Here is a 123,337-nt window from a genome sequence, read left to right as displayed (position 1 = left end):
AACTAACATGAATAAGTACAGAAAATAATGAAAGATGCTAGTGGAAGGGGAAGGAACCACGTTTCCTCTATACGTAACTCTGGTTAGATAGCGCCTGGAAGACTTCAAGCAGTTCTGGCCACCAAACCATAGGGAGGATGTAGTGGCCATTTGGAAGGAATGCATGTAGGTTTATGATCATGTCACCTGGATGGCAAGAGTTGAATTACAAAGATAAATTACACAAACCAGTGCTGTAGCCCCTGGAATTTGAAAGATTAAGTGGTGATTTACTCAAAGTTTTCAAAATGTTAAGGGAACGTACATAATAGATGAGTAGAAACTATTTCCATTTATTAGGGAGTCTGAGGCTAATGTGCATAGTGTAAAAATTAGAGCTAGACTTTTTCCAAAGTGACATTCGAAAACACAAAGGGTAGTGGAGGCTGGGAAATCTCTTCCAACAATTGATGCTAAATTGAAAGCTACATCTGTGATCAATATATTTTATAATCCAAAGTTATTAAGGGGAAATGGGGCAAGGCAGATATATACATTGCAATGCAACCATGATCTCATTGAATGATGGAACATTTGAGGGGCAAAATGGCCTCCTCCTGCTCTTATATTCTGAACTCCAGTTATCATCTGGCAAGGGACAGGCTTGACAGAGCAGTTGCTCTTTCTTCACCTCATCATTGATTTTTCTATGTTTGTATAAATCTTCAAATTCAGTTTGCATCATTTCAGAGCCTTTTGTTAGGGTTTACTGTCAGTTTTGTATGTTCTGTACCTGTGAGAGTCCTCTATGAAGCTGTCAGCAAAGCTACAGCCCTGTCATTCTCTCAGTTCTGATACTCAATAATAATCTGCAAATAACGTTGTTTTTTACAGAAGCTTCTTGTTTTGAAAAAATGCTGAAAATCAGTCACTCAGATATTGTAATCAATTAAGCTATGCTTTATTTGTATTTATTTGAAAGGTCCTGATAGTTTATGATATTTGAAATATTTGTGATCCTTTGTTCACTGTTAAATCAATATCAGACTAAAGACAGGGAACTCAATTGATACAATATGTAGGGTGCAAGCTTTATTTTTCAAATGGACATGTTGATCAATCACACAAAACAAAATCACACAGTGATTATCAAGGTTCAAAGTCTTACAGCAGTAAACAGAGATAAAATCTATTGTTGCATTTAATAAGAAATTTTTACATGATAAACTAGATGTGCAGTGACATCAGGATTGTCAAGTATCAATCTTGCCAGATTGAGATCAGTTGATGGTACTTTGACCTGAGTTGGGAGTATGATTTTTGTTTTCACATATGCACTGATGGCATCTCACTCATTACCATATCTCTCAATTCCTTCACTATTGCTAAATTATCAGCATGCTTACCTGATATTCCATATGGGTTGAACTGAAATTTTCTCAATGAAATATTAGGAAGATAGAAGCCATTTTTTTTTATCCCTGCTCCAAACTCCATTTCCTAGCTATTGAATCAATCCCACTCCCTGGCAACAATTTGAGATGAAGTCCATCTATTTGCAACCTTGGTGTCACAGTTGAACCTGAGATGAGCTTCTGACCTCATGTTTATGTCATCACAATGTTCGTCTACTTCCACCTCCCCACAATGCTTGATTTCACATCGAGCTCAGTTCTTCCGCTGAACTCTTTATTTATGTCTTGGTTACATATAGAGTTGATCATTCCAACCTGCTCCTGTCTGGTCTCCTCCATTCTCCCAACCATAAAGTTTAAGACATCCAGGAGTTTTTTTGTCATTGAATATGCTCCCCCTACAATTTTCAATCGATGGTAGAAAATATCACAAAATGGTCTTAAACAATTCTATTTCAGGAACAATTAATCCAGCCACATTTTCCAACTTGCAAACAGTACCCTTCTCTGGTAGTGGATTATTGCATTCTGCCTTCAATACTTAGCATGACTATCAATTACTCAGTCACTCCCAGGTTTCTTGAACAGTTGAACTGAAATCACTTTACTTTTCAACCTTCCTAAGCCCATCTCTTGCGATATTTAATTCAGCAGAGGATCCATAAACATGCATTAAGTGGGACGTGTAGCCCGTGGTGTTATTTGAGACTAAACTCTTCAATAGACTGACAAAGTCCAGACTGAGACTCCGGTGCCATGCTATAATGTTGGAGGTGCAATCTTCTGAATGTGGAATTAAGTACAGTTCATATGTCTACTCTCTGGTGGACGTGAAAATTCATATGGAACAATTGAAGAAGAGGAGCAGAATTCTGGCTGCATTCCTGATTGCATATGAACACAGAAATGGGAAGCCAGTTAGCTCTTTGAGCTTGTTCTAGCATTTAATAAGACACTGGCTTATCTGTGACCTAATTCCACCACTGTCTGTCTATTCATTGTTGCGTTCAATGACTCAGGTCTGAAAGTAGCTTGTCAGGATAGTTTAAATGGAGTTTATGCATCCAATACCGGGTGCTAACAAGCTTGCTATATCTGTGTTTGAAATTACTTCTGGCATAGTACCAAGGGATTTCTTTAGATAAAGAGTTTGCTCTTAGCATTTCAGATATCTGAACAACTCCTCCTATTCAGTAGGAGCCACAAACACATCATTAATGCTGTGTTTAGTATTTAATCAGATTATAACAATCCAACTCGCTACCAGAAAGAACCTTCGACACAGTACAATGTCCCAAGGCACTTCACAGAAACAAGTACAGTTACTAAACAGTGGGCGGGAGAGTTGCTAACTCAGTCACGACTGACATTCATAAAAGAGGATTTAGTGATGGTACATGTTTAATTGGTTATTTCAGTGTTGTAGAAAGATGGAATCTGATGTGCTCAGCATGCAACACTTCTCATTTGTTTGCAAGAATGATCCATAAGGATTGAGATCAATACTTTCTGAGCATTACTTCTATTCTCCATTCTGATTACACATCCCTACACCAATATCACGCTGGCCATGCTTCATGGCTTTGCTGTCAACATATTAGACTCATTTGCTTATTTTCACACTGATTACCTACACCAGTTTACGTCTCTATCAATTCTTTTCCACTATTAGTATACCTTTTTGTCTTTTTCTCTACCATTTTTCCACTTGTTCCTCCTCACCCTGTCACCTGTACCAGTCACTTCCAGTCCTAAATGTCAAATCAGACTTAACGCATGAACTCTATTTCTCTCGCAATGATGATTCCAGACTTGTTGATTTTCTCCATATTTTCTGTTTTTATGTCCTCAGTATGCATGGATAAGCTGAAATCATGCTTTAAACTGCAGGCTGATAATTCCCAGTACAAGTTTGAGGGGATACTCCACTGTCAGTGGTATCATCTTTCAGATGAGATGCTAAAACATGGTTCCCATCTCAGGTGAATGTAAATGATCCCTGAGTACCAGTGCAAAGGAGTTATTCCCAGTTTTCTGGCCAATACATCATTATAACAGAAGACTATGTTATTATCACCATTACTATATGGGTGGCTCAGTGGTTAGCACTGCTACCTCACAGCATCAGGGACCTGGGTTCAATTCCAGCCTTGAGTGATTGTCTATGTGGAGTTTTCACATTCGCCCCATGTCTGCATGGGTTTCCTCCCACAGTCTAAAGATGTGCAGTTTACTGGATTGGCCATGCTAAATTGCCCATAGTGTCCAGGGATGCATAGGTTAGGTGTTTTGCCATGGGATATGCAGGGTTACAGGGATAGGGTGAGTCGGGGTGGACTTGTTGGGCTGAATGGCCTGTTTCCACATTGCAGTGATTCTATTTGAGGGAGCTTGCTGTGTGCAAATTGGTTGATGCATTACCCATATTAAAAGTGGACTGTAATCACCAAGAAACTATACTTAAAACAAGAATACTTCATTGGCTGTACTGAGGTTGCAAAAAGTGGATTTTTTTTTCCCTGTGCAGATGTAAAATGTTGGGAAGAATCAAACAGCAATCAACTTTGAGGAATTCCTGATGTGACCATTGCACTGACAGCTGATTGTATTGGTTCACACATGAGTACAAAGGGAGGTTGTTACATTTAAAGCAGATAATGGAGGAAGAAGCAATTGACAGGGCAGTAATTGAAAATCCAGGCAATCTAAAAATACCTTTTTGAGAAGAAACAGTGACAACAGAATTTTAGTTCAAAGCATTATTCTTAGAGGATAAGGGATGCTTTGTTTGAGGAATAGATCACGTTTTACTTTTGATTCTTAAATCATTTCAAGCTATGTTCTCAGGTTAGACATTGAGCAGTTCATTTTCCCATATTCATTTATAGAATGTGGGCAATGCTGTCTTGATCAACATTTGTTGCTCTTACATCATTGATCTTCAGAACATGGTGGTGAGCTGCTTTCTTGAAGTGTTGCAGTCCATCTGGTATCTGTTCAGTTCTGTGGAACTGATATACTTTCAAGACCATTTCAGAGGGCAAGTTATGCTGTGGATCCAGCCACACATAAGACAACTATGCAAATACAGCAGATTTCCTTCTCTGAAGGTCATTAGTGAACTAGATGGACTTTTATAACAATTCATAGTAGTTCCATGATTGCTATGACTGAGATTAGCTTTAAATTTCAGCTTTTGTCAATTGAGCACAAATTTCTGCTGTGGTAGAATTTGACCCCATATCTCTCGAACATTAGCCAGTGCTTCTGGGATGTAGTGCAGTGTCATTACTCCTTCTCCATCATCATCTTTTATACTAAGATGCATAGTAACATCTCCTTTTTCTTTATCCCAGTAGCATGTCTCAGTCCCATCCCAGAGTCTATTGTTCTTATTCAGGCATAGGATGTGAATGACATGTTTGGCAAGGTTTTTCTCATTTCCTACTTGCTCTTGAGAAGATGGCAATAAGTGGATGCTCAAACTGTTAAAATTCATCCACCCATAGTGGGTTCGAAAGGAAGTTCAGTATTTCCCAGTGACAGTGAAGTATTCCATCACACTCTCTTAGTCTTGGGTTTTATAGATGCTGAACAGGCTTATTTGACCCAGAATTCTCAGCCTTTAATCTAGTTTTACAGCCACAGTATTTATATGGCTGGCCAAGATCAGTTCCTGATAACCCCCAGGATGTTAATGTGCAAGATTCAGTTTTGGGTATACTATTGAAGACAAGGGAAAGATTGTGGATTCTCTCTTAATGGAGATAATCATTGCCTGATACTTGTGTGGCTCAAATGTTACTTTCCACTGATTAACAGGTTTTTGTGCATGTGAACATTGCCTGCTTCGATTTTTTGAGGAACTGTGAATGGTGTTGACATTTGATGGAGGAAGGTAATTGATAAAGCAACTGAAGATATTTGGGCTGAGGACATTATCCTGAGAAACACCTCCAGAGATGTTTTGGAGTTCAAATGATTGATCTTCAATGGCCACAAGTATCTTCCTTTACGTTAGGTATGACTCCAACCAACGTCTAGCTTTTTACTGATTCCCGGTTTTGCTCGGGGTCCTAGGTGCTCCACTTGGTCGAATGCTGCCTCGATGCTAAGGCTGTCACGGTTGCCTCACTTTTGGAATGCAGCTCTTTCTTCCATATTTGGACCAAAGCTGTGATGATTTTCCTTATTCTACCATTGGAACATTATTTTCAATTTCTGACAACAACACTCATTCAGTGTTTGCACCTCTTATATTTACATACATAATTGATTGAAACTTGCCCAAATTTATTTCACATTGGACAGCAGATAAAGAGAACTTTCATTACATTAGTCTGACCTTGTTTTGAGCTCAGATGCCAGAGTGAAATGCCAGGACCTGACCCAGTATGCAAGAACATATCTCCAATGATTAAAGTTTTGAAGCTAATGCAGGGGAATCATTCCTATTTTAGAAACAGCAAATTACAGTTTGGCAATTTTAAATGAATTTAATTTATCAAAGCATGCTCAGTTTTGGACTATTCCCATGCTATAAAGGCTACATAATTCTGGATGGGATTCAATCATAACTAATTTCCTGTGGCTTTTGCAGTGAAAATGAAAACTGCATTTTTATTCGCTTGAAGTGGTTAGATTACTTAGGGATGGATTGAAGTTCGGTTTTGTGGATTTTGTTCCATTTAATTTATGTGGCACATTTGGCAAACAACTATTTGGAAAATAGGAAAACTTAGATCATAGAAGTGTCTTTAACAATATAAAACAAAAATGCTTCACAGGAGCATCATTTGACTAATTTTGCCTTTGAGTCAAAGATGCATTATGAGTGGTGTTCAAACACTTGATCTAATCAATGGGTTATCAGAAAGTGGTCCAGAATAGAGAGAGGCAGAAAGATTTAGAATAAGAATTCCAGAGCTTAGTGCCCAACTAGCTGGAGGTATGACTGTCAAAGGTGGAGTGAAGGAAGTCAAGGATGTGCAACAAATAGTGAGCTACAGAGATTTTATGGGTTGTAGGGGTGGAGATTGTTATAGAATTAAGAAGTGGTGAGGCCATGTCCTCATGCAGGCTTACCCATGTTTTAAAGCACAATTTACAACATTGTTTCTGGTCTTCCAATTCCGCGTTGCTGCTCTGTATTTAAAACCCATATTCCTTTACCCAATAAACACCAGAAAGATAGGTGGCTATCCTATCAACACAAATATTTATGTTGCTGATAAAGTGCCTTCAGAGGCGTCAGCATTAAAAAAATCGAAATCCTTATGGATAGATCTCAGAAACTCAAATATAACTTTACCTAATTGTGTTGTAGACGAGACGTTATTTAAGGTAGATACAAACTTGATGGTTCTGCAGAGTGAGTAAGTACAAATTTGTTATCCCAAAGAATCATATCAAAGCACATAATGCTGCCAATAGAATCTGAACAAACTGTGCAAGTTGGCTATCATTACCTTACTAAAAAATGAATCAGATAAGCTGTCAATTTTTTTTGCCAAATATATAAATTAATTTATAATACAAAAAAATTACAATTCATTGATACAAAAAATTAACAGATTAAATTGAGTTTCAGATGACCTTAGACTAAATTTAATTGCAAAAATATTAATTTTAAATTATGACTTAAATGTTGATAAAACAAAGAATTGTGGATGCTGGAAATCTGAAACAAAACAGAAATTTCTGGAGAAACTCAGAACTGTTCTGAAGAAGGGCCCCTGGACTTAAAACTTTGTTTTCCCTCCACAGTTGCCTGCTCAGTTTCTCCAGCAATTTCTGTTTTTGACTTAAATAGAACATAGAACATGGAACATTACAGTGCAGTACAGGTCCTTTGGGCCTTTAGAACATATAACATGCAACATTTCAGTGCAGTACATGCCCTTCAGGCCTTTAGAATATAGAACATAGAACATGCAACATTACAGTGCAGTACATGCCCTTTGGCTGTCGATGTTGCGCTGACCTGTGAAACTAATCTGAAACCGATCTAACCTACACTGTTCCATTATCATCCATATATTTATCCAATGACCATTTAAATGCCCTTAAAGTTGGCGAATCTACTACTGTTGCTGGCATGGCATTGCACACCCTTACTACTCTCTGAGTAAATAATCTACCTCTCACATCTATCCTATATCTATTACCCCTCAATTTGTCTCCTTGTGCTAGCCATTACCATCTGAGGAAATCGGGTCTCACTGTCCATCCTATCATCCTCTGATCATCTTGTATGTCTCTATTAAGTCAAATGTTGATCTTGTACAGGGTGGATTTCTGTGCTTGATTGGTCTTTTATTGTGCCAAAATTATTGTTGCAAACCATTCCTGGTGCTGCCCGAGAGATGAAAATGTAAAGTTATTTATTAAATAATGTTTATAATATACAGTATCACAGATATAGTAAATAGAATCTGTAGCAACAGCTTTTATAGGGATTAAGGCTATTCCCTCTTGCTTTCCCTTTTAATGTCATTCCCTTTGCCATTGTAACCCAATAGCCATTGAAATCTAGTTGAAATGCTATTTAGACCATGTTCAGTTAAATTCAAGGTCCAAGAACAATTATACTATGAATCATTCAGCTGTATGTTAGTGCTGTTTTAGTTTTACTCATCAGAACTGTTCTTACACAATTGGGACAGTTTTGCATTCAGTCAGAGCATTTTCTGGAATATTTGATCGCCTGCATTTGAAATATTACTTTGTTTCCCCATCTCTTGCTGGCATTCCATGTCCAGTTTTGAAGGTCAATGAGTAAACTAACTTATTCGTTTCTATTCGGTGTGCAATCTATAATTAATATCTTCAAGAGGAGAATGAAGGCCTTGAACAAAATTGTAGGAGTCAAATAGAACTGTCTGGAAATGGAAGTTTAGCACACAGTATAAATTCTGATATTTGAGTGGGTTACATTTAGTCAGTATTCCAAGGCAATGTTAGCACTTGAGTAGACAACATGTCTAATTGACAGGAACTAGAGAAGAAAGCCTCCGATGGTGGGATTGAACTCATTCCCCCCCCCAGTGGACCCAGGTCACTTAGTGAGATAATGCTGGAATGAGTAGGATGATTCAAACTACCTAAGATTGTCAAAAGGTAGACAGCATGCTCTGCTTTAAACAAGGAAATCCCATTGTACAGAGGGGAGTCAACAAGCCTTGGTGCTTGTCAAATGTCTGTGATCTCTCTGGCAGCACTACAGGAGAGTTTGTACTCTTGATGTCTGGTAAACATAACCTTTCCTTGTGGATTCCATTGTCCCTTGAAACTTCTAAGTGTCTGGGAGACCAAAAGCAAAGGGTTAAAATGGTAACTCATCAGTACTTCTCTTTCTTTGTTGTTGCATGAAAAATGTAAAGTGTACTGGGCAAGCAAACACATATGGTCTGAACGCTAAAGTTATTTCAACTCAACATAGAAGAGCATTAACAAACATGGGAATGTTCTCAAGAAGTCATACTGGACTCAAAAGGTTAACTCTGTTTTTCTGTCTCCACAGATATTGCCAGACTGCTGAGTTTGTTTTAGATTTCCAACATCTGTAGTTGTTTATTTTTATTAATAGAAGATCACTTGCTGGTCCATCTGGCCAACTGGTCTATTTTCTGTGATACTCAGATAGTTCAGTAGTGCATTTTCTGAAACACAGCTGTACTTTTACCCAGAATTACTTCACTCTGGATCTGGTTGGTGGAGATTAAAAATGTATTCACTGCTGGGTTGAAGTGCCAGCAATGTCTTAATATGTCTGAATTGAACAGTTAGGATTTTTTGGCCAACCCCAGATGCCTGACTTAAAATCTAGGTTGTTGTTCTAGTGAGGGAGGGCTGAACTGCTGAAAATGTTGCCTTTCAGGTGAGACAGTAAAGTAAGAGTGGACAAGAAAACCATAAGACTGTTTGATGAAAATTAGAGGAATTCTTGTGTACAATGCAGTAATTATTCCTAAACCAGTGTTGTTAAATGAGTTAATTATATAATAATTTATCTCTGTTGTCTGTATGACCTGGTGGGGACAAATTGACTGCTGTGATTCCCACTTCCTGAAGAATGGTTATATCCAAAACATTGACTTCTCCACCTCCTGATGCTGCCTGGCTTGTGTGTCCTTCCAGCCTCCTGCTTACCTACTTGTGATTCCCACTTGACAGTTTTCCAGTAGTGCCCCAGCTGGCAGCTTGGAGCTTTACAGTCATAGAGTGATTCAGCCCAGAAACAGACCCTTCGGTCTAACAAGTCCATTCTGAACATAATCTCAAACTAAACTTGTCCTACCTGCCTGCTCCTGGTATATATCCCTCCAAACCTTTCCTATTCATGTACTTATTTAAGTGTCTTTTAAATATTGTAACTGTGCCCACATCCATCACTTCCTCAGGAAGTTCATTCCACCCATTGTGTGGTACATTTGCTCCTCATGTCTTTTTTAAATCTCTCCTCTCGCCTTAAAAATATGCCTTGGTCTTGAAATCCCTCACCCTAGGGAAAAGGCACCTCTCATTAACCTTATCTGTACCCTTATGATTTTATACATCTCTGTAAAGTCACCTCTCAACCTCTTATGCTCCTACATCCCAGCCTTTCTTTATAACTAAGCCCAGCAGCATCCTGGTAGATCTCTTCTGAACCCTCTCCAGCTTAACAATATTCTTCCTATAATAAGGTGACCAGAACTGGACCCAGTATTCCAGAACAGGCCTCACCAATGTCCTGTACAACCTCAACATGGCTTCTCAAAGCCGAAACTCAAGGGACTGAGCAATGACTGCAAGCCGCCAAACGGTGTAGGACTTGAGCACAGCAATCCCGGGTGATATTGTGGTGCAGTAATAAGAGAGTGCTATATAGTCAGACGTGTGGCTTGTCCTCACCCCCAAGACCTTCGTTCTCGTGGACCTTGACTTGTTGTTTCAATCATTCACATCACACCTATTGCAGAACTTGAGCACAAGTCTTTCCTGTGTGTATGTGGGGGTGACAATGTAGTGATGGCGGCGCTACTTTGGAGGGAAAGGGAGTAATTCTTGCTGTCCCGGCCAGTGTCTATCCCTCAAACACATCGCAACACGCAGACTACATAATGATGACTAACTGCTGTTGTGGAATCTTGCTGTGCGTGACTTTGGCTGCTGCTTTTCAAAAGTACTGGATTGCTTGTAAGTAGACTTTGGGAGATCGGGTGGTCGCCAAAAGTTACCATATAAATGCAATTATTCTTTTAGGCGGTGACGACAAACCTATTTGAAATAGCTCGTGAGAAGGGTGCTTTTGTTTGGAAGTACCTGAATCTACAATATCTCTCATTTCCGTTCCTCTACAGAAATCCTCACTGGTTAGCATCTGTTGTCAAATGCCTAACTAATGTTTACATCGGAGTGTTAATCTGGGGATGACTTTGATTTGAAAAATTGTCACAAACCAAAAAAAAATACAGGATATCATTCCCTCTGGATCAATGCCGTGACTATCTAACAAAAAAATAAACTTTCAAGGATGGGGGGTGAATCCTCTCTCGCATGATATCTGTCACTTTCACCACAAGTACAGAACTGGTCGTGGGACTGGAGTGTGTCTGTGTGTGTGACTAGAGCGTGGAAGCTCAGAGCTCCAGAGAGATGCTTGTCATAGACAAGCCAGCAGGCTGTGAAGCGTGCACTGAGTTAGCAGCAGAGGCGCCCACTTACTCGGCAATCAATAAAGACAAGGTGGAAAACGAGAATTAGCTCCTCTCTGCGGCTACCGACCAAATATATATTAAAATAAAACCAAGGTAGAGAAAGGGGAAGAAATCAGAGTGAAATAGACAGACAGAGAGAGCAGGGGGATCATTGGAAGAGGAAAAGGTGCAGGAGCGAATTGCAACAGTTATTCCAGCTCCTCGGCAAACGGCATTCTACAAGTAGGTACGATGTGAATGTTAGAAACTACAAGTCAAGACACGCTAAGTTTTGGGGATGTGTTCATTAAAAGATTTAGAGAACAGCGTTTGAACAGTCTTTCAGCTGTGAAGCAATTCATTAAATTTCACTAATTTTCGAGCAATCTTAAACTTTGCAAATGTCCTCAATGTCCGTGTAATAATGTGCTTGATTGTTACAGTTTAATCCTGGTCGGTCGATATGGACGAGAACCAAAGCAGTATAGAGAGCAATGAGACAGCGGCAGGGGAGTCGGCCGCAGGAGAGCAGCAGCAGATCAGCGTGGACAGTTTCATTGTCCTCTTCATCTTCAGCCTGATCTTCTGCCTCGGGGTCCTGGGCAACTCGCTGGTTATCACGGTGCTGGCCCGCAGCACACCGGGCAAAGCGCTCAGCACCACCAACATCTTCATCCTCAACCTGAGCATCGCTGACCTCTCCTACCTGCTGTTCTGCATCCCCTTCCAGGCCACTTACTATGTCCTGCCCCGCTGGATCTTCGGCGGCTTCATCTGCAAGTTCGTCCACTATTTCTTCACCGTGTCGGTGCTGGTCAGCATCTTCACCCTGTCGGCCATGGCCGTGGACCGTTACATCGCCATCGTCCACTCGCGGAAGTCATCCTGCATTCGGGTGTCCAGGAACGCCGTGCTCAGTGTCATCTTCATCTGGCTCCTGTCCCTGGCCACCGCTTCGCCGGTCGCTTACTATCACATGCTGGTTCGCAAGAAAGACCAGGGTCCCTTCTGCTGGGAGAACTGGAGCGTCCTCAGTCACAGGCAGATCTACAAGGTGGCCACTTTCGTGGTGGGTTACCTCCTGCCTCTCCTTCTCATCTGTTACTGTTACGCCAAGGTAAGGTTAAGAAAAACAGAACACTTTCCAACCTGCTGCCCCTGGTTAATAGTTTTAAGTGGTTATAGTTTTGTGGTGGAATTAAACTCATTCATTCTTTTGGAATCATCCCTATCATTCAAAGCACTTTTTTCCAACCTCACCTCATGCCCAGGTAACTTTGATACAAGTCGAATTTATCCCGATTTCATTGTCATTCCATGGGATAGAGGACAGTGAAAGCAGGAAGGGTGTATGTTATTGTGAAGGCACGTTGGTGATTCTGACTGCTGGGAATCCATATTCTTTGCTGACTGGATTTTGTAAATTAAACACACACACACACACACGCTGCGCCGGGCGAGGGTGAAGATTAAGTGAACATCAATCTTGTAAATTCAGCTAGGATTGAAGGTTTTTGTTTAAATTTCAAAAAATACATTTTATTCATAAATGTATATGTATATACACTAAAGCAGTTCGGTTCTGTACAGGAGTACATGAAGAAAACAAAAACATTGGAGTTTGACTCTGAGGCATTGTAACCCAACCCCTAAGATTGCAATCTGCTCAATTCCTTCCTGTTGGACAGTGACCATTAAGTTGTGACCATTTCGTCCAAGACTGCAGTTTAGGGAAAGAATGAGCTTCAGCTCGTGCAATACTTGTTCAACTTCACAGACCTACACGCAAGTGCAAATGTTTGCATCTCTATTGTGGATGGGTAGGTGAACAATTTCTTTTGCCAATGTGAGCTGGTTTAATAATTACTGGTTCAGAATCCTGTAACTTCCTCACTTACAGAGCAGTGGGTGTCCCTGCCCCTCCGAGACTGCAGCAGTTCAAGAAGGCAGCTCACCATGACTACCTCCTCCAGGGCCGTTAGAGATGGACAATATATGCCAGCCTTGCCATCTTCATGAAAGAACAAACAAAAGCAAAAATTCAGATCTATTTTACATGATCACTGAAGACCTTAAGCTCAACCCGTTCTGTGAGGAACAGATCTAACCAGACTTTTCTAAAATAAAAGGCAATGTGGAAAGAAAACAAAACTTATGGATTGACACGTCCTGAAAAAAGTCACAAATTAAACTAATTTTTAAAAAATTGCAATCAGTTATTGAGAATAGTTGTTACAATGAATGAGCTAACCAAATACAGAAGACTACATTGGACATGGGGCATAAAGCAGCCCATGTAGCGTTTATATGCCTCTTGAGATTTCACCATCTTTCTTCATCTAAATCTAATGCTTATACATCTCTATTGCCTTCTCTCCATATGATTCTTTACCTTCCTCCTAAATATATCTGTCTATTGACGATATCGTCTCCCTATGATTATTTATTCCACATTCTCATCACTCTTGATCTTCATTGAATAGCTCATTTCATTTCCAGGCTATAACTATGAAATAAAGCTGTCTTTCCATTTCTCTCTACCACCCTTCTCTTTGTTTAAAGGCTGCTAAATGAAATGATTTATTTTTAACCTAATCAGTCTTAATCCAGGTACAGAGAACTGCTGCTGACATTTCAGTGAATTGGCTCTCCAATAACAGATCACTGTAAGAATACTTGGTGTGCGAAGTGGAAAATGTGAACACTGGTTAAGCAGGAATCTTCTCAGAATTTGAAATGAAGCTACATGGCTGAGGAGCTACAGATGCTGCTTTCTACCTGGCCAGGTTGTCACTCATTCAGGAGTATTCAATATTTATACTCGATAGCAGAAGTTTCCCTATTATCAACTTGCAATCATTTTCAGCAGAAAGTGAGATGAATGTTTTGATTGCTTTCAAAATTGATTATTCACCTAAAGGCAGCAATTTCTCTGATCACTCTTTGTAGAAGCACTGGAAATAATGTTTTGTGCTCATTTCCAGTGAGATTTTAAATATGTTTATTGTAAAACATGGCTTCACTTGACATACTGAATTGAGAAGTTCTTTCTGAGTAAAGGGTTAATGTGATGATCACTAACTGCCAGAAAAACATTTACTTGCCTCTGTTGTAAACTGATGCTGCAATACAGTATTCAGATGACTTGATGGTAATCAGCATGATCTAGTTCAGGTTAAAAACATTCCTGATTACCAATCTTGAGATACGTTATGACTTCAGAACAAGATATATTGGAACATTTCACCAGGAGTCTGAACACTTCCTGTTTTTATAAAAATAAAATATGATGGATACTGGAGGTTTGAAATTGAAGCAGAGTGCTGAAGAAACTCATCAGATCTGGCAGCACCTATGGTTCTGAAGAAGAATCACATTGGACTTAAACACAAACAAGTAAAAAGCTTTCAGGTAGCTCATTCAGATCATAAAAATTCATGTTGTAAATATATTTTTTTCTCTCTGTCCTGGCTTTTTTGACAATTATTTTAACTCTCTGTCATGATGAAACTGACCTCCTGCCATTGAAACCGTTCCTCCCATTCAATACTATCTGAAACCTTTTGATGGATTATAGATATTCTATTGCTTCAGATCACCAGTGCAGTAGCTCGTAAAATATTGATTTAGTTTTGCATTTTAAATTGTTTGGGAGCTACAGGTTTTCAAACCATCCAAATAAAGGGATAGAGATTTTCATTTAAATGTAAATTGTTGCATCAAAGTGCATTCTCTATCTCAGTAATATACAGCCTCACAACTGCATCAATCCTTTATACTTTCGTAAATTAAACTCCCCAAGTTTATCTGTGCACAATGGACAAAAGTGCTGTCAGGTTTTTAAATAATTGCATTGATTTGCAATGAGAAGCACATATCTGCATATTTAAATTTTCTTTCCTTCTACCTATAGCTGTACACCTCTGTGTACGCCAAGAGGTAGAAACTTGCATACAGCTCTGAACATTGGGACACTGTAGGAATTACCTTCAGTATATCAATTTTCCCTAACTTAATAAACATTTTTCTATAAAAAAGATATAAAAAACTCATGTTAATACAGATTTATTTTACTAAAAATACAGAAAGTTTATTAGCAATATTCTTTCATGCATTATACAACAGCTTTCAATCTTGTAATTTGCCTAGTTCTTTTATTTGAAAATGTGTTCATCACAGCTTTAATGTCGTTATTTAGGCTTGGAGTTTGATTACAAAATATAGTTACAGACAAGGTGAACTCATTTCTTAGTTACTTACCTGTTGAGTTCCATGTGTAGCATTCTGGATGGTGATTTGTTTGGTTTTGGAAGTGTATCAGATGCAATGTTTTCTGCTCACTTTATTTCAGTTGTTGTTGGAGCTCCAGTTTTACCTGTCAAAAGATTTAAACATTGGAAACAATCACCAGGATTTTTAAGGAAATTTCAGTTAAAGAAATGGCAATGGCATGGTAGCTCAGTGGTTAACACTGCTGCCTCTTAACAACAAGGACCTAGGTTCAATTCCACTCTTGGGCAACTGTCTCTGTGGAGTTTGCACATTTACCCTGTGTCTCTGTGGGTTTCCTCCAGATGCTCAAGTTGTTTCCCCACAGTCCAGAGATGTGCAGGTGGATTGGCCATGGTAAATGCAAGGTTACAGGGATAGGGTAGGGGTTTGGGCCCTGGGTGGAATGCTCTTCCAAGGGTCAGTGTGGACTTGATGGGCTGAATGACCTAATTCCACACTATAGGGGTTCTATGATTCTATGTAGGTAGTGGAAATCTGGAAGTAAAGCTGTTACTAAGCAAGTGCAAATAAGAAAGATGGAGTGCAGAGACAATATAGAATGAAGGACAGGAATAATTACATGGCATTTGTTTATGGGATATGGGCATTTCTGCGTGGGCCAACATTTATTGTCCACCTCCAATTTCTCCTTCTGTGAGTTTCCTTTTTGAATAGTTATAGTCCATCTAATGTAGGTACACACATAGTGTTGTTAGCAAGGGAGTTCCAGGATTTTGATCCAGAAACAGTGATGGAACCATGGTATTGTTCCAAATTTATGATAATGTGTAGCCTGGATGGGAACTTGCAGTAGGTATTTTCTCATATATTTGCTATTGTTGTTCTTCTAGGTGGAGATTGCAGGTTTAGAATGTTGTATAAGGATGTAAGTGGTTAGAAGGGTTAACACTGAGGAAGGCTTTAAGCACTATCCATTAGGTCAATATCATGTAGACGTGTGGACAGAGCTTAGGATCTTAGATGATTAAATCAAACAGAGTCCTCCTTGTAGTCTCTGGCCTAAATCTTATCAGAAATGAGCTATTTGTCACTTCTTGTTGAGTTTCATGGACAGCTTCTATCTGGGAGGACAAATTAATTTTCTCATGATATCATCCCAAACTCATGTCATTATCTAGGTACTGCATCTCAATAGCACCCACCTGTCTAATGCTAGCCTGATTCTCCCACTCGCCTTACCTGGTAAAGGGCTGGTCGTTTACAGCCGCATTGCAAGATTTGAGATGCTTGGCCAGACACTGGCAGACAAGGAGAAATTAGAACTCACTTTGAGGTCAGTGAACTGAAAGTCCCAGTGATGGGGTGGTGCAGGTAAGAACAGGCCTTATCCCTCAGGACCAGCAGCAGAGGGCATCACACCATGGGCTGCCAGATTCTCTAAGATTGCTGCACAGATCAGTGAGGCATCAGAGGTCCAGAGGAATACCTAGTGTTCTCCATCAGTATGAGTGCCATCGCCTTCTCTCTGCTATCTCACTGTTATTATATCTCTTCTACTGCACTTACCTCCCAGCAAGGCTCATGTTCTACCACTTTCACTGTAGCATGCAGCATCTTTTCTCACTCAGTCTCTCTCATCAATCCTGCAAGGCCTTTGCACTGTCTGCTCACTCACTTACTGCGACCCTGTGGTCTCAGGCATGGAAGTGTTTAACTGCCTCCATAGACAGGTTGAGGCTGCCAAGAAGACTCAGGTCCAGCAGTCTCAGAGTCTGGTAGACATGTGCATCAATCTACTCTCCATTGCTCTATCCACTGTTGCTCAGTGGCTATGGCAAGGCAAAAGGGGGTAGGGTTTTTGAGCTCACTGCCCCTTCCTTACAAGGAAATAGGATGGTGGGTAGGCACTCTGCCAGAGGAGGAGACACCTACAGGTCCCACCAGATATGTCTTCATGGGACACTTCAGAGGTGGCTAGACCTTCTACCTCCACTCTGCCTGCACTTTCAACCCTGTGTGAGATTTTGAGAAGAATACATGCATGCCTCTAGGCCTCTACACACATATCTTAGCCTTGCCAAACCAAACCACAAAGGCAAACAGACTCCACTCTAGGGCAGACTCTGTCTAGTTCAGCTATAGACACAAGGCTGTACCAAGACAAAGTGAGAGGGAAAGAAAGAAAACCTTCTGAGAGCACATAGGTGGCACCAGTGACACACTAATGTAAATAATTTTTAACATTTGTAAATATGTGTTCATCTTTCTTCATCAGCTGTGCATGTGTGAGTCTCCGACTAGCTACAACTGCAACTGCAACTGCAACATTGAATGTACAAACCCCATCTAGTCTTTGTGCTGCATGATATTTGATGTGTATGAATTGAGTCTCTCCTGCACCATATCAGGCTACACATAAATGGTAGGTGATTGCTAGTAGGGTCAATCTTTACAGGTGGCAAAACATTGCTAATGCATTATAGCTATTAGTGATATTGATTTCCAATATTGTGTGATACCATCAAAAGTGCTTAGGGCAAGGATTTGGACTCCAGACAGCCAGTTAATGCCTAAGGTTCACACAACCTGTAGTGCCCTCCAAGGCTTTCCATTATTATTGTATTGGAGTCTGCGTAATGCAGTTGCCCTCTGAATGGATTGTCATCACTCAAAAGTGCATGGTGGCACAGTGGTTAGCACTGCTGCCTCACAGCACTAGAGATCCCGGTTCAATTCCCACCTCGGGCAACTGTCTGTGTGGAGTTTGTACATTCTCCCCATGTCTGTGTGGGCTTGCTCCAGTTTCCTCCCACAGTCCAAAGATGTGCAGGTTAGGTGAATTGGCCATGCTAAATTGCTTGTAGTGTTAGGAGTAGGGGAATGGGTCTGGGTGAGTTGCTCTTCAGAGGGTCGGTGTGGACTTGTTGGGCTGAAGGGCCTGTTTCCACACTGTAAGTAATCTAATCTAAAAGTGAATCTGCCTCCCTCTCAGAATGAATTAACTTATTCCACTCACTCTGGATGTGGTCACGGCCGATTTCATCTTCATTTTGCACTTGTTATTTTAGCAGCAGGTATGTACTATCAACAAGATGCACTGCAGAATTTCACCAAAGCTCCTTAGACAGCACTTTCCAAACCCATGACCACTTTATCTTAAAGGTTAAAGGCAGCAGATATATGAAACACTACCAATTTCAAGTCCCCCTCCAAGCCGCTCACCATCCTGATGTGGAAATATATTACTGTTCCTTCAGTGTCGCTGAGTCAAAGTCTTGTAACTCCCTTCTTAACAGCATTGTGGGTCTACCTACAGCATATGGACTGTCATGGTTCATGAAAGTAGCTCACCACTACCCTGTCGGGGCAACTAGGGATGGGCAATAATGCTGGCTCAGCCAGGGATATCCACATTCACCGACTGAATAAAAGAAAAGAGTCCCTACTCGACCCTTCTATTTAGGATCTGTCCCCCTATCAAAGCCAGGGAACTACTGACTGTTGATGACTCCCTCTCCCTCATTACCTTTTTATCATTCATTTACTGTTGTCTCCCCTTCCCCCAACATATATACTGAATTGACCTCTTGAATTCCGTGAATGTTTGCCTCCAAGCCCCACAAGGATGTTTCCCAGATTCTCTCCCACAACAGAGGCTCCTGATAGCCCCTACCCTTGACTTTACTGACCCTAAGGATAGACCATAGCCCACCCCCATGACTGACTTAGCCAGAAATCCCTGAACATTGAGTAAGCAAACCCCTGAATTATATCTGTACATTCCCTGGGATTCCCTGGACTGGTTATATTGGACTCACAGAGCTGAGTAGCCCATCCCTGGAATGTAAAGGTCAAGACTTGCCTGACCCTGACCACCTTGAGGACCTTGACTGACCATGCTCAAACATCCGGACTTATATTAGAGGCTGCCCTTATCTTACTGCACCAACTCCCTTACTGAAAGCTGTCTTGCTGGACCTTTCTGAAGACCACTCTCTTGAGCCTATGAGACATGGCTATTCATTTGAAACATGTGTAGGGTATTTGTTGTGTACTGTGACTGCTATGGTCCTGATATGAGATTAATATAGCACGATAGCATAAAACATCATGTCCAACCCTTTGATTGATAACTGCTGGTGACCATAACTAGCTGCCTGGCTTTGGGTCTGAGCTAAAAGGCAAGCCCGGATAGACGTTCTGAGAGACTTAATGCTCTTCTTAGTGGGTAAGGCACCAAGGGCAAGACAAGGCCTGGCTGCGCTTGGCTAAGCATTGAAGCGACAAAGAGAGTGAATGCTAAGTGCACAATTGAGAAGCAGTGAGGTATACCCGAGTTCAACCAATGAGTTGGGTGTCTGTCATTGCGTGTAAAGTAGCCTGGCAACAGGGTAACAATGAAAGGTGCTATTATAGAGTCTTAGAGATGTACAGCATGGAAACAGACCCTTTGGTCCAAACCATCCATGCCGACCAGATATCCCATAGCAATCTCGTCCCACCCGCCAGCACCTGGCCCATATCCCTCTAAACTCTTCCTATTCATATACCCATCCAAATGCCTCTTAAATGTTGCGATTGTACCAGCCTCCACCACATCCTGTGGCAGCTCATTCCATACACGTACCACCTTCTGCGTGAAAAAGTTGCCCCTTAGGTCTCTTTTATATCTTTCCCCTCTCACCCTAAATCTATACCCTCTAGTTCTGGACTCCCTGACCCCAGGGAAAAGACTTTGTCTATTTATCCTATCCATGCCCCTCATAATTTTGTAAACCTCTAAAAGATCACCCCTCAGCCTCCGACGCTCCAGGGGAAACAGCCCCAGCCTGTTCAGCCTCTCCCTGTAGCTCAGATCCTCCAACCAAGGCAACATCCTTGTAATCTTTTCTGAATCCTTTCAAGTTTCAGAACATCTTTCCGATAGGAAGGAGACCAGAATTGCATGTAATGTTCCAACAGTGGCCTAACCAATGTCCTGTACAGCCGCGACATGACCTCCCCACCCCTGTACTCAACACTCTGACCAATAAAGGAAAGCATACCAAACGCCTTCTTCACTATCCTATCTACCTGTGACTCCACTTTCAAGGAGCTACGAACCTGCACTCCAAGGTCTCTTTGTTCAGCAACACTCCCTAGGACCTTACCATTAAGTGTATAAGTCCTACTAAGATTTGCTTTCCCAAAATGCAGCACCTTGCTTTTATCTGAATTAAACTCCATCTGTCAAACTTGCAGCATTGAAATGCAAATGCATATTGCTAATGGACAGGAGATATGTTATGATGATGCAATGACAATGGAATGTATTGAATGCTAATGTGCATGGGTGAGGGGTTGTTGAGCACTGCCTGTGCAATATGCCCTGAGATGTTGGTGGCAGGAGAGCAAAGTGGAGCTCTGGAGGAGTAAGCAGTGAGCTGGAGTTGTCAGGTAATCGCTCAGACTTTTGTGTCAGTAATACTTGCCACATACCTTCTGTCTGATGGGTGGGAGGGTGGGAGGCAGCATACTTGTGAGACAAGAATAGGTAGTAAAGAAGGTGATAATGAACGATAACCCATATAAAATGGTCACTAGCTATTCACTGGTGGGAGTCTTGTTTCATCATCCACTAAGATTAGAATTTAATATTTTTGCTATTGAGTATGAAACCATGTTTTGACCTCCATCTTCTTCAAGTGTCAAAAGTTTACTAAACTAGTTAACATCATAAAACAGGATCAGCTAGCCATGGAACAATGGGCAAACGAACAGTCAGTTAAGGAACAGTTGGTTGTAGAGCAACTGGTCAAGAGACAACTGGTAGAGGATTTCTTTGGCCTGTGTCGACTTAAGACAAAATCTAAACAGAAAACAGAATGCAGTTAGATTGACTGTGTTGGCAGGTGAATTTGGTTTCACACTCCCAGCAAAACTGAATTGAATTGAATTGAATTGAATTTATTGTCATGTGTACTGAGGCACAGTGAAAAGTTTTGTCTTGCGAGCAATGCAGGCAGATCACATAGTTAAGTAGCATAGAAATGGAATACAAAATGGAAAACTGTGACTATATTGAACTGATAGAAATGTTGTCCATTGTTATCAACATTGAAGAAAGTTCAGACTGTAATAATAAGATGAGTCCGGAGCTTGTCAATCCTTTCACTTTACTTCCTTTCCCCTTTCTATGCGTTTTAAAAAATATTTCCACTTATTATGGTCCCCTTACCTTCTTTTGATGACTTTGACTGCAGGCAGCCTTTCCTGATGAAGGGCTTTTGCCCGAAATGTCAATTTCAGAGCTCCTTGGATGCTGCCTGAACTGCTGTGCTCTTCCAGCACCACTAATCCAGAATCCAGCTTTTCCTAGACCAGGCCCAGCAATGAGGTGGCTTCAAACAGCCCAGAATGGCGTGATAGCCCTGGCTCCTGGTGGGGGCAGTCTCCTGGTGTGACGGTTTCAACCAGGAGGAGCAGTCTCCCAGTGTGGTGATCTTGTCCAGGAAGGGCAGTATCAGCCTGGAGTGTATTCTTGCTTCGGCGTGGATGCCTTGACCCATCATGGAGGTCTTCTTCAGCAGATTCCGGATATTCTAGCAGCCCAACATGAAGGTCCAATCCTGGAGCTGAGATCTTGGTCCAGTCCTGTCAGGCAGTTTTGGCCTGGTTTTCCAGTGCACCCTGAACCCTGGAGCCGTTACTTGAACTGTGATGAACTTTTTATCTTTTTTCTTCTTCTAATTTATGACTTCTGTCATTAATTTAGATGCCATGGTATGGCGACTTATGTATTTCTGTATTTCCAATGTATTTCTTTTTGTAAAAATACACATGACAATAAAATGACTATTCTACACTATAATCAGCAAATCTTTGAAGGCAACACAAGCAATAAGGTAGACAATAAACTGTACATCCATTTGAGCTAATCAACAAACCTAAAACTGATATAATTCAAAGTGAAACAATGATTGGTGAACAAATAGTTACGACAAATGAAAGTCTGATCTTAAATGCTGAGGCGACTGGAAGAGAAAAGTTCCAAGCAGAATATTTGACTTCTTATCTTCCCAGGAAAGTCCTCAGCAACTTTTTCAGAGATCATGCCAAGGAAGATGCACTCCTCAAATAGGAAAAAATTGTGTTAGCTTCACTAAAAATGCAATGGTTCAGGGCAAATGAGAAGGCAAATTACCTACATAGTTTAATACTGAACTACGGAGAGATTCAGAATAAAAACCTGCAAATGGAACATGATGAGCAGAATGCTCATACATCATGGAAGGCTGTGAAGACACCACGGTAAGTTACTGCAGTGCAACATGTAAATGGTATTCACATGTATTCTGCCACACTGCCTTGTGGATGGCAGACAGGTTTTGGGGTGACTGGAGGTGCATTATGTGTCTCAGCCAATCTAGCCTCTGATCTATCCTCGCAGCCACAGTATTTTTTTGGTTAGTTAAATCAAGTTTCTAGTCAATAGTAATGCCTAGAATGTTGATAGTGGAGGTATTCAGCAGTGATAATACCATTGAATATCAAAGGAAGAAATGGTTACATTTTCTCTTGTTGGAGATGTACGGTCACCTGGACTGAAACACTAGCTTTTAACACCTTTGATGTGTAACCTGTTGAGTGCTAGCAGCATTTTCAATTTTCATCGCTAATTTAGTTTTTTTTTGAGGAAAATAACTAAAAGAAATACTTGTGCTAATTGCAGACTATTCAGCAATCTTATGATAATATTCTACTACTTTCAGGTGCTGAATCACTTGCACAAAAAATTACGTAATATGTCGAAGAAATCAGAAACATCTAAGAAGAAGGTAAGCTGATTGCATGATGACTTTTCCACTCCTACATCCTTTGAAATCTCTGTGCTACTCCAAATCTGGCCCCATGTGCAGTCCCCATTTTAATTATACCACCATTGGTGATTTTGACTTCAACTGTCAGCCCTGAGTTGTAGAATTCCTTCTCTAATCCCTCCTACTACCTCAGTACCTTCTCTCTCACACACGCCAAGACTCTCCCTAAAATCTATCTGATTACATTACTTACAGTGTGGAAACAGGCCCTTTGGCCCAACAAGTCCAGACCGACTCTCTGAAGAGCAACCCACCCAGACCCATTCCCCTACGTTTACCCCTTCACCTAACACTATGGACAACTTAGCATGGCCAATTCACCTAAACTGCAGATCTTTGGACTGTGTAAGGAAACTGAAGCACCCGGAGGAAACCCACGCAGATACAGGGAGAATGTGCAAACTCCACACAGACAGTTGCCCGGGTCTCTGGCGCTGTGAGGCAGCAGTGCTAACCACTGTGCCACCGAAACTGTCGCCCAGTCTATTTGACCAAACTGTCCTCATTTTTCCTTATGTGACCCAGAGTCAAACTTTGCTTTCTAACAGTCCTGTGGAGATCCTTGGAAAGTTTCACTATATTCAATTTGCAGTATAAATGCAAGTTGCTGTTGATAAAGGATAGCATTAATTAAGAATAGATATATTGGAGCTGAAACGATTTTGCCAGCATGCATAGACCGGTAGTCTAGTGTAAGGTAAAGAAGCAGTAATTCAGGCAAAGACTTATGAACATGGCAATTGGATGATGATTCATTACCATCTTTGTAAAAGTGCAATAATATCTTCAGATACATTTTGGATTCATCTTGAAATGGTTTAATTCAGTGAGGATGATTGGTAGGATTGTGGTATCTGCCAGTTCTGAGAAAAATATTAAGATGAATAGGACTTTCTCCTTTATTGAGAAACATGAGGGAATGTTGTAGCTGGGGTGCCAACCACAGTTTGTTCCAAACTTTCTTTGAAAGAAAGCATGTACCAAAGCATTAGAGTCTGCTAAAGGCTACTCCACATTCAATAGTGAAAAACAGATAATCCACATAACTTCCTTAGCCTCAATTTTTTTCTTTTTTTTTCACAGTGAAAAACAACAAGTGTGTAAATATTTATTTATATTCCATACCAGGAAGAAAGGAAACTCCCGAGTGGCCAGTGATAAGCAGTGCTCTTCTCAGAGGGCAATGCTGCATGATCAAACAGGGAACAAATCAAAATAGAGTTGGAGGGGGAAATAATACACTCCACTCCCTGAGGTGCCCATGTTTTCTTGAAAGTCTCAAGGATGTTTGTGGACATCATATGTTCTTTCTCCAGGGACACCCAGGCTCTGACATAACCGCAGACGAGGGGCAGGCAATCAGCCCCAACGACACGAGTTAGTTTCATATTATGAGTTAGCTTAACAGCTAGAAATCGTGGTAAGCAATAATAGCGGTGAACACTGAGACAAAAGTTTATCAAGAGCAGTCATAGGAACCTAACACGTTACACATGGACAGGGAAACCTCATATGGCTACAAAGACTAATTCAGGAGAGTCATGTTCTACCCATGTAGCACACATGCAGTGGTTACGAGGTGTTGTTATGAGTTGTTGGTTGCAGTGTTGGCACCAGTTGGCAAGTTACTGTTATCACTAATTACTTTGGTGGTACATGTCAGCCTCCAGGTGATGCTCCCACTTTTCTCCATTCTCAGTGAATGTCTCCCATGCAAGAGAATCAATGTTTAGGGCCTTTATGTCACACTTGCATGTGGAGCATTAGGTATTTGACTCACCATATTGTTCCACTGTCCTCACCGTGCAGAAAATCAATTAGTGTGCATTCATCTCCCATCCTGTGAATGGCATCTTGATCTTTTATCTTTGAATTAACTCAGCATCATCAACACTTCCTTTCAGGCCAAGTATCAATGTAAGATATCATGGCATCATCCATGTTCAGATGAGGCAATCAATGTCTTTAAGAGGGAATTAAGCATTTGAAAAGAAATGCTCCCAATTACATAGTACCCCACCTGATTCTCAGACAACCACTGCATAACTAATGGATTACTTATAAAATTTATTATAACAATTGTAACTTTCCATTTCCAAGTGAAATGAATAAATAAGCGACTCATTTCTATTTTGGTGATGTTGGCTAGATGAGGAATAATAATTATGAAATCAAGACAGCATAACATTAGTTTTCAAATAGTGTCATTTCATGTTTTATAATATCCACCTGAACAGATTTTGTACATATCTGAATGCCAGCACCTCCACATGACACAATGCTTTCATTGTTAATCATTGACAGCATGTGGGAACCACTGGTATACTCAGCATTTAAACAGCAGGTAACCTCAAAGTTTTTCAAAAACAATAAATTCTTTCCTTGTATTAATGTCACTCATTTTGCCCACCCAAATAAAACCCAACAGTTCCTCAGCTCTATTGATTAGATGTTTTCTGGAATTTGCTCACAGTGTGTAAAAGCAAAATGGAATATACCTAGACACTCCATCTACAATAATGTTGTCTCAGTATTTGGAAAGTAATAGTAACAGATTTGAGTTTAACATCACTGTGTTGGAGTCTGTCATTGAAACCACACAGCCCTGAAGAAGGGCTGATACCCGAAACGTCGATTCTCCTGTTCCTTGGATGCTGCCTGACCTGCTGCGCTTTTCCAGCAACACATTTTCAGCATTGAAACCACACAACCTACTCCCATTATTTTTAACAAAGACCTGAATGAGAAGACTCTGAATGTACTAACATCCACTTGAAGTAAAGTCCAACAGTGACTACTAGTTGCATTTTTGCCTGACATTCGTAACGTTCTTTGACCCAGTCAATGCCAGAATCAAAAAGGCAAACAAGTCCATCAATAAAGATAAGAACTTAAGTACAAACAAAGGTATTAGAGGTCGTCACTAACAGCAGCTAACATTTGGAAAGTTAGGTGGAACAGTTGAACTTTGGAGTGGACACTTTAACCATGGAAGGTCTAGATACCAATAAAAGCCTGCCTGTAATGATGGAGTGGATATTAAATTCATGGTGGAAGAGCTTAGTAAAGCTGTTAATTCACTTTCCATTAACAAATTTCCAGGTGCCGATGCTGTACTGCGAGTTCACATGGGAAATCAGCACTCCTGCAATATCTGCACAACCTTCTTTCTCTCTGTTTTGGAGAGAGAGAGAGAGAGAGAGAGCTATGCCCCACCACACACATGATGTGCAATGATTTCGACTCCATGAAAGGGTATATCAGTGATTGTACCAACAGTCGAGTCATCGCCTTGCTTAGCATTTTGGGAAATATTTTTAACCATGTTGCCCTTGTAAGCCTGCAGATTGTGGCTGAATGCACAACCTTGAATCCCAGCATGGTTTTAGAACAGGAAGATTGATAATTGACATTCTTAGTCATGAGCCTTTTACTCCAAAAGCTTCAGGAGAAATACCTTGAACAAAGCAGACCAATATATATTGCCTTCATCAATTTCACCAAGTTATTCAGGTTTGTGAAGGTTTGTAGCTCAGGTTGAGGTTTAGGGTGTAGGTTTGCTCGCTGAGCTGTAGATTTGATATCCAGACGTTTCATTACCTGGCTAGGTAACATCATCAGTGGCGACCTCCAAGTGAAGCAAAGCTGTTGTCTCCTGCTTTCTATTTATAGGTTTGTCCTGGATGGGGTTCCTGGGGTTTGTGGTGATGTCATTTCCTGTTCGTTTTCTGAGGGGTTGATAGATGGTATCGAGATCTATGTGTTTGTTTATGGCGTTGTTGGTTGGAGTGCCAGGCCTCTAGGAATTCTCTGGCATGTCTTTGCTTAGCCTATCCCAGGATAGATATGTTGTCCCAGTCGAATTGGTGGTTTTTTTCATCCGTGTGTAGGGCTATGAGGGAGAGAGGGTCGTGTCTTTTTGTGGCTAGCTGGTGTTCGTGTGTCCTGGTGGCTAACTTTCTTCCTGTTTGTCCTACGTAGTGTTTGTGGCAGTCCTTGCATGGAATTTTGTAGATGACGTTGGTTTTGTCCATGGGTTGTACTGGGTCTTTTAAGTTTGTTAGTTTTTGTTTGAGTGTGTTGGTGGGTTTGTGTGATTCTAGGATTCCGAGGGGTCTTAGTAGTCTGGCTGTCATTTCTGAAACTTCTTTGATGTATGATAAGCTGGTTAGGATTTCTGGCTGTGTTTGGTCTACTTGTCGTGGTTTGTTCTTGAGGAATCTGCGGACTGTACTTTTTGAGTATCCATTCTTCTCGAATATGTTGTGTAGGTGGTTCTCCTGTTTTCCGAAGTTCATCTGTGCTGCCGTGTGTGGTGGCTCGTTGGAATAGTGTTCTGATACAGCTTTGTTTGTGTGTGTTGGGATGGTTGCTGGTGTAGTTAAGTATTTGGTCAGTGTTTGTTTGTTTTCTGTATACGCAGGTTTGTAGTTCTCCGTTGTCCTTTCTTTCGACTGTGACATCCAGGAATACGAGTTTGTTGTCGGTTTCTTCCTCCTTGGTGAACTTTATGCCTGTGAGGGTGTTGTTGATGATGTTAAATGTCTCTTCTATCTTGTTTTGTTTTGTGATGACAAAGGTGTCATCTACGTAGCGGACCCAGATTTTTGGTTTGATGGTTGGTAGGGCTGTTTGTTCTAGTCACCACCTCTGCTATGAATCCTGATAGCGGAGAATCCATGGGTGTGCCGTTGGTTTGTTTATAGACCACGTTGTTGAAAGTGAAGTGGATGGTGAGGCACAGGTCCACTAGCTTCATGATGTTTTCGTTGGTAATGTGAGTGATGGTGGTTGGGGTGTGTGTGATGGTCTCTTCTAAAAGTGTGGTAAGTGTTTCCTTTGCCAGGTCGATGTTGATGGAGGTGAACAGTGCCATTATGTCGGATGAGATCATTGTTTCGTCTTCCTCTATTTTGGTGTTTTTGATGATTTTTAGGAATTCCTGGGTGGAGTGGATGGAGTGCTGTGACTAGGTATTTCAGTCTTGCATGTAGTTCTTTGGCCAGTCTGTAAGTTGGTGTTCCGGGTAGTGAGACTATGGGTCTGACGGGAGCTCCTGGTTTATGGATTTTGGTAGTCCGTAGAATTGTGGGGTGTTGGTCCCGTCTGGTTGCATTTTTCTGGAATTCCGTCTCATTTAATTGTCTGGAATTGTGTAATTTTCTTAGGAGATATGTAATTTTGTTTCCTAGTTGTGGGGTTGGGTCTAGCGCCACCTGTTGGTAGGTGTTGGCATCTGCGAGTAGTGCATTGGCTTTCTCTATGTAGTCCCTTCTGTTCAGGATGATTGTGAGCCGACCCTTGTCTGCAGGTAATATAACGATGCTTTTGTCTTTTTTGAGGTTTCCTAGGGCTTTCTTTTCTTGTGTGTTCAGTTTGTTTCCTTCCCTCTTTCAGCTCAGAGTAGGTGCAACTGTCTGTTTGATCGTTTATTGTGTTTCTTCCGTGAGTTTGTTGTCCTTCAATGTGGTTTCTAATGCCTCTGGGAAATCCTTCTTGTCAGCGTCTCGGTAATTGAAATTTAGTCCTTTTACTAGTACCGCTTTTTCTGTGTCTGATAGGGTTCGGTCTGATAAGTTCTTTATCCATGCCCCTGTGTTATTGGTTTTGTCTTTGTTTGTGAGTTTTTTCTTCAGGTCCTGATTTTTCTTTCCTCAGCCATGTAAACAGAGACAGTCTATTTAAGCTGCTGGTGAAAATTGGCTACAAACACAGAAAATGCTGGAGAGGTTCAGCATTATCTGTGGAGAGAAATAAAGGTAACGTATCATGTCTGGTATGACCTTTCTTCTGAACTTCTTCAGAAAATTGGCTACCACTTAAGCTGCTTAATGCGGTCCCCTTCTATGACAACACAATAGGTAAAGTCAGCTATTTCTAAGCAACTGAGGATCCCTTTAATATTCACAATCTGGTCAAACTCGACTGAGTTCTGGCATCAACAGTCTTTGGCTTAATGTTCTCTTTTACTGCTGCCATATGCTGTCAGGTAATCTATATAGGATGTTTACTTACATATCAGAGCTGATGGAAAACTGTTCAGCCTTGCTTGTCTAATAAACAAGGCAAAGTTGTGCTAAGTTCTTACTGGAGAGCTGCTTTATGGTGATGAAGTCACACCACCATTCCATAATGAGGACCACTATCAGCTTCAAAGAGTTAAAATCTCTCACACTGGTAAGTGCTTGGTTTGATCATCTGCAACAGGTAAGCACATGTTATGATCCAAGATGTTGCCACACAGCCATTTGTCGCTATTAAAGCATTTTTGATCGTGACACTGCGGGTCTGCAATCAACAGCAATCTGTCAGTTGATGCTGGAATCATCACAAAAGCTGAGGCTGTTATGCCTAAGTGGGTGTGGAACAATGGCAGCCTGATTGAGAACATCAAATTGTACCAAGATTGAATCCGCAGTGCACCTTTCTTTCCACATTCCCTGTCTCAGAACTATCCTCAGCACCTCTTGTCAGGACAGAGCTCCTGGAATTTGCTAACTGCATATAGTCATTGCTAAGCAATATCTTTACGCTGGCTCAGCCAAATTCGTTGGTCGATACACAAAGACCTTCTGCACAATGAACTGTTCACTGGGTTGCAAACGGTTGGGCTCCCATACCTTGACCAGTAGCTAATCTGTGATCAGTGAGAGCTGAAGCTAGTGGACATTGATACTGATTACAAAGAGATAGCCAGTGATTGCTGTGACTTCTGGAGGTACGTTGAGGAGCCAAGTAAAAATGAAGAGCTTAGCTGACCAAGAATCGGGCCAACAGAAAACAGAAGCCAGCAAAATGTGCACTTTCTCCTCCTGCTAATCCAACTGCAATACCAGAGTGGAGTTCTTCAGCAAAATCTGGCGATACTTAACATAGAGTCGACCATCTTGATAGAATCCTTTGTTTTGTGAGATGGGAGGTTGCCATTGTCTTCCTCATCTTTTATTGACCTTGAGAAGGTACAGGAGAACTGGGTAAGGATGATAGATTTCCTTCTCTCAAAGGTAGAAAACAATAATTAAATGGCCAACATGACTGGTACTAGGGCTGGAATTTCCCTGCTGAGGGCAGGTTGGCAGGTGATGGGGGGGTAGGGGAAAGGGGGCTATACAATTAAGTGTCATGGCAGCAGTTGTTTACCCTCTTTCACCTGCCCTTCAGTATTTTACCTGATATGGGGCAGGTTGCTACCAAGTGTCCAGGGTGTCAGGTCAAGCCATCATCGGTGGACTGTGTGCAGTTGTCTTCTGATCAGGTACCCTGTACCCACTGGGGGCATAAAGCCCCTTCCCACTGTATTCTTTCCCAGACGGTCCAACATTTACCCTACTCATTGCCTTGCCAATCCTACCCCCATTGCTTGGGTCTGCCAGACTGGCCCTAAGTGAGAGCCAGGACCTTCCTGTAAGTCAGGCTCCTCCTGACTGGGTACTGGCTGCAATTTTAAGAGTAAATCATTCATTGGTATGGATGAAGAAGTGGATCAGTCATGATCATGAATTACTCCTGCATGATTTGCACTGCACTTCCAGGATCTTGTAATCAAACTCCCCGTGAGCTCCAACGAATGGCTGGATTTATCCTTTTTGTATTAATTGAACTTTGTAGCATTTTGTGAGGTAAGGACACAATTAATAGTGGAGTAAATATTCTGCAAAATCCACTCAACAGCTCCATTCCAATAAGACTAGAACAAAAATATTGATTCCCAATCCTGTAACTAGGAAATCGTTCCAAGAGGTTCATACTTCAAATTGAACATATTTAAATTTAATCTTCCTGCTTTTCTTTGGTATCTCCTCGCCTGCCTTCTTCACACAATACAATGTTCTGCATCTAATTTGACTGTAATCTATCTTATTCCCTATTCTGGTTCTCCTACACTTAACTTAAATAACTGACAGGTAATTGGTCCATTACCCATTGGCTCCCCATCATCAGCTCACCATTGCAGCAGTTCTGCTGCATAGTTAGATTGAGAAAAAGATTCAATCCATGGTGTTCAAGGAAATACTGGGGCTACTGGTTTTCAAGTTACAGATTTTTGAGTGTAAATGACTGTGAGAATAAAAACAAGACTTTCCAATCATGGTATGGAACCTCACTTTATGCCTGACCTTAGATACTGCCTCATACTACTTTTGATACACTGACAAAGCATTATTAATAAAGAGACAGACGTCCCTACAGCAGTCAACACAATGCTGATCAAAAGAAGTACTGAATAGTAATGTTTCCTTGGTTACACATTACGTTGGTGAGGTACTAATGGAATTGATCATAACACTGAATGGAAAAGCTTTGTTATTTTAAAGTGAAAAGGAATCTTCTTAGAAATGCTATGAGTGCTTTTTACAGAAATATCAATTTCATTTTCAATGTTGGAAGCAATGTACTTTAGTTATCAAGAAAGTTAAAGATTAGACCGTATCTTAGCATATTCAAGAATTTGTGGTGTACTTCACATTCATGATAGTTTGGCTTGGCTCAAGCTTTGAGCTTTAGCTGGAGATTTCACAGAATCTCTGATCTTCTCTTGAATTATGCTCTGAGAAAGAAAAAAGATGTGTTTGCTGTATTTCTCCTCCTTTGCATTATTATTTTGTGAGCAGCCTCACCTGCCTTTGAGATGCTCATTCATTATTTTCTATTTGCTAACCTTCGTAAATGTCAGACTATCCAAAACTCTGCTGCCAGTGTTTTAGCTCACAGCAAGTCCTGTTCCCCTATCAACCATATGATGGAAGATTACATACTCAGAATACCTACATTGGCTCTCTGTCAAGAAACGTCTTGATTTTAACATACTCATTCTTGATTTCAAATCCTTCTAGGCATTAACCTGTCCCTATCTCTGGAATTTCCTTCTGGCCCATAAACTTCTTGGATTACAGTGCTTGTCTAATTGTGATCTCTTGTGCATCCTAATTTTTAATTACCCCACCATAATAACCCCACCTCATTCAGTTGCTCGGCCCCCCCCCACCATGTTGGAGAGACATAAAGCACAGGAAAAGACCTTTCAGTTCAATTCATCCATGCCAACCAGGTTTCCTAAACTAAACCGTGGGTGGAACAGTGGTTAGCACTGCTGCCTCACAGCGCCGGAGACCCGGGTTCAATTCCCGCCTCAGGCGACTGACTGTGTGGAGTTTGCACGTTCTCCCTGTGTCTGCGTGGGTTTTCTCCGGATGCTCCGGTTTCCTCCCACAGTCCAAAGATGTGCAGGTCAGGTGAATTGGCCATGCTAAATTGCCCGTAGTGTTAGGTAAGGGGTAAATGTAGGGGCATGGGTGGGTTGCGCTTCGGCGGGTCGGTGTGGACGTGTTGGGCCGAAGGGCCTGTTTTCCACACTGTAATGTAATCTAAACTAGTCCCACTTGCCTGTGTTTAGCTCATATCCCTCTAAACCTTTCCTATTCATGCCCCTGTCCAAATGTCTTTTAAATGTTGTAACTGTACCTGCATTTACCACTTCCTCTGGCAGTTCATTCCACATAAAAGCCACTCTCTCTGTAAAAAAATTGTCCCTCATGTCCCTTTTAAATCTTTCTCCTGTCACTTTAAAAGTATGTCCTCCAGTTTTGAACTGCCCTATCCTAGAGAAAATGCCTTTGCTATTCACCTTATCTACGCCAGTCATGATCTTTTAAACCTCTATAAGGGCACACCTCAACCTCCTACTCTCTGGTGAAAAAAGTACGAGATCATCCAGCCTCTCCTTATAACTCAAATCCAACAAATCCTTGTAAATCTTTTCTGAACACTCTCCAATTTAACAATGTCCTTCCTATAGCAGGGCGACCAGAACTGTACACAGTACTCCAAAAATGACCTCATTAACAACCTGTACAAGCACAACAATACATCACAACTCAGACCATTTCTTCATATCTATTATGTCCAAACTCTAATTGCATCTGACTGCCCCTATCAAATCTTCTCTTGACTGTTCTCCAAGAAATAAAAACCAGTCCATTTCTCCCACCTTTCCACATAGTGAAAATTCCTCATTTCTGGGATCATTTTTGTGAATCATTTCACAACTTTGTTGCTTTTGTAATCTCAGCTTTTGTAAAGCCTGGGTTACTGTATTCCTTAACTGCCCTCTGAACTGCCTTGCCCCTTCAATGATTTATGCAGATAGAAATTCAGGTCCCTATTCTACTGCACCCCCTTTCGAATTACATCCTTCATTTTACAGTATCTGTCTGCATTTTACCTACCAAAGTGAATCACTGCACATTTTCTGCACTAAATTCCATCTGCCAATTGCCTACACATTCCACCAACCTGACTGTCCTTTTGAAATTAATCACTATTCATAATAATTGATTTACAATAATTTCAAATTTTGTACCATCTGCAAATTTAATTTTACCCTGTGCGCCAAAGGTCATTAATATAACAGGGAGAATAAAGGTCCTAATACTAATCCCTGAGAAATTCTACAATACATATTCCTCTGATCTGAAAACAACCATTTAGGACTACTCTTTGTATCCAGTCACTCAACCAGATTTGTATCCATATTCTAATGCATCTTATTCCATGAGCTCTAACTTTTCTCTCAAGTCTGTTTTGGGGAACATTATCAAATGTCTCAAGAAGTCCATGCACATCACATCAACAGAATGACTCTCATCAACCCTTTCTGTCACCTTATTAAAAAAACTAAAGTTAATTAAACATAATTTGTCTCAGCAAATCCAACTGCTTTCCTTAATTAAGCCACATTTATCCATGTGGCTATTAATTTTGTTACAAATCATTTTTTCTAATATAATTCCCCTCACTGAAGCTCTATAATTACTGGGATCACTGTAACATTTTGTCAAATGTTGGCGTAGCATTTGGGATTCTCGAGTCCTCTGCCACCATCCCTGAGTCTGTGAAAGTTGGAAAATGAAGGACAGTGTGTCTGCAATTCCCAATCTGACTGCTTTCAGTAGCCTTGGATGCATTTCATCCCATCCTGGTGCCTCAAAGTACAAAATGCCGGTCCAATACTTCCTCCTTATTAATTCTAAACCTTCCAAATGTCTTTCACCATAATCTGAACAGCATCTTCTTTCTTGATGAAGACAGATGCAAAATATTCATTTCATAATCAGCCATGCACCACACCTTCAAAAACAAATCTCTTTATTGTTCTCTAATCTTCCTCTTCCAATCAACTGTTTAAATGCTGTCATGTGGAAAAATCTGCTTGATGTCATTTTAGACAAATATGTTTTCAATATATTTTAATGAAATAGAGATTACGTATGCACTTAATAGCATTCATGTTGACTACATTTCAAACTTGCTTTTTGGCTGTGACATAGTTTTGAGACAGCCTGATGTGGTATATTATGTTACGTAAATTCAAGTTCTTCATTTCCTTCAATGGTGTTTACTGTTTTGGATGAACATCTGGGATGAAGGCAACATAAAACCAGCTATAATACATTCCTTTAACCAGAGAAAGAGCGAATGAACAAGAGTTTGGAATTAAACAGCACCTGTAACACAATAAAACCACCAATCAAGGTTTCCTTTAAGCTGGTGAGTGTGTGGCCACGTGACAATCTTGAATGTAACAAACAGGATTGGCGAGTCAACACTTTTTCTAATGTGCAAGTGTGTGAGTATGTAGTAAGCAAGAGGAATCTACAATGCATCAAACATGCTGTACACAAGAAAGAAAAATGAGTGAGAACGATAGTCTTCTTTGATTTCAGGATTGGCTAAAAGGAGAAGTGAGAGGGAGAGAACCCCTGAGCTTAGAAGTAAATGTTGTCTGATAATGTTCCTAGAAACCTCTTTGGGCTTTTTTACTCAAGTAAAAGTGCTTTTTGCTTGCAAGTTATTGTTGTGGGCAGCTGCATCAATGAGGAACAAAGGAAACAGGGGATGGGAAGGAAAAACAATGAAAGAACTTATTGATTGATCTCAAGTAACAAATGCTTCCTATTTCCTTTCTTTTTCTGTCCTGTTCCCTTCAGACTGCCCAAACTGTGCTGGTGGTGATTGTCGTCTTCTGCGTTTCCTGGCTACCAAACCATGTGATCAACCTGTGGACTGAGTTTGGCAGTTTCCCACTCACGGATGCCTCCTTTGCCTTCAGGATAGCCGCACACTGCCTGGCTTACAGCAATTCCTCTGTCAACCCTATCATTTATGCCTTCCTTTCCGAGAATTTCCGCAAGTCCTACCAGCAAGTGTTCAAATGTAAGATCCGCAGCACCTCCCCCTTAAATGATGGCAAGGAATATCGAACACAGTCTGAAGTCATGCCATCTACCAGCTGTACCAATGTGTGAGTGGTGAATCTGGGTAAGGTGTAGCATGGGAGATGGTAATACTGTAATATTCACCATACATGTATTTTATGTTAGTGCAAACAGGCTATTGAGTTACTGGAGCCAAGGGCTGCAGATTTCTTGGAGCATGATGCTTGGTAGTGAGCAAGCACGAAGCTGTGACAGTATTCAGGAGGATATTAGGCACAACATGAGAGTAGATTCAGAACAAAGTTTGCCCTTGACATTCAAAGGATACCTGCAGGAAGAGTTGACTGTGCATGTTTATTCAGAAAGCCTCAGTATACTGCAATTCACTAATTAATGTGCTGTGAGAGCACAATGCTTTACATTACTCAAGGAAAAGGGCATATTGTAGTATTTCACACAGTTGCCACAGTATTTCATCTCATGTCTGTCTTTAGATTGAAACATTAACTCTTGATTGTCTGCACAGCTGAGTAAATGTTTTAGCATTGCCCACCTTTAAAGGCCTTACATCTTTGTGAATGATCTGCCAATGGGCCATATAAAGCGGTTGACACCATGAATGGAAATCAGATAGAAATTGAAATATTCTGATTGTTTCCCTTGTCCTCATCACTTATTGTCTTTTCCGATTTGCTCACCCATTTTTCCTTCCCTTCTTTCTGATCCAAGACAAGTGGATCAGAAAGACCCCTAGTTCAGTCCTAACTCCATTGACCAATACTATGGCCCTGAGGATATCATGCTTAGTCTTTATTTTAAAGAGCATGGGAAAATGACCGAGAGAAACAGAGAGCAGAATTGGTATACACATTGTGAACATGAATGTGAGTCCTGGAAAAACTACAATAGATCACCCATATGCAACATAATGAAGTAAAAGAATGATTACAGCTGCAGAATCATACAATACAGAAGCAGGTCTTTTGTCCCATTGTGCCTGTGCAGTCTCCTTCAAATATTTATTCAAATTGCCCTGCTCCCCATGCTCAGACTACATAACCTGCAAAATTTTCCTTTTCAAGTACTCCGTCACAATATGTTCTTCTCCAGTATACATGTAATTCAAACGGGAATGTAAAGCATTATTACTCAAGTTAATGAAGTGATTTTACATTTTAATAGAATTTTTCTTTGTAAATCAGCAAATGTAAAAACAGATTATCTGGTCATTATCACGTAGCTGTTTGGGGGAGTTTGCTGTGAAAGATTGACTGCCATGCCTCCCACATTGCAACAGAGACTGCACTTCAAAAAAATAATTCATGGCCCATAAATCATATTGGGCCATATTTACAAATCTTTCCGATTTCCTGTCCTCATGAAAGCTTTGATTTCATGATGATGCATTCCATTGGCAGATGAACATTCATTTTGGCTTTCCCATTGGAATGTGAAAACAAGGGAATTAATTGACGTGTCAGGTGACCAATGGTGGGAAACTTAGAGATGGCGTAGGTAATCCTGTCATGAAACCTCCAGAATATGTCAAACCAAAATTGGTGATCCTATGGAGACAGTAAGTGCCAGCATCACTCCGATGTTGCACTTTAATGCTGCACGACAAACAGTTGGTAAGAATATCAAAGCAACTAGATGAACCATAACTAGAGATCTCTCCCAGACTGATTTATGTATAGGTGAGAGTGTTGAATGCAACCTGGAAACTGAGGGATGGATTTGCATTTCCTTAATCTCACTAAATCTTCTTCTAAAAGAAAGCCTTACTTTCTGTTTTATGTTAATCACACATGGCACATGTGTACATCTGGTTGGGCCTGAGCTTATTGCCCATCCCTAATTGCCCAGAGGGCAGTTAAGAATTAGCCATGTTGCTGTGGGTCTGGAGTTACAAGTAGGCCAAACAGGTAAGAACAGCAGATTTCCTTCCCAAAAGGACATTGGTGAACCAGATTGATTTTTCTAAAAATCATATCATGATCGTCATTAGACCCTTAATTCCAGATTGTTTATTGAATTCAAATTCCGTCATCTGCCATGTGGGATTTGAACACATGGCCGCGGAACAAGAGCTGAGTTTCTGGATTAACAGTCTCATCATAATACCACAGGCAATTGCCTTCCCTCATAGAATCTTTCTTGGGATTTGGAAATGTCAAAGCACTTCAGAGGCTGAGGAGTAAGGGGTTTTGCAGCAAAATAACTATTCATTTTGAGAACACATGAACATACAAAATAGGAGCAGAAGTGGACCATTTGGCTCCTCAATCCTGCTTTACCATTCGATAAGATGATGGCTGGTCTGTTTGTTTTTGAAGTCCACATTCTGACGTTACCCCAATAACCCTTGGCTTGGTTCCCTTGCCTAACAAGAATTGATTTAATTCTACATTAAAGATATTCAATGACTCAGTCTCTGCTGTCAGAGGCAGAAAATTCGCAAGTTGACACACCTCCAGAGAGAAAATATTTCTCCTCACCTCTGCCCTAAATGTTTAACCTTTAACTTTAAAATAATTTTCATTAGTTTCATTAGACCCACAAGAGGAAACATCCTTTCCACATCTACCTTTTGAAGATGACTTGGTATTCTTATACACTTCAATCCAGTAATTCCTCACATTTTTAAATTTGCATGTCTAACCTATCCTCATAAGATCACCTGCTCATTCAATCTAGTAAACCTCCCCTGATCTGCTGCCCACCGCCACATTTTTCGACTCCTCTGATCTGCTGTCATGCATTTACACCCTTCCTTAAATAAGGACACCAAAATAGTACTCCATATTCGAGATGTGGTCTCACCAATGCCCTATGTGACTGAAGCATAACATTCTTTCTTTCATGTTCAATTCCGCTTGTAATTAATGATAGCATCCTATTAGCCTTCTTGATTACATTATTCCTTGGGGTGTGGGTGTTATTGACAAGGTTAGCGTTTATTACCCAACCCCAGTGGCCTTTGAACTGAATGGTTTGTAGGGCCATTTCATTTCATAGGCTGTTAACAGTCAATCATGTTGTTATGGGTGTGGAGTCACACGTAGATCAGAACAAGTAAGGAAGGTAGGTTTCAAACCTTAATGAACATTAGTGCATCAAAAAAAACCACTGAATACCACAGCTCAAATGGTATTCATGAAACTAATGTGCAAGTGCCATTTTAAAAAATATATTTAATTGTATGTAAATTTCACCAGCTGTCATTTCTGGCATTTGAACTTTGAACCCAGAGGATTAGCCTGGATCTTTGCTCTAATAATCTAGTGACACTGTAATTATACCACCACCAGTAATGCAAAACCTCGTGTTCTGAGAACATGGGTTCAAATCCCGTTGTTTAGATGGTGAAATTTGAATTCAATAAAATCAGGAACTATAAGCTAGACTAATGTGACCATGTAATCACTGTTGTCATACAAACCCAAATGTTTATGAAGAAACCTGCTGGCTACTACCTCCTACATCCACTTGGTTGACATATCAGTACTCCATCATGTTGAATACTATTTCGAAGAAGCACTGAGAGTGTCAACTATGTAGTAAAACAAAGTTTGAATCGCTGCTTTTGATGTTTTTAATTGCCAAAAAGAAAAAAAAGGGAGAAGGAAGAGGAGAGGGAGAGGAAAGAGAGATGCAAGGATATTTACACTTTTCTGACAAGTGATTGCTTCAGGAGCATTCCTCGGTTCCAGGAGAACAGGAATTTGACTGAGCACCAAAACAGTTGGACCCAATATGAGAGTATCCATAATCTATTGCTATGGGGCCCCAGACCTTTTGTTCGATCTAACCCCAGTGTACAGGAAACACCAGTGTTGCACCCTTTAGTTAGCCTCTTTGTCAGTTGCTTGTAACGGTGCCCAATGAGTCCAAATTTACCTCAAAAGTGTGACATGCTCACCCTGTTGTGAGGAATTCTCTGTCACTAGGCCCAGCATCAAATGAAGGATGGTAGGTGTTTTCTAAATGTTGCAAGTCCATTCTGAAGTTCGTTTAACATTGCTAAGGTAGCTAGTAGACCTTGGGGGTAAGTGAGAGTGAGAGTGTCCTAGGATGGTCATTTATAAATTTGCTTTCAGTATAAAGGTCCCAGATGTGGCATAATCCCTCTGAATGGCCCAAGAGGATTGCAAGGCCAGCCTTTCAAGCTGGGGCTCCCTCTGTCGACATTGTACTGCGGAAAGATTGCTCCTTGTAACTGTAGATCTTCCCACTTGACTGGCACTGCCACACCATCAGCAAAATGACTGCAGGTCCGTAACATGGACCAACAGTCAATGGACTCAATAGATATACAGATGGCTGCCTACCTCTCTGCAATGTACTGTCCATCCACCTCAAAATGAGTCACATCGAGACTTCACTGACAGTCGGACTATATTCGGGAGCCATACCAATGTGGCACCCTGCTATTTTCTCAGCCCTCCAACACACCTCCCAGCCTGCCACCCAAACAGGGGAGTGCTGGGAAGTTCTCTACATTAATTGTTTTGGTTTGGTTATGGAATGTGGGCATCGCTGGCAGGACCAGCATTTATTGCCCATCCCAAATTATTCAAGAAGGTGGTGGTGATCTGCCTCCTTGAAGGGCCACAGTCATACTGTGTAGGTACATCCACAATGCTGTTATGGAGGGAGTTCCAGAATTTTGACTGAATAACATAAAAAAAACTTGATGCGGAGGTGCCAGTGTTGGACTGGGCTGGACAAAGTTAAAAATTACATAACACCAGGTTATAGTCCAACAGGTTTATTTGGAAGTTCAAGCTTTTGGAGCGCTAATCTTTCAACACGCAGCAGTGCTCCGATAGCTTGTATTTCCAAATAAGCTTGTTGGGCTATAACCTGGTGTTGGGTAAAAAAAAACTTGTTCTTCTGCCAGAGTATTTATTTGGCAGGTCCAATCAGTTTCTAGTTAAAAGTAACATCCCTGTGTTGATATAGCGTGTCTCTGAGTTTTGGCTGATTCCATGGATTGTGACTAGTATGAGGTCAAGGTCAAAGCATACTGGTATATGTTCGATTGCTGGTCCATGCTGCAATCTTCAGATGCATTGATTGTATTTACAATCTAACACCATTGATCTTGCACATGGAATTGATAAACTGTCGTGTCCTGAAAGCCTTACATTTGTATGTTTTGTTATGGCTTCCCATGGCTCTGCATATGTTTTATAGAATTTGCAATGGCAGTATATTGGAACTTGCCCCTGTGTTAGGCATGATTCCAAACAATGGAGAATTTCCCCTGAATTTCTCCTAAGAGGAAATATCCTTTCAATATCCACCCAGTCAAGGCCTGTCAGGATTTTATATATTTCCATTTAGTCACTTCTGACTCTTCTAAACTCCAGAGGATATGGGCCTAGCCTATCTAGCCTTTCTTCATTAGACAATCTTCTCATTCCAAGTATTAGTCAAGTAAACCTTCTCGGAGTTGCTTTCAACAATTATAGAAACTTCTGTCAGTCCAACATATTTTCTTATTCATAACCTGCTCGAGTGACTGTCCAACCTCCTCGACTTTTTTTTGGAAGCATTCCACTTGCACATCTGTCTTACTTGTACGATCTCTAAATTCTACTTCAGTTCTTTTTCACTCGAACTTCATTGCTGGCATTTACTCTGAAAGGATTGTCGTATGAGTCATTTTCTCCACTATTGCTATGCACTCAAGTCAATGTTTCTGTAGCTGTGCCTGATCTGATGTATGAATGAGTTGTCCTAGATTTACCTGTGAAGCAACAATATTGTCAATGAATTAATGAGTAGTTTATAGTTTGTCTTGTTTCCTTTCTTCATTCATCTTTGTGAGCTGAGAAGAGCGATTCCCTAAAAAAATCCACATGTCAGAAATGATATTCTCAACTTCGAACTTAGTATTTTTAATATATAGGCTTTTGTTCAGCCTTTTCCTCTTGAACTTTCATTTTTGTCTCCACAGCAGAGAGTTAAGATCTTAGCTGCTGTAATTCAGAAGAAAATGAAGTGTTCCATTCTCCTTTCAGATTCTGCAAATGTTTCTTGGATAGCTTGCAGCAGTTTCTGTTGTGTCTCTGATTTTTGGCTGATTCCATGGATTGTGACTAGTATGAGGTCAAGGTCAAAGCATACTGGTATATGTTCGATTGCTGGTCCATGCTGCAATCTTTAGATGCATTGATTGTATTTACAATCTAACACCATTGATCTTGCACATGGAATTGATAAACTGTTGTATCCTGAAAGCCTTACATTTGTATGTTTTGTTATGGCTTCCCATGGCTCTGCATATGTTTTATAGAATTTGCAATGGCAGTATATTGGAACTTGCCCCTGTGTCAGGCATGATTCCAAACAATGGAGAATTTGCCCCCGATTTCCATTTACTTCAGTTTTGCTTGAGTTTCTTGTTGCCACACTCAGTTAAGTGCTGCTTTGATGTCAATGGCAGTCATTCTTACCTCTTTTTTGTTCATGTTGGACAAACACTCTATGGAAGTCACGTGATTACTAGCCTGGTGGATCCCAAACTGAGTGCCATAAGCAGGTTATTGCTAAACAAGTGCCATTTAATAACGCTGTCAACAGTACCTTCTGCTATCTTGCTGATAATAGAGAGTAGACTGATGGGGTGGTTATTAAGTGGGTTGGATTTGTCCTGTTTTTCAGTGTCCAGATATACCCAGGCAATTATTGGGTAGATAGCATTGTTGTAACTGTACTGGAACAGTTTGGCTGTGGCTGTAATTAACTGGAGAGCCCAAGTATCCAATAAAATTGCTGGAATGTTGTGCTGCCTTTGCAGTATCCAGTGCCCTCTGTTGTTTCTTGATATCATATGGATATCATAATTGAATTGGCAGAAGACTGGTATCTGTAATGCTGGAGACCCCAGAGGAGACTGAACTGGATTGTCTACTCCGTACTTCCAGCTGAAGGTTGTTGTGAATGTTTCAGCCTTGTCTTTTGCACTGATGTGCCGGGCTACCCCAGTTTTGAGGATGGTGATATTTGTGGGGCTTCTATCTCCAGTGAGTTATTTTGCTATCCAAAGCCATTGTGACTGGATGCGGCAGGGCTGGAATGCTTAGATTGGATCCATAGGTTATGGGATTGCTTAGCTCTGCCTATTGCATGCTGTCTTTGCTATTTGTCATGTAAGTGTTCCTGTGTTGTAGCTTCACCAGGTTTACACACCTCTTAGGTACTGCTCTTGTATTCCCCCTGGCACACTTCACTGAACCAGGATTCATTTTCTGGTTTGATGGTAACAGTAGAATGGAGGATGTGCCAAGCTGCGAGTTTACAGTTCTTGTTGCATCTGTTGCTGCTGATAGTATACAGTACCTCATGAATACCCAGTTTTGAATTTCTAAATTTGTTTGATATCTGTCCATTTTAGCATTGTAGTAACGTCACACAACATGCTGGAGCGTATCCTTATAATGAAGTTGGGATTTTGTCTGAACTGTACATCTGTTACTGAGATGAAGAGAAGTTTCTTCATTCAGAGAGTGGTGAGCCTGTGGCATTCTCTGCCACAGCAATGGCAGGAAGTCATATCATTGAATGCTTTTAAGAAGGAGTTAGATATAGTTCTTAGGTCTAAAGGGATCAAAGAGTATGGAGAGAAAATGGGAGCAGGGAATTGAGTTGGATGATCAGCCACAATCCTATTGAATGACAGAGCAGACTCTTAGGGCCTGTTTTCTATGTTTCTATATGCAGTGGTCATCCTTGTTAATGCAGTGATTGATAGCTGCATTTGCAACAGGTACATTGGTGAGGATGAACTCAAATAGTTTTCCCTCTTGTTAGTTCCTCATGTGGACCTAGTCTATGTTTTTTGGGTCTCAGTCCGCTCAGTCAGTTGTTACTGAGGCGCTCATGCTGAATGAGACTCCTTGGCCAATTCCTATCTTTCAAATGGGAGGGCATACCAAGGGATGTAGTGTATGGGACTTATCTGTAAGGTATAATTCTATGAAATATAATTCCATGGGTATGATGATGTCATGCTGTTGCTTGACTAGTCTGTGGCACAGATCTTTCAATTTTGTTGGCAGCTCCCAAATACTAGGAACAAGAGTGAGAGATATTATGGAGAAGAAATTGGAGAAGAAACCTATTGCTGATACAAAGAAAGGTTGTAGGGTTAGATTTACTGTTGCTGTTTCTAGTGCCGAGGTGAATACCAATGTTCTGTTTGGCTTCATTCCTTTCCGACTTTGTAAAGTTTGCTACAACTGAATTCCTTGCTAGGTCATTTCGGGGTCAACCACATTGCTGAGGATCTGGAATCACATGAAATTAAGGATGGCATATTTCCTTCCTGGAAGAGTACCAGTGGACCAGATGAGTTTTAAGACAATGATGACATTTTCATTGTCACCATTAGACTAGGTTTTAAGTTCTAGAAGTACATATTTATTAAATTTAAATTCACCAGTCACCATAGTGTGATTTGAGCCCATGTTTGTAGAGCATTAGGTTTAGCCTGTGGATTCTGAATCTAATGACATGATGACAACACAATCACTATTCGTGGCCTTTCTGCTCCAAGAAGCACCTGAATACATTGGATATCACAGAATCACAGAATGGCTACAGCCCAGAACAAGGCTGTTCAGCCCATAGTATCTATGCTGACTTTCTGACCGAGTAATTCTACTCTTTCTTGTAGCCCTCCACATTCTGTCAGTTTGAATAATAATCCAGCTCCCTCTTTTAAGTCTTGATTAAACCTGCTCCACTATTTTTTGATGAAATACATTTCAGATTCTAACTGTTTGCTGAGTGAGGATGTTCTTCCTCATTTTGTCATTGTCTTTTTTGCCATTTATTTCAAATCTGTGCCTTCTTGTTCTTGACCTGCTCACCAATGGGAGCAATTTCTCACAATTTACTCTGTCCAGATCCCCCATGGTTTTCACTGCCAGGAGAGAATTCCAAATGCTGTTTGGCACAGCCAGGTACAAAGTCTAACTATTATGACATAGAGACAAAGAATGCAGCTGCAGTTGAACAGAATATTTAATAGAGTTTTAAAATTTTTAATAGTGCCAGGAAAGGGAAGTGAGGCCATATTTCACTAAACCAAGTAGGTAGAAAAATTAAGTATGTAAAGTTAGCTCACTGAGCTGGAAGGTTTGTTTTCAGACGTTTTGTCACCATGACTAGGTAACATCATCAGTAAGAGTCTTCATTGTGAAGCACTGGTGGTATGTTCCGCCCCTCTATTTATAGGTCTTGGTTTCTTAAGCTGGGTGATGTCATTGCAGCATCCAAGAACTATAAACAGCTGAAGATAAATATCTATACAACATTTTCATGAAAAACGGATACACAATAAACACGATCTGCTGATTCTTCAGGAACAAACTCAAGCAAGCAGACATAATACAACCAAAACCTATGGCCACATTACCTTACATTAAAGACATATCAGAAATGACCTCCAGACTACTCAGACCCCTTGGCATCATGGTAGCCCACAAACCTACCAACACACTTAAACAGCTACGAATGAACCTAAAGGATCCATTAGCAAAACTAACATCATTTACAAAATACCATGCAAGACCTATAAAAAAAATTAAATCAGACAAGCAAGCAGAAAACTTGCCACCAGGATACATGAAAACCAACTAGTCACCAAAAGACACAACCCACGATCACTAGCTTCCATACATACAGACAAAGAAGGACATCACTTTGACTGGGACAACACACACATCTTAGGACAGGCAAAATAAATATATGCAGGAGAATTCTGAGAGACATGGCATTCTAACAAGAACTCCTTCAATAAACACATCGATTTAGATCCTATTTACCTTCCCTTGAAAAAAGGAACTGGAAAGGACATCACCCACCCTAAGAAATCAAGACCTATAAGTAGAGAAGTGGGACATACCACCAGCGCTTCACCAGAGACTCTCACTGATATTACCTAGTATGGTGACAAGCCTTCAAGCTCAGCAAGCTAACTTACTTAATTATCATCAATGTGAACTACAAATCGTCTCAAAAATTACTCGGTAGAAAAGTCATCACTTATAGCTTCCTTATAATTTGTTCAATTAGAAGTGAATGAGGATTCTATCGACAATTGTTATAAAAGCACAGTGTACGAGACCTCTTTTCTTCAAGCTTCACCTCCTTGTGTCTGTTATTCATAATGGAAGAAGACTTCTAATTTGTTGATTAAAAGCAAGGACTGTGAAAAGTTACAGGGTGTTATTGAAAGAGACGAGCAGGCATTGCTACTGACATGGTGCACTGATGAGTAACCCAATGAAATATTCAGTGAGTGATTTCCACTCATTTCCTGAAGAAGTTCATGGGTTGCACTTCTTTGAGATGCACTTCATCAAACACAGCAAGCAGCATTTTCCCAGTGACACATTTATATGGAGACAGCATCTGCTGCAGGCTCCTTTGTGGTGGCCTTTCCCATTAGCAGAAGGAATCTACAGAATTTAAAATTAGGATAATCCAGTAGGAAATTCACCAGGGTTATTGGTGAGTATCAGGTATAACCAAGTAGTCTTAACTTGCCATACGTACAGTGGTCCATTGTGCAAAAGGATAATCTTGATTGAAATATTTAGGAGCCAATATGGGGCAGCATGATAGCTCAGTGGTTAGCATTGCTGCCACACAGCACCAGGGTCCCAGGTTCGATTCCAGCCTTGGGCAACTGTCTGTGTGGTGTTTGCACATTCTCCCTGTGTTTGCATGGGTTTCCTCTGGGTGGTCTGGTTTCCTCCCACAGTCCAAAGATGCCAGGTGAATTGGCCGTGCTAAATTGCCCATAGTATTAGATTTGATTACATTACAGTGTGGAAACAGGCCCTTCAACCCAACAAGTCCACACCAACCTGCTGAAGCGCAATCCACCCATACCCCTACACCTAACCCTACGGGCAGTTTAGCATGGCCAATTCACCTGACCTGCACATCTTTGGACTGTGGGAGGAAACCGGAGCACCCGGAGGAAACCCACGCAGACACGGGGAGAACGTGCAAACTCCACACAGTCAGTCGCCTGAGGTGAGAATTGAACCCGGGTCTCTGGCGCTGTGAGGCAACAGTGCTAACCACTGTGCTACCGTGCCACCAACAAGGTACATTGGGAAATGGGATTGGGTGGATTACGCTTCGTAGGGCTGATGTAGACTTGATGGGCAGAAGGGCCTGTTTCCACACTGTAGGGAATCTAATCTAAATTTAATTCTCTATCTCATTCTGCACTGGACCTCCTGCACTGTTCCACTGGAGCTCAATGGAAATTCAAAAAAATAACATTACATCTTTAGGTATGACAGATTACAATTTTCTGTCAGAATTGCGTTCAACAATTTCAGTTTACAACTATTGCTGTATTTGTTTTTCTGGGAAGCATTTGTTGGTGATGATCCTCCTTTTCCCATTAAAATTGTACATGACGTTGGTTCAGCTGCATTTGGAATACTGTGTACAGTTCTGGTCGCCACATTACTAAAAGGATGCGGACGCTTTGGAGAGGGTGCAGAGAAGGTTTACGAGGATGTTGCTGGCACGGAAGGTGCTAGCTATGAAGAGAGGATGAGTAGGTTAGGTTTGTTTTCATTAGAAAAAAGTAGATTGAGGGGGGATCTGATTGAGGTCTACAAGATCATGAAGGGTATAGACAGCGTAGATAGAGATAACCTTTTTCCCAGGGTGTTCACACCCTGTTCACACTTTCAAGGTGAGAGGTGAAAAGTTTAAGGAGGGTACACACAGCAAGTACTTTACACAGATGGTGGTGGGTGTTTGGAACGCATTGCTAGCAGATTTCGTAGAGGCAGACACGGTAGATTCATTTAAGATGCGTCTGGACAGATGCATGAGTATGTGGGGAGCAGAGGGATACAGATGCTTAGGAATTGGGTGACAGGTTTAGACAGTGGATTTGGATTGGCTCAGGCTTGGAAGGCCAAAGGGCCTGTTCCTGGGCTGTAAATTTTCTTTGTTCTTTGTTCTTTATGTACACCTCCTCAAGACCCATCTTTTGTTTATTTACTTTTCCCATCACCAATTTGTTTTGTCTTCTGCTATCATCTCCTTTACCATTTCATCAATCTTACACTTCAACATCCTGGGGTTAACCTTTGACCAGAAAATGAACTGGTCTAGCCATATTTATACTGTGGCCACAGCAACAGTTCAGAGGAGAGGAATCCTGCAGTGGGTAATTCACTTCTTGACTCCCTAAGGCTCAAGTCAGAAGTGTGATGGAATACTGTCCACATACCTGGATGTGTGCAGCTCCAACAATACAAGAAACTTGATACCATCCAGGACAAAGCAGCCTGCTTGATTGGCACCCCATCCATAAGTATCCACTCCCTCCATCACTGACAAACAGTAGCAATGATTTACAAGGTGCACTGCAGAAGTTCACCAAAGCTCCACAGACAGAACCTTCCAACCCCACAACTATTTCCATCTAGAAGGACAACAACAGCAGTGTTTGAACATAACCTCTTGCAAAACCCCTTCCAAGTCATTCACCATCCTGACTTGGAAGTATATTGTTGTAGCTTCCATGTTGCTGGGTTAAAATCATGGCACTCCCTTCCCTACAGCACTGTGGGTCTATTTCCACCAAATGGACTGCAGAGGTTCAAGAAGACAGCTCGCTACCACCTTCTCGAAGGTAGCTAGGGATAGGCAATAAATGCTGGCCCAGCCAACAATTGTGAGTGAAACTTTTAAAAAATCCCTGTATAGTATCACAGATTGGTTACTCACCCTACTCCCTAACCTCCCTGCTTTCCTGAATTTGTTATATTCCTGAAGCCTGTTATATCTTGAACTTCCTCCAGGTCACTGACCGAAACATTTGACACTGTTTCTCGTTCCACGGATGCTGTCTTCATCGTCTAAGAATTTCCGCTTTCTATGTTAGAGTTCCCAAATCCAATGTATTTTTCTTTTTTATTGTTAATATGGTGATAAGAGTGAGCAAGTTGTTTATGCTGATAGACAGTTGCATTTTGCAATAAAACCCCAGCAAGATGTTTTCTCAATTCATTATAACCACTACCAGGGAAATCCTTTGACTGATAATAAACAGGGGTCAGGACTTTCTTGCAGTCTGCGGTACCTTGATATCAGAATCAACCTGAAGTCCTGTACTCACACTTGCCGGGTGTCAGACGAGCCTAGTAATACTCCCTTCTCATGGTTTGTTCTTGAGTTCACTGTGTGAGTAAGCTTTCAACACAGCCAGCAGTAATCAGATGGCTAAAAGCTCTGAAGTCTCCGCCACTCCACCAAAAAGCTGACTGCTGCAGAGGCAAGGCATCATTTCGTTATGCAGCGATCTTAAATTTGGATACATGTACACATTCTCCTCATCTAGTGTCACTCTGACTTTCATTAAATTGAGGCTTTTAATTTTTCACAATGCTTGAGTGCTGACCCTTCTATAAATCTTTCTGGCTGTTACAATCACAGTGAAGTCTGACAGTGGTGGCTTTGCTATTTCTATTGGAGCTACCAGTTTCCATGGCAACCTAATAGCTATACAACCATGGTATTCAAGTGTCAGGTGCTCTAATGGGCTTTCGATTGTATTATATACAGTTATATTCAGAAAATCAAATCATAATGAGTGTCAACGTTATTTTTGTTTACTTTTAGGTAATGCGTTGATTTCTTAAATCAATTTTTGTTCAGCCTTTTGCACAGCAGTAAGAATTTTGTGAGACATACATCTTTATCCTTTGGTTTCTCCCATTTTACTTAAGGTCACTAAAATGCTGCTTGATCACCTTTGCTCCAACTGTTCCTGTTGGTCTCTTCCAACCCTGCTGCATTTAAGTTTCTCAGCTCCACATCTTTCCATCTAATTTAAGGTTTCCTCTACTCCTTCTTCTTCACTGTCTTATCTCCATCACTTCATCAGAAGTTCTCTCTTGACTGCAGATAGCCATTCTACATATCACTTCAATCTCTTCCCAGCTACTTTCTTTGATGCTCCCACAGTTTTCATGGATTACTTGGTGAACTGGGTTCTGGTTTTGACCTCTCTACATTTTCTGCTCCACATCTATATTATATTAGTCTCCGGTCATTGTTCCTCTCTGCTTGCCTGACTGTAGTGTAGTGGTGAGCGATGTGGCACTCTTTTTTTCAGTTTCAACAATTCGTTTCTATCAGACAACATTCCAATGCAACTCTTCCAATTGTTCCAACTCTTTCAGTCAGTCTGTATAGCAATGTTAAAAGTGTATTCATAAAGATGTGCAGTATCATGAGGATGGGCTGATTGGGATAGTAGAATGGCCTTCTTGCTGTATCATTCTATGAAATGCTTCCTTTGTGCAATTCCTCCAGTGCAATAATATATTTGATTTTTCAAATCATAACAATAATTTACATTTATAATGGAATCAATCATCCCAAGGTGTTTCACAGAAGCATTAAAACAAAATGCAATCCATATAAGGTGATATTAAGTCAGATGATCGAAGTCTTGGTCAGAAATCAAAAAGGTTTTAAAGAAGTAACTGAAAGGAGAAAAGTCAAGGTCAAGGGGAGGGGAAGTGCTTGGAGGGAATTCTGAAGCTTAGGGTCTAGGCAACTGAAAGCATGGCCATAATGGTGGAATAAGGATGATTTGGAATGAACAAAGGGCAAGAATTATAGGAGCAGAGGCATCTCCAAGAGTTGAAATGTTAAAAAGAGATTATAACGATGAGGAGATAAAAGGCTATAACGGATTTCAAAATGAAGATAAAAATTTTTAAAATGAAGCTGTTGCTTGACTGGGAGCGAGCTTAGCTTAATGAGCACTCAGGTGACAGGGTAATGGAATTCGCTGTGAGGTTCGACATGGACAGCACTCAAGTTGACAGAAGATGGAAAAGGATGAAAAATCAATTGTGCATTGGAATAGTCAAGTCTGGATGCTGTGGCTCTCAACATTTTGAAAACAATCACGCTTTTAAACTCAAGAGTTTAATGTGTTTTACAGATCATATCATGTGCTGTGGACTGTGACATCGCTAATCAGTGCCTGACTGCAGTGTAGTGGTGAGTGATGTGGCACTCTTGACATTTATTTATGCATACACGTGAATATATAGTTCCAAAATTAAATTATATAAATGACGCAACATAAGGCATGAATGTGGTTTCGGCAGCAGATGAGTTGAAACAGAGGCAAAGGCAAGCAATTTAATGGAGGTGGAAGTAGATGATTTTAAGATGACATGAATATGAAGTTGTAAGCTCATTTCAGCATCAGGATCGCAAACAAATTGGCTTAATCTTATACTAGAGAGAGGAATGGAATTTGGAATGAGGATCGAAAACAATAGTTCAGCCGTCCCAATATTGATTGGAGGAAATCTGCTCATTCAGTCCCAATCCTGGCTGTAGAATAGCAATCTGATAATTGGAGGAGTTGAGAGAAATAGTGATGAAGTATTCCTGGGTGTTGCAAGTGTACATGTGAAAACTAGTACCGTGGATTGTACCTTTCTGTGTTGGAGGTGGGAAGACGACATAATTAGATGAACTGGTGGCATTCCAGAATCCTGCTATCTTTCTGCTTCCACCCAAATTACATTTCAGGTGAAAAGGCCAAAATTTGACCATACCAACCCTCAACCTAAGGACCTATTCCCATCTGGGCTGCTGTTATAGAATCCCTACAGTGTGGAAACAGGCCCTTAGACCCAATAAGCCCATACCGATCCTCCGAAGAGTAATCCACCCAGACCCATTCTCCTACTATTCTATATTATCCCTGACTAATGCATCTATTCTACACATCCCTGAATACTATGGGCAAGTTAGCTCGGCCAATTCACCTGACCTGCACATCTTTGGATGGTGGGAGGAAACCGGAGCAACCAGAGGAAATCCACGCAGATATGGGGAAAATGTGCAAACTCCACACAGACAGTCACCCAAGGTGGGAATTGAACCCAGGTCCCTGGCACTGTGAGGCAACAGTACTAACCACTGAGCCACTGTGCTGCCATTATGTTATGTTATTATGTTATCCAAGCTCCAGTTGGGATGAAATATTGGAAGCCCATCTGAAGGGTAAACCAGGGTAGAAAGAATCTCATCTGAGGGGTGGAGGTTTTCTTGACTTGCACTTATTTGTGAATGATTAAGGGACAAGACATAGGGCAAGGAAGTGACTAAAGAGAGGGAACGAATCCCTTGATCCCTACTCCTAATAAACCCCAAACACCATAGATCACCCCCCCCCCCCCAACACAGAGCACTTTAGTCCTCACAATCTTGGTTATCCTTTTGGCTGCAGTCAGGCCTTTCATGGTGGCACTGCTCAATATATGAGATGATGGCCTCCAATTGGTCAGCAGCTCTCACCTGGCAAGACTGCCACCCTTGGGACCTGATTTTGGAGAAAAGGCAATTTTCCTCAAAACTGTCTGATTGGAGAAAGGTACAGCAGGCTTTACATCAGCTCAGAGGTCCTCAATTACAACAATTGAGCGAGACATCCAACAGATATGGAAGATCCCCACATCGTGTCTTGAATTATGTTGTAAAGGGAGAATATGTAGATAAGAAATAGGAGGGTACCAAGAATAGTTTATTGGGGCACACCGGAGAGAATGGCGTTGAGGCAGGAAGAGGGACCTTTGTGAATCATTCTGTGGTAAGATAGATATAAGTGGATCCATATGACAGCAGTCTCCAGCTGTATGACAGTGGAGAGGCACTAAAAGAGGTTGGTATGGACCAATATATCAAAAGATACAGATAGATATTGAAAGAAAAAGTGAGATGTTTTACTTTCATTACAATCACCTCAGCTTCTTTGTGCCTTTGTTACTATGGGTTACTGTGAGGGGGGCATAAATCTAGTGAGATTCAAACAGGAAAGAATTTCAGGAGAAATAGGAATGGATTTGGGAGGTGACACCATTTTAAAATGAGGTTGGAGGTGGGATGGAAGTTTGCGCAGGTAGAGAGGTAAATTTTGGTTTTTTGAGGACAGGGCTGAATTTAAAGAAGAAAGGGATAACAGCCAAGAAAATCACTTCCAATATTGGCTAATACAGTGACTAGGAGGTTTGGTTTGGTGATCAGAAATTTAGTAGAAATAGAACTGAGGAAACAAGAATTGGGTCAGATGGATAAGATGAGCACAGAGAGGATGCGAAGGAATACGGGGAGAGACTCGAATAAGATGCAAGTTGAAAATCAGGGCCAGGGGAATCACCAGAATAAGAGAAAGCAATGTCTAATTTGGGGCTAGGACATCAAAGATGGAGGTAAGGGAATTGTTGAGTCAGTCAGTCAAGAAATGTTGTTGCTGACTGAGGGCCAAAGGCTACATTGTAGACTTTGAAAGTACAGTTGCAAGTGAATTGCAGGATCATTTTCCATGGATGTGGATGGTGTATGGTGCAGTCAGGTTATCTAGGTGACCTTCTCTGTGATTGAAGCTGTGGGAGGAACAGCACCTCTTGAGAAAGTCAAAGAGGCAGCCATGAATGTACACTCGAGAATGTACATAGAAAGAGAAAGATACGGGGAGAATAAGATTGCCCTGAACTCAGCAGAGAGAGAACACGAGAAGATGAGCTTGTTGGTTGAGATCACCAAAGGTGAGAAGACATTCAGTGCAGAGGTTGAGGGAGGAAGGGGGAAAAGTATGAAAAAATTTATCATACCTTGGTGGGGGCGGGTAGTTAGAAAATTATAATTTTTATGGAGGGGTTAGAAGGTTAGAACAATATGGGAGACCCTAAAGGAAGAGAAGGAGACAGAGAAACTGTCAACCCATGGTGTGATCTGCTGATAATCACCACACCACCGTCATCATGATGATGTTGACAGGACAACTGGTTAATGATGTGGCCAGGAGGTTAGGCTTCATTAAGGGGAAAGGTGTCACTGTCCTTCCACCAGGTTTCTCTTAAGGCCATGATGTTGATGCAATAAACTACAATAGTTTGGCAAGGACCTTGTTCAGGCAACCTGGAGGGTGGTATGGAGATGTCTGTTCGGATCGGACCTGCTAGAAGAGTCCACAGGTCAGCAGTGCGAGGGGTGACTTGGGCAGTGACATGGTTAGCCCCTAGCAGGTGTCATGGGTAGGAAAAATAGCTCAAGAACTTAGGGTTACTGTTGATAAAATCCAGCAGCAATTAGTCTGTTAAAAGGCTGCCATCTAGGTTCAGAGTCATGCTGAAGGCTCATTGAATAGGGAATCAAGGAAGGAACAGCAACAAGAACAGGAAGGTCAAGGTGTATTGATAGGTTGAGGGACAGCAGAGTACCTGAGAGTGGAAAACTGAAAGCCAACATGATAACAGGAAGGTCTAGGCAAGATGAAGAGAAAACAAATTAAATGAAAGGTCAAAAATGTAAGTAGAATGTTGGACTCACATATAAAGCAACAGCACATGGCAGACATGCAGGGTCAGCACAAGCTACATGGGTCTAGCGACATAAAAATTGGATTCATGCAGATATGATTATTAAATAGGCAAGAGGAAATTGATGGAAAAATGTCCAGAATAAAGTCTAAGGTCGCCTGGTAGAATAATGATGACTTGCAGAAGATGGAATCTGCACAATGAGATATTTTTCACGTTTGGAGATTGCGGAAGTGACTGGAGTGCAAAAGCTGTGTCAGGTTAGAGTATTGATGAGAGAGGCATTTTTCATGGGATTGAAGATCCAAGATGTGGACAGACACAGTTGGACAACACCATAAAAACCAAAAGTACTAGAGGTTTTCTCCATATATTATTGTCAAGAACAGACTGAAAATGAAAAGCATTTAAACCATTAGCCAGAAACAAGCCGAGCTGGAGTTCAATGCCTCTGAATCACAGAGGTGATGGGGAATGGGCCGTGGAAAGATCCGTGATACTTAAAGTATCACAAAAGAACAGCAAGCCAGAGACAATTGAACCTTTTAGTGTCATCTAGTGTCATCCAATATAGAAACAACAACTTGATTTTGTGGGAAGTTCTGGAGTTCATTGAAGCCAAGCTTGACAGATGTTGTCGATCTGGATTTTACCAGCTCTTTCCATAGGTCACAGACTTTAACCAAGCATAGTGGACCATGACAGGGAGCAGAGGTTTATATTTCAGTTTGTTTAATTTTATTCACACATAGCTTGGCCAGCCTTTATTGCCTTTCCCTAATTGCCCAGGAGAAGTCAGTGGTGAGCTGCCTTCTTGAACCACTGCAATCCTTCGGTGTAGAGAGGAGGTTCCTTTTGGAAGGAGGTTCCACAGCGTTGACCCAGCGAAACTGAAGGAACAGCAAGTCAGGATGGTGTGTGCCTTGGAGGAGAACTTGAAGATGGCGGTGTTGCCTTTGACTTTTGAGGTGATGAAGTTCATGGATTTAGAAGGTGCTGCAGGAGGAGCAATGGCAAGTCACTGCAGTACATCTTGTAGATGATACACAATTCTGCCATTGTGATTCGGTGGTAAAGGAAGTGAATGTTGAAAGTTCATGCGTTTTCCAATGTACGCCATTGTAGAAATGTTGTCCAGAAGGTGTGGAATTTGAAGCTTTTATATTGCAGAGGAAATCCACTCAAAGTCTTATCCAGACTTTTACTAGAGAAAGATAGGTCAAGGATTGACTTTGAACCATCAAATTGAGGCTGTAATTGCTTAAAGTTTGATTGTCCTTTATTAGAATGAGCAGAAGTGAGGATTTAGAAGGGGAAGAAAGTGACTGACAGGAGCAGATTGCTATGGTTGGACACGTGGGTGTAGTGAAGCTCTTGTGGGAGTTGACTGGATGGGAACCTCTTGAAAAATATTTCTGTCAGTCAGAAGAAATCTTCACAGTACATTATATTTCTACACATACGTCTAGGTAACTGGGACAGCTGCATATGACAGGAGTTAATGAGCCTGAGCCAATGAAGGAAATGGTTTACGTCAATGGAGATAATCCTCCAGGGCCCAGACTTCAACATTGTTTTCACTTCATTTCAGCATTTTGCAGTTCAACTCACACCAAGTTTCATTCATGTAAAAGTCCCTCTACGTTAGCTCGATACCTACCAAAGCATGGTGATTAAACTTTGTATCCTTTTTTCCATCTCTCATAGCCCCTTGCCTCACCCCTCCCTATCTCTGTGTCTGCAGCAGGAGTGAGGGGGTGCTGTATGCAGGAGAGATGCAATGGAGGTCATATTAGCCTGATGGGAACAGCTGGTTTGTTACTGCATGAACTCTAGCTTTAGGAGAGATATCAATCTCCAGAACTCCTCGCTCCTTAATGGTAAGTCTCAGCCAGCAGATGACACCAGCCTTGTCTGTAGAAAGCTATGTTGCTCTGACCTACTGCTATGTAGCTGACTCCTCAAATCACAGACCAGCTAACTTGGCATTAGAGGCTCGTGTGAAATTGGTGTCAGTGGAAGATTGCTGTTAATTATGTAAATATCCACCCCCATTGGCTTCCCATCCCTGCTAAGCAGGTTGCTGACATCAGACTCAATCCACTCCTCAGAAAAGTAGGTGGGAATGTGCCAAGAAACCAACTGACACATTTTTCATTTGTTCCAGCCATTCTTCCTGAGAATGATCAACCTGAACAAAACCTGTCAGAACTATCAAAGCATGTAAATGAAAAGGTGTCAAAATGCCTTGTAAATATTTTATTTTGGGAACTTGGTAGCTGGTAATGTTTTGAATTGATGTCAGTACCATATATTACAGTTTTAATCCCAGGAAAGCAACGAAGTCTGAAAACAAAATTCAAAAATTCGGTTGAGCATTTTACCTTGCTATCATAACATGGCTAATAAGCTGTGGTCTTGAAGACTCTAAATGTTTATTTTTACTGTTATACCTTTGGTGTCTCAGCCAAGAGATGATGTATGTGAATCAATAATCTCACTATGTTAAATATGGTTTTGACAGAGATGAATGAATATATCAATATTTAAATAAATGTTATTTATAATGCACACAGGCTTTATATGTGTGTGCCTGTAATAGTGGATATCTTGTGTGTCAATCTAACCTGTGCCAAAGTTTCTGATGCTTGAAATGGTAATGTGACAATTTTACTGTTCTGAGCCATGTGTTTGCCTAATTTTTTCCAATGTACCTTTCATGTAGAGGATCAACATTTCCTAAGTGTTTTGCTAAGACATGATGTTTAACTTATTTATATATATATATATATATATATGTGTGTGTGTAATATATATATATATATATATATAACTTATCTATATAAAAAGTATAAAAATAAAACCAAAATGCACTTTAAACTGAGGACAGTGTTATATATTTAAATGTCCATTTGGTCCACTTTATTCTCGGCATCTCTAGCACTATAATAAATCTCTAGCATTATAATAAAAAAGTTGTAGATTTTGTGTTGGTAGTTGATGGAGATGTTGAAAATTGTGAAGGGTTCCAATATGGACAAAAAAAGGGAATTGTTTCATGGGGTCAAAGGATTGGTAACTAGAGGAGAGAGTTTTAAAGTAATTGACAAAAGGATCAGAGAGGCAATGATTTTTCTTTTGATGTAGTGAGTTGTTATGATCTGGAATGCACCGCCTGAAATGGCATAATAACTTTCAAAAGGGAATTGGATAAAAAACTAAAGGGGAAAATCTTGCTGGGAAATGCAAGGGATTGGGACTAATTGGCTAAAGGCAAAGGATGCTGGAAACTTTAAAAAAGACAAAATTCTGGAGAAACTCAGCAGGTTTGGCAGCATCTGTGGAAAAAGAAACAGAATTAACATTTTGATACCAGTACAGCACTTCTTCATAACTAATTGGGTAATTTCTGATAGAAAAGAATATTAACCTGGTCAAAGCTGAAGTAGAAGCAGAGTCTAGCAACCGTGAATTACTGGAATATATGTAAACTCTATTTGTACCTCAGATATTAATGTTCTTGTTTATTAATATCTATTGGACCACTTTACCTCCCGTTTGAAATTAAAAGGATACTATTGTATTGACCTAAGTATACCAATAAAAAGAATTATAGTTTATGATTTCATAGTCTGAATTCCTTTCATGATGCTTTTCGTAAAAAATCTTATATCCATCCTAATGGGAGACAGGGGATGCTGAATTCTAATGTCATCAAACTGGTAGCTTATATGAACTTCTAAAAGGTATTTGGTGAGACTGTTTACAAGAAATTATCAACAACAATAGAAGCCACAGAATTGGATCCAAACTTAAGGCTGGTCATTGGCTGAGTTGGTGAGGAGGGTGTAGACTGGAGTTCCTGCTGCCTTCACACCTTTACCCCAGTGATATCCAGGGTGGGATAGCTCATTGCCAGCCATCAAGTGAGGCTTGTAAGTGGGCAACTAATGCCTCCTTAAGGTCCTTATCCCATTGCTGCCGGTGTTCAACCAGCAGCTGACAGGAAAGTCACCACATGAGGAGCCCAAAAAGCAACCCTGGACACTGTTGCTTTTGGGTCATTCCTCATTCAAAGGAATTCAGTGTCTGATTGGGATGTCCCATACTGGTAACATGTGCCTGCTGAAATTCAATTCCCTTGCCATTGCCATGGATCCCCTTCCCTACTTCCCCGTGAACCCTATCCCAATCTCATTCACTTTTAGTTAGGGGACTCTCATTGATCCTAGGTCTCCTGTGAGCAAGCTAGCAACAGCAGCCATTCTGAAGAGCTTATGCTCAAAACATCAACTCTCCTACTCCTTGAATGCTGACTGAATCGCTCTGCTTTTCCAGCACCACACCTTTTGATTCTGATCTCCAGCATCTGCAGTCCTCAATTTCTCCTGCTACCCACCAAGGAGAGCTGCTGGTCTCTGATTGGCTGGCAGCTTTTGTTAGGTGATTTCTGCCCCACCCTCCTGAGTCCCCACTTATTAAAGAGTGCCTTCCCAATGGTGCAAAAGTCTCAGATAATCTGGATTGCATTCCTCCTTGAGAGTATGATAAAGAAAGCATCCTCACGATCTGGACTAGACTTTCCCAAACTCCATTAATGACTTGGTTGGAGAAATGGAGAGGCATCTATCCACATTTGAAATAACACTGAATCTGAAACAATCACAAATTGTGCAGAAGCAGAATTTTAAATGAATTCAGATAGTTCAAGTGAATGGGTAAAACTGAGGAGGATGGATTTTATTTATAGAATCCCTACAGCGTGGAAACAGGCCATTCACCCCAACAAGTCCAACTGACTCACCAAATAGCATCCCACCCAGACTCACACCCTTTTCTTATCCATGCAACCCTGCATTTCCCATCACTAATCCATGGCTAATTTTGAAACAAAAAGATTTTAAACCAAACCTTAATTATTCTGAGGCCATCCATTGTGTTTGAAGGTGACTTACTTCCATTCTACTCCTCGGATGCTGCCTGACCTCCTGTGCCTTTCCAGCACCACTCTAATCTTACTTCCATTCTCATTTGCTGGGTTCTGAGATAGCTGATAAGTCCAAGGTGTGACCTATAGGTTCTGCCACATGTGGGGCCTCAAATTTGTAGATCCTGGTACATCTCTTTTGCTCAGTACTTAATTCTTTTCTAATACTTGAATGGTTGGGTAGGTGGGTTGTTTGGAGGTTTCTGTATTCCTCTGACATCCTGACCTCACTTCTACACATTTCCAGCAAAGTTTCTTCATGTGGTTGCTACCTTACTAAATTAGAACTTCCCCATTTCAGTTGGTCACAGGGCAGAGGGTCTCCCATGGTTCTGTGGGGATGTTTTGACCATCCCCAACCCTTAACACCTTCATCCTTCCAAACTACCACCCATTTCCAATTTCATTCCTTTCTAAAGTCTTTGAATGTGCTGTTGCTTTCCAAAACTGTGCCTATCTTTCCTGTCGCTCCATCTTTGAATCCCTCCATTGCATTCTGCTGCCACCTCACCCCTCCCCCACCACAGTGTCATAATCGGTGTCCTGCATGACTATGAGAAAAGTAAACACTTTACACTTGTCCTTCATGAAAATCTACAGCTTTCGACCTGGTTGACCACACCAATCTCCTCCAAATCTGTCAGCTGACTGGACTTACCTGTGACGTGGAGGTGCCGGTGTTGAACTGTGGTCAAAAGTAAAAAATCTCACAGACAGACAGACAGACACACACACACACACACACACGCACACAGAGGTCTATGGGGTGAATTTGCATTTGCAGAATAGTGTTTGCAGATACATTCTATTTTTGCTCAAAAAGCACACAAACTGCAGGCAGTCAATCCATGTAACATTTTATAAATTCCGACTTTGGAAGTAGAACCAGTCTGACTCAAGATTGGGATACAGACAGACTCTAACCTCACACTTTTAATATATTGTCTGAGCTAAGATGTCACCTCTTATTATAAAACCTTAAGTTATCTCGAGAATATGACTTAAAAGAAGTTCTGGGATTTGCATATTAATGAACTAAAACCTGCAAACCATTCTAAAAGATGAAAGACTTAACAACTATTTAGTTTTGTTCAATATGACGTTTTAATTCCATGACACTGTGATCTTTTGTTAAAAATTCTGTGTCTGGTGATCCTGCCCCACCTGTTACCTGATGAAGGAGCAGCACTCTGAAAGCTAGTACCTCCAAACAAACCTGTTGGACTATAACCTGGTGTTGTGTGATTTTTTAGCTTGGTCTTACCTGGTTAGACTAGAAGACATAGGAGTAGAAGTCAGCCATTTAGCCCATCAAGACTAATCCGGCCTTCATTGATATTATGACTGAAAGATAATCCTCAACTCCATTTGACTGCTTTTGAGGGGATGGTGGGAGGGGGCCTGATTTGAAGGTTGGTTGAATGAGTGAAGCTTAGTTGAGGCCAATGGACAAGATGTTAAAGGAGCAGAGACCTGTTACTGATAGGCCTTGTATGGGGATCTCAGGAGTGGGTGCATCGTGAAACTGTTGGGGGATTCAGAGGCCTTGGTGATTTAAGAGGTAGAAGAAAAGGTTATCAGAAGGTATCTGCTTGCAAAGGATTCTTGGCCATTCTCATCAACTCAGGGGCATATGATGACCCTCATCTCCTGAATCCACCTTGACCTCGCCTTGAAGAAATTGCCAGATTTCCCAATGCTCCAGGAAGATGGTCAACTGCAATTAAGTTTCAAAAATAGAATGACAATGAGGCTCACAAACTCCCGCAGCCACCTCCTTGGTTTGGATTAGTTGGCTGCCCATCTTCCAGCCTCAACTGAAGGCCGTTTTGAGATTGGAATGGATTTTAATCCCACCTGTCTGAAACCATGTGATTTTCTTTGTTATTATTCTCTTATTAATATACAAAACAGGAGCAGGAGTAGGCTATTTGCCCAATTGAGTCTATTCTAGCATTTAGTAAGATAATTGATCTGATTGTGGCCTTAATTCCAGTTTCCCTCCAGTTCCCCATAATTCTTCATTGCAGATCAAAAATCTACATAACTCAGTTTGAATATGTTCAATGATTAAGTCTCTACTGCTCATTGTGGAAAAGAATTCCAAATACTACAACCTTCAGAGAGGAAATTCCTCATTTCTACATCAGAGAGATCCTTTAAATTGAAATTGTGTTTCTTAGTTTTAATTGTCGTCAGAAGGGGAAACATTCAGCATTTTGTTGACACCTGAATTTCAATCCCAAGGTCATCTCCTGACAACATAACCAGGGAAACACAAAGATCCCTTATTTCTACCTCCATAACGTCACCAGATCCCTTGCTCCTGTCTCAGCTCAACTGATGCTGAAATCGTCAATTCATAAATTTGTCCCTCTATGTTTGACCAGTCCAGCAGTGTTCCAGGCCAGCCTCCCACATTCTGCCCTCTGTAACCTGGAGGTCATCCAAAACTCAGTTCATTGCTTTCAAAATTCTAATTTTTATTTGCATATCTCTCCCTGAACTTGGTTTCACCATAACACTGTTACTTTGTCCTGTCCCACGCACGCAAATATTCGCCTTATTCAGATTTCAGCCTCTTGAACATTGCCTTTAGCAGGTACACGTTCAGTTGTCTGGACTTCAAGGTCTGGAATTCCCTCCATGAACCTCTGCCACCCTTTCCTTATTTAAGACATTCTTAAAACCTACCTCTTTGATCAAATGTTTTACCACCTACCCTAAATTCACCTAATTTCTTTCTTTGAAAGTTCAACGAAAAGCAACTAATGATTTAGTACATTAAGAACACTATACAAATCCCAGTACTTGTTCAGTAACTGAGTGAAATTCAAGAATAGGAGAGAGAAAAATAGGACCCAAGATAGAACAAAACATTGAAAACAGGAGGACTGTGGGGAATTTGCCAGGGTTCTGACTTCTGGGAGGTACTGAGTAAAAAACCCAAAATGTTAACTGCTGTAAATGTGACAGTCTGGCATAACAGCAAGAAAGAGGACTGGGGCACAAAAAACAATTCTTGTAGTGTTGTGTGTTACTGTCATTATATCATATATCTTTAAGAGACACAATATTGTGATTTTATTAGAGCATGTGCCCTGATGGTATAAAAGCCTCATTTTTCATTTGACATTGAGATCTCTTGAATCATGCCATTGTTATATGAAGCCTGCTGTTCAATGGTTTTTACTGTAATTTAATGTTTGTGTATAACAGCTTAATAAACATCTGTTAGATTCTTCATTTGTTCAATATTCATGCTCAGTTTCTTATGTTATGGGAGCTAATATAAGTATTCTTGCAAAAGAAAACAATCACACTTTTAGAGGATAAGAACATGGTTAGCAGCAGGGGCCATCCAATATCTTGTTGGTAGATATTTGGAAAACCAACTAAGGACCAATCAGATTACAGCTTTGGACATCAGAGAATTTAGACTATCAGCAGCATCCATCTCTGTGAGTCCATACAGCAATGCAGATCTTTCAATAGCATATAGATTCTTTAAAGATTCAAGAAAACTCTAAGATTGATTTCCGTCAAGTGAAAAAGGCTAAAATACAAAAACAATCAAAAACTAAAGGTTGCAGACCATGTACAAAAGCACAGTGGGTAGTCTTTCTCTTCCTTTCTTTTAAAGTAAACATTATACTGTTAATCTGTTTTAAATGGCTTTGAATGAACAGCTTCTGTTTATAGAATACAGCTTAAAAATGCTGGAAAGCTATGTTTTTAGATTATGAAAGCTTACCTGTGTCTATTCACCAGATAATTCTGCTGTTTGCTTTCTCAAAATCAGGGTGAAAAAATTTGAAAAGTCCATATAAAGTCATTTCTCTTACTTGGAGCAAATGCCACCTTCAGGCATAAACCTGCTCTTACAAACCTTCAATTCTTAAAAGAGCAAACTTGAAAGGACTATGGTCAGTGAAACAGCAGTTTTAATCGACACAAAGCTTAAGGTGGTAGAATGCCATGTTTTAAAGTAGAATCATGGTTTACATGTGTATCAGTAAGGATTGTGTGACAATCAAGTGACACCCTTGCTGAATTACAACTGTTCAAACACTACACACAAATTTCTAGCTGACAGATCGAGATTACTCTGACAAAAGAGTTCTTGTTGATTTTTGGCAGGTGCTAATACAAATTAACATATCCAGCCTTTACACATGATCAGAAAGATCCAGAAAAGATCTGAAAAGCCCATAAGACCGTAACCTTTTGGAGCAGAATTAGGCCATTTGGCCCATTGAGTCTGCTCCACATTCGATCATGGCTGATAGGTTTCTCACGCCCATTCTCCTACCTTCTCCCAGTAACCCTTGATCCCCTCACTAATCAAGAATCTATTTATCTTTGGCTTCAATACACTTAATGACATGGCCTCCATAGCCATCTGTGGCAATGAATTCCACAGATTCACCATCCTCTGGCTGAACTGAGATTCCTCCTCATCTCAGTTCTAAAGGTTCATGAGTCTATGTCCTCAAGTATAGTCTCTCCTACTTGTGGAAACATCTTCTCCATGTTCATTTTGTCTAGACGTCTTGATATTCTACCTGATAAATACCAGCAATTCCAGGATTACCAGTACGCTGAAATCTTAGTGTAGTAGCAATCCATGAAATTCATTGTGATACCAAAAGCACGATTCTAGGATATCATGACAGTATTATACCAGGAACACAGGGGCATTGGATGTAAGATAGTGGGCAGGTAAATTCCTGATGAAGAGTTTATGCTTGAAAAGTTGACTCGCCTGCTCCTTGGATGCTGCCTGACCCGCTGGACCTTTCCAGCACCACACTTTTTGACTCTGATCTCCAGCATCTGCGGTCCTCACTTTCTCCTAGGTAAAACTGTGCGCTGACTAGGGCTGACTCAAGAAGACTTTTGATGACTTTTTGATACATGAATAATATGACAGACTTATCAACCCCAGCAGTGGAGGGAGCCTTTGCATCTTTGTATCATTCCATCCGCTCCTTGGATGAAAATAGCAACAAAACCTTTTCACAGTGGCAAGAGATTACATTGTTATGATAGATAACTTCTCCAAATTTCCCTTTGCTTAACCAGTTAGTGAGACAATAAGCACCATTATTGCCAATACTTTGAGTGCTATTTTCAGTTTATTTAGTCTGCTGGAATGGATAGCATCTGACAATGGATAGCAGTATATGGGCAAATCTTTTCAAGACATGTCTACTAAATGGGGAGTGATGCATATGTTACATTGTCACCACACTATTAATGATCTAGCAGATCATATAGTACATACTATCAAATGAATGATCATTAAGTGCTAAGCAACAAATGATTTTCACTTTACATTATTGCATTGCTGTACAATACCAAGGGGTGTTGAAGAGTTTACATTCCTCAACTTATGCTTGTAAGGCAAATGTGAATGGTCTTACCTAGCAACCACCTGTCTAGCCATTCCAAGACATTATTTTACAAAGACAGTTAGAAGGAAAGAGATACATGATGAGAAGCAGAAGCCAATTCAGGCCACTGTATGGCACAAAAGTGAAACACAAAGGGAGGAGGAAGAACACCCCAGCAATGATTCTCTGGCAATGTGAATGGAAAGAACTAATGGCAAGGCAAGCAAATTGTCAAAGAAGTGCAACAAAGAATAATCTGCGTCTCTCTCTATGGATATGTGAACACCAGATCAGGACATGTTGTCAAAGCTCTGAAGCATTACTTTAAAGTTTAAGGTGTCAGTTTTGTAATACCTGTTTACCTATTTATATAGTTATTGAATTGACAAGGACGGCTTATAAATGAATGACCATGTATATTAGTTTGGGATCATTGTCATCTTTGGAAAAAGAAGATGTTGTACCAGGTCTCACAGTTAGTATGTCAGTATACCTTTAAGGGGCTTGCTCATGATATTCTCATTGATCCACAGCATATGACCTGATGGTAGGAAGGTCTCATATTCCATCTTACCACAGGGTTACTTGAAGCCCAACCCACTACATGCTGCTCAATGCTTTCTGTTGTAATCTATTGTTCGTGTATAAAAATCAGCTGGAATAAATATCTGTTGGATTCTTCAAAACCTTGATGTTCAAACTCAGATTCTTATGTTAAGTGTGGTAATGTGAGCATTTGCTGCATTAGGTTAAAAAGCCCCATCAATTTCCATATATAGAAACAATCCTGTTCAAGAGTAAACAGTAGAGTGCTGGGCACACGAGTATTTGTAACCCATAGACCATATAAGCAGGCTCTTGCTTATAAAGAAAATTATAAATTTGCTTATTGTTTGTGAGGCATTGCTACCAGAAAATGAGTGTACAATCCCTCAACAGAGGGGCATGATTTTAACACTGTGCAAGCTGAATGAGTTAAATTATTGCCATAAAAGTGGGCATATGGTTTGTACCCACATATTCTGCATTCATGGTTATAGCTGAGTAGTTTTTGACATATATCATTTCATGTGACGCACCAGATTTTTGTTCAGAAATCTTAACATATTGCACAATAATTACTTCAATACAGTGAAGGGTGATGTGACAACAATCAAATACAAAACATGAAAAATCTGTGGCACCCACGAGATAATATTTTGCATCAATCAAAAAATCATCACCATAGAAATTTATTTTCCCTTTGGTCTTATACAATGCATCACACTCATGCTTCACAGCTTGTCCGTCTAGTCTTGTTCTGCCCTCTGGTTCTAATTAATAGGAATGCAAATCCACCCAATACAAGCCCAATCAAACGTTGCACTATGTCAAACAAAAATTTGTTATAACTGCGAACACAACAAAGATTAATTTGTAATTTGTATTATATTTTGAGTATGACTATTATTAAATCTTCATTGGATAGCTATGTATTTATCTATGTACCTGAACAATTCAGATTCTGCCTGATTTTCTGGTGTATCTGAGTTAGAAGATTTAGCTGGAAACATTGTATTCTAGCTCCCTGTCAAAATTCTTCACTTCCCGATTTTCTAGCAAAAAAATGTTACAGGCATGAGAATACCCTGTATATCCATATTGGAGAGCAACAGGAGCTAGCTCTCCAATGCCTTGATTCCCTTTTTCTTTTCAATCTGCATTGCAATGTTACAGATTGTGTTGCTGGAAAAGCACAGCAGATCAGGCAACATCCGAGGAGCAGGAGAATTGACGTTTCGGGCATAAGCCATTCATCAAGAATGAGGCTTGTGGGCTGAGAGGTAAATGGGAGGAGGATGGGGTTGGGGGGAAGGTAGCTGAGAAAGCGATAGGTGGATGAAGGTGAGGGAGAAGGTGATAGGTCAGCGGTCGGGGTGGAGGAGGCGGGTGGAGCGGTAGATGGGAAAGGTGATGGACAGGTCAGGAGCGCGGTGCTGAGTTGGAGACTTGGGACTGGGATAATGTGGCGAGAGGGGAAATAAGGAAGTTGTTGAAGGTGTCATGTCTCCCTGATGTAGAGGAGTCCACACCGGGTGCAACGGACATAGTAAATGACATTGGTAAAGGTACAGGTAAATTTCTGACCAATGTGGAAGAATCCTTTGGGGCCTTGAATGGAGGTGTGGGTAATGGTGTGGGCGCAGGTTTTGCACTTCCTGCGGTGGCCAGGAAAGGTGCCAGGGACAGGGTGGGGCTGGTGCAAGGTGTGGACCGGATGACGGAGTCACAGAGGGAATGGTCTCTCCAGAATGCTGATAGGGGTGGGGAAGGTAATATATCTCTGGTGGTGGGGTCCGTTTGGAGGTGGCAGAAGTGGCGGAGGATGATGCAATGTATGCGGAGCTTGGTGGGGTGGAAGGTGAGGACCAGGGGGGTGATCTCTAGCATCTGCAGTCCTCACTTTCTCCGTAGCAATGTTACACACAAGGGAACCTAACCTATTACTGAATTTCAGACTTTCAATGGCACACAGAATGTTAGTTAACATTTGAAAGACCATATGCAGTTGGCCAACTATTCATGGAAAAAGCATATCCACTGGACATTACAATCTCTTTTAGACATTGCACTGCTACTCTTGACATTACACTGCTCCTAGAGAAACATTGCTCCTTAAGACATATAGGTGGAATCTTCTAGGGTCTGAGTGACATGGACTCTTGCATTTGTGGCAGAATCAGACAAGAACTTCAGTAAGTCTATCTCAATGTCAGGAGTACCTTGATCTCCTGATCCATTTGCTAGGCAGCATGACAAGTTTCTCACTAGGCAGCAGAGAGTTGCCAATTGCAGGGGATTCTTGCTTGTTAAAGGCTTTGTTAACATCATAACTCACCCCATTAAGACTCAGTTGCTTATCTTAACAAATCCGCCACACAAGTTAGAGGTCAAGAATTTTTGACATGGAAGTCAGAGCAGATACCTGGCATTCAGCTCACCTCTTGTTCCAAAATATCTACATGTTAGCACCAACATCTCAGAGAATGCTTCGTGAGCACTGGTTACAAACACCTCATGCTCATAAATATTAGAATCAGACATGTTCCAGCCTCTAAGAGCGCACATCTGCTATCCACTTATAGGATGCTTCTGCACTTCAGTACTGCACCTCGGGCTGCACAGGCAACTATCACTGTAATGCTGCTGCACAGAGATTTTGTGTGCAGGGACACTCACTCAGCTCATGGCCTGGACCTGTTGCACCTTTGGGCTCTTAGCTTGCTGTCCCTCAGCTTCACAGTGTTCTTGCATTGCCTTGCCTTTTTTTCACTTTTCCAACTCAGCCAACGATGCCAAGGTCATTTCACTGCTGCCTTGCCTTGCCTGAGACACAAAAGCAGGAAGTTTGTCATAGCTGTCAGCAGTTCTCAGTCTCATCAACGGAGATAAACATTAGTTGGGGGTCCCATGCAGTAAACCAGGGATAATCTCTGATATCAGTGCAAGGGCTTAGGCACAGTCAATTAACTGCTCGGGGTGGTCAGAGTCAGGATCCTCTCTACCCAAGGGCTGAAGAACCAAATATTGGGCAGCACATCATCCTTCTTGATTCTTTTTTGCCTTACTTTCAGGATCGAATGAGGTAGATGCAGGTATTACACAAGATAACAGTAGGTGGCACAACTTTTACTTAATGTGCAGGTAGGGAGGTGTCATTAGTGAGTGAGTATACAGTGTAGACAGCTTGTAGGGTTAGTGGTGTTGGGAGTCAGTGTAGATAAGAGCAAGTGAGGGAAGATGTGGAAGCCAATAGTGAGAGTGGTAGAGCATGAGTCTTCGTAGAAGGTGGGTACAAAAGCAGAGACAAATTGAGTGTGAGGTATCGAAGAGAAAATGCTTACACTGGTGGAATGGAAATGGCCATTGACATTTTTCCTACAGTGCTCCTGACGGTAGAGATTGATAACTGCTGGCAATCTCAGACCAAGCAGGCACGGTTTGGTGTCACAGCCTTCACTGCTGGTCACTGGAAAAATATGTCCACCTATCCATCACCCCGTTCAGCAAGACTTCCTCCCACTGCAACTTCCACACACTGCAAGTTTCTCTCTGGGCCAAAATACATATTTCAACTTGGGCAGGCAATACAATCTCTGGAATCTCACTCTCGTCTGAGATAACTATGAGATTCCCAGTGCGACCAGGCAAAGTCAACATGGTTTTGTGAAGGGGAAATTGGTCTGATGGAGTGATAAGCAATATGGATAAAGAATAACTCATAGGTGTAGTGTACTTACATTTCCAGAAGGTATTTGATCAAGTACCACATCAAAGGCCACTACTCAAAATAAGACTTCATAGTGTAAGGGGTAACATATGAGCACAGATTGGTTAACTGACATGAAACAGACAACAGACTTAAATAAGCCATTTTCAGTTTGGCAGGATGTAATGAGTGTCAGAGTCATAGAGATGCACAGCACGGAAACAGACCCTTCGGTCTAACTTGTCCATACCAACTGGATATCCTAAATTAATCTCGTCCTATTTGCCAGCATTTGGCACATATTCCTCTAAACCCTTCCTATTCATATACTTATCCAGATGCCTTATTAAATGTTGTACTTGTACTAGCCTGGTCCATTTGCTCTGGCGGCTCATTCCATACACACACCACCTCCTCCGTAAAAACGTTGTCCCTTAGGTCACTTTTATGTCTTTCACCTCTCAGCTTAAACCAATGCCTTCTCCCCTTCCTGGGAAAATACCTTGGCTATTCACTGTATCCTTGTTCCTCATGATTTTATCAACCTCTAGAAGGTAACCCCTTAGTCTCCAACACTACAGGGAAACAGCCCCAGCCTATTCAGCCTCTCTCTCTATCCCAAACCCTCCAGTGGTTAGCACTGCTGCCTCACAGCGCCAGAGACCCGGGTTCAATTCCCGCCTCAGGCGACTGACTGTGTGGAGTTTGCACGTTCTCCCCGTGTCTGCGTGGGTTTCCTCCGGGTGCTCCGGTTTCCTCCCACACTCCAAAAGATGTGCAGGTCAGGTGAATTGGCCATGCTAAATTGCCCGTAGTGTTAGGTAAGGGGTAGATGTAGATGTAGGGGTATGGGTGGGTTACGCTTCGGCGGGGCGGTGTGGACTTGTTGGGCCGAAGGGCCTGTTTCCACACTGTAAGTAATCTAATCTAAAAAAAAACCCCAGCAACATCCTTGTAAATCTTTTCTGCACCTTTTCAAGTTTAACAACAGTGAGTCATACAGATATCCAGCATGGAAACAGACTCTTCAGTCCAACTCGTCCATGTTGACCAGATATTCTAAATCAATCCAGACCCACTTGCCAGCATTTGACCCAAATCCCCTCTAGATACTTCCTAATCGTATACTCATTCAGACGCCTTTTAAATGTCACCGTTGTACCAGCCTCCACCACTTCCTCTGGCAGCCCATTCCACACATGCACCATCCTTTGTGTGAAGAAATTACCCCTTAGGTCCCTTCCAAATCTTTCCCCTCTCACCTTAAACCTATGTCCTCCTGTTTTGGACTCCCCCACCCCTGGAAAAACGATCTTGTCTATTTACCCCATCCATTCCCTCTTAACTTATCAACCTCTATGATGTTACCCCTCAGCCTCTGACATTCCAGGGAAAATAGCCCCAGCCTATTTAGCCTTTCCCTATAGCTAAAAATCCCTCTAACTCTGGCAACATTCTTGTAAATATTTTCTGAACCATTTCAAGTTTTACAACAGCCTTCCTATAGCAGGGAGACAAGAATTGCACACTGTATTCCAAAAGTGGCCTAACTAATGTCCTGTACAGCCACAACATGACCTCCCAACATCTATACTCAATACACTGTCCAATAAAGGCAAACATAACAAACGCCTTATTCACTATCCTATCCACCTGCAACTCTACTTTCAAGGAACCCCAAGGTCTCTTTGTTGAGCAACACTCTGTAGGACCTTACCATTAAGTGTATAATTCCTGTCCTGATTTGCCTTTCCAAAATGCAACACCTGATATTAATTTAAATTAAACTCCATCGGCCACTCCTAGGCCCATTGGCCATCTTTCCTATGGAGCATTGATATCAATAACTTGGAAAGTGGGTTTGAAACATAGAATCCAAAAAAAGTAGAAAGAGGCCATTCAGCCCTTCAAATTTATACTGGCTCTGAACAGCATCCCACCCAGAACTCACCCTCCTATCACTGTAATCGCACATGCATTTTTTTAACATGATTAACGCACCTAATCTGTGCATCCCTGAACAATTTTTAGCATGGCCAGTCCACCTAGCCTGCACATCTTTGGACTGTGGGAAGAAGCCAGAACACTCAGTGGAAACCCATGCAGACACAGGGAGAACTCACAAAATGAACACAGTCATACAAGACTAGAATCGATCCTGGCTCCCTGGTACTGTGAAGCAGCAGTACTAACCCCGGAGTCTCTGTGAATGTATGGTCAAAACATTTGTTCATGACACATTTATTTAGAAAAATAAGTTATTAAGTAAGTGTAATGAATCTACAAAGGTATATTGAAAAATTAAATGAGTGGGCAAAAGTTTTGAAAGGTGGAATATAATGTGGAAAAATGTGAACGTGTCCTCTTAGGCAGGAAGAGCAAAAATGCTGCACCTTATTTAAATCAAGAGGCAAAAAACAGAACTCTGAGATAGTCCTGGTGCATAAAAAAACTGTTTGCTTGCAGGTACAGCAGAGAAAATTTTCAGAAGAACTGTCTCCACCCAAAGAACTTGGAACTTGGAATGACAAGGAACTGCTCAAGTGAATACTAGCAGCATTGATCCTAATAAGGGGAGCTTTGGTAACATATTCCTATGGTAAAAAACATACAATCATGTCCTGAAATAAAAGGAAGCCGAGAAGAGGCTCATACGGTAACAGTGTTTGTGGGGGAGGGAGTGGTGCGAAGATGGACTCATTGTAGTAGATCATCTAACCATACAGCGCAGAATAGGTCCTTTGCCCTCGATGTTGCGCCTACCTGTGAACTAATTTAAGCCATCCCCCTACACTATCCCATCATCATCCATGTGCTTATCCTAGGATTGTTTAAATCTCCCTAATGTGGCTGAGTTACCTATTATGGCAGGCAGGGCATTCCATGCCCTAATCACTCTTTAGTGTTGGACAATGAACCCAAAGGCTGAGGTAACATTGTGGGGACTTGCATTCAAATTCTACAAATGGTGGAATGTGAATCTAGAGTTAAGAGTCTAATGATGACTATGAAACCATCATAAGTTATTAGGATAGCCCCATATGGTTCACTAATATGCTTTAGTGAAGAAAATCTGCCATCCTTATCTGGCCTACATGTGACTCCAAACTCACAGTAATGTGGTTGACTCTCTACTGCCATCTGGGACACTCAATAAGTGCTGTCCTGGCTAGTGATGCTCTCATCCTGTGAATGATTTTTAAAAAAAGACTCATGAGCCTCTGAGGGAAAATTGTTTCTATACAAGGCTATGGGCCAAGTGCTAGAAAATGGGATAAAATTATTTGGTTGGTTGTTTTTGACAGATAAGCTGAAGAATTTTTTTCTGTGATGTAGAAGTCTGTGACTCAATTAACTGATTGGGTTGAATGTCCTTTTATTATGCTGTACATTGTATGCCGTTTTAACAAGGAAGCCCTGAAAATGGAAAATACTAGGGTCAAGTTTTTGGCTTCTTCATTGATCTCACTAAATGTAATTAGTTAGAGTTCTGCTCCACAACTTGAATCATAAGTTAACCCCTCTGTTTAATTAACATCAGATTGGAACTTGTGGATTTAAAGGGTCAGCAGATGAACAGATGTATATTATACAGTATAATTATTCTGTCTTTATCTGAAAACTATCATTTTAAACAAAGCAATGAGGTGTATTATGACTATAAAAGCACATAGTGTCAAGGATGCTGAAAATTGTTAAAGCACAAAACATGAACAAGATCTTGAGAGGACAGATAAGGAGAAATGATATATTCTGGTGGGTAAGCTCAGAAAAATGGACACAAATAGAAATAGATTGTTCAGGAGTAATGTGAACCTTCCTTCGCACAATAATTGAACTGTCTCATTCTCCCCCAAGAAAGCTGTTGTAATGAGGCGGGTGGAAGCTCAATTAAAATGTTGAAATGGATGGGTGGATAGCGTGACAACCATCTATCATTTACTAAAATGGTCGGACAGCCTCAAGTGTCTTAAAGACTACATCTTGTCGTTATGTTCTACAACCTTTCCCAGTCCTGGCTGTTTGTGGAATGCTGGGGATACCAACTGGCTAACATGTTCGTCTTCAATACAGCAATGCAAACAGTTATTACTTATTGTGTGAAGTGCTTTGAAGTATTTCAGTGACCTAGTAAGATAACAGATGAAAGCAACCTCCAGTTTCAGTTGATGGCATCCTTGGCTCTCACTCAGAAACCTCTTGACCAAGTTTTCCCTCCAGGTTAGAAAATACCTCATTCCAGCACACTCTGAGTTGCTACTGAAGGAATGCTGCCTTGTGTTAGCATCTGGATTTAACAGATAATGTTAAAAACTGCTTCCATTTCTCTTCACTAACTTGCCACTTTCTAATCCATCCAGGTTTAGTCTATATTGCCAGTTGGCTGGTGATTTTCTAATGGAAGATAGGTTTTTATTTGTATGGCATCTTTCATAACTGTAGGACATCCAAAATATTTCTAAATAAATTGAGTAATTTAGAAGTGTGCTAGCTGCATAATGTAGGAAACATAATAGAATCTCTACAGTGTGGAAGCAGGCCATTTGGCCAATTGACCACTTGAAGGGTATCCGACCCAGAACTACCCTATCGCAGTAACCCTACATTTCCCATGGCTAATCCACATTAACTGCACATTATGGTCAATTTAGCATGGCCAATATACCTAACCTGCTCATCCTTGGACTTTGGGAGGAAACTGGAGTACATGGAGGAACCTCATGCAGAGATAGGGAGAATACACAAACTCCGTACAGTCACCCAAAGGTGAATTCGAACCTGGGTCCCTGGCATTGTGAGGCAGCAGTGCTAACACCTGAGTCACTGTATCACTCTCAAGTTGTAAATATTAAGCTCCCACAAATGGCAATGTTATATTGACTAAAACATCTCTTTTTCAGGATTTGTTTGAGGCATTAAAATTGGCTAGAACACTGATAGATAGAATTTCCCTGATCTTGAAACTGTTAGGATCTTTTAAGTCTATTCCTAAAACATATTCTGAATTGTATGCCTACTCTCAACTCTGCTCAAGGTTTCCATAACTTTACACAAAAGCAACAGATTTCAGCACACACTGATAGGTTGTATTAGTTGAAGTATAAAATAGACAGACAGCATTGACAAGGCCATTTATCTCAAGTTAATGGAGTCTAGGAACAGACCACATTTAATTACATCACTTTCAGCTGCATCCTTCACAAAGTGTCTCCATGACAGCAACAACTTACATTTATACATGGTCTTAACATTGCACAGATGTCCCAAGGTACCCCGTAGCTTAATGTTGTCAATGTGCCAGAGGGACATCGGTGACAGATGCTTGGAGGCAGACTACCCACAGATGAAAAGGGAAATAATTGACAGTAGAAAAGAATAAGTAGGACTAATGCAGATGTATTAGTTTATCTTGTCATCAATGATCTGTGTGAGATTGTTGTGCTGTACAAACTCATTGCTTTAACTTTTATCATTGCAAGCTGTCACAACCAAGTGAGGAGAGGTCTTTCAGCTGCTCACATTTTAACACTCTCTCGGTTGGTTGCAACAAATATGTTTATTTCTTTTTAGCATGTAGCTATTTCATACTTCAGCTAAAATCTGGGTTCAAGTCAAAATTACAATGAGCTAATTACAGGAGCTAATTACAATGTTTTATTGAGTGGAAAAATCGAAGTTTACAACCAACTCTGAGAAAAATCATTAAAACACAACATCCAGTTCACACACAAATGCAGGTAATACTATCATTTAAAAAGGAGAGAGTGTCTGGCATAAACAGGAAGAATAAAGGCTACACAATTTGAACGTCTCTAGTGTCCTTGAAGGGTTGAATTTGCTCTTTAGTTGGGTACTTATGAGATTATGAGAGAAACAAGGAGAGAAGGACAATTTTGAGGTTGTTACTTATAAATCCATTTCCTTCTCTCTGGTTTGCTGCTCTGAAACTGCTCATGAAATATGGCATGTTTGTATTTTCCCAAGTCTGGCTAATTGGTTAATTGGTAGGTGAGCCTTTCATCTCCCAAAGTGTGAAATGATCATACAAGTGTGAACTAAAACAGGAAATGTGAATTTCTGAACATTGACTCATTTGCCTGGTCTCAATCTTTTTTGATATAGTAGTAATTTCAATGCAAATGGTTTTGTTTATTCCAAATGGGTCTCCGGATTTGCCTTAATCTCTTGTCGGTGATCATGGCAGCCATTTTAGGTCAGAATTAATCCCTTTTGTTAAATCAATCTTGCTCGATAACAAACAGATAATAGAAATTGAAAGTTGATAGTCCATATTTAACGACTATTTATAACTCCCTTAAAATTTGAGTTTCTTGCAATTGTGTAATATTCAATTCTACCTTAGTTAATCCGATCTCATCCACCTTTGCAGCTGCACTCTACGAATCTATGTCTCTTTTACCACTAGTGTTAGATTAACCCAGCTTTCATTTAAGATCGTGACCACAATAAGCAAAAGTACCTCTATACTATGACATAACAGCAGATTTTGTCTCCAACTGTTGGTTCGTAGCTAAACCAAATGGATCGGTGATCATTCCATTTGCTAAAGTAAATACATGTAAAATAGTTTCTGTTTCATTTTTATCCAAATTTTATTCTGGGCTATCTATTTTTTCAAATATGGTGCCAGCAACACTTTAAATAAGTGCACTCCTTCTTTCACTTAAATAGGAGGTGGAATAAATCATTCTTAAATATCTTTGTTTTATGATTTTATTTAGCTCAGAACAATAGTTGGAATGACTATAGTTTCCAAGTGTGCAATAACTTATCTACAGTAGTTTTAAAATATGTTTGCAATCACAAAAGGTCTGTGATATGCAAGTCCCAGCTCTGATTTCTAGAAGTTTCCATGGTGCCTGTCTCAAGTCACACCCAGATTTGTTATACATTAAAACATTCTCATTGGCTCTAAATTGCTTGGAGATGGACTGAGCTTGTTAAAAGCACTATGTGCCTCGTTAATAGTATGAATTTAGTGCCTTTGGTAATATAATGGATTTAATAAATTAAATATAATTTAATAAATTAAATATCAGGTATTTCATACACTCCTATAAAATTGGACTTTATAGCAATTATTTTTAAATGAAGCACTGTCCATACTGCCCACTTGGTGCAGTAAATGATGATTGATATCATTTAATATATTTGAAATGGCTGTGGGATCTGTGGGGACCTCTGGAGGAAGCTGAGATGGATCATCCACCTGGCACTTCTGGTGGAAGATTGTTGAGAATATTTTTTCCACAGATGTACTGGATTCCCCCAGCATTGAGATGGGGATATTTGTGGAGTCTCCTCCTTTAGGGAATTATTTAATTGTCCATCACCGTTCATGGCTGGATTTGGCAGGATTGCAGAGCTTAGATTTAATCCGTTGATTATTGAATTTATTAGTTCCATCCATCACTTGTTGCATATGCTGTTTGGCACACAAGTAACTTCACCAGGTTGATACCTCAGTTTTAGATATGCCCTGGTACTGGTCGGTCCTGACATGCTGTCCTGCACTCCTGAACCAGAGTTAATTTTCTGGTTGACATTAATGGTTGAGCAAGGCATATGCTGGACCACGAGATTACAGGTTGTGTTAGATTACAATTCTGTTGCTGCTGATGGCACACAGCTCCTTGTGGATGCCCAGTCTTGGGTTGCTAGATTTGTTCATAATCTGCCCCATTTAGCACGGATGATAGTGCTACACAAAACAATGTAAGGTAATTCAATGTAAAGATGGACTTTGTGTCCACAAAGACAGTGTGGTGTTCACTCTTACCAATACTGTCATGGGCATATGCGTCTGCAGCTGGCAGATTGGTAAGGATGAGGGCAAGTATGCTTTTCCCTTTCATTCGTTCATTCACCACCTGTTGCACGTCCAGTCGAGAAGTAATGTCCTTTATGACTTGACCAGCTTGATCAGTGGTGTTGCTGCCATATTGAAGTACCCCAACCAGAGTACATTCTACACCCTTATTCACCTTCAGTACTTACTCCAAGTGTTGTTCAACATGGCCAAGGAGCGGGGTGTGTGGTAAGATATCCTTGCCCTTTTAGACATAATGTCCTGCTGTCCTGAGATTTCATGGGGTCTGGAGTCAATGTTGAAGGCTCCCTGAGCAATTCCCTCCAAACTGTTCCTACTGTGTCACCACCTCTATAGGGCTCTTCTTCTGGTGGGACAGGACATATGGATGGTGATAGCATTGTCTGCAAGATATAATTTATTATTATGACTGTGTGAGGATGATGCTTGACTAGTCTGTGATACATCTCTCCCAATTTGGCATTAGTCCCCAGATGTTGGTAATGAGAATTTTGCAGGGTTGACAGGACTTTATTTGTTGTTGTCTTTTTGGTGCCTTAATCAATGTCACATGGTCCATTCAGTTTCATTTCTTTTTTCTAGACTTTTTAGCAATTGATACAACTGATTGGTTTGCTTAACCATTTCTGAGCGTAGTTAAGAGTCAACCACATTGCTGTTGGTCTGAAGTCATAGGTCAGTCAGACCAGGTAGGGACAACAGTTTTCCTTCCCCAGAGGATATTTGTGAATCTGATGGATTTTTGTGATAATTGACAATGGTTTCTTGGTCATCATTAGACTTTTATTTCCAGATTTTTATTGCATTTAAATTCTGCCACCATCACCTTTCAAGATAATAATAATAAAATCCCTACAGTGTGGAAGCAGGCCATTCAGCCTATACCAAACCTCTAAAGAGTATCCCACCCAGACTCATTCCCCCTACACTAGCCCTGTAACCCTGAATTTAACATGGCTAACCCACCTAGTCTGCACATTAAGAGTAATTTGGCATGGCTAACCTACCTAAACTTCACATCTATGGACTGTGGAAGAAAGCCAGAGCACCTGAAGGAAACCTTCATAGACACAGGGAAAATGTGCAAACTCCACACAGACAGTTGCCCAAGGGTGGAGTTGAACCCAAGTCCCTGGTGCTGTGAAGCAGCAGTGCTAACCACTGAGTCACCAATAAGATGATCAGCTTTGACAATATGTCTCTTTTCAGCACACAGTATTCTCAGGGTATCAGGGTATCAGGATAGTTGAAGCAGCATTAACTTTGATACACACATTATAATCTGGATCATCGAGGAGAAAGTGAGGACTGCAGATGCTGGAGATCAGAGCTGAAAATGTGTTGCTGGAAAAGCGCAGCAGGTCAGGCAGCATCCAAAGAGCAGGAGAATCGACATTTCGGGCATGAGCCCTTCTTCAGGAATCAGGTTCCTGAAGAAGGGCTCATGCCCAAAACGTCGATTTGCCTGCTCCTTGGATGCTGCCTGACCTGCTGCGCTTTTCCAGTAATTCATAATCTGGATCATGGCTGGTTGAGAGTCCAATTTTCCTTCTATCATGTGGCTGACCAGGATTCCCTTCCACTCTCACTATCTGCTTTTTTGGGTGTATTGGAAGGATTTGACGGTTGCTACTCAATTTGTTTGGCTGTGAACAGAAATGCACCTTCCTTGGCTATCAGTGATGGGATTTGAACTTGGAGCTTCTCACTTAGCAGAAACACTACTCTTTGTGTCACAGGCTGTCCACATATGACTGTAACTGGGTGATAAAATCAAATAAACAAAGTCTTATTAATTTAATTCACTTGTTCCATTTAAAGGTTTTAATCCAGACAGACAGTCCACTTGAATTTAACATCACCAAGCACCTCCATTAGGTTTTGTTCTTCCTTCAATATGGTTTGCTTTCCTTCACTACAATCCATGCAAACAGAAATGTGAGACTCGGGGATCAAGCTCGACATGGTGTTGTTACCAGTAAAGGCTAGGTATGTTTGCAATATATCAGTGTGAAGTTTGGACTATAAACCAGCCAATATTTTGTGCCTTTAACATTGTATAAATTGCTTTAAATGTATGTTGATATTGACTCAGGTGGTCAAAAGATACCTGTTTGGAAAAGTACTGGAGTAGAGGCTTGAAGGAGGAGGCAGAATCTGACAAGTGAAGAGATTTTGGGACAGAGTTCCAGAACTTAAAGAGCTGAATGTTTAGTGCTCATGGTTGAGTAATGGCCATTAGGAAAGCACAAGGGGAGTGAAGATCTCAGATGATTTTAGGGCTGGGAGAGATAGGGAGGGATGAGGCGAGAGAGGAAATAATAGCAAAGGTGAGAATTTTAAAATGGAGGCATTGCTGAATTGGGAATCAATACCAATGGCACAATGATGGGTAAATGTGAGTTGGTCTGAGTTAGAAAATGGACAGCAGAGTAAAGAAACAAGTAAAGGGTCAGACGGAGGTCCAGCATTTGGTACGGTTAAGGTCGAAAATGGGTGGGGTGCAGGCGATTTTGGATCAGGTAATAAATATCTCCGACTTCAATCCCCCACCCAAATCCAATACAAATTCTCCTGGATTTCAAATTAAAGCTGACCCTGAATGTTTCAAATAAAATTCAAAACACTTTATCGGTTATTTGACAATTATTACACTCAGGAATTTCAATTACTGAAACTGTGTGAGCGAACAAAGTACATAATGTGGTAGCTCAACATTTATGACAAAGCAAACAGTTTTTGTATGTTTTGTTTCTGTGGCAATGGATCAACATCATTTGATTAATGGGTTGATTATTAAATCTGATTATATTGACTCACTGGAGCGGAAATATGTAAGCAAAAATAAGCAGAAAATTTAACACCACCAAGATAGAGAAAGCTGGTTGTATTTCAAAACAAAGGAAGAATTAATCTCAGTGAATTAAAATGCTGCTTTATACAATGTAAATACAGTGCAAGAACAATGGTTGGATATAACATGGTTGCATTTTTGAGTCAGTACTTAAAATTATAATCTAATTGGCTGAGCAGGACTAGAAAAGAACTAGGGGAAACACCCTAGCTTGATATTGCCATCTGTTAACTTCAATTTGGACTCCAATCAGGTGAAGTGTAAATTACACCCATTCTCATCATTTTCCCAAAGGAAACCAATAAAACCAAACATTGAAGTGTTCCAGATTTTCTCCAGTAATGATGATAACTAACAGAAAGAAAAAAATACAGAAAGGAGTGGCACAATGTGCAATATTCCTCCACTCAGCTCTCATTTTCCATCCTAAAACATATCAAGTTGAGACATGAAGAACAAGGGGATAACTAGATAAAGGATAAAAGGCTTACTGGAAACTAAGTTTGCAGCCTGTGTTTCGAAGTCTAGCATGGGTGTGGTTCTTAACATGACCTTCTTCAAAACACGGGGCAATGGTACAGATCTTGTAGTTAAAGAGGGGAAATGGGAAATATTGGAGAGTTGATCACAGTGTTACCCAGATGAGATATGTGCCAAAAATCCCAAAGAAGTGTGGATGCTGGAATTCAGGAACAAAAACAGAAATTGCTGGAAAAACTAAGCAGGTCTGGCAGCATCTATGAAGAGATAACAGAGTTAATTGTTTGGGTCCAGTGACCCTCCTTCAGAATTGATTGTAGCTAGGGAAAGGTTGATATATACGCTGAAGATGAGGTGGCGATGGGGCTTGCAACAAATAATAGATGGAGATGAAGCCCAGAGAGAGACAACAACAGTTGGACAGACAAAGGAATGGGTAAAGCTCAATCTGGGGAAATCAATGGCTGCTAATTGGGACATTAGTAGCTGATAATGGAATGGCTGTGGTAGCAGCCCACATAATGACAAGGCCTGGTGTGTGGGGGTTGGGAAAGGACATGGGAGAAAGTGCTGAGGCCCTAAAATTGTGAAGTTAATAATGAGCCCCGAAGGCTGCAGGGCCCCCAAGTGGAAAATGAGATGCTCATCTCCACTTCACCACCACATAACATTTACTTCTCCCCTCTCCCCACAACCCCCATCTTCAGAGTACATAACAATCTTTCCCAGCTACAATCAGTTCTGAAGAAGGGTCACTGGCCTGGAAATGTTAACTCTGCTTTCTCTCCCACAGATGCTGCCAGACTTGCAATGTTTTCCAAGCAATTTCTCTGAAATGTATCTCAGACTGTTAAGAAAACAAAGGAGGAAAAGCTAAATGCTGACTATCATTTTCCAATCTTCTCAGGCAACTAGCATGGTGGTGGAGGACTGCTGACATTGTACCATTGTTTAAAACTTTAAAAAAGGGATAACTTGAATAATTACACTCCAGTCAACCTAACATCAATGGTAGGAAATTTATCGGTAAACGTTCTGAACATCGCTATAAAACATCACCTGGAAATGCATGGATTAATCAAGGACAGTCAACTTGGAATGGTCATATTTAAATAACTCGATTATTTTCCATTGAGAAAAGGAGGTCTATACTGTCTACCTACAAAGTCTGACAGCAATACGACTGTCTGTTCATGCTGCCTTGGCAATGTTTGTCTGGAGGGCCAAGAAAATAAAGTGCAAGGAAATGAGAAGTTGGATCCGAGTTGGGTTGAGTGGCTCGAAGCAAGAACTAATGGCTGATAGATGTTTTTGTGACTGGAAGATATTTTTCAAGTGTGACAGAGTTCTTTATTTATATAGATTGATTTAAATGTAGGGGTCATGTTTAAGAAGTTTGCTGATGCTGCGAAGATTAGTCCTCAATTTGATATCGAGGAGGAACATATCAACAGACTGGTTAGTGGACAGACAAGTGGCAAATAGAAATCAATTCAGAGATTACTTAGGGAATGTGATTTGGAAAAGGCAAGGCAATAAGGTAAGACATGACAGAATAAATGGGAGCGTACTGAGAGGTATAGAGCAACAGTGGGACTTTGGGGTGCATCTCCAAAGATCCCTGAGCATAGTAGAATCAGTAGAAAAGATAATTAAAAGGGCATGCTTTTCTTTATTAGCAGAGAGCTTATGATAGAACAGCATAAAACACTAATTAGAGAACAGCTGGAAAATTGCATGTAATTCTGGGCATAGCATTGCAAGAAGGATGTGGTTGAGGGATTCCACGGTGCAATGTCCCTACCTCTGGGTCAGGAGACCTAGATTCAGGTCTCACCTGTTCCAGAGGGTTGTCATAACATGTCTGAACAGGTTGATTAAAAATATTTATAAGAAGGATGCGATTGTGCTAGAGAGGGTACAGAGGGGATTTATGAGAATGACATCCTGAATGGACAATTGCAGTTTTGGCATTGCTTACTTTAGAAAAGAGGAAGCTGAGCAAGATTTAACTGAGAGATCTAGATGGAGTGGGTCAGAAGACCAACTTCCCCTTGCAGAAAGGACAATAACTAGAAGTCATAAATTTAAGCTAATTGGTTAGAAAAGTTCAGGAAGTTAAATATAAATACTTGGAACTTATCCCCTAAAGGTTGATAAAGGTACACACTCTTTGAAGAGGTAACAAAGTTGATTGATACGGGAAGGGCTGTAGATGTCATATACATGGACTTTAGTAAGGCATTTGATAAGCTTCCCCATGGTAGGCTGATGGAGAAGGTGAAGTTGCATGGGGTCCAGAGTGTGCTAGCTAGATGGATGGAAAACTGACTGGGCAACAGGAGACAGAGAGTAGTCGTGAAAGGAAGTTTCTCAAAATGGAGACCTGTGACCAGTGGTGTTCCACAGGGATTTGTGCTAGGACCACTGTTGTTTGTGATATATATATATTGGAGGAAGGTATCGGTTACCTTATTAGCAAGTTTGCAGATGAAACCAAGATTGGTGGAGTAGCAGATAGTAAGGGGGACTGTCAGAGAATACAGCAGAATATAGATATGTTAGAGAGATGGGCAGAGAAATGGCAAATGCGAGGTGATGTATTTTGGAAGGTCTAATTCAAGCGCGAACTACACAGTAAATGAAAACGTCCTGGGGAAAATTGACATACAGAGAGATCTGGATGTTCGGGTCCATTATTCCCTGAAAGTGGCAACGCACGGCAGTAAAGTGCTCAAGAAGGAATAAGGCATGCTTCCTTCATTGGACAAGGTACTGAATACAAGAGTTGGCAGGTCATGTTACAGTTGTATAAGACTTTGGTTCAGCCACATTTGGAATACTGCATACAGTTCTGGTCACTTCATTATCAAAAGAATGTGGATGCTTTGGACAGGGTGCAGAGGAGGTTCACCAGGATGTTGCCTGGTATGGAGGGCTCTAGCTATGAAGAGAGGTTGAATAGATTAGGATCATTTTCATTAGAAAGACAGAGGTTAATGGGACCTGATTGAAGTCTACAAAATTATGAGAGGAAGAGACAGGGTGGATAGCAAGAAGTTTTTCCCCAGAGTGCAGAACTCAGTTACTACGGATCATGAGTTTAAAGTGACAGGGTAGAAGTTTAGGGGAGATATGCATGGAAAGTTCCTTAGGGAGAGGGTGGTAGATGCCTGGAACATGTTGCCGGTGGAGGCGGTAGAGGTGGGAATGATAGCGTCATTTAAGATGTATCTAGACAGATACATGAATGGACAGGTAGGAAAGGGATACAGATCTTTAGAAAATAGGAGACAGATTTCGACAGAGGATCTGGATCGGTGCAGGCTTGAAGGGCCGAAGGCCTGTTCCTGTGCTGTAATTTTCTTTGTTCTTTGTTCACACATTGGTAACATTTAAAAAAAAACTTGAAATTGTACTTAAAGTAACATTAACTACAGGGTTATGGACAAATTCTGGAAAGTGAGATGATGCTAGATAGCTGTTTTTGCAGTCGGCAAGGTTGTGTTGAGCTGAATGGCTCCTTCTATGCTATACTTTTCTATGACGCTGTGGGATGCTTTCGTACAAATTAAGCTGAATCTTTCCTGTTCTAAAATGGTTCAGTACAAAATAAAATTAGAGTGATTTGCATAATGACACCATCCACTGTGTCCCTGTGTTGTGATTTAATTGGTCTCATGCAATTACTCCTTTGTCTATATTAAGATTTTAAAAAAATGAAAGAAAACAAAAGTGCAAAAAAAAGTGTGACTGCGAATTGATTCTGTGTTCGGAATCAGTGTAATAAAATGGAGTCTTGGCAGCATTGACAAAATAAAACGACATATAACTCAAAGACAGTGTTCAGAAAACTTTTAAAATGTGCTCACTCCAAAAAAAATGATGTGCTTGTGATATTTTGTCAGATGGGCAAGCCTTTTTTTTAATAAACCCTGCTCCTCACTGATGGCTTTTCTGATGGTTTTACTCCAGTGAGTACCATGACAACAGTTAATGCATTTATGCAGGATGATTGGACTGCAGGAAGTAAGTGGGTAGATGCGCAGGCAGCAGTTATGATTCTTCCAGTATTGCTTTGACGATCGTCCTTTCCTGCTGTTGAATTATGAGCAGGTCAAAAAAAGGGGGGCACTTGGCATGTCTTAAAGCCCTGATAATGACTGTATTGTTATTGAAGGGAGAGGATGAGCATAGACAATCCAAAGAGAGTAAAACCAGGTGTATGTACCAACAAGACGATTTTACAATGTCTTGCTGAGCGATCTCTATGCAGTGTTATGTTCGACCTCCCTGAAAAAAAAACTCTGCTGATCATTTTGTTCTAATCTTGCATTTCTCTGCTTCTCCCGAGACAGCATTTAAGTGGTGATGAGTTGGGAGCAAAAGGATGATTCACAACGTAATTTATTTTCGGCCCTGCTTGACTGGCTAGCACTCTTTGAGTCAGAAGGTTATATGTTCAAGTGTCTCTCCTGAGGCATGAGCACCAAATCCAGAGCTGACACAAACGAGGAAGTGCTGCCCTATAGAGATTGCTGTCTTTCAGTTGAGACAGCCTCTCATCTGGAAACTGAAGATCCCACCACTCTATTACGGTTCCTGATCTTTTCAGTAACAAAGTATTCAATGAGACAAAGAAGACCAGGTACATCCACTTTTCTTACATCTTCTCAATTTTGCCCTTTGGCTACCTGCATTCAGAATTTTCATGCTTTAGAATCAAAAGACTCATACTATGCTTTTAATTTGATGATTTTTTTAACGAGTTTCATCAGTTATAATTTTGGTAGGACAGAATATTAGAAAATAGAAAGTAGAACATAGAGTATAGAACATAGAACAGTATAGCACAGTACGGCCCTTCGGCCCTCGATGTTGTGTTGGTCTTTTATCTGACTCTAAGATCAAATGAACCTACGTGCCCTTCATTTTACTATCACCCATGCCTATCCAAGAGTCGTTTAAATGTCCCTAATGTATCTGACTCTACTACCACTGCAGGCAGTGCATTCCATGCACCCACCACTCTGTGTAAAGAACATACCTCTGACATCTCCCCTAAACCTTCCAACAATCAACTTAAAATTATGCCCTCTCATGATAGCCATTTCCACCCTGGGAAAAAATCTCTGGCTATTCACTCTATCTATGTCTCTCATCATCTTGTACACCTCTATCAAGTTAGCTCTCATCCTCTTCACCCCAATGAGAAAAGCCCTTGCTCCCTCAAATTTTCTTCATAAGACATACCCTCAAGTCCAGGCAGGATCCTGGTAAATTTCCTCTCCAGTCAATAAGTGTAGGGCTGGAAAAGCACAGCAGGTCAGGCTGCATCTGAGGAGCAATAGAATCGACGTTTCGGGTATAAGCCCTTCATCAGGAATGCTGCCTGACCTACTGTGCTTTTCCAGCATCACACTTTGCAACTCTGATCTCCAGCATCTGCAGTCCTCACTTTCTCCAAAACTTCTCTGCACCCTCTCTAAAGCTTCCACATCCTTCCCATAATTAAGCAACCAGAACTGAACACAACATTCCAAGTGTCGTCTAACAAGGGCTTTATAGAGATGCAGCATAACCTTATGGTTCTTAAACTCAATCTGCCTGCTAATGAAAGCCAACATATCATAACACCTTCTTAACAAACCTACCAATGTGGGTGGCAACTTTGAGGGATCTATGGACATGTGCCCAAGATCCCTCTGTTCCTCCATACTGCCAAGAATCCTGCCTTTAACCCTGTATTCTGCATTCAAATTCGACCTTCCAAAATGAATCACTTCACACTTTTCAAAGTTGAACTCCATCTGCCACTTCTCAACCCAGCTCTGCATCCTTTCAATGCCCCGATGCAACCTACAACAATCCTCCACAGTATCCACAACTCCACCAACCTTCATGTCATTGGCAAACGTACCAACCCCCCCTTCCACTTCCTCATCCAAGTCATTTATAAAAATCACACAGTGCAGAGGTCCCAGAACAGATCCCTGTGGAACAACACTGGTCACCGAGCTCCAGGCTAAATACTCCCATCTACCACCTCCTTCTGTCTTCTATGGGCCAGCCAATACTGTATCCAGACAGTCATATCTCCCTGTATCCTATGCCTCCTTGCTTTGTGAATGAGCCTACCGTGGGGAGCCTTATCAAATGCCTTGCTAAAATCCATATACATCACATCCACTGCTTTACATTCATCAATATGTTTTGTCATATCCTCAAAAAATTCAACAAGGTTTATGAGGCATGACCTGCCTCTCCCACAGCTATGCTGACTATCTCTAATCACATTATGTTTTTCCAAATAATCATAAATCCTGTCTCTCAGAATCCTCTCCAATAATTTACTTACCACTGATGTAAGACTGACTGATCTGTAATTCCCAGGATTATCCCTATTCCCTTTCTTGAATAAGGGAATAACATTTGCCACCCTCCAATAATCTGGTACTACTCCAGTGGAGAGTGAGGACGGAGAGATCATCGCCAAAGGCGCAGCAATCTCTTCCCTCACTTCCCACAGTGACCTTGGTTTATCCTGTCTGGCCCAGGGGACTTATCTATCCTAATTTTTTTTCAAAATTTCCAACACATCCTCCTTGTTAACATCAACCTGCTTGACCATATCAGCCTGTTTCATGCTGTCCTCAGAAATGACAATGTCTCTATCACGAGTGAATACTGAACAAAGTATTTATTAAGGATCTCCCCTACCTCCTCCGACTCCAGGCACAACTGCCTTGCACTATCCCTGATTGGCCCTACCCTCACTCTGCCCATCTTCTTATTCCTCACATAAGTATAGAACACCTTGAGATTTTCCTTAATCCAACCTTGCAAGGCTTTTTTATGCCCCTTTTAGCTTTCCTAGGTCCATTCTTTAGTTTCTTCCTGGCTACCTTGTCAGCCTCTAGACCCCTGTCTGATCCTTGCTTCCTCAATCTTAAGTAAGCTTCTTTCTTCCTCTTGCCCAGATGTTCCACATTTCTTGTCATCCAAGATTCCTTCCCCCTACCATGCCTCAGAGGGACAAACCTGTCCAGCGCTATCAGCAAGTGTTCTCTAAATAATCTCCACATTTCTGTCATGCATTTCCCTGAGAATATCTGTTCCTATTTTATGCTCCACAGTTCCTGCCTAATAGCATTGTAATTTCCCATCCTCCAATTAAATACTTTCCCATACTGTCTGCTCCTATCTCTCTCCATGATTATTTAAAGGTTGGGGAGTTGGGATAACTATCACCGAAATGCTGTCCCACTGAAAGATTTGACACCTGGCCTGGTTTGTTGCCAAGCACCAAATTCAATATGGCCTCCCCTCTAGTCAGCCTATCTACATATTGAGTCAGGAATCCTTCCTGGACACACCTGACAAAATCTGTTCCATCCAAACTATTTGCACTAAGGAGTTCCAATCAATATTAGGGAAGTCAAAATCACCCATGACAACAACCCTCTTACCTCTGCACCTTTCCAAAATCTGCCTCCCAATCTGCTCCTAAAGATATTACTGAAGATGAAACATTTTTTATTTTATGTTGACCATAAGACCAAGATATAGGAGCAGAATTAGGCCATTTGGCTCATTGAGTTTGCTCTACCATTCAATCATGGCTGATACGTTTCTCAATTCAGTTGTCTTGCCATCTCCCCCATAATCTTTGACCTTTGATCTAATTGATTACTCATTGATTTTCATTACCTTTGTACAATATTTCATGGCACACTTGGATTTTTCTCAGGACATACTGGTTGAAAATCACTGCTATAAAGTAATGATGTCGTGAACACATCTCTTAAAGGTATACCGACATACAGTACAGACTGTGGGACATGACAGAGAGGGCATTATCAAACAACATTTTACACCAAAGACTGAATTTTATTGAGTGACCAAATGTGCTGATATTAAACAAGGCTACCTTGCAGCTCTAATTCCTTCTGGGTGCTCTTAAGGAGGTGAGGGCTGGACCTCTGTCCCCCAGTGGATGCATATCCTGTCCCCAATTATAGCTGGACCGTCTGGTTGGCCACTAACTCTAGCACAGCAGGTCAGGCAGCATCCAAGGAACAGAAGAATCGACGTTTCGGGCATCAGCCCTTCTTGGATGCTGCCTGACCTGCTGCACTTTTCCAGCAACACATTTTCAGCTCTGATCTCCAGCATCTGCAGTCCTCACTTTCTCCACTAACTCTAGCAGCCTGTGCAGTGCCAGAACTCAGTAATGGATGAGACAGATATTGCAAGGGGGCCCACAAAGATCAAGGAGAGATCCCAGTCTTAGAGATTTTGGGAGGTGTGGGAAGCAGGTTTTGGTGGCCAGGTGCAAAATGACAATGTGTGAGGTGTAACATTTTGGGAGATGTGCTGCTGATGCATACAGGGCACTCCCTCCCAACCCCACCAGATCATTCTACACCCCCTTACATCCCACCCTTTAACTAGGTTTAAAAACATCAGCCTTTCTAATCTCACCCACGTATGCACTCTTATTGTATCATGGCGTGGATCAGATAAAATTTGGGTCCATTTTTTTGTTAATCAGTTCAATTGACTACTTTTTAAAAGAAAATGACGGGATTGCCACAAAATGGCAAGGTTATGGATGCTCCTGGCTATCCTTTTATGGGAACTGGGTGGGAAGGCAGTAGGAACAGCACCCAACAAATTTTATGTGTCCACCCAACAAGAACACACCTGGCAGAGCATAAAATTTGATTTCAGACCACACAATATGAAATCAGGAGAGATGACCAACTGGTCTAACAGATATGTTTCAAGGAGTGTCTGAAAGGAGGAAAAGAAGGTGGCAAGACAGAAATGTTTAGGGAGATATTTTCAAAGCTAAGGAACAAGGCAGCTGGAGGCACAGCCAATAATGTTGGAGCATTGAGTATCCTGGCTGTGCAAGTAACCAGAACTGGTGGAGCTGAGAGATCTCAGACAGTCATAGCCCTATAGGAGGTTACAAAGCTAGCTTTAATTTGGAGTCTAGTTTGAAGAGTCTTGAAACTTACCAAATTTACTTTTGAACATCTGTAACTGACCAAATACATAAATAAAACACTCACTTATATCTAAAAGCATTTTTTTCAATCTTAAACTCTCAAATTCAACAATCAGAAATCTAAATCTTAGAATGTTTATTGAGGGAACATAGAAGTATTTTTAATGAATACTACTTTGACAGTTACAATGTTTTGACATCTAACACTGATGCTGTGATTTCATACTGATTATTTATTACTTCAGTATGTTTCAAGACAAACACATTATGTGTAATCAAATAAGCAAAGATAAAAGGTTCCAGGTTACATATAATTTGTCTTGGTATGCTCCTTTGAGATCCAGATTCCACATTAATTCGCTTCTTAATACTCAGTTTAAAAAAAGCTTTTAATTTAAGGTATTCCACTGAGGCTAATTGTTACAAGTTTGCTCCACAGAGAAACAAGTGTAACACTTTATAGGTCATCATACTTTCAAACCATCCATACGAAATAAGGAACTTATGTTAAACCTCAATAAATCATGGGTGAGATGTTGTGGACATCATGGTTTAGTGAGGTGTCAAGGTCTTGGGGAAAGTGCAGAGGAGTGAGGGACATCAGATGTGTGGAGAGGCTGAATAGTCTGTAGTTATTCCCCTTAGGAATAGAGATGGCTAAGGGGAGAGTTCATTAAGTGGTCAATTGAGCTGATCAACAAAACGATTGACCCAAATTTTATCTGATCCACTCCATGATACTCCATGATAGGTGGGTGAGATTAGATAGGCTGATGTTTTTAAAATTATGGTAAAAGTAAATGGGAGAATTTGTTTCTACTGGTGGACAAGTCAGCCATCAGAAGATAACAAATCTAAGGAAATTGTCAAATAAACCTGAGGCAAAATAAGCAGACTTTTCTTTTTGGGCAGCAGGTTGGCATGATCTAGAGCACACTATCTGAGAGTATGGTGGAAGAAGGAATTGAGCATGTACTTCAAATGGAAAAACAAAAGAAAGGGAATGGGATAAGAACAGACAAGTGAACTCATTGGATATAGTGAGAACATCTACAATAGGCCAAATGGTCTCCTTTTGTGCAATATGATTGTGTATTAGAGGAAGCGTTAAAAGCCTATTTATGAAGGAAGGCATGGCACTTCATATAAAGCAGGCATAGCTGCTAAAAATGAAAGGAGAGCTAAATACAAGAAAATAGCTCATGTCTCAGAGTAGGCTCAACCAATGGGTACCTTACCTTATGAGGTTTACACAGGTTTGTACAGCTCCATACACTAGACATTACCCCAGACTGTAGTTTCACTTCTACCCTTGCTGCAGAAATGAACCCGTCAACTGCTCCAGTTTAATTGGATGTTCCAACATTAAACAACACCCCACTGGGAAACAAGTCACTCTGTGAAAGACTTTCCAAGTTAACAAAATGAACTGATTTGCCCAATTCACTGAAACAATTAAATCTTAAAAAAAGGAATTCTCAGGAAAGGTAGAATGAATCACCAGAAGTCAAAATATCCTCCCAGAACATATTCCTTCCACAATTTTATAATTGGTTACAATTTTTGATTTGTAGTCATTTGGAGACATTTTCAATGTGATGTGACCCAGAGTTCAGATTCTCCAGTTAGAATTAAAGGCATGACACTTCATTGATCCTCAGATCTAAACAGTCCAACAGCCTATGAAATTTTAATGAAAGCTGGAAAATACTTGAAATACTCAACAAGCTTAGTCCTCACTGCAGAGAGAACAAAGGATTAATGCTCAGGTAGTGACCTATTTTTTAAAATCTGATTTGTCATTCATACTTTATCATTGACTTGTTAAGGAACAGGCTGGAGACAGACCATGCATAAAAATGATTTGTACATAGGAACAAGAAGCTGGAGTAGGCCATTCAGCCCATTAAGCCTGCTCTGCTATTTAATGTGATCATGATTTGGTTAATTATGGCTCAAGTTGTAAAAAAGAAACAGTAAAACACAAAAGATGGTGTAAGTATGAATTCTCTTCCACAAATATTAAGAGATATTCAGTCAGTTGCTAATTCTAAAACTAACTAGCTCAGGTTGCAATGGTACAGTTTAAAAGCAAAGCCCTTTAGGCTCTGCTTTGCACGTCACTTTCCAAGTTCACCTGCAAACTTGTCATTTGAAGCTGATCAGCCTTCTATTGCCCTTGTTGGAGGCACTGGGAAAGCTCCATACAGATGCACCAGGAGAGGTAAAGACCCACACCTGACAGGTGGAAGGTGATCTTTTTTCATTTTTTCATGTTATTTCATGAACAGTTACATTTGGATTATATTTTCATTTTCTAGTGTTTTTAATTGTAGTGCTGACTGAGCCAGGAATGAACAGGGATGGCGAGAAAGACTATGGGACTATTGGTGAATAGAGAAATGTACTTGAGAAATGGGTCATGAATAATCTGATCTGTGGCAGGAAGTTACTATCGATGTTATAGTCTGTCTCCCTTTTTATGATCATCCTTTTGCTGCTCCTGCTCCTGCTCTTTAGCTTCTCAGCTAATACAGAGGAAGCTTGATTATCCGAACAAGATGGACGAGCACTATTTTGTTCAGATAAAGGATTATTTGGTTAATTGATTCAATGCCTCTTCTATGGGGCTCAGGGTCTTCTGAAGTTTCCCGTTTCCTTACTCTGCCTGCCTTGCTCCCTCTCTCTGTCTCAGGGTATGTTTCTATGTGTAAGGGACCTGCAACATTGCTGAAGCCACCTGCATTCCCACCCCGAACTCCCCCCCCAACCCCCAACCCCCAATCCCACCCCCAATCAGTTCAATGGGATTGACACAGCGAGTACTTGGTAAGTCCGCTCCCCGTTCAGGAGACAGGGCAGCAGCAAGACCCTGCTCCCCCCGTCTGCCCCCGTCTCTTCCCCCCGACTCCCGCCCCCGCCCATGCCACCAACCCCATCCAACCCCACCCCAACCCTGTCCCCACCCTTGCCCTATCCCCCATCGGTCCCCACCCTGTCTGCCTCCGCCTGCCTCAACCCCATCCAACCCCACCCCGTCCACACCCCAGCCTGCTCCAACCCCACCCCGTCCACACCCCAGCCTACTCCAACCCCATCCAATCCTGCCCCGTCCACACCCCAGCCTGCTCCAAACCCATCCAATCCTGCCCCGTCCACCCCCCAGCCTGCTCCAAACCCATCCAATCCTGCCCCGTCCACCCCCCAGCCTGCTCCAAACCCATCCAACCCCGCCCCGTCCACACCCCAGCCTGCTCCAACCCCATCCAACCCCACCCCGTCCACACCCCAGCCTGCTCCAAACCCATCCAACCCTGTCCCATCCACTCCCCAGTCTGCTCCAAACCCATCCAACCCTGTCCCATCCACTCCCCAGTCTGCTCCAAACCCATCCAACCCTGTCCCGTCCACTCCCCAGCCTGCTCCAACCCCATCCAACCCCACCTCCATCCACCCCCAGTCTGCTTCAACCCCATCCAACCCCGTCCCCGTCCACCCCCAGCCTGCTCCAACCCCATCCAATCCCGCCCCCCTCCACCCCCCCCAGCCTGCTCCAACCCCATCCAATATTGCCCCCCTCCACCCCCCCAGCCTGCTTCCACCCCTTCCAATCCCGCCCCCATCCATCCCCCGGCCTGCTCCAACCCCATCCAATCCCGCCCCCCTCCACCCCCCTCAAGCCTGCTCCAACCCCATCCAACCCCGCCCCCGTCCACCCCCAGCCTGCTCCAACCCCATCCAATCCCGCCCCCCCTCCACCCCCCCCCAGCCTGCTCCAACCCCATCCAATATTCCCCCCCTCCACCCCCCAGCCTGCTTCCACCCCTTCCAATCCTGCCCCCATCCATCCTCCGGCCTGCTCCAACCCCATCCAATCCCGCCCCCCTCCACCCCCCTCAAGCCTGCTCCAAACCCATCCAACCCCACCCCTCTCCACCTCCCCCAGCCTGCTCCAACCCCATCCAAATCCATCCCCGTCCACCCCCCAGCCTGCTCCAAACCCATTCAACCCCACCCCCGTCCACCACCCCCAGCCATGCCTCCCACCTGCCCCCTCAACCCTGTCCAACTTCGCCAACCCCCGTCCACCACCGCCTGCCTCATCCAACCCGGCCACCCTGCCCTCCGGGGCAGCCGGACTAGACACCAATAGCAAGACTGCTCCTGCCTTTGGGGATTTGTCTCAAAATAGCACACACACACACACACACACACACATAGGCAAGCGCACACACACACATAGGCACATGCACACAGGCACGTGCGCACACGCACGCACACATGCACACACAACTTTTTAGTGCAACTTTTTGACAGGTTCCACCGTTGCCCTGTACAGGACAATGTTGGAGAGATTATCTGGGGAAGGGGGGTTTAGAATACACCCTGTGTAGAACTCCAGTGACAGTGTGGGGAAAGAGAAAGAGGGTGGGTAGTCAGTCATTTGGAGACGGTGACTGGGCTCCCATCGATGTCCAGGACTGTTCTCTGCAGTATTCCAGTAAGCCGAGTTCACTTTTATTCATTGTAAACAAAAGACATGATCAGTGTTGGGAACGCCTCTTTAATGTAATGTTTCTATTGGGACCTTGAGATCTCCTTCGGAAATTCTGGAATTCGGATAATTAATATTCGGATAATCGAAGTTTCTCTGTATATGGAGTTTGGAAAAATGCATTTGTAAATATAAATACTTCCATTGTAGGTGCTTTTATTTCAGTTGTTACAACCATTAAACACATTAGATGAAGCATGGTATCAGAAGTATGAAGCAAAGACTGAATGAATGTTCAGAGCTCTAAGAGAGCCAGGTACTGTACAAAAAATAAAGTAGTTTACAACTCTGAAGTGTTGGTGATTCAGAATGATTGTAAATTTTCCACCTACTGCTGTTTTTTGAAATGAGAAGAAAAATGAGACAGAATTGGATTTTTGTCCACTCTCAGTGGCCAAATTATGAAACTGCTACACAACTAGATTAAATGCTGAGCAAAATACGAGTGGCAACTCTGTTATGAGTGCTGTAAATGTTTGCTCCAATCTGTATTGCCCCCTAAACCTCGTTGAGGGGCAGGACATCTGGAGAGTTATAGAAGGCTTTGAGGACATCAATGAAAGCTGAAAGAACTGCAGATCCTGTAAATCAGAAACAAAAATAGAAATTTCTGGGAATGCTCAGCAGACCTGATGACGGGTCACCTGATCTGAAACCTTAACTCTGATTTTTCTCCACAGATGCTGCCAGACCTGCTGAGCTTTCCCAGCAATTTCTATTTTTGGTTTGAAGACATACTTTGAATCTATTTGAATGTTATTAATGAAGCTATGTATTCAACAACAGGGGGGGAAGGGAGACCATTGATCAATGTGACACAGCACATCTAATTGAGTCCTGAGACTGTGGACAACCGAAGATGGTTCTGTCAGAGATAGGAGTAATTTAGGCACAAGAAATCCTGCTAAGAGCGCATGGCTGTCGGCAGATGAGAAACATGCTCTTAAGAAAACTACCAATATGTGCAGAATCATTTGAACTGACAGTTATCACTTAGAGTGTATGATGACTCTCAGAGACATTCTGGGCTGGACAAAAACAAAATATTGGGATAAAGGAAGAAATATTTGTAGAACACCTAGCAGAAAAATCAAGGCCCAAAGGCAGGATGTAAATAAAGAGATACACAAAGGAAAGAAAGCAAGTCCAGCATGTGGAAAGCAGCGCTCTGACTACATGAAGTTAACTCACTTTACATGCAAGTATTTTAGCCAGTAAGAAGCAAAGAGAACATGTAAAAGGTATCTGCTGGAGACACATTAGCCGAATATTCTGACAAATCGTTGCGCACCATACAACAGGTTGGCGTTGTCAGATTTAAAAGTGGTAAATGGTTTGTGACTGTTACAATGATGACGACAGAAGGAGAGAATCAGGTGAATGTGAAGTTTCAGATAAATACTAGTGCTTTGTGCCACATCATAAGCTTCACGGACCCAAGCAAAATGGGTCAAGATGACGACCCAAAAGTAAACCCTTGAAGATAAGGAAGAGGCTGTATGACAGAATAGTAAGGTAAAAACAATGACTGCAGATGCTGAAAACCAAATACTGGATTAGTGGTGCTGGAAGAGCACAGCAGTTCAGGGATCCGCTGCTCGTTGGATGCTGCCTGACAGAATAGTATACCTTCCCAGAGGACAAATTAAGTTGACACTCTATGCACTGGGAAGAATGATGATTCATGCAAATATTAAGTAAATGCTGACATATTAGCAGAAGCAAATCCACCTATACATACTAGAAAATATTTGCAATGTTTCACAATTATCTAAGCTGTTGGGTGCTGGAAAGTTGGAGAATTTTTTTAAAGTGTTCTTGTAGATCTCTAATGTCTTACTAATGAATATTATCTCAAAGTGCACGAAAATATGCGGCCAACTCAGCATCTGTCCAGGGAAGTTCCAGCTGCCCTCAAGTAAAACCTAGGAGGTCCCAAAAAATAGAAAGATAGAAAAGAAAACCAGTTCTTTGAGGAACTGGTGGCTGATTCTAAGTAAGCAAAAGCAGAGGAGGCAGTCGTCAAAGAACAAAAGAAAATGTGTGATAAGAAAATGGAGTGGAGCAAGAAGCAATTGACATTACCTGATGTCAAGTATGTCAGTCATATATTGAATGAAAAATGAGTTTACCTGCATCCTAACAAAGTAAGAGATGTGAAAGAGATGCAGTGACTATTAGAAGTGCAAGTAGCTTCACAATTTGTTGGACTTGTGAACTATCTAGCAATGTTCCTAATGTGAATCTTTATGGTATCTCACTGCAAAGTGCCTATTGGGGTGCAGAACAAGAAGCAGCTTTCAGGAGAATCAAACAATTAGTGATGACAGTACCAATGCTAAGTACAACAATACCAATCATAAAGCCACTTTACAGTGTGAGGCCAGTAATCCTGGACTGGGAATAAACCTTATAAAGCTTTGGCAACCAGTTACAGTTATATTTGGGCTGTTAACACAAACTGAACAACTCTACACTCAGATTGAGAAAGAATCCATTGCTATTGTCTTTGCTTCTGTGCTTTTTAGTAATACTTGCTCAGGAAAGACAATGTGACAGTTGAACTCCACCAAAAGCAACATCAAGCATTTTCCTCAAACTGCATCTATCTGCGTCAAAACATTTGCAAAGAGTATTACTTTGTTTACAGCGCTATCATGTGGATGGCAACAGATGTACATTGCTGCTATGTTATCAAGAGTAGCGCTTCCTATGAAGACAGTTGAAAATGCAATGCAGAGTGAGTACAAGATTCTACATGAAGCACCAGTTTGACATGCTTTTTAAATTATCAACTAAGATGAGACAGTCAATTTAGAAGAGAAGCACCCTGCTCAAATCAAGCAAACTACTCAATAAGATGCAGTGGCAATGAAGGGATCATGTAAAAGCATTAAGGACAGACTTTATGCTATAAAACAAGCATTGGAAAAAGATGAATCAATAGCCTAAGGTTGCATCTTGTACAAAAGAAGTAGAGTCGTTATCCCAACCAAAATGAGAAACAAGATGCTGAAGCAAATCCATACTAACTATTGAAGAATTGATTCTGGAATGAGGAAGGGAATTGCTCTCTTAAACAATGGGATTGACGAGCACATGAACCAGTGCAGTGTCTGTATTGAATAGTATGCCAACCAGCCACTTATAACATATGACATTCTTATAGATCATGGTTGAAGTAAAACACTTTATTCTCTCAGAAACCGACTATCATGTCACCATAGACTAACTCTATTAGGTATTTTCTCTTAACTGTTCAGAGGTGTTATCTCACCCCTCTAGAGGAGGTGGGACCCAAACCTCAGCCTCTTGGGCAGGAGGTAGGGACACTACCACTATTCAACAATAGCCCTCAGAATTGACTATATGATTCTGACCAATGGGAGTAAAATCAGATGACATCAATGATTATCACAGAGATTGTAGAGTGTCTGACAGCACACTTTAGTTATTATGGTATTTCAGATATTGTGATGAGTGACAATGGCCTTCAATTCATGGGTGGACAATTCAAGCACTTCATAAATAATTAGCAAATTCAACACCATAGATCATCTCTACATTGTCTCCAGTCAAGTGGAAAGGCAAGGGTATCAGTCATAACTGCCAAAGGGATCATAAAGAAATCTAGCACAGACTTGTACAAGGCAATCTTTGTGTGTATAAATGCACCTACTGAAGTTATTGGCAGTAGTCCAAAACAAAGAATAATGTCACAATACACACAAGCTACTCTTGCCATAGTGAGAAAAACTACTGAAACCAGAAATAGGACTAGGCCTGAGTCACAAAATCAAGGTGAAGCAAAAGCCAAACATCATTTTGATAAAACTCCAAATCATTGCCTGGGCTGAGTATTGGATTTCCAGTTCTTTAGAGAAGGAAATCTGCCAGTGTTGCCCATTTGGTCTAGATGTGATTCCAGCCCCACAGTAGTACATTTGACTCTATCCTCTGAAATTGCCCAGGAAGCCATTGAATTCCAGGGCAATTAAGAAGGTGGGAAATAAACGCTAGCCAAGTTAGTCACAACAAGCTCTCATGAACAAATAAAAAAAAAGTCAGTGTGCAGATGTTCAGAATTCTTTAAGAATCAACCTATGTTGTAATTTAGGACCTCTACAGAGATTCAAATCAATATCATTATCTCAATGTGTCACATACTGTAGTCATTAGGGAGGCACACAAATCTCTTAACCACATCCCAGTGCACTTCCTGTCAGGCATGAGTTTGTTCATCTCAAGCCCCATGTTTTGAGATTTGATTGGTGCATAACTCCTCAAAAACCATATAGCACTTATGAATTCAGACAATCCTCTCTTTTTCCTTAATCTTGTCTGAAAGTACTCATTCAAAACAAGGGCGTTAAAGATAGGAGCTGGAGTAGGCCATTTGGCCCTTCAAGTTTGCTCCACCATTTAGTAAGATATTAGCTGACCTATTGTGATGATGCTGCTCCTTTAACAAGGTTGTGTTGTTCTTGTTTTATTTTCAGAGATGTCAGAAACACAGAGGCTCTGGGAGGTCTTGGTTTGAAAGATTTTTAGGGCCAATCTGATTATAGCTAACAGATACTGCCTCAGACAAAAGGCTTTCAAGTTTAAGAAAAAAATTGCACAATGAAAAGGGAACGGCCAGTTCTTCCCATTCAGCTTGTCCTGATTTGGTTTGGTTTTAGCATGCAGTCAGTTTGAAAGCTGCTGGACCCAAAGAAACAGGTCCATGCTGATCTTCCCTCTATCTGACATCTCTCCTGTAAGACCATGTGTTTGCTTTTACCTTTTTTGCCAAGTTGGAATGATCTGTTGGGTTTTCGGATAGGTTGAGTTATTCTACATTCTGTTCTCTTTTGTTTGTGTTTGGGTCCAGCTTACCTTCTTGAAATGTTTTGAGGGGGTCTGGCCTGGTCCATAACACTATCATCATTCCTTTTTTTTTGAAAAACATTAACCAATTTTTGTAATCTACCTGTTCTGAGATGTGATTGTACACATCTGGAGCAAATGGGACTTGAACCCATACCTTCTGGTCCAAGGGTAAGGCACTGCATCACAACTAGCCCCCTTTCTGCCCTATTTCCTGCATCCTTAAATTTCCTTCACGCCTTAATACAGAATATGCTTAAAGGTCGAACATATGGCAATTATAGGGTTCATTGTTGCACTGATTGTTAGGAACCACGAAGTTAAATAATTAATGCAGACTTTTAAGCAAAGGAATCATGTTGTTTAGATCCATTGAATGAGCACTTACCATGTTGTAAAAAGATTGCAGCCCCTCAAATTTACAAGACTCCTTTCATTAAATGTAACACTGTAAGCTCATCTGAAGTTACAAAAGAGATATTTTGAGGAGAATCTGAATTCTGTGGATGACTGACACAATAATGGGTAAACATTTCTAATGTAAGGGTCACTCAGAGTTGTTGGTACTGTCAATGTAGATAGACTGTCTCTCTTACTGTGAGTTATTCATAGGAAGACTTATTTCCTCTATTCATGGCTAAGAACTTTTACCTTACAAGGGACTTTTAAAGCACAGTTTTGATTGTGGTGACACTGGCCTATTTCCATCTGATTGAAGGATTGGAGAGAGCTCTGAGTTGGAGGAAGATACAAAGGTAATGAATTATAGCATCATCAGTTCTGATTGAGGTGAGTTCAGTCAGAAGTGAAGATCCAAGTGAAATGGATCATCCTTTCAGAAAGAGGGTTGATTAAATCAACAGTCCAGATATCACGTCTGTGTGTGAAAGAGCTTGGAGATTACACCAACTGCACTGTGCAAGGGAGTGTGGTCCTGTAAATTCTGAATGCTATTAATCAGAAGATGTACGTCTGTAGAAAATCTTTAGTATTCACAACTGGGCAGCTCTCCCAACCTTTACTGCATCCATCTGGATCTGTTGCACTTACTGGGATAAATGATGGCTTTGTTGGGGTTGAAATTCTATGCTCTCTGGCTTGCAGATGCTGCAGTTTACAATGTTCATGATGCATTGCCTTTGAACAGTGAGAACTCTATGATGGCAGATCATCGCCACTAATAAGTCACACTGTTTACTCCTACCATCTGTCAAATTTAAATGGTTTGAGAATGCTGTTTTTTAATTCACAACACACACTAGTGTGTTCATTTGTCTAGTTTCTGCACTACTATTACCAACATGATGCTGCAATGCTGTTTGCAACTTTGATGTGCTTCCAGACAAGAAAAATTACATTTCACCAGAAGGTCTATAGATATACCAAGGTTTATCATATTTAGTTTTGAAGCCTCCTACGGTGTGCCCCAAGCAATCAGTGGAAGATCTGACAGAGAGATGTGCCAACTGGGCATAACATAGGACAGGAATTTTGTGTTAACTTTCAAAAGTGAACTGAATAACTGTGCAGTGCAATGGGAATAGCAGAGAAACAGGATCAATTGGATAATACTTTCAAAGAGCTGGTCCAGGCATGATGGAGTGAATAGCCTTTTTGTTTTCTCTGAGAATCTGTGATTTTTGAAGGATGCTAAGAGAAAGCAAGTCATGGGCTCTACACTCAGAGCTTCTCTGAGCTTAGACTATTTCCATGGTGCCCTCTTTGGCATGGGGTCTCACTGTTCAGTAGCCTTGCAGTGGGAGCACATTCAGATGGAGCTCAGGTCATAGGAGGTGCTAACATTCCTCCAGCTAAAGAGCCCAGAAAATCTTTCTAAGCTTTACACCCAAATCCACACCACGTTTTGCATCACCCCACAAACTAAATTAATCTCTGAAGAAGATTACAACATTATTGTTGAAGCTCACACATCAATCCCACCTACCTACAATCCAACCTTTATCTGCTGCTTTGATGAACTAACATCTGTTGAGGGCTTCTGCTTGGGTGTAATCAGTGATCTGGTTAAAAATTAGAATGACTTTCAAAACGAGTTGTTTTTATTTCTCCTCCCTCCTGTTTCATTCATTGGCCTATTTAAAAAAAAAACTGGCCTGCTATGAATTCATGTAATTGGACAACATATTAGAGCCTAACGTTTTATAAGACAAATCACATTTTGGTATATATTCCTCAAATATTTAACAATGGTAACCTGATCATAGTTCAGTATAAAACTGAAAGTAGATTTATCACAAAAAGAAACTTAATCAATATCCATCATGTGAGTAATCAGTTGTTTTAAATCACTGAAAATAGCAAATTAATATAGAACCATTTGCTCGTTCTATTGATGCACAGCAGTCAATTCATAAACTTTGAAAATTCACTTATTTTAGGCACCCGGTTTCTGAAAAATACTTCATTTTTAGAACCTCCTTGAAGAATCGCAAATGAGTGCAATTAGAGAAATGATTAATTAGGCTGGGGATGTGGCAAGTGTCATGGGTGGGAGAAAGTGAGGACTGCAGATGCTGGGAGATCAGAGCTGAAAAATGTATTACTGGAAAAGCTTATGCCCGAAATGTCGATTCTCCTGCTTCTTGGATGCTGCCTGACCTGCTGCGCTTTTCCAGCAACACATTTTTCAGTGTCATGGGTGGGTCCAACTTTCAGCACAATTTATTTTTATGACCTGAATCTTATGATTTTTGCATAAATCTGATTCGTGTTAAGATTTTTGGGAAGGTTTTTGCTCTCAGGCCTAGTGAAATTTCTTGCCTCGACTTAACCTACCTCCACACCCTCGCATCCAAATCCAGCCCAATTCTTAACACACACCTCTACTGGGGAGATACTCAACATCATTAGTATCCAGCGCCATCTTTAAAAGCCAATTGTGCACCTGGACAATCACTGTTCAGTGATAGTAACACCATTGAATACTAGCGGACAGTGGTATCTCTTATTCGTGATAGTCATAGCTTTGTATTTATGTGGCGTGAATGTTACTTGCCACTTGTCAGCCCAAGCTTAGATATTGTCCAGATCTTGTTGCATTTGGACACAGACTCCTTCATGATCTGAGGAGTCACGAATGGTGCTGAAAATTGTGCAATTATCGGCAAACCTTCCTACTTCTGATGTTATGATGGGGGGAAGGTCATTGATGAAGCAGCTGAAGATGGTTGGGCCAAGGACACTACCCTGAAGAACTCCTGCAGAAGTGTCCTGGAGCTGAGATGACTGACCGCCTACAACCACAACCATCTTCTATGTGTCAGGTATGATTCCAGCCACTGGAGAGTTTGCTCCCTAATACCCATTGATTCCAGTTTTGCTAAGGTTTCTTGATGCTACATTTGGTCGAATGCAGCCTTGATGTCAAAGGCTATCACTGTCACCTCACCTCTGGAATTCAGCTCTTTTATCCATGTTTGGACCAAAGCTGTAATGAGATTAGGAACTGAGTGGCCCTGGTGGAACCCAAACTGGGCATTACTGAGCAGGTTATTGCTGAGCAGGGGCTGCTTGCTAGCACTGTTGATGACACCTTCCATCACTTTACTGATGATTGAGAGTAGACTGATGGAGCAGTAATTGGCTGAGTTGGAGTTGTCCTGCTTTTTATGTACAGGACATACCTGGGCAATTTTCCACATTGTCGGGTAGATACCAGTGTTGTAACTTTACTGGAACAGCTTAGCAAGGGGAGCAGCAAGTTCTGGAGCACAAGTCTTCAGGAGTATTGCCAGAATGTTGTCAGGGCTGTAGCTTTTGCAGTATCCAGTGCCTCTACTGTTTCTTGATACCATGTGGAGTAAATTGATCTAGCCAAAAACTGGTATCTGTACTGCTGGCAATCACTGGAGAAGGCTGAGATGGATCATTAACTTGGCACTTCTGGTTGAAGATAGCTGTGAAAGCTTCAGTCTTATTTGTTGCACAGATGTGCTGGGCTCTTCCATCATTTAGGATGGGGATATTTGTGGAGCCTCCTCCTCCAATAGTGGCATAGCCCACCTTTAACTAGAAAACTACAGAGTGGTATGCCTTACCAACATTATTTGCAAACTGCAAGAACAAATTGTTCACTCTCATATAGAACTAGGGGGTAGAGTCTGAGAATTAGGGCCAGACTGTTCAGCAGAGATGTTAGGAGGCACTTCTTCGCAATGTGAATGAGTTGGATTGAAGAAACTGTTTCTGTGCTGTATGACTTTATGATAAAATATGAGGTAGCCATATGCACAAATTACAAAGACCATTTGTTTGTAAGACAGTACATCAAAAATCTTTCTTCCCAAGGATAGTCCCACAATGGAACATGCTGCCAAAGGAAATAGTCACAACTCCATCACTTGAAATCTTCCACACCCGTCTTTAGATTATTTCCATTCAGAGAATTTAATTGTCAGGACCATCATCTTAGTGGATCATGCCAAGTTAGCTAATGCTATCCTTACAAATACTGGAAGAATACTGATATTAATCCGTAGAGTTGACACAAGAAAGTAGATCCACAGTGCTGTTTGGGAATCTCCCACCCACTTCTTCCATTAGTATTCAACGTGGAAGAGGATTGGTCTCTCAGTGGTTGCTGGGAATTAGGAGGATTTTTTCTTGCCCATGTAGACTGGAGACAATTTTGTGGACGTCCAAAGCTAACAGCCTTCTGATTGTTTGCCACGGTGCTGTTACCATTGGTGGGTCTGTCCTGCTTGTCAAGGAGAGCATAACCAGGAATGTACAAAGTTAAAAATCACACAACCACCAGGTTATAGTCCAACAGGTTTAATTGGAAGCACACTAGCTTTCGGGGTGACGCTCCTTCATCAGGTGATAGTGGAGGGCTCGATCGTTACACAGAATTTATAGCAAAAATTTACAGTGTGATGTAACTAAAATTATACATTGAAAAATTGGTTGTCTGTTAAGCCTTTCATCTGTTAGAATACAGTGATAGTTTCACTTCTTTCATGTGTAAATCACAAAACCCTTTTTTTTAAAGTTGCATTCTCGGGTTAGCTGTTAACAATGGTGATAGCTAGACAATATGTTGAAGGTGTTGGCCCCCTGTGTTCTCTGTCTATGCCATGATGTTTAGATTGATTCTAATCTAAAAAGTGAGGTAACGGAGTTTTACATAAATTCATGCAGTTTTTGAGCAAAGTGCAATGTAACTCTGCAAGTACAAATTCACGCCACAAAATATATGCGTGCATGTGGGTCTTTGTCTGTGTGTGTGTGTCTGTCTGTCTGGGGTGGGGGTTGTGAGTGTGAGAAATTGTGTGTGTGTGTGTGTGTGTGTGTGTGTGTGTGTGTGTGTGTGTGTGTGTGTAGTGAGTGCAGAGTGTCTTAAATCTGTGAGGGGGTGCATGTGTGAGTGTGGGAGTGTGCGTGTCTATAAGGGTGCGTGTGCGTGTCTGTGTGCAAGTCTGTGTGTACCCGTGTCCGTGTGTATGTGAGAGTGTGTGTGTGTGTGTGTAGGAATATCTGTGTGTGTGTGTGTGTGTAGTGCAATGGTGAGCACCTGTAATGTGACATGAACCCAAGGTCCCGGTTGAGGCCCTCCCTATGGGTACTGAACTTAGCTATCAGCCTCTGCTCGGCCACTTTCCTCTGCTGCCTGTCCCAAAGTCCACCTTGGAGGATGGTCACGTGTAAGATAGACAACGTTGGCTGAGTCACATGAGTACCTGCCATGTACAAGGTGGGAGGTGTTCCACGCATAATAGTGGCATCTATATCCACACTCTGACACGTCTTGCAGCGTCCACCATGACAGGGTTGTATGGAATTGTCCTGAGAGCCGGGCAGTTTGCTACGAACAATGATCTGTTTGAGGTTTGGCGGTTGTTTAAAGGCAAGTAGTGGAGGTGTGGGGAAGGTCTTGATGAGGTGCTCATCCTCATTGATAATGTGTTGCAGGTCACGAAGAACATGGCGTAGTTTTTCAGCTCCTGGGAAGTACTGAACAACGAAGGGTACCCTGTCAGTTGCAGCACGTGTCTGTCTCCTGAGGAGGTCATTACGGTTCCTTGCTGTGGCATGTCGGAACTGGTGATCGATGAGTTGAGCATTGTTACCCGTTCTTATGAGGCATCCTTGAGGTACAGACAACCTCACAATGTTACACTTCTCCAGCTTCCACCCAAAACGTATTAAAACAGCCATTTCCTACGGACAATCCCTACGCAAACACCGGATCTGCTCAGATGAGGAGGAACGTGGTGGACACCTGGAAGTACTCAAGGATGCCTCACAAGAATGGGGTACGATGCTCAACTCATCGACTGCCAGTTCCGACATGCCACAGCAAGGAACCGTAATGACCTCCTCAGGAGACAGAGACACGTGCTGCAACCGGCAGGGTACCCTTCGTTGTTCAGTGTTTCCCAGGAGGTGAAAAATTACACCATGTTCTTCGTGACCTGCAACACATTATCAATGAGGATGAGCACCTCACTAAGACCTTCCCCACACCTCCACTACTTGCCTTTAAACAACCGCCAAACCTCAAACAGATTATTGTTCGTAGCAAACTGCCCGGCTCTCAGGACAATTCCATACAACCCTGTCACGGTGGACGCTGCAAGACGTGTCAGAGTGTGGATATAGATGCCACTATTATGCGTGGGAACACCTCCCACCTTGTACATGGCAGATACTCATGTGACTCAGCTAACGTTGTCTATCTTATACGTTGCAGGCAAGGATGCCCTGAGGCATGGTACATTGGGGAAACCGAGCAAAGGCTACAACAATGGATGAATGGGCACCGCACAACAATCAACAGACAGGAGGGGTCCCTCCCAGTTGGGGAACACTTCAATGGTCCAGGACATTCAGCCCCGGACCTTCGGGTGACCATCCTCCAAGGTGGACTTTGGGACAGGCAGCAAAGAAAAGTGGATTAATGGCGCTGGAAGAGCACAGCAGTTCAAGCAGCAGAGAAAAGTGGCCAAGCAGAGGCTGATAGCTAGGTTCAGTACCCATAGGGAGGGCCTCAACCAGGACCTTGGGTTCATGTCACATTACAGGTGATCACCATTGCACTACACACACACACACACACACACTCACATACACATGGAAACGGGTACACACAGACTCGCACACAGACACCCACACACACCCTTATAGACACACACACTCCCACACTTACACATGCAGCCCCTCACAGACTTAAGACACTCTGCACTCACTACACACACACACTTTCTCAAACTCACAACCCCCACCCCAGAGAGACACACACAGACAGACAAAGACTCACGTGCACACATATATTTTGTGGCGTGAATTTGTACTTGCAGAGTTACATTGCACTTTGCTCAAAAACTGCATGCATTCATGTCAAACTCTGAGCTCAAAAACTGCATGAATTTATGTAAAACTCTGATTCTAATCTAAAAAGTGAGATAACAATCTAAACATCATGGGCATAGACAGAGAACACAGGGGGCCAACACCTTCAACATATTGTCTAGCTATCACCATTGTTAACAGCTAACCCGAGAATGCAACTTAAAAAAAAAAATTTGTGATTTACACATGAAAGAAGTGAAACTATCACTGTATTCTAACAGATGAAAGGCTTAACAGATAATCAATTTTTCGATGTATAATTTCAGTTACATCACACTGTTAATTTTTGCTTTAAATTCTGTGTTACGATCGAGCCCTCCACTATCACCTGATGAAGGAGCATCGCTCCGAAAGCTAGTGTGCTTCCAATTAAACCTGTTGGACTATAACCTGGTGTTGTGTGATTTTTAACTTTGTACACCCCAGTCCAACACCGGCAGCTCCAAATCATAACCAGGAATGGTAATGGTAGTACATAACATACCATCATGGAGTGAGCCCCAGATTGTGGGCATGCAATTCCAGTGTATAGGTCAATCTGGTTTTATTCATTTTCACCTTATCCATCGTCCATAATCCATAGTGATTGGTACAGAGGACTGTTAAGAGTCAATTCTATTACTCTGAAGCTGGAGTCAGATTTAGACCAGACAGATATCCATCTTTAATGGGGCATTAGTGAACCTGATGTTTTTTTACAGCAGTTGATGATGGTTTTGTGGTCATACTACCCTTCAACTTCAGATCATTATTAATTAGCCATATTTAAATTCCACTAGCTGCTATGGCAGGATTTGTACCCAACTTCCCTGAGCATTAACCTAGGCTTCTGGTTTACTACTGCAGTAACATTGCCACTCCTTCACCACCTCATTTAATCAATGCATCATCATTGGCTGACCATCGTTTTAAAGCAGGGACCCTGTGATGGAAAGAACACATTGGCTTATTATTAAACTGTTATTGTACCTTTCAAGCAAAAACACACAACCAATAACTTCACCCTAAACCAATACATTGCTAGGAAACTAGTCTTATCTTTGTACTAAAAATATAGAATTCTCATTCTACGCTTTTACTAATTCAGTCGTATTTGTTTGGAGAAATGCAATGAACTTCACATGGACAGTATACTGAAGAATAATCCTTCGTTGAAATATTTGATTTTTGTTTAACTAATCATTTTGCTGTTCAGGAGACTTTACCTTCTATGAAAATCACTTATAAAACAGTGCCTGCAATTTAAAACCTTTTGTTGGTTGAGCAGTGATTTGGTTCATTGTACACAGATGATAGAAATGCAGCTTATTTTGTCCTTGCTGAGGGCCTTTTCTCCTAACACAGATCTATTTGAATTCACAAATGTACTGCAACTACCTTGCTGCTTTTGGAGGTACATAAGTGGAAATGACATTCAAGAAAAAGATTGTGATTGCAACCTGGTAATAAAGATGCAAATCCAGTTACAAGAGCAAAATACTGCAGGTCCTGTGTATAAACAGAAAATGTTGGACAACTTATTGAGTCAGATGACATCAGCAAGAGAGATGCAGAATTTTAATGTTTTTCCAGTATTGAGTGTCCTCAGAGATGTAATTGTTTTTAAGCAAACCATTGAAAGGCTGCTTTGGCGAAATGAGGAAAGAACAAAATGGAAGGTCTGTGATAAGGTGGAATTAAGACAGGAGACAGTAAATGATAAAGAACTTTACAAAGCAAAAGTTGATGGTGACAATTCTGCTTTCCATATTTATTCCACCTCTAAAACAAGGTGCCATTTTGTAATTTGTTCCGCTACACCCTTTGTATTATATACCTCTTATTTAATTGCTCCATCTCCTACGTTCACACATCCAACCCTCTAACCCAGATCTTGTTCTGTCCTGTACTTTTTCCTTGCTTAAAAACTGTAACATCTTTAAATACTCCTAGCTCTGATAAAAGATCAACAATCTGAAACTTGAATTTAAATTCCTGTTTACTCTCCAAAATGACTGCTACTGCATAGTGGGTGGAGTTCAATAGTTTGAAGTTGAGTGTATGGTGCTGGAAAAGCATTGCTGGTCAGGCAGCATCCGAGCAGCAGGAAAATCAACATTTCGGGCAAAAGCCTTTCATCAGAAATTCCTTAAGAAAGGCTTTTGCCTGAAATGTCGATTTTCCTGTTCCTCAGATGCTGCCTGACTTGATGTGCTTTTCTACCCCCACACTCTTGACTCTAATCTCCAGCATCTGCAGTCCTCACTTTTGCCTATAATTGTTTGAAATTGAGGCCCTGCCAGGAGGAAATTGCATTCATCATACATCCACTGATTCAGCAATACCACTCATATGGCATGAAATCAATGGAAGTGCTAATGTTGTGACAATGTCACTACAGTAATAAATTAGAACACCACCCTAATATTCATGGCAGGTGATGAAATTTGAATTTAATAAAAGCCTGAAGTAAAAGAAATCAAGCCTAAAGTCAACCATGTTGTAAAAGTCCATCTGTTTCACTTATTTCCTTTCAAGGAGAAAATCTGCTGTCCTTACCTTGTTTGGTCCACAGATAACTCCAGATCCATTGCAATATGGTTGACGTTTAATTGCATTCTGGGCAATAAGGGATGGGTGTTAAATGTTCACCTAATCAGTGATGTCACAACCAATGAAAAGGTATAAAAAAATTTGCACTTCATCGGCTGGTCATTTTTCAAATTAGAAATTATGGTGTCAAGCTCCCATGACTATTACCATGTTTGCGCTAATTGTCAGCTAAGAAAATATATTTAGACAGAAACTTAAAACTGTATTTGGTCTTGATATTTCTGAAACACATTCCATAGTTGTCACTGGAGGACAATGCTTCACAGCATCCATATTCACATAATGAATTTTAAGTCTACAAGGACATAGTTTGAGACATTCAAGAGTGTCTTTTTTGGGAGAAGGCTATGGCGGTGACTTACTGACAGATTTACTTTGCCCTGCTATACAGATCCAGGCTGGTTTGGTGGTCTCCTATGCTGGTCAGGAGGATACAGTACTGCCTGCCTCTCCACCACACCATCCGCTAGTGCGTCCAGGTCCTGGGTGGCAAACTGAGGAGGGCACTTGCCTTTTTGGCTCATATAGGTAAAAGTGAGGACTACAGATGCTGGAAATCAGAGTCTGGACTAGAGTGGTGCTGGAAGAGCACAGCAGGTCAGGCAGCATCTGAGGAGCAGGAAAATTGACATTTTGGGCAAAAGCCCTTCAACAGGAATGAAGGCAGGGAACCTCCGGGATGGAGAGATAAATGGGAGGGGGTGAGGGTGGGGAGAAGGTAACAAAGAATACAACAGGTTGATGGGGTGGGGATGAAGGTGATAGGTCAGAGAGGTGGGTGGAGCGGATAGATGGGAAGGAAGATTGGCAGGTAAGAAAGGTCATGAGGATGGTGCTGAGCTGGAAGGTTGGAACTGGGGTAAGGTGGGGGGAGGGGAAATGAGGAAACTGGTGAAATCCACATTGATGCCCTGGGGTTGAAGTGTTCCAAGGGGGAGTATGAGACGTTCTTCCTCCAGGTGTCGGGTGGTGAGGGAGTGGTGGTGGAGGAGGGCTGGGACCTGCATGTCCTCCGCAGAGTGGGACGGGGAGTTGAAATGTTAGGCCACGGGGCAGTGGGGTTGATTGGTCTGGGTGTCCCGGAGATGTTCCCTGAAGCACTTTGCGAGAAGGTGTCCAGTCTCCCCAATGTAGAGGAGACCACATCATGAGCAATGGATACAATAAATGACATTGGTGGATGTGCAGGTGAAACTTTGATGGATGTGGAAGGCTCCTTTGGGGCTTTGGATGGAGGTGAGGTGGGGGGGGGGGAAGGGGAGAGAGATGTGGGCGCAGGTTTGCAATTCCTGCAGTGGCAGGGGAGGGTGCCAGGACGGGGAGGGTGGGTTGTTGGGGGGCGTGGACCTGACCAGGTAGTCATGGAGGGAATGGTGAAAAGTGGAAAGGTGTGGGGCGGGAAATATATCCCTGGTGGTGGGGTCCATTTGGAGATGGCAGAAATGTCGGCATCTGTCCAACTGGCTCATATCCTGAATGTAGACACTCTTGAGCACCACAGAATGAGTGCATTGTCCAAGATGGTGTACAGCAGTCAGTAAATATTTTCACAGTTCAATGAGATAGGTGCTTTAGCTCCTGGATGCATAATTAATGAGGTGAAGAATGGAGGATTGCGTGCACAATATTGCTGTGACCATGGTTTTCACTTGATAAAACACTTTGGCTAGAAATGAGAGCGGCTGACCCCACAGAAACAGGACGAAGCCACTGAGCTTGGTCTGTCATGAAATTAGGTCGTGGCTGATCTGCATCTTAGCCCTGAAGGACCTTCACTAACAAACGTTGATCAATCTCATTTCCGAAAATTTTGACTGAGTTTCTCAGAGGCGAGTGCTTTTCGAGGAGAGAGAGTTGCAGATTTCTTTGTGTGAAGAAGTGCTTCCTGACATTACCCCTGAATGGCCTGGCTTTAAGTTTAAAATCATTTTAATTCAGTGTTGAGTGCATGTCATGAATATGTGTGCACCAAAGGCAGCCTTGAATCTATCCACTGTGAAAGCAGCTGGATGCTCTAATTCAATGGGCACTATTCAGAAGCACAGACTTCATAAAGAAGTGCTTGTTTTCAAGTTCTAAATGACCAAAACCTTGAGACCGACATGAAGCAAGCAACAAAGCTACTGACACCCTCCTGAAAAATAAGTTAACGGATGTTGCCTTTTGGAACAACCTTTGCAAAGAAAATCACACCGGCTGTCGCAGAGTCAGGGCACCCTTCCCAGGTCCTTAATTTCAACTGATCAGCTTTTCTTTCATGACATGACTGGCGGGAAGTGAAATGACTTACATTGATATAGCAACTTTCATAAGTCTCAGGCCATCCTCAAGTAATTTACAGCCAGCAGGAAAATGTCATTAATGGCAATAAAGTATTGTTGACTGCATCACCAAGATGATCAATTTGAATCACTCAGTCCGGATACACACTGAAAAGCTACTAATATGACGATACAATTTAAACTGAGGATTTGATGTTCAACACTTCTTTTAGTAGATTCAGCAACATAGGATAGTGAAGAATGTATTAAGTATGCTTGCCGATGTTGGTTAGAACACTTAGTATAGGAGTTGGAAGGTCATATTGTGGCTGTACAGTACATCTATTAGACCACTTTTGGATTATCGTATGCAATTCTGGACTCCCTCTGAAATAAAGGATGTTGTGAAACTTGAAAGGTTTCAGAAAAGATTTAGAAGGATGTTGCCAGGGTTGGAGGGATTGGGCTATAGGGAGAGGCTAAATAGGCTGGGGCTGTTTTCCCTGGAGCGTCGGAGGCTGAGGGGTGACATTATAGAGGTTTATAAAATCATGACAGGCATGGATAGGATAAATAGACAAGGGTTTTTTTCCTGGATTGGGGGAGTTTCAAACAAGAGGGCATAGGCTTAAGTGAGAGTGGAAAGATTTAAAAGGGACCTAAGGGACAATGTTTTCACACAAAGGGTGGTGCATGTATGGAATGAGCTACCAGAAGAAGTGGTGGAGGCTGGTACAATTACAACATTCAAAAGACATCTGGATGGGTATATGAATAGGCATGGTTTAGAGGGATATGGGCCAAGTGTTGGCAAATGGGACTAGATCAATTTAGGAAATCTGACCGGCATGGGCGAGTTGGACCGAAGGGTTTGACTCCGTGCTGTATATCTATATGACTCAATGAACATAATATGAATTGTCAGGTCACATCTTGAAGAATTGCATGATTGTCAGTCTATCTTCACATTTTCACTAACTTCCAACACAAACATGAGTGATGCCTTTGTATCCTTGCTGTGCAAGTGTAACGTATAAGTGTCTCTTGCTGTCGATTTTCACCTCATATCATCTAGTTGTTACTGGTTGGAGCAACATTTACTGCCCATTCCTAAATACCCTCGAGAAGATGGTGAGCTGCCTCCTTGAATTGCTGCAGTCCATTTTGTGGAAGTACCCCAACAATGCTATTAGTGAGGGAGCTCCATAATTTTGACCTGGCAATTGTGAAGGAACATCGATATAGTTCCCAATCAGGATAGTGAGTAACTTGGAGGAGAACTTGCTGGTGATGGTGCTCCCATGCATGTGCTGACCTTGTCCTTCTGAGTGGTAATGGTCACAGGCTTTGCAGATGGTGAACACTGCTATCACCGTGTGTTAGTACGAAGGGAATAAATGTTGAAGGTGGTAGATAGGTATCGGTGAAGTGGCAGCTTTGTCTGGGATAGTGTTGACCTTCTTTATTGTTGTTGCAGCAGCACTCAGCCGTGCAAATGGAGAGTACTCCATCACATTTCAGAGAACCTGGCCACACAGGAGACAACCTGGAAAGTGACTTAATAAACCATTAAACAAAAGCTTGAAATTCACAGGTTTTGAAATAAACTTGAAATTTAACGACCTTTGAATAGATAGTGATTTAAAATTATTTTTATTTATTCAGTATTGGATTGTAGAGTTTATTTCCGAGGTGTTCATACTGTAGGAAGAATGATAGCAGTCACCTCTAGACAGAAACACTGCCCAAAAGTAGGCTACTCAGATATCAAATTGGCTCTCTGAAACAACTATATAATTAAATCTAATCCCCACAGCCCTGAAAGCTGTTCCTATACTGTTTATGCATGTATCCAATTTCATTTGGGAAGTTATCATTGATGCTGCTTCAATCACTGTTGGGCAGCACATTACAACTTACCAAGTAAAAACAAACACCATCTCCCTTTTTACTTTTGACAATTATATTAAATCAGTGTCCTCAGGTTGGCAACCCTTCTGTCAGTGGCATTAGGTTCCCCATATTATTCTGTAATGAGCTGTTGTTACTTTGAATAATTCTATGAAGTATCACTTTACCCTTCTCTGCTTTGTGGAGAACATCTCCAACTTCTCTGCCTCTCCAGCCACGAAGCTATACTTTTAGCCATAGGACAGCGAACCATGCCTCATTTTAACCATGATAACTTTGCATGTGATAAGATTTGTATTCAGACCATTCATCTGCTTATATTATGCCCTGAAGCTGTTGTGTAAAGAAAATAATGGGCAACATTTGCCAAAGATTTTTGTAAGAATATTTCCCTTTTACAGTGAAGTCCAGAGCATTACATTTATTTTTCTTCTGCATAGTCCTTTATTCTTGAAAAAATGTCCTTGATGGGGTATAAGTGGAAGCATATTTTGGGCTTTGAGTGTGAAAAAAAAAACTTCTTGCGATTTCTACTGAAAGGTGATAAATTGGAGGAGTCAGAAATTTGGCACACCAACCCCACTCCTCCATTCAGCATGATCACTGAACAACACCAGACTCATGGGCTCTCCTCAGACCCCTCAAGTTCTTTACCATTTAGAGGTCACTTTCTTAAGACTTTTCAATGATATGGCCTCCACAGCTTTCTGTGCTGGAGAATTCATCAGGTTCATCACCCTGTGAGAGAAAAGATTTCTCAAAATAACTATCCTGTATTCTGAGGCTGTGCCTCCTGTTGTAGTGCCCCTAGCTAGGGGAAACATAATCCCCACATCCAGCCCTGTCAGATTTTATATGTTTCAATGATATCCCCTTTCATTCTCCTAAAATCCAGTAAGGTCCAGTTGACCTGTTCTATTCTTACAGGACAAACACGCTATTCCAGGAATCAGTCTGGTGAACCATTGTTGCACTCCCTCTGTGGCAATTATAGCTTTCCTTAGGCAAGAAGACCAACACTGCATGTAATACTCCTCAAGACTTCCTTGCTGTAGGATACAACCTTCTTCCAATCAAGGCCAATAAAATATTTGCTTTTCTAACTGCTTGCTGCACCTGCATGCCTACTTTCAGTGACTGCTGTACAAGCTCACCCAGATTCTATCTGTTTAAATAATACTGATCTGTAATACGTTTTTCTATCGATGAGGACAACTTCACATTGTTTACATTATGCTGCCTCTGCCATGTATTTTCTCTTTCAGTTTGGCTGAATCACCCAGAATTCTCTTTACATACCAGGCGGTTTTGTGCTGTCAGCAAACTTGTAAATGCTACAACTGAGTCCCTCATCAAAATCGTGTCTATAATATGTATTCTGAAAGCTAGGGCATAAGCACTGTTCCCTGCGGTATCCCCCTCATCACCCCCTTCCACTCCAAAAATGACCCATTTATTCCCACTTTCTGTTTCCTGAATGCCAGCCACACCACAATTCTTTGTGCTTTAATTTTACAGGAAAGACATTATTAAACTACAAAGGGTGAAAAAAAATTTACAAGAATGGTACAGAGACTGGAAGGCTTGAGTTAAATGGAGATGCTGGATTGGCTGGGACGTTTTTTACTGGATTGTAAAAGGCTGAGGGGTGACCTTATTCAAGTTTATAAAATCATGAGGGGTGTATATAAAGTTAATAGCCAAGGTGTTTTCCACAGGGTAGGGGATTCATAAACTAGATGGCATAGCTTTAAGGTGAGAGGGGAAAGATTTTAAAAAGTCCTGAGGGGTAACTTTTTTGCACAGAGGGTGGTGCATATATTGAATGAGCTGCCAGAGGAAGTGGCAGAGACAGGTATAATTACAACATTTAACAGACATTTAGACAGGTACATGGATAGGTAAGGTTTAGAATGATATGAGGTAAAAACAATGACTGCGGATGCTGGAAACCAGATTCTGGATTAGTGGTGCTGGAAGAGCACAGCAGTTCAGGCAGCATCCAAGGAGCTTCGAAATCGACGTTTTGGGCAAAAGCTTTATTCCTGATGAAGGGCTTTTGCCCGAAACATCGATTTCGAAGCTCCTTGGATGCTGCCTGAACTGCTTAGAATGATATGAGCCAAATGCAAGCAAATGGGCCTAGTTCGGTTTAGGAAACCTAATCAGCAAGGACAAGTTGGGCCAAAGGACCTGTTTCCATCCTGAATGACTCTATGACAATGACCTGGAACTTTATCAAAAGCTTTCTGAAAATCCAAATATACTATACTCATTGGTTCTCCTTCAGCTATTTTATGAGTCATATCCTCAAAAAAAATCAAGTAGGTTTGCCAAACAAGATTTCCCTATCAAGAATCCATGCTAACTTGTGTAATTGTGTTGGTGTTTTCACATCCTTCATAATCAATTCCAGCATTTTCTCTGTTACTGATGTTAGGTTGACCAATCTGTAATTCCTTGTTTTCTCCCTCTCTCTTGTTTAAAAAAAAAACAAGGTTACATTTACCACCTGCCAAAATATTGGGATTACTCCAGAATCCATAGAATTTTGCAAGGCCACAACTCCTGCATTCACTGTTTCCATGGCCAACCCCTTTGGTAGCATGGGTTGTAAATTATCAGGATCTGAAAATTTATCTGTTTTCCACCTCATTAATTTCCTGAGAACTTTTTTTTAACTAATATTAATTTTCTTCACCAATAGAACCTTACTTCTCTAGGAAGCATTTCTTAGAAGATATTGTGTTTTCTTCTGTGAAGCCAAAAGTAAAGAAATTGTTTAATTGCTTTGCCATTTCTTTGTTCTCCGTTATCAATTCTCCTATTTCAGACTGTAAGTATCCCTCATTTTTCATTTTTAATCTTTATATTTTTACATACTGACAGAAGCTCTTTTAGTCCACTATTACATCCAGCTCCCCTCTTGGTTCTCTTTTAGTAAATTCTAAATTGCTTCAAGGTTTGTTCTATTTTCTAGTAATTTCATACCACTCCTCTTTAGATTGAATATGATCTCTAATTTGTTTTGCTCGCCATAGTTGGACAATTTTTCCTACTTTGTTCTTTTGATCAAAAGAAATATATAACATTGTTACAATGCACACACTTGTTCCTTAAGTATTAATCACTGCCTATCTACTGTCATGTCTTCAATGAAGTTATCTAGTCTTTCACAGCCAACAATTCCCTCATCCCTTCATAACTTTTTGTTTAGATTTTGGACACTAGTTGTGGGTTGGACTACCTCACTTCTATCCTAATGAATAATTCTATCATAAGAATATCAGAAAGAAGAGCAGGAATAAGCCATTCAGCCACTCAAGCTTTCTCTGCCATTCCACAAGGTGAAGGCTAATCTGTCCCAGCCTCAAATCCTCTTTTATGCCAGTTTAGCATAGTCCTCAATTTTCCAATATTCCAAAAATCTATCTACCTCCACTTTAAATGCTTTCAATGATCTAGCTTCCATAACTGTCTGGGACCAAACTATTCCATACATGTATTACCTTCTGGGAGAAGAAATTCTTTCACAGCTCAGTTTTAAATAAGTGTCCCTTATTCTCTAATAATGTCCCCTTGCTCAAGATTCCTCCACTCGTGGAATAATCTTCTCAACTTCTAAGCTGTCAATCCTCCTCAGAATCTTGAATGTTTCAACAAGATCACCCTTCACTTTTCTGAACACTAGTGAATAAGGCCTGATCTGTTTAAGTGTTCTTTATCACCCCTTCCTCCCAGAAGAAGCAGAATCTCTTTTGAACTGCCTCCAATTTCATTACATCCTTCCTTAAACATGTGGACCAAAACTACACATACTCTGGGTGTGCCTTCAGCAACACCCTGTACAATTGTTATAAGACTTCTCTATTTTAAATGCATAGCAAAAAAGGGCAAAATTGCCTCATAATTATTTGCTAACTTTCTGTGTTTCATGTGCATGAACACCAAGATCTTATGGGCTGCACTTCTTTAGAGTCTCTCTATTTAAATAATAGTCTGTTTTTTATTGTTCCTGACAAGGTTATGAACTCACACTTTCCTATGTTAAAAGTCATATGTCAAGATTTTGATCTCTCACTCGACATATCCCACCTCCCAACATGTTCCTTATGGTATCGTCACAGTATGCTCTCTCACCTATCATGTTATGGTCATTTTTCCCTAAAGTTCGTCTCACAACTGGGGACCAGATTTTCCAAAGAATGGCAATTTCACAGCTTTTATCACCTTGAAACCCTTCTTCTTTTTTATAGAGGCAGGAGATTCCACTTCAGGCTCCCTCAGAAGTGTAAAGCTGCACTTCCATTCTGACAGTGCATTCATTGTGCAGAAATGCCTGTGGTAGACAAACAGTGGCATATTTTCAAAGTGGTCAGCTGCTGTATTCTGGAATTTAAATTTAATTGACAGCTGTAGACAAAGTGGCATTGCGTGTGTGTGTCTGTGTGTCTGTATCTGTGTGTCTGTATCTGTGTGTGTGTGTGTGTGTGTGTGTATGTGGGTGTGTGTGTATATTTATGCACGTGTCTTCATCTCACAAGATGCACAATTACACGGCAGATGTTACTTTGGATCTCCAATGACACTTGCAACACCTAAAATAAAGCTACTAACAAGCTCAATTGCTATCTCTTTAGGTCATGTTTCAATTCAAAAAGTCTAGAAATATAAATCCCAGAAAAAACAATAAAAAGTACCTTGTTAAGGAATCAGTTTAGCACCATGCTGACTGAAAGATGAAGGAGAAACTGGAGCATAATTCTGCAATCCAGTGGAAGTAGGGAAACTGAGTACCCATTTCCATTTACACTTAGTTGCATAAATAAGTCCATGTTTGAATTCACAGCATGGAACCGACTAAAGCTCTAGGACAGTACATCTCAGAGAGACAGAAAAGATGAGGATGGTGTCAGACCTGATTTAAAAGCATCTGCTTCTTTGATTGCAGGGCCAGAAACTGAGCTGACCTCTGCTCTCAGGTGCAACTTAACCCAGCAGTCAAACCAGAACCTCTTGGATAGGAAAAATAAGTAGATCGTTTTAATCAATTGGAATTCATGAGATTTTGAATTGCGGCCAGAAGAGACAGATTTAAACTAATTTGCAAAAGAACCAGTGGCTAGATGAGACTAGATGTAACATAGCCCATTGATCTGATCTGGAAACCACTGATAGACAGGGTGTTAGAAGATGATCAAAGTGTAGCTCCAAAAAAGGAGTTGGATGAATGATTGGGGAAATATTTGCAGGACTGTAGGACTAACGAGATAAACTTTTCAAAGTGCCAGTGCAGACACAATAGGCCAAATGGCCTCCTTCTGTGCCTTACATTTCTACGATAATATAATGAAATGATGCAAGATGTTGATGTGGTTAAAGTTGGCCCTTGTCAATATGGAGTGTGTAAATGTGGAATTGTAGATGACTGTTAACTTTTTTGAAATAAAATATTCACTGGCTTTAGTGCATGAATACATTCAGTTTGTTGTCATTATCCAAACTTCAAGCTGTCCTTTGCTGAGTGCTGTCATTCCAGTTGGAATCTAATTGCATACAGTATCTCTCATATCTTTGATTAGGAAACCAGTCAAATTGAGTTTCTTAAAGGAGGTTAATGACTGTGCTGGTGACAGACTTAGAAAGTGAGGACTGCAGATGCTGGAGGTCAGAGTCAAAGAGTGTGGTGCTGGAAAAGCACAGCCTCATTCCTGATGAAGGGCTTATGCTCAAAACGATGATTCTCCTGCTTCTCGGATGCTGCCTGACCGGCTGTGCTTTTCCAGCATCACACTTGTTCCCACATAGACTCCTTGACCTACCAATCTGGCAGACTTTTGGGATTTGCTCCCTTAGCTCTTATTCCAGAAAGTTAACCCACTTTTTTAGGAACTAAGTTTTGCAACATCTAAGCTGTGAACCTTGGGCAGGAGGATTCAAGTCAACCAATATAAATATTATGACATTTGTTTTCTAAGATGGTCTTTGGTGCATCTATCTAAACGAGATCGCAGCCATTTGTTGTAGAGAAGAGTTCCCATGATTTGAGTCTGTACATGGCAGAATCAGGATTTCTGAAATATCTGTACTTTTCTAATGCTAGTTCCAAGACTATCTCCTCTTAATGATTCCTCCATTTGTAAGCATGTTGTTGAAAGTCTAAATTTTGCCTCCTCTCTGATTGTCTCTTATCTTTTAAGACACTGCTTATAAACCTAGATCTTTGACCAAGATTTTGGTCATCTTCCTTAATTTCTTTCTATGCGATTTTGTATCTAGTTTCACTTTATAAGAGTCCTGTGAAGTGCCTTAGGCTATTTTATTTCATTAAAGATGCTATATAAATATAGCTTCTTGTATTCTGTCCACTGTCGGAGAACTCTTTCACCTCCAACTCCTTTGTCTGCCTCTCAGAATGGGTTTTGTAAACCATAATGCAAAGCAAGATTTCACATCCCTCATGTTTTAACAAATAAAGGGATACTTCATAAATAGTAATGGTACCTTTTGAAGCAAAGTCAGTCAGGTCTGACAAGACATGAAAGCAATAATATGTTGCCTGATCCTTTGATCCTTCCTAGTGAATTGATATCAAACAGACTGCTGTAATAGTTTTAATGGGCACATTATACAGATATAATAGGTTTATATAACTGTCTTGAAGCACAAAATGAGTTAGTAAGTAAGCTTTAATCTACAAGGTGCAAGAGGGCATGCCTATCAGGGAAATCTGAACAGGCTCGGACTGTTTTCTTAAAGAAATGTGTAGGCCAAAGGATTACCTGATGAAGGTCTTTCAGATTATAAAATAGTTTGATAGGGGAGAGGTACAGCAAATATTTCCACTTGTGTGGGTGTCTGAAACTGCAAACTATAATTGTAAGCTAATCACTGAATCCTGTTCTGAGATATGGGCATGACCAGTATTTGTTACCCATCATAAATTACCTTTAAACTGAGTGACTTGTGAGGCGATTTCAGAGTCAACCACATCACTATGGAGTCATATGTAGGTCAGGCCACATTAGCACAGCAAATTTCATTCAATAAAAGAATTCTAGAGAACCAGCTGACTTTTAATGCCAATTGATGATTGTGATAGTGCCATGAAACTAAGATTAACTTTATCTTCCAGATTTAGAGTCATAGAGTCGTAGAGATGTACAGCATGGAAACAGACCCTTCGGTCCAACCCATCCATGCCGACCAGATATCCCAATCCATTCTAGTCCCACCGGCCAGCACCCGGCCCATATACCTCCAAACCCTTTCTATTCATATACCCATCCATATGCCTCTTAAATGTTGCAATTGTACCAGCCTCCACCACATCCTCTGGCAGTTCATTCCATACACGTACCACCCTCTGTGTGAAAAAGTTGCCCCTTATGTCTCTTTTATATCTTTCCCTTCTCACCCTAAACCTATGCCCTCTAGTTCTGGACTCCCTGACCCCAGGGAAAAGACTTTGCCTATTTACCCAATCCATGCCCCTCATAATTTTGTAAACCTCTATAAACCTCAGCCTCTGACGCTCCAGGGAAAATAGCCCCAGGCTGTTAAGCCTCTCCCTGTAGCTCAGACCCTCCAACCCTGGAAACATCCTTGTAAATCTTTTCTGAACCCTTTCAAGTTTTACAACATCCTTCCGATAGGCAGGAGGCCAGAACTGCATGCAATATTCCAAAAGTGGCCGAACCAATGTCCTTTTTCAGCCACAACATGACCTCCCAACTCCTGTACTCAATACTCTGACCAATAAAGGAAAGCATACCAAACACCTTCTTCACTATCCTATCTACCTGTGACTCTACTTTCAAGGAGCTATGAACCTGCACTCAAGATCTCTTTGTTCAGCAACATTCCCTAGGACCTTACCATTAAGTGTATAAGTCCTGCTAAGATTTGCTTTTCCAAAATGCAGCACCTCACATTTATCTGAATTAAACTCCATCTACCACTTCTCAGCCCATTGGCCCATCTGGTCCAGATCCTGCTATAATCTGAGGTCACCCTCTTCGCTGTCCACTACACCTCCAATTTTGGTGTCATCTGCAAACTTACTAACTGTACCTCTTATGCTCGCATCCAAATCATTTATGTAAATGACAAAAAGTAGAAGGCCCAGCACCAATCCTTGTGGCACTCCACTGGTCACAGGCCTCCAGTCTGAAAAACAACCCTCCACCACCATCCTCTGTCTTCTACCTTTGAGCCAGTTCTGTATCCAAATGGCTAGTTCTCCCTGTATTCCATGAGTTCTAACCTTGCGAATCAGTCTCCTATGGGGAACCTTGTCGAATGCCTTACTGAAGTCCATATAGATTACATCTACTGGTCTGCCCTCATCAATCTTCTTTGTTACTTCTTCAAAAAACTCAGTCAAGTTTGTGAGACATGATTTCCCATGCACAAAGACATGTTGACTATCCCCAATCAGTCCTTGCCTTTCCAAATACATGTGTATCCTGTCCCTCAGGATTCCCTCCAACAACTTGCCCACCACCGAGGTCAGGCTCACCGGTCCATTGTTCCCTGGCTTGTCTTTACCGCCCTTCTTAAAGAGTGGCACCACGTTTGCCAACCTCCAGTCTTCCACCACCTCACCTTTGACTATCGATGACACAAATATCTCAGCAAGAGGCCCAGCAATCACTTCTCCAGCTTCCCACAGAGTTCTTGGGTACACCTGATTGGGTCCTGGGGATTTATCCACTTTTAACCGTTTCAAGATATCCAGCACTTCCTCCTCTGTAATCTGGACACTTTGCAAGATGTCACCATTTATTTCCCTACAGTCTATATCTTCCATATCCTTTTCCACAGTAAATACTAATGCAAAATATTCATTTAGTATCTCCCCCATTTTCTGTGACTCCAGACAAAGGCCGCTTTTGAGGAGCCCTATTCTCTCCCTGTTAATTGAATTTAAATTCCATCAGTTTCTGTGGTGGGATTTACATCCATATCCCCAGACTTTGAGCTCTGGCTCAAGATGACTAGTCTACTTGCATTATGCTACCGCCAACCCCTGACCCCAATCAATTGAATGCAAAATTCAGAAGGAACTATTTTACTGAGCAAGTGGTGAGAATGTGTATCCTGTGACCACAGGAACTTGGTGAGGCAATAGATGTATTTAAGTGACACTAGAAAAACATGACAGGGTAAAAAGGAACGTTATCTTGATAGGTCGAGGTGAAGAGAGACTTGAGGATGCTCATGTGAAACAGAAATGAAATCATACTGTTGTTGGACTGAATGATCTGATTCTGTGTTATACATTCTATGAAAAGTGTGCATCATAAGATAGGAAAGTTTGCTTAACTGTTGCAGTCCAGAGATATAATTTGTTCTCAATTACGGGGGAAAGAGTGGTTAGCACAATGATCCATACTAATGCTATGGGATGTCATTTCAAATCGTAATGGACATTAATCTTTATTCATAAATTGTAAGACTAAGAGCAATTATTATAATAAATTCTGTTTCACTTATCTGTTTGAGAAACAAAATCTGGCATCCTTACCTCGTCTGGCCTCCATATCTGCAAAACATAGGCGGTTGACACTTCTGAAATTGTCTAGCAACCCACAAGTGAAATTGACTAATGAACAACAAATGTCCACATCCTTGAAAGAATGAAAATAACATTCACACAGATTCACATGGCTTCCAAATTTGCAGTGTCCAGGACTTTGTGAAGATTCACTTCCTAACCAACTTCTAGTTCCCAGAAAAATCTGTTTCAGGTTCTCATTTATTATATTTGTTGGTGACTTACATGATTGAATCACGCCTCCAAGTTATCGATAACACGAAAATGGGTGGTTGTAAGCCCCATAGCTGGAATCATAAAATTAAAAAAAAGATATGGAGGCTTTAAATAAGTGGCAATTGACCGCAAATGTTTTTCAATACAGGCAGGTGTGATGTCATCTTTCCACTTGAAGAGTATTGACCAGTGTATTTTCTTAATAGTGAAATGTAAGAAAAAGAGGAGGTCAAAATTACCCAAGGAGTACAGAGATTGTATTGTGCTCTCAAGGTAGCAGCCTGGCCTGAACTGTCTTGACTGAAGTGCTATAACGTAGCTGCCTCCAGAGTATATACCTTATGGTAAAGGTCACAATGCAAACCAGGAAGGACATTTGTATGTGATTACATTTCAATCCAGGAATCATAGAATCCTGCAGTACACAAGCAAGCCTACTGGCCCATCGAGTCTGCAGTGACCCTTCGAAGAGCATCCCACTCAGACCCATCCATTATTCCTTGTAATCTGCATTCCCCATGACTAATCCACCCACAAAGTGGCTACCTGGCACATCTTACATATCAGGAGAAAGTGAGGACTGCAGATGCTGGAGATCAGAGCTGAAAAATGTGTTGCTGGAAAAGCACAGCATCCAACGAGCAGGAGAATCGACGTTTCGGGCATAAGCCCTTCTTCAGGAAGAAGAAGGGCTTATGCCCAAAACATCGATTCTCCTCCTCCTTGGATGCTTCCTAACTTGCTGTGCTTTTCCAGCAACACATTTTTCACATCTTACATATCAGGTAATTTAGGAAAAAGAATTTCTGATTAGACTTTATCATGGGCCTGAGATGTTAGTCATTCAGAAATTATTGAGTCATAGAGATGTACAGCATGGAAACAGACACTTCGGTCCAACTCGTCTATACCAGACATCCTAATGTAATCTTGCCCCATTTGCCAGCATTTGGCCCATATCCCTCTAAACTTTTCCTATTCATTCCCATCCAGATGCCTTTTAAATGCTGCAAGTGTACCAGCCTCCTTTACTTCCTCTGGCAACTCATTCCATACACGTACCACCCTCTGTGTAAAAGTGTTGCCCCTGAGGTCTCTTTTATATCTTTCCCCTCTCACCCTAAACCTATGCCCTCTAGTTCTGGACTCTCCCACCCCAGGGAAAAGACTTTATCTATTTATCCTATCCATGCCCCTTATGATTTTATAAACCTCTATAAGGTCACCCCTCAGTCTCTGATGCTCCAGGGAAAACAGCCCCAGTCTATTCAGCCTTCTCCCTATAGCTCAAACCCTCCAACCTTGGCAACAACCTTGTAAATCTTTTCTGAACCCTTTCGAGTTTCACAACATCCTTCTGATGGGAAGGAGACTAGAATTG

At 41.2% G+C, this 123,337-nt stretch overlaps 1 protein-coding gene across 3 annotated transcripts; it reads left to right on the top strand.

The window, feature by feature from the left end:
* The first annotated feature begins 11,036 nt into the window (after positions 1-11,036).
* On the top strand, positions 11,037-57,381 carry galr1a (galanin receptor 1a). 3 transcript variants are annotated; one of them, XM_072570860.1, is made up of 5 exons: positions 11,037-11,317; positions 11,518-12,191; positions 23,059-23,124; positions 35,154-35,467; positions 55,956-57,381. In XM_072570860.1, the coding sequence occupies exons 2-5, from the start codon at positions 11,538-11,540 to the stop codon at positions 55,966-55,968; spliced, it is 1,047 nt and encodes a 348-aa protein (XP_072426961.1). In that variant the 5' UTR covers positions 11,037-11,317; positions 11,518-11,537; the 3' UTR covers positions 55,969-57,381. The 3 variants fall into 3 exon arrangements, with proteins under 3 accessions (XP_072426961.1, XP_072426960.1, XP_072426962.1); XM_072570859.1 differs by having other exon boundaries at positions 55,496-57,381; XM_072570861.1 differs by lacking the exon at positions 55,956-57,381 and having other exon boundaries at positions 35,154-36,481.
* The last annotated feature ends 65,956 nt before the right edge of the window (positions 57,382-123,337 follow it).

The sequence above is a fragment of the Chiloscyllium punctatum genome, chromosome 5 (genome assembly GCF_047496795.1).
Source record: "Chiloscyllium punctatum isolate Juve2018m chromosome 5, sChiPun1.3, whole genome shotgun sequence".
Taxonomy (NCBI): Eukaryota; Metazoa; Chordata; class Chondrichthyes; order Orectolobiformes; family Hemiscylliidae; genus Chiloscyllium; species Chiloscyllium punctatum.
The sequence above is the reverse complement of the archived record's forward strand: the minus strand, read 5'-3'. Positions and strand labels throughout refer to the sequence as shown.

Bases quoted from the DNA above. Each gene is read 5' to 3' on its own strand.
- galr1a (XM_072570859.1), top strand. From the start codon at position 11,538: ATGGACGAGAACCAAAGCAGTATAGAGAGCAATGAGACAGCGGCAGGG. The intron at 12,192-23,058 runs GTAAGGTTAAGA...TACTACTTTCAG, and splicing joins TCTGTTACTGTTACGCCAAG to GTGCTGAATCACTTGCACAA. The intron at 23,125-35,153 runs GTAAGCTGATTG...TGTTCCCTTCAG, and splicing joins CAGAAACATCTAAGAAGAAG to ACTGCCCAAACTGTGCTGGT.